At 45.6% G+C, this 144,179-nt stretch overlaps 2 protein-coding genes across 6 annotated transcripts; both read left to right on the top strand.

Annotated features, from left to right (window-relative positions):
- The first annotated feature begins 40,364 nt into the window (after positions 1-40,364).
- nap1l1 (nucleosome assembly protein 1-like 1) lies at positions 40,365-96,245 on the top strand. 5 transcript variants are annotated; one of them, XM_086009530.1, is made up of 16 exons: positions 40,475-40,494; positions 50,331-50,366; positions 59,939-60,030; positions 61,435-61,537; positions 63,518-63,659; positions 67,295-67,375; positions 70,877-71,005; positions 71,375-71,446; positions 75,165-75,304; positions 79,527-79,672; positions 79,758-79,777; positions 81,074-81,196; positions 85,548-85,580; positions 85,776-85,826; positions 91,268-91,301; positions 95,403-96,245. In XM_086009530.1, exons 2-15 carry the CDS (start codon positions 50,350-50,352, stop codon positions 91,271-91,273), a joined length of 1,155 nt encoding a protein of 384 aa, XP_085865656.1. In that variant the 5' UTR covers positions 40,475-40,494; positions 50,331-50,349; the 3' UTR covers positions 91,274-91,301; positions 95,403-96,245. The 5 variants fall into 5 exon arrangements, with proteins under 5 accessions (XP_085865657.1, XP_085865656.1, XP_085865655.1 ...); XM_086009529.1 differs by having other exon boundaries at positions 91,268-91,305; XM_086009531.1 differs by lacking the exons at positions 40,475-40,494; positions 91,268-91,301 and adding an exon at positions 40,365-40,445.
- A 17,760-nt stretch (positions 96,246-114,005) lies between these two features.
- Positions 114,006-122,371, top strand: phlda1 (pleckstrin homology-like domain, family A, member 1). Its single transcript, XM_086009527.1, has 2 exons — positions 114,006-114,524; positions 118,104-122,371. The coding sequence occupies exon 1, from the start codon at positions 114,010-114,012 to the stop codon at positions 114,481-114,483; it is 474 nt and encodes a 157-aa protein (XP_085865653.1). The 5' UTR covers positions 114,006-114,009; the 3' UTR covers positions 114,484-114,524; positions 118,104-122,371.
- Positions 122,372-144,179: the final 21,808 nt, after the last annotated feature.

The raw sequence follows: 144,179 nt of genomic DNA, 5'->3' as shown, positions 1-144,179 counted from the left end.
TTTCCAACACAGAAACAGGCCATTTGGCTCAACTGGTCCGTGCTGGTGTTTGTGCGCCACACAAGCCTCCTCCCACCCTTCTTCACCGAACCCAATCTGCATCTCTTTCTATTCCTTTCTCCCTCATGTACTTATCTAGCTTCGGCTTAAATGCATCTCTGCTAGTCGTCTCAACTACTCTATGTGATAGCAACTTCCACATTCTAACTACTCTCTGGGTAAAGAAGTTTCTCCTGAATCGTTATTGGATTTATTTATGACTATCTTATATTTATGGCCCCTAGTTTTGGACAACTCGCAAATGGAAACATCAAGTAGAAAGAGAAGGAGGTGAAATCATCCGGAGTTTCCAATGCTGATAGTAGCCAGTAAATTCTGCTGGAAAAGCTTGTTTATAGACATGCATTGAGGACAGGATTAGGTTCATTTTGAGATGAGAGGGTTGTCCTATGAGGAGAGATTGAGTAGATTGGGCCGATACTCTCTGGAGTTTAGAAGAATGAGAGGTGATCTCATTGAAACATATAAGATTCTGAGGGGGATTGACAGGGTAGATGCTGAGAGGTTGTTTCCCCCTGGCTGGTGAGACTAGAACTAGGGGGCACAGTCTCAGGATAAGGGGTCGGCCATTTAGGACTGAGATGAGGAGGAATTTCTTCATCAGGAGGGTTGTGAATCTTTGGAATTTTCTACCCCAGAGGGCTGTGAATGCTGAGTCGTTGAGTATATTCAAGGCTGAGATCGATAGATTTTTGGACTCTAGGGGAATCAAGGGATATGGCGATCAGGTGGGAAAGTGGAGTTGAGGTCGAAGATTAGCCATGATCTTATTGAATGGCGGAGCAGGCTCGAGGGGCCATATGGCCGGCTCCTGCCCCTAATTTTTATATATATATATGTCAAGTAGCATTTGTTCAAAATACTCCTACAGTTTAATTTGAAAAAAGTGTATTCTTATAAAAGCATTCTGATTTTTTTTCCTAAATCATCTTCCCCGCCCCCCAGAGACCTTCTGCGTTGATTCTCTTCAGTGCTAGGCCACTGCATGATGTCAGTGGTAGACAAGTGTCCAGAGGTGACTCTGCCGAAAGCAATGGGGGGGTGGGGGGGTTGGTGAGGCGAGGGAGAGATGTCTGGACTTTAGAATGGATTGAGAGTCAAGTGCAAGTCACCTGTCCCAAGAAGCCATGGTATCACCTGCTTGTGCAGCATGGTAAGAGATTTAACACCACCAAAACATACTCTTATGTTACAGTTACCAGCACAAGGATTCCCCATTTCCAGGCTGTGTATTGTGTTATGTAAATGGGGTCTGTAAGAGAGAAAGAACGTGCATTTCTATAGCGCCTTTCATGATCTCAGGATGTCCCTAAGCGCTTTACAGCCAATGAAATACTTTTTGAAGTGTAGTCACTGCTGTAGTGTAGGAAATGCGGCAGCCAATTTGCGCGCAGCAAGCTCCACAAACAGCAATGAGATAAATGACCAGATAACCTGTTTTACGGTGTTGGTTCAGGGATAAATATTGGCCAGGGCACTCGGGGAGAACTCATTACAACAGTGACTGCACTTCAAATGTCTGTAAAGCGCTTGGGACGTCCTGAGGTCGTGAAAGGCGCTATACGAATGCAATTTAATGTATAGTGGCAACATGTTCTTGCCTGTGCCAAGTCGATATCACCATGGCGCAGTTTCATCAAAAGCCTTGTGGATCTGCTGATGTTTTACATTTTGATCCCCACACTTCTGCCTCAGGTGCCCTGGTGCTGAGACACTGCCTTCTCCTCACTCTGTCCTGTCACAGCACAGTTTATGCTGCCAGTTTTCAAAGGCCACTCTTGCCTTAAAAGCATTGCAGCAACCCTGAGAAGTCCCACCTCTTTTTTTTGTGTTACTTCCCCGGGACAGCCTACTGCATGGGCAGGAGCTTGCACTGAATAAGAACATAAGAATGTAAGAAATAGGAGCAGGAGTCGGCCATTTGGCCCCTCGAGTCTGCTCCGCCATTCAATAAGATTAAGGCTGATCTTCTACCTCATCTCCACTTTCCTGCACTATCCCCATATCCCTGGATTCCCTTAATATTGAAAACTCTATCGATCTCTGTCTTGAATATACTCAGCGACTGAGCCTCCACAGCCCTCTGGGGCAGAGAATTCCAAAGATTCACCACCCTCTGAGTGAAGAAATTTCTCCTTATCTCCTTGGCCGACTCCATATCCTGATAGACAATGAGGGCTAAGGCCAGACGCTCAGGTGGGAACGGCTGTGCACAGCTCCCACTCTGGGAGCCCTGGCATGGAAATTCTACCCGATAGTGTACGTGTCAAAAAATTCACCCAGTTGGACTTGTATATATGTTATTGACTAATGAATGCTTTAAGATTGTGTTATTTTGTAAGGGTCAGGTGATATTCATGAAAAACTAAAGGCCTAGAAATTTGGCCATGCAAAGTTCATTTTTCGGGTGCCAAACAGTCTCCCAAGCCTCCAAAAGGACGGGCAACAAGCGTGTGCTTATTACAGACTGAAAGTGCGCCACCCGCTATATTGGTAAAGGCCGGCCAATAAGCGTGCAATGTCCACATCTGAAACAGGAGTTAGGCCCTTTGCTTATGCAAATAAGGGGCCTACCACCTGTTTCAGGCCCCCATTTGCACGTTTGGTTTGCCCTGAGGCGGCCAGCGCAAGTCCCTGCTTGGACTTGGGAAAAACTAGTCAGGCACGCAGCCAAACAGGCAGTGCCTAAAGGGAGCACACTGCAAGAGTGCTCCTATTGACTCCACATTTAAAGAACGTGGTGATCCGCCTGCCACCCACCCTGATCACCAACACTCCTCCAGATTGCCACCGCTCCCCCTGATCATCACTGCTCCCCCTGATCATCACTGCCCCCCCGATCATCACTGCCCCCCCTGATCATCACTGCCCCCCGCTGATCATCACTGCTCTGCTCCCCCTGACCATCACTGCTCCCCCCTGATCATCACTGCTCCCCCTGATCATCACTGCCCCCCCCGATCATCACTGCCCCCCCGATCATCACCGCTCCCCCTGATCATCACTGCCCCCCCTGATCATCACCGCCCCCCCTGATCATCACTACCCCCCGATCATCACTGCCCCCCCTGATCACCACTGCCCCCCCCTGATTATCACTGCACCCCCCTGATCATCACTGCCCCCCCGATCATCACTGCTCCCCCTGATTATCACTGCTCCCCCTGATCATCACTGCTCCCCCTGATCATCACTACCCCCCCTGATCATCACTGCCCCCCACTGATCATCACTGCCCCCCCTGATCAACACTGCCCCCCGATCATCACTGCCCCCCCGATCATCACTGCACCCCCGATCATCACTGCTCCCCCTGATCATCATTGCTTCCCCTGATCATCACTGCCCCCCCTGATCATCACTGCCCCCCCTGATCATCACTGCCCCCCCTGATCGTCACTGCCCTCCCAATCATCACTGCTACCCCCCAGATCATCATTGCTCCTCCTGATCATCACTGTCCCCCTGATCATCACTGCCCCCCCCGATCATCACCGCTCCCCCTGATCATCACTGCCCCCCCGATCATCACTGCTCCCCCTGATCATCACTGCCCCCCCTGATCATCACTACCCCCCTGATCATCACTGCCCCCCCCGATCATCACTGCCCCCCCGATCATCACTGCCCCCCCTGATCGTCACTGCCCTCCCAATCATCACTGCTACCCCCCAGATCATCATTGCTCCTCCTGATCATCACTGTCCGCCTGATCATCACTGCCCCCCCCGATCATCACTGTCCCCCCCGATCATCACTGCCCCCCCTGATCATCACTGCCCCCCCTGATCATCACTGCCCCCCCTGATCATCACTGCCCCCCCTGATCATCACTGCTCCCCCTGATCATCACTGCCCCCCCGATCATCACTGCCCCCCCGATCATCACTGCCCCCCCTGATCATCACTGCCCCCCCTGATCATCACTGCTCCCCCTGATCATCACTGCTCCCCCTGATCATCACTGCCCCCCTGATCATCACTGCTCCCCCTGATCGTCATTGCCCCCCCCGACCGTCACTGCCCCCCCGATCATCACTGCTCCCCCCTGATCATCACTGCCCCCCCTGATCATCACTGCCCCCCCCCGATCATCACTGCTCCCCCTGATCATCAGTGACCCCCTGATCATCACTGCTCCCCCGATCATCAGTGACCCCCTGATCATCACTGCCTCCCCTGATCATCACTGCCCCCCCGATCATCACTGCTCCCCCTGATCATCACTGCCCCCCCTGATCATCACTGCCCTCCTGATTATCACTGCTCCCCCTGATCATCACTGCCCCCCCCGATCATCACTGCCCCCCCGATCATCATTGCCCCCCCTGATCATCACTGCTCCTCCTGATCATCACTGTCCCCCTGATCATCACTGCTCCCCCCCTGATCATCACTGCTCCCCCTGATCATCACTGCCCCCCCTGATCATCACTGCCCCCCCCGATCATCACTGCGCCCCCCTGATCATCACTGCCCCCCCCTGATCATCACTGCCCCCCCTGATCATCACTGCCCCCCCTGATCATCACTGCCCCCCTGATCATCACTGCCCCCCCTGATCATCACTGCCCCCCCCGATCATCACTGCGCCCCCCTGATCATCACTGCCCCCCCTGATCATCACTGCCCCCCCCTGATCATCACTGCCCCCCCTGATCATCACTGCCCCCCCTGATCATCACTGCCCCCCTGATCATCACTGCTCCCCCTGATCATCACTGCCCCCCCTGATCATCACTGCCCCCCTGATCATCACTGCCCCCCTGATCATCACTGCTCCCCCTGATCATCACTGCCCCCCGATCATCACTGCCCCCCCCGGATCATCAATGCCCCCCTGATCAGCACTGCTCCCCCTGATCATCACTGCCCCCCCTGATCATCACTGCTCCCCCTGATCATCACTGCCCCCCCTGATCATCACTGCCCCCCCCTGATCATCACTGCCCCCCCTGATCATCACTGCTCCCCCTGATCATCACTGCCCCCCCTGATCATCACTGCCCCCCCGATCATCACTGCTCCCCCTGATCATCACTGCCCCCCCTGATCATCACTGCCCCCCCCTGACCATCACTGCCCCCCCTGATCATCACTGCCCCCCCTGATCATCACTGCCCCCCTGATCATCACTGCCCCCCTGATCATCACTGCTCCCCCTGATCATCACTGCCCCCCCGATCATCACCGCTCCCCCTGATCATCACTGCCCCCCCTGATCATCACCGCCCCCCCCTGATCATCACTGCCCCCCCGATCATCACTGCCCCCCCTGATCATCACTGCCCCCCCTGATCATCACTGCCCCCCTGATCATCACTGCCCCCCTGATCATCACTGCTCCCCCTGATCATCACTGCCCCCCTGATCATCACTGCCCCCCCCCGGATCATCACTGCCCCCCTGATCATCACTGCCCCCCCTGATCATCACTGCCCCCCCTGATCATCACTGCTCCCCCTGATCATCACTGCTCCCCCTGATCATCACTGCCCCCCCTGATCATCACTGCCCCCCCGATCATCACTGCTCCTCCTGATCATCACTGCTCCCCCCCCTGGTCATCACTGCTCCCCCTGATCATCACTGCTCCCCCTGATCATCACTGCCCCCCCGATCATCACTGCCCCCCCTGATCATCACTGCCCCCCCTGATCATCACTGCTCCCCTGATCATCACTGCCCCCCCCGGATCATCACTGCCCCCCCGATCATCACTGCCCCCCCTGATCATCACTGCCCCCCCTGATCATCACTGCCCCCCCCGGATCATCACTGCCCCCCCGATCATCACTGCTCCCCCTGATCATCACTGCTCCCCCCCTGATCTTCACTGCTCCGCCTGATCATCACTGCCCCCCCTGATCATCACTGCCCCCCCTGATCATCACTGCTCCCCCTGATCATCACTGCTCCCCCTGATCATCACTGCTCCCCCTGATCATCACTGCCCCCCTGATCATCACTGCTCCGCCTGATCATCACTGCCCCCCCTGATCATCACTGCTCCCCCCCTGATCATCACTGCTCCCCCTGATCATCACTGCCCCCCCTGATCATCACTGCTCCCCCTGATCATCACTGCCCCCCCTGATCATCACTGCTCCCCCTGATCATCACTGCCCCCCCTGATCATCACTGCTCCCCCTGATCATCACTGCTCCCCCTGATCATCACTGCCCCCCTGATCATCACTGCTCCCCCTGATCATCACTGCCCCCCCTGATCATCACTGCTCCCCCTGATCATCACTGCCCCCCCTGATCATCACTGCCCCCCCTGATCATCACTGCTCCCCCTGATCATCACTGCTCCCCCTGATCATCACTGCTCCCCCTGATCATCACTGCCCCCCTGATCATCACTGCTCCGCCTGATCATCACTGCCCCCCCTGATCATCACTGCTCCCCCCCCGATCATCACTGCTCCCCCCTGATCATCACTGCTCCCTGATGTGCCAAATAACGGCCTGAATCCGTGAGGTTAAAACTTAAAACTAAAGGCTTTTATTAAGTAAGAACATGGCATCGAGTTAACACAGGGCAACCATCATTCATCACCGACTCAGCCCTTATGAGTAAGTCCCAGCTCTTATAATAAGACTCACACCAATCCGGAGGAGCCAGAGGGCCGGGACTAGGGAGGAGCATTAGTGGTTACACCGGTAGAACATTCCAGACATTAACAAGTACAACAACAACAACAACAATACAAATGCCAGAACACAGAGTTATTTCATCACATTCACCCCCTGCTATAGATTCAGTCTGTCAGGAGGTCTGATAATCCTCTGGGAACGACGTAACTCTTGCTGAGGCTCCTCCCGGAGTACTAACTCTGGTTCATTCGAATTCCCAGAATCATCAGTATTTTACACACTGAGGGTCTGTTTCTCTGAAGGTCCAATACCACGATTGAAAACTCTACTCTCAGAGTCGAACTCTTTTCGAGCTCCAGCAGGTGCAAGATCTTTAATAGAGACCGTATCCTCTCGCCCATCCGAATATTGAATATACCCATACTGGGGATTAGCATGGAGGAGTTGTACTTCCTCCACCAGTGGATCAGTCTTGTGGCCTCTCACATGTCTGCGCAACAACACAGGACCCGTGGTCGTCAACCATGTGGGTAACAATACTCCATTAGTAGCTTTTCTTGGAAAACTAAACATCCTTTCATGAGAGGTGGCATTCATCGCTGTACACAAAAGAGACCTTATGGAATGCAGCACGTCTGGCAGGACATCCTGCCAGCGAGAGGTCGGCAGGCCTTGCGACTTCAGAGACAGTACGATAGCCTTCCACACTGTCGCATTTTCTTTCTCGACCTGCCCATTACCACGAGGGTTATAGCTGGTAGTTCTACTCATTGCAATCCCTTTTGATAGCAAAAACTGTCGCAATTCTTCGCTCATAAAGGAAGAACCCCTATCACTATGTATATAGTTAGGCATGCCAAACAAGGAAAACAGTTGGCAGAGGCATTTAATTACAACAGCACTAGTCACATCCGGACAGGGGATAACAAAAGGGAACTGAGAGTACTCATCTATAATATTATATTAAGAAAATAGACATTACGGTCGCTCGATGGAAGGGGACCTTTAAAATCGAGACTCAAACACTCAAATGGTCGAGTTGCTTTAATAAGATGAGCTGGCTCGGACGGCTTATAGAAGCGAGGTTTGCATTCAGCACAAACACGACAGGTTCTGGTCATTGTCCGGACCTCCTCAATAGAGTAGGGTAGATTGTGGGACTTAATGAAGTGGTTCATTCTGGTAACCCCAGGGTGGAAGAGTGCGTCGTGGAGACTTTGAAGCTTATCTATACCTAGACTAGCACATACTCCTCGTGACAAAGCATCTGATGGCTCATTAAATAGTCCAGGCCTGTACTGAATATCATAGTCAAATGTTGACAGTTATATTCGCCATCTTAAAATCTTATCATTTTTGATCTTGCCTCTCTGCTTAGTATTGAACATAAAGGCCACAGATCGCTGGTCAGTAATGAGCGTAAAATGTTGGCCAGCGAGATAATGTCTCCAATACTTGACTGCTTCGATAATCGCCTGTGCCTCCTTTTCCACTGAAGAATGTCGAACTTCTGGTCCTTGCACTGTACGAGAAAAGAAAGCTACTGGTCTACCAGCTTGGTTAAGAGTTGCTGCCAATGCAAAATCAGATGCATCACTTTCCACTTGAAAAGGGATCGTCTTGTCCACGGCACATACCACTGCCTTCTCAATGTCCCGTTTGATATTAAGGAAAGCCTCCTGAGCTTCCGCCGATAGCGGAAAAAACGTCGACTTAATAAGAGGTCGGACTTTATCTGAGTAGTTACCCACTCACTGGGCATAATACGAGAAGGATCCCAGACACCTTCTTAAAGCTTTTACAGTGTGAGGTAAAGGTAATTCCTTAAGTGGGCGTAATCTTTCAGGATCTGGCCCGATTACCCCATTCTCCACAATGCAACCAAGAATACACAAACGTGTAGTATTGAAGGTACACTTGTTTTCGTTGTAGGTCAGGTTTAACCTCTTTGCAGTCTCTAGGAACTTCGCGAGATTTTGATCATGCTCCCGTTTGTCGCGCCCACAGATAGTAACATTGTCCAGGTACGGGAATGTTGCTTCCAACGCGTATTCATCCACCATACGATCCATCTCCCGTTGGAAGACGGATACCCCATTTGTCACTCCAAAGGGCACCCTAAGGAATTGGTACAGGCGCCCATTAGCTTCGAAGGCCATATAAGGTCGGTCTTCTATTTTAATGGGGAGTTGATGGTAGGTAGACTTTAAATCAATGGTGGAGAACACGCGGTACTGAGCTATCTGGTTTACCATCTCAGAAATACGAGGCAAAGGATAGGCGTCTAATTGGGTATACAAGTTTATAGTCTGGCTATAATCGACCACAAGCCTTTTCTTTTCATTAGTTTTAACCACCACCACCTGGGCACGCCACGGGCTATTACTGTGTTCGATGATTCCCTCCCATTGAAGCCTTTCCACTTCCTCTTTTATAAATTTTTTATCTTCTGAACTATACCGTCGACTCTTAGTCACTATAGGTCTACAATTAGGAGCAAGGTTCACGAACAAAGAAGGCGGACTTATTTTTAAAGTAAAAAGGCCGCAGACTGTGAGCGGAGCTGTGATCCACCATACTTAAGGGTGACGCTCTCATGCTGACACTGGAAGTCCAAGCCTAAAATTAAGTTCACACACAACTGAGGTAATATGAGGAGTTTAAAATCCTTATACTCCATATCCTTAACGGTCAATGTGACTTTACAATATCCAGTTACCTCCGAAGTAAGGGACTTGGATGCCATCACGATTTCACTTCGAGTAGGATACACCTTCAATGAACAGGAGTTAACAAAGTTGGGGTGTATAAAACTTTCAGTACTGCCACAGTCTATCAAACACCCAGTAGGATGACCATTAATCTTGATGTCCATCATAGATTTCGACAAGGAACACGGTATGGTCTGGTCAACCGTAACCGAGGCTAGAGTAAAACGATAGGCGGCAGCAGAAAAGACATCGGGTACAGGATTACCCTTACACACTTTACTAAAATGTCCCCGTTTCTTACATTTAAAACAGGTAGCCTCTCTGGCTGGGCATCGTTGCCTGGGGTGTTTAGGTTGGCCACAAAAATAACACTTAGACCCATGGGGTACAGCCGCAACAATAGGATTGAGTGGAGGCTCCATTGGTGTTATGGATGCCTCCATACTCGGAACACACGAGGCTGAGAAAGACGCGTGGGCTGATGCATACACTTCTAAATTCTTCTGGGCTACATCTAACGATCGGGCAGTAGCGACGACCGTTTTTAAAACTAACGAGTCATTCTCGAGAAGTCTCTGTCTAATATAATTAGATCGGAGGCCAGATATGAAAGAATCGCGGATGGCCTCTTCCTGATACAACATGGCAGAGACAGCCTTGTAGTTGCAATCCTTAGCCAAAGCCTTAAGGTCCTGCAGAAAATCGTCCAGAGATTCCTCGGGTAATTGCCTGCGAGTAGACAAAAGATACCTGGCGTATACTTCGTTAACCGACTTAAGGTACTGGGCCTTAAGGGCTGCAAGGGCCTCTTCAGATGTAGTAATATCTTCAATTATCGAGTAAGTTTGATGACTTACCAAGTTGGTTAGAAGACCCAACTTGTTAACCGTCGAATCGACCGATGCGATGAAGTGTTCAAAACATCGAAGCCAATGCGTAAATTTCTTCGACGCGTCTGCCGAATGGGGATCGATATCCAGACGCTCTGGTTTCAAAAATTGATCCATCTTCCAAAAGTTGTTACTTAATAAAATTGATGTGCCAAATAACGGCCTGAATCCGTGAGGTTAAAGCTTAAAACTAAAGGCTTTTATTAAGTAAGAATCATGGCATCAAGTTAACACAGGGCAACCATCATTCATCACCGACCCAGCTCTTATAAGTAAGACCCAGCTCTTATAAGTAAGACTCACACCAATCCGGAGGAGCCAGAGGGGCGGGACTAGGGAGGAGCATTAGTGGTTACACCAGTAGAACATTCCAGACATTAACAAGTACAACAACAACAACAACAATACAAATGCCAGAACACAGAGTTATTTCATCACACTCCCCCTGATCATCACTGCTCCCCCCTGATCATCACTGCCTCCCCTGATCATCACTGCTCCCCCGATCATCACTGCCCCCCCGCTGATCATCACTGCCCCCCCGATCATCACCGCCCCCCCGATCATCACCGCCCCCCCCGATCATCACTGCCCCCCCTGATCATCACTGCTCCCCCTGATCATCACTGCCCCCCCGATCATCACTGCTCCCCCTCATCATCACTGCTCCCCCCTGATCATCACTGCCCCCCCGATCATCACTGCTCCCCCTGATCATCACTGCTCCCCCTGATCATCACTGCCCCCCCTGATCATCACTGCTCCCTCTGATCATCACTGCTCCCCCTGATCATCACTGCTCCCCCCTGATCATCACTGCCCCCGATCATCACTGCCCCCCCTGATCATCACTGCCCCCCCTGATCATCACTGCTCCCCCTGATCATCACTGCTCCCCTGATCATCACTGCTCCCCCTGATCATCACCGCTCCCCCTGATCATCACTGCCCCCCCTGATCATCACTGCTCCCCCTGATCATCACTGCCCCCCCTGATCATCACTGCTCCCTCTGATCATCACTGCTCCCCCTAATCATCACTGCTCCCCCCGATCATCACTGCCCCCGATCATCACTGCCCCCCCTGATCATCACTGCCCCCCCTGATCATCACTGCTCCCCCTGATCATCACTGCGCCCCTGATCATCACTGCTCCCCCTGATCATCACCGCTCCCCCTGATCATCACTGCCCCCCCTGATCATCACTGCCCCCCCTGATCATCACTGCTCCCCCCTGATCATCACTGCCCCCCCGATCATCACTGCTCCCTCTGATCATCACTGCTCCCCCTGATCATCACTGCCCCCCCTGATCATCACTGCCCCCCCGATCATCACTGCTCCCTCTGATCATCACCGCTCCCCTGATCATCACTGCCCCCCCTGATCATCACTGCCCCCCCTGATCATCACTGCTCCCCCCTGATCATCACTGCCCCCCCGATCATCACTGCTCCCTCTGATCATCACTGCTCCCCCTGATCATCACTGCTCCCCCTGATCATCACTGCTCCCCCTGATCATCACCGCCCCCCCATCATCACCGCCCCCCCCGATCATCACTGCCCCCCCTGATCATCACTGCTCCCCCTGATCATCACTGCCCCCCCTGATCATCACTGCTCCCCTGATCATCACTGCTCCCCCTGATCATCACTGCCCCCCCGATCATCACTGCCCCCCCGATCATCACTGCCCCCCCTGATCATCACTGCCCCCCCTGATCATCACTGCTCCCCCTGATCATCACCGCTCCCCCTGATCATCACTGCTCCCCTGATCATCACTGCTCCCCCTGATCATCACTGCCCCCCCTGATCATCACTGCCCCCCCTGATCATCACTGCTCCCCCTGATCATCACCGCTCCCCCTGATCATCACTGCCCCCCCTGATCATCACTGCCCCCCCGATCATCACTGCTCCCTCTGATCATCACTGCTCCCCCTGATCATCACTGCCCCCCCTGATCATCACTGCCCCCCCGATCATCACTGCTCCCTCTGATCATCACCGCTCCCCTGATCATCACTGCCCCCCCTGATCATCACTGCCCCCCCTGATCATCACTGCTCCCCCCTGATCATCACTGCCCCCCCGATCATCACTGCTCCCTCTGATCATCACTGCTCCCCCTGATCATCACTGCTCCCCCTGATCATCACTGCTCCCCCTGATCATCACCGCCCCCCCATCATCACCGCCCCCCCCGATCATCACTGCCCCCCCTGATCATCACTGCTCCCCCTGATCATCACTGCCCCCCCTGATCATCACTGCTCCCCTGATCATCACTGCTCCCCCTGATCATCACTGCCCCCCCGATCATCACTGCCCCCCCGATCATCACTGCCCCCCCTGATCATCACTGCCCCCCCTGATCATCACTGCTCCCCCTGATCATCACCGCTCCCCCTGATCATCACTGCTCCCCTGATCATCACTGCTCCCCCTGATCATCACTGCCCCCCCTGATCATCACTGCTCCCCTGATCATCACTGCTCCCCCTGATCATCACTGCCCCCCCGATCATCACTGCCCCCCCGATCATCACTGCCCCCCCTGATCATCACTGCCCCCCCTGATCATCACTGCTCCCCCTGATCATCACCACTCCCCCTGATCATCACCGCTCCCCTGATCATCACTGCTCCCCTGATCATCACTGCTCCCACTGATCATCACTGCCCCCCCGATCATCACTGCCCCCCCTGATCATCACTGCTCCCCCTGATCATCACTGCCCCCCCTGATCATCACTGCCCCCCCTGATCATCACTGCTCCCCCTGATCATCACTGCTCCCCCTGATCATCACTGCCCCCCCGATCATCACTGCCCCCCCTGATCATCACTGCTCCCCCTGATCATCATTGCTCCCCCTGATCATCACTGCCCCCCCTGATCATCACCGCTCCCCCTGATCATCACTGCCCCCCCTGATCATCACTGCTCCCCCTGATCATCACCGCTCCCCCTGATCATCACTGCTCCCCCTGATCATCACTGCCCCCCCTGATCATCACTGCTCCCCCTGATCATCACTGCCCCCCCTGATCATCACTGCTCCCCCTGATCATCACTGCCCCCCCTGATCATCACTGCTCCCCCTGATCATCACTGCCCCCCTGATCATCACTGCTCCCCCTGATCATCACTGCCCCCCCTGATCATCACTGCTCCCCCTGATCATCACTGCTCCCCCTGATCATCACTGCCCCCCCCTGATCATCACTGCCCCCCCTGATCATCACTGCTCCCCCTGATCATCACTGCCCCCCCTGATCATCACTGCTCCCCCTGACCATCACTGCCCCCCCTGATCGTCACTGCTCCCCCTGATCATCACTGCTCCCCCCTGATCATCACCGCTCCCCCTGATCATCACCGCTCCCCCTGATCATCACTGCCCCCCCTGATCATCACCGCTCCCCCTGATCATCACTGCACCCCCTGATCATCACTGCACCCCCTGATCATCACTGCTCCCCCTGATCATCACTGCTCCCCCTGATCATCACTGCCCCCCATCATCACTGCCCCCCTGATCATCACTGCCCCCCCTGATCATCACTGCCCCCCCTGATCATCACTGCTCCCCCTGATCATCACTGCCCCCCATCATCACTGCTCCCTCTGATCATCACTGCCCCCCTGATCATCACTGCCCCCCGCTGATCATCACTGCCCCCCTGATCATCACTGCCCCCCCTGATCATCACTGCCCCCCCTGATCATCACCGCTCCCCCGATCATCACTGCTCCCCCGATCATCACTGCTCCCCCCTGATCATCACTGCTCCCCCTGATCATCACTGCTCCCCTGATCATCACTGCCCCCCCCGATCATCACTGCCTCCCTGATCATCACTGCCCCCCCGATCATCACTGCCCCCCCTGATCATCACTGCCCCCCCATCATCACTGCTCCCCCTGATCATCACTGCTCCCTCTGATCATCACTGCCCCCCCGATCATCACTGCCCCCCCTGATCATCACTGCCCCCCCTGATCATCACTGCCCCCCCTGATCATCACCGCTCCCCCCTGATCATCACTGCTCCCCCTGATCATCACTGCTCCCTCTGATCATCACTGCCCCCCTGATCACCACCGCTTCCCGCTGATCATCACCGCACCCAGCTCCCCAATCGCCACTGCTCCCTTCCGATTGCTGCCGCTCCACCAGATCACTGCCGCTGCTCACCCCTCACCCCACCCCCACCCCCACGGCCACCACTACCTTCCCCCTCTCCAATCGCCGCCTCTACATGTCCCCTGGCCACCGCTACCTCCCCTGCCCCCCCATACCCCACCCCCCACCCCACCCCCCACCCCACTCCGCCCACCTCTACTTCCCAACCAGGCCACCTCCTCATCCTCATTTACCTAAGGCCCGCTGCAACGCCAAACCCAATTTTCACTCCCGCTTCGCCGGCGAGCTGCCTGCTTCGCTCCGCAGCTCGGTGGGGATGAGGCCCGAGGCCTAATATCGGGGGCGCCTCAGGCCTCACCATTCAAGTGCAGGGATCAATCCCAAAAATTGGCGCGTCGGAATTGCCAGGTAAAGCTTCTTTCCTTTTAAACTCCCCACACACTACACACTTGTAAAATATACTCAACTAGCAGTTGTTCTTTACACAAGATCATATTCAGATTGGGGTCAGCTTGACCTGAGCTGCTTGTGATCGGCCAGGGTTTGTGCAGGATGTTGCCTTGAGTTAGCTCATGGATCAGGAGGCTCTGCACATGCGATAACTTTTAATAAAAACTAATAATGCTGGAAAGGCATCTGAAGAGACAGGTGAATTGTTTGGCTATCTCTTGTGCCCTGATGAAAAGTCTACACTGGAGATGTCACCCTCCCTCCCCCCTTTACAGATGTTAGTGGATCTGCTGAACATGTCCAGAATTTCAGATTTTTATTTCAGATTTCCGGTATGTTTGAGGGGTTTTTAAAATCAATCATTTTTTTTACATTTGCGTAGCATTACATCGAGTCTACAGCATAAAAATAGGCCATTTGGCACAACTGGTCCATGATGGCGTTTATGCTCCACACGACCCCATTTCATCTAAAACCCTGTCAGCCTATCCTTCTATTTACAGAGAGGAGGCTGGGAACAGAGAGGAGGTTGGGAACAGAGAGGAGGTTGGGAACAGAGAGGAGTTTGAAGTGTTTTTTTGTCCTTAAATACAACTGGAAGAAATACATTGTTTCACTGCTTCTACATTAGAGGACAATGTGATGAAATAACTCTGTGTTCTGGCATTTGTATTGTCTGTTGTTGCTGTACTTGTTAATGTCTGGAATGTTCTACAGATGTAACCACTAATGCTCCTCCCTAGCCCCGCCCCATGGATCCTTCCGGATTGGTGTGAGTCTTACTTATAAGGGCTGGGTCAGTGATGAATGATGGTTGCCCTGTGTTAACTTGATGCCATGTTCTTACTTAATAAAAGCCTTTAGTTTTAAGCTTTAACCTCACGGATTCAGGCCGTTATTTGGCACATCAGACATAAATTTAAGGTAATTGGCAGAAGAGCCAGAAGGGAGATGAGGAGAATTTTATTTTATTTTATTAGCGCAGCGAGTTGTTGTGATCTGGAACGCGCGGCCTGAATGGGTGGTGGAAGCAGATTCAAATCGTGCCGTTGACGCCAATTTCAGCAAGTTAAGATTGACCCCCGCCTCCCCCCCATTGTTCCTGTTACTTGCCGCACATTCGGAGCTGCTGATACTACCAGGTCTGATTTAGGATTTATCCACCAATAAGGAACAGGGTTAAGGACATCCCTTTCCAAACCTCCAGGCCCATAAAAAGTCAAACAGGAGGTAGAAAGAAAAGTAGCAGTGGACCTGAATTATGTTGGTTTTCTGGGCCACACTGTCCAAGGTTGTGTTCCATAAATGGCCCAAAGACCGTAGTTTGAACCCGCCTGCTGTAAATGAAAGCCTTCAAATAAATCTTTGGTAAACACCCAGTTAAGTTTATAATTAAATTCTCATTACGTCAGTGTTATTGTAAGAAGTTCATGGGATTTAAAGCGCCGAATGGGGCCTGTGCTGGCATTACCTTCTCAACTGGAGTATTCTCCAAAGTTTGGGGGGGGGGGGCGGGTGACTCAAAATTTCCCGCCACCCCTGAAATAAAGAATAGATTTGCCTTCCAAAGCTAGTCTTTATTAACTTTAAAATCTGCAGCACATCTTTCCACATCCAGTCCCAACCAAAGCTGGAAAAGAACTGAATTTAAGGTGGCCACTACACATCATGTGACATCAACTACCAATGAGATTACAACATATATCCCAAGGCAGTTAACAAACAACCAATCACAATACTTTTACTAAACAAGGAATAATCACCACATTCACCCCTCCTTTTAAAATATACTCCAACCTAAATAACCTTTACAATTTATAATTAATTATTTACAACTAAAACTATGCACAACAAGAGTAAAACTGTTTACATGACACAATACTAAGTGAACAACAACAAATAATAACATTGCACATAAGTATTAAGTATCTCTCAACTAAAACAATATAATATAATATTTCAACAATTTTAAAACATTACTATCAATTTAAAAGTCCATTTTCAATCGGTCGACCGGATATCTTGTTCGTGTCGACCTTCTTAACCTTGGTGAAATTCCTTGCCCTCCCACACCAGAAGGCACAGAAGTATCTTCAGCAGGAAGGCTATCCATATCCCGATTTTCAACGGTTTCCGGATTAGAAATCCCATCCGAAGGTAAACTGGGACGGTCATAAACATCCATCAAGGGCTGACTAATAGAAGTATAATTATCTGCAGTTGGATTGGAGACATTCATAGTATCTGTAACAGCATCCACATTATCTGAATCATGACTATTGTTAATATCCTCAGAAGAGGGCTGGCCACCACAAGGAGCCAAGTCTTTAATTGAAACGGTACTTTCTTTCCCATCTTGGAATCGAATATGAGCATATTGGGAATTTGCCTCCAACAGCTCCACCTCCTCCACTAAAGGATCATATTTTGACAATCTAACATGGCGTCGAAGCAGCACAGGTCCCTGCATAGTAAGCCATGAAGGTACTGAATATCCCGTAGTAGATCTCCGCGGATAGTTAAAGAGCCTTTCATGGGGGGTCACATTAGTAGCCGTTGAAAGCAATGATCTAATGGAATGCAGGGCATCAGGCAGTACCATTTCCCACTGTGTATTCTTAAGGTTCTGGGATGTCAAAGCCAACATAACTGCCTTCCAGATCACCCCATTGTATCGTTCGCACTGTCCATTACCCTGGGGATTATACGGGGTAGTTCTACTAGTAGAAATTCCCCAACTCTGAAGGTATTCCTTCAACTGGGAAGACATAAAAGAACTTCCCTGCTCCGAATGGATATACGCAGGCATCCCAAAGATGACAAAAAGTTGAGTCAGACATTTGAGAACTGTAGCAGCTGATACATCTGCACAAGGAAAAGCAAAAGGGAACCTTGAAAACTCATCCACAACAGTAAAAATATATCGGTTTTGAGTAGTTGAAGGAAGAGGCCCCTTAAAATCGATGCTCAAACGTTCAAAAGGAGAAGTAGCCTTTATAAGATGAGCTCGTTGAGGCTTAAAGAAATTCGGTTTACACCGAGCACAGATAGAACATGATGAAGTCATCCGCTTGACGTCTTCAACTGAAAAGGGCAAATTCTTACTGAGTACGAAGTGTATCATCCTCGTAACCCCAGGATGACATAAGGCATTATGAAGATTAATAAGCATATCTCCGTGAATCACAGAACAATAAGCCCTCGACAGTGCATCAGCAGCAACATTATCCTTCCCCAGACGATAAACTATGTCAAAATGGTAACATGCCAACTCAATCCTCCATCTCATTATTTTATCATTTTTGATCTTTCCAAAATGTTTAACATCAAACATAAAGGACACAGATTTTTGATCAGTTACCAACGTGAAATGTCGCCCCGATAAATAATGTCTCCATTTACGCAATGCTTCTACTATTGCGTATGCCTCTTTCTCTATTGAAGAATGTCTTTTTTCACTATTGTTCAAAGTACGTGAGAAAAAGGCCACAGGTCTTCCATTTTGGTTCAGAGTAGCCCCAATTGCAAAATCAGAAGCATCCGTCTCGATCACAAAAGGAACCTGCTCATCAATAGAATGCACAACTGCTCCTAAAATATCCTTTTTAAAATTCTCAAAACATGTCCTGGCCTCCCATGATAGAGGATATGTCATAACCCGAATAAGAGGCCGGATCTTCCGTGAAAAATTTGCAATCCAATTAGAATAATAAGAAAACAGTCCAACAACTCGTTGCAAAGCCTTAGAATTAGTAGGACAAGGTAAATCAATCAATGGTCGCAGACGTTCTGGATCTGGTTTAATCTTGTTTCCCGAGATAATATACCCCAATAGATTTACCTCAGTAGTCGAAAAGATACATTTCTCTTTATTAAAAGTTAAACCAACTTTTTCCGCAGCTTGAAGGACTCTTTTTAAATTAGAATCATGCTCCACCCTTGATTTGCCACACACTGTGATGTCATCTAAGTATGAAAAGGTGTCAGAGAGGGAGTTATCACTTATAAAAGCATCCATTGCCCGTTGAAAACAAGCAACACCATTAGTAACACCAAATGGTATTCGGCAAAACTGATACAGCTTTCCACCAGCCTCAAAGGCCGTATATGGTTGATCCTTCTTAACAATAGGAATCTGATGATAAGCACTCTTTAAGTCAATAGTGCTAAAAACCTTATACTGAGATACTTTATTGATAAGCTCATCAATCTTAGGCAAAGGGTATGCATCTAATTGAGTATACCTATTAATAGTTTGGGAATAGTCTATCACCATTCGTTTCTTGTGTCTCTCGTTAGTCGTGACAACTACCTGTGCTCGCCAAGGCGAACAACTAGGTTCAATGATTCCTTCCAATAAGAGACGTTGAACTTCAGAATTAATAAATTCTCTATCCTGACTACTATATCTTCTTGACTTGGTAGCAATTGGCTTACAATCCGGCATCAAATTGGAAAAAAGTGATAATGGAGAAATGGATAAAGAGGTTAATCCACAAATAGATAAAGGTGGCTTAGTCCCTCCAAATGAAAGACTAAGAGACTCGTGTAACTGAAGCACATCATGTCCAATCAAAATATCCGCACAGAGATTAGGCAAAACAGATAAGCGTATATCAGTATACGTATTACCTAGAAGAATCATTTTCACAAAGCAACAACCAGCTATTTGTGAAGTAAGGGTCGTCTGAGCCATACACACCTGATACGTAACAGGCGAAATTTTCAAATGCTTCTCCTTCGCAAACTGAAGACTTATAAAACTCTCAGTACTGCCTGTATCTATAAGGGCCTTCACTTCCAACCCATTAACTTGAGCCGTAACTATAGCTTTGTTTAGGCCATGAGCAAATGCAGCAGAAATTGATGCAATAAACGCCCTATCTAAAGGCTGAATAGTCACAGAGGAGGAGGTAATTAAACCTGATGATTTGCACACGCGTGCATAATGACCTCTCTTGCCGCATTTACTACACACAGCCTCCCGAGCAGGACACTTCAGACGAGGGTGCCGGATATTCCCACAAAAATAACACAACAGCCGCCGAAGTAGAAACTGTTTCAGAATCTAGTAAACCACTCCCATTAAGTCCACATAATTCCTTTTCATCCGAAACTGCCGAAACCATAGTCGCAGGCCGATTAAAAAGAGCATAAGAATCCGAACTTCTCTGAGCCACATCCAATGTAGAAGCTTGCTCAAAAGCACTTTTAAGATCCAAAGTCTTATTTTCTAACAGCCGCTGACGAATTGATCTAGACAGTAATCCATTAATAAAAGCATCCCGTACCGATTCTTCCTTATATTCTTCAGACGTCACGGCCTTATAATTACAGTTAACACTAAGGCACCGAAGTGCTTGTAAATAAGTATCCAAAGATTCTCCCACCTGCTGCCTACGGGCAGATAGAAGGTGACATGCAAATACCTCATTCTTTGGTTTAACAAAAATCTTTTCCAATGTAGAAATAGCCACTTCATAAGTTTTACCGTCCAAAATATATTTATATACATCCGGAGCAATGTAGTTGATCAGCATATTCAGCTTATTTAGAGACTCTTGATCCAACACGCCCAAAAAGTTTTTAAATGTACAATACCAATGTTTCCATTTATCATCCACTCCAGCAGAATTGGGGTCAGCCTTGAATCGTTCTGGTTGAAGATATCGCTCCATTCTAACATAAAGTTAATAAATTGAAATAAAGAATAGATTTGCCTTCCAAAGCTAGGCTTTATTAACTTTAAAATCTGCAGCACATCTTTCCACATCCAGTCCCAACCAAAGCTGGAAAAGAACTGAATTTAAGGTGGCCACCACACATCATGTGACATCAACTACCAATGAGATTACAACATATATCCCAAGGCAGTTAACAAACAACCAATCACAATACTTTTACTAAACAAGGAATAATCACCACAACCCCTCCCCCCACTTTTAAATGATGGCGGAGAAGGGTGGGGTGGGGGTGGTGGAGCGGGATTGGAAAACCGGTCTATTTTCTTGCCTTCTGGCACCGATATCGGGTAATGCCAGGAGAAGATTGGCAGCTCAGGCTGGGGCAATGGCAGGTAGATCGCACCTGCCCCTTCTCTCTTGGACCCTAGAGCTGGATGAAACATGTCTGCTCCTGTGCAGGGCCTTTATGAGCTTTAGTTGGACAACACTGCACAGTTGTGGTCTCCATATTATAAAAAAGATATAGAGGCACTGGAGAAGGTGCAAAGAAGATTTACTACAATGATACCAGAACTGAGAGGTTATATCTATCAGGAAAGACTGAACAGGCCGGGGATCTTTTCTCTAGAAAAGAGAAGACTGAGGGGTGACCTGACAGAGGTCTTCAAGATTATGAAAAGGTTTGAAGGAGGAGACGGCACCAATTTTGTTACGGGTGTGGTAGTGGACCCAAGTGCAGACAGACAGCCAGAGACCTGAGATGGAGTAAAACTCAAAAGATGCTTTAGTAGAAGGCTCTTCAAATACAGGACGTACAGAGAATTCTTCAAACAAAAGACCAAAGTAACAATTCAAAGAAACCAAAGCGAGTATACAACACGCAGGGCAAGGACTAGAAACTAACCTGTGACTTGCAGGCATGAGAACTCAAGACTGAACGCCTGGGGCCGGAAATAGTCAGCTTAAATAACAGGCCTGATTACTCTGACGAGACAATTACTCTAATGAGACACAGGTGAGGAGAGAGGTACAGAGACATGGCAGCAGTGTACTGAGGCCCCCTAAACCGCCCTCTGGCGGCCAGCAGAGGAAAGTATAGCTGGGACCCTGACAAATTTGGCACAGGCCATTCTGAGAAGGGCCATCGCTGAGGCCATCGCCACTGGTGGGTCTAAAGCTACTGATGATGACGGTATCCTCAGACCTAATCCTCCTTCCCACATCCCACTTCTCCCTCATTCCTCAATCTCTTCTGACTTACAAGCTGCTGATGGTGTAGGCGCGCACTTCTTACTTTCTCCTCTCCCCTCGCCACAGCCCAAACCTTGTCTCTTTTTCATTTCAGATACCCAAGAAATGCAACCTTTCTGCCCAGGCAGTGGAGGAAGAGCAAGAAGACAGTGAAGATGAAGACACACCGTCACTCGATTTCACAGTCGCAGCCACCAGCTCAGATATTGACACTGCGAGTAATTTAGAGGATAGCATAGAGGCGGGATCTGCAGGTGGTGAGACACCGGGCACAAGTGTGCTGCAGCCAGGGCAGCGGGAAAGGAGAGTGCAGGTGCCAGCTCGCTGGAGGGCGAGGTTGCACACTAGTTCTGCTGCAGAGGACTCAGATGAGGATTTCGATGGGCCAAGCTACAGAAGAAGGCCAATAGGTGTACACACTGAAAAGCTTGGTGCATTGGGAAACCTGCCAGAAAGCCTGCGTTCAATGTCAAGGAGCATGGAGGATTCCGGCACCAATTTGGCACAGGACTTTGCGCAGAGCTTGGAGCCCAGCCTTTCCAGCATGGAATGGGTGGCCAACTCCATCAGCACACCTGTGGAACTAACCACGCTGCAGCATCTGTGGAACGAACCATGATGCAGCCGAGGTCTCAGCTTCCATTGCAGCACGAGCAGCAGCCACCCAACATCTGCCATCATGGCTCTGGATACCAGTGTTCAAAGGGGCTTCCAGGGTGTCACAGCATCCCAGCAATCTGTTCTCCAAGAGATGACTAGGATTGCTGAGGCGCCGTCCCGGGAGAGTGGCAGTGGCTCCATGGAGCATGAACCTGCTACCTCTCTTAGGATGGCAGCATTTGTGCTCGCACCCCTGCCACTCTGCCAGTGCCCTTGCTGTTGCCTGTCAGCCAACCAGCCTAGATGGCTGCTGCCCAGGCCAGGGTGGTGCAGTCTGAAGCCGGGCCTTCTAGGCCCAGAGTTGCTTGAGGTCGCCCTCCAAGGCCATCTGCAGTCCCCTCCACTGAAAGTCAGAGTTCCGCGCATGTGCGAAATTTAACTTTGAAAAAGCCGGTCCCGGGCTGCGTGGGACTGGCAAAGAGCTGCGCGGCTGCATTGCTGCACAGCTCAGAGGGAACACTGATTGTAACGTGTATTTTGTGTTGGCATTTATTTTTGCATTGTGGGCTAGAGGACGATGTGATGGTCAATGCCAGAGGAAATGTAAGGAGTGTGGGACTGTTGGCGAATGGGGAATTAGGGTTGAGGTGACTAGTATCTCTCCTGAAATATTTGTTCATGTGCAGCCCGGGCAGAAAGGGGCTGTCTAGGTTGCAGCCTCCCTTCCACTTGGCAAGAGCTGTTCCCTTATGATGGCAAGGTTGTGCAGCATGCAGCACACCACGACAAATCTTGAGACACTGAAAGCTAGCATGCAGGTACAGCAAGCAATAAGGAAGGCAAATGGCATGTTGGCCTTTATTGCAAGGGGGTTGGAGTATAAGTGTAAGGAAGTCATGCTACAATTGTACAGGGCCTTGGTGAGACCACACCTGGAGTGCTGTGCACTGTTTTGGTCTCCTTATCTAAGGAAGGATATACTTGCCTTGGAGACGGTGCAACGAAGGTTTACTAGATTGATTCCTGGGATGAGAGGGCTGTCCTATTGTATTGATTTCTTTGTGGGTTCAATGACGAGACATTTATGAAAGAGAATGTCTTTTAATCTAAAGTCTGTTCAACTCTTTATACAGCATTACAGGAGACAGAATGCTAGTGATCCATCTAGAACGAAACTGAAACCAAACTAAACTGCTTGTCTCTGTCACATGCCCTCTGCTGGTCAGGCATAAGTAATCAATACATGCAAACATGCTGGTAAGGCATCATAATCAAACAGGCAAATACCATCACTATTTGCTGATATCATTACATCTCCTTTTCTTAAAACAAAAGTATTTTACTTTTAACTAACAACATGTTTTCTTTGTATTAATCTGCATTTTAACTGTAACACTTAATGAACTTACATTATCATTATCATGATCAAGGTTTTTTAACCTTGCTTTGTGTGTTCACATGAAATATGTAAATACACTAGAACTTGAAGAAAGAATAAGATAACATTACTTCCTTCCATAACAATAGTCCTTAAATTTGCTCAATGAGTCTCTCAGGAGGCTTCACGTGTCTTGAGGATTTTCTGATTGATTGTCCTTGAATCTGAGTTGTTGCCTCAGATGATGATTTCTCAGCTGTGTGATCAGGTTGTTCAACAGTATCAGTCTTTCGACCTGCTGTGTCTGGTCCCATGAGAAGATCTCGACGATTTCTTCTCAGAACAGCACCCTCATCCATCTGAATGGTGTATGATCTTGGTTGAACTTCACTCAGGACAGTTCCCTTCTGAGTCCATATGTTTGTCTTGTCTTTGAACCTTACTTGGTCACCAGTGTGGAGTTCAGGTAGGTTTTGTGTTCCTCTGTCATAGTAGTACTTTTGCTTTTCTTTCTGTTGTTCTTTGAACTTCCTCACTTTCTCCCCCTCTTTTGTTTTCAGGAGGTTCTCCGGGATGGGTAGGTTTGACCTTAGCCGACGTCCCATAAGGAGTTGGGCTGGTGACATACCACACTCGAGCAGCGTTGTGCGGTATACAAGCATGCTCTGGTAGAAGTCAGTTCCACTGTCTTTTGCCTTGTACATCAGTCTTTTCACTGTCTGGACCGATTTTTCCACTAGACCATTGGACTGTGGAAAGTGAGGACTTGACGTTGTGTGGACAAAGTCCCACTCTTTGGCAAAGTGTCGGAAACTTGCATTGTAAAACTGAGGTCCGTTGTCTGTGAAGACCTCGCTTGCCACGCCATGTCTGGAGAATATGGCTTTCATACATCTTATCACAGCATCTGCAGTGGTGGTGTACAGTCTACAAACCTTTGGATACAGGGAGTAATAGTCTGTGACTACAAGATAGCCCTTCCCTTGACATATGAATAGGTCAGCGCCTACCTTCTGGTAAGGTCTGTCTGGTGCTGGGTGTGGCTTTAGTGGTCCTACCGGATTGCTTGCTCGATATTTCAGGCATATTGTGCAGTTTGACACCTCATTTGTCACATCTTGGTTGATTCGTGGCCAGTACATCACCTCTCGTGCTCTTTTCTTACACTTTTCGATTCCCAGATGTCCTCCATGGATCCTTTTTAGCATCTCTTTTCTCAGACTCTTTGGGATAACTATTTTACTTCCTTTGTAGATGATGTCTTCGACCACTGATAGTTCCGCCCTGCAGTTCCAGTACTCTGCCATGTCAGGTGAGCAGTCTTGCTTCATGTTGGGCCATCCATCCAAGATGCTTTTTCTCAGTCGTCTCATTGTTTCATCTTTGTTCGTCTCAGTCTTTATGAGCTCCATTTTTGCATCTGCTATGGGCAGTGCACTTGTGACCATGTCCACGTAGGCGTTCACTTTTTCATCCATTTTGGTGTTTGCGGGCTCACTTGGGTCAACAGCTCTGGACAACGTGTCTGCTGTATACATCAGCTTACCCGGTGTGTACGCAACATTCAATGTATAGTGTTGCAGCCTGATCATCATTCTTTGTATTCTAAGCGGACAGCTATTTAGTGGCTTTTGGAACAATGCAATCAAGGGCTTATGGTCAGTCTCTACACTGATTGCTTGTCCTGCCACAAACTGGTGAAATCTTTCACAGGCGTATGTGATGCTGAGCAGCTCCTTTTCTATTTGAGCATATCGCGTCTCCGCGTCTGTCATTGAGCGCGATGCATATGCAATAGGTTGCCAGTAGTCATATTTTTGCAGAAGAACGGCACCGAGCCCATTCTGTGATGCACCTAATGATATCTTGATGGGTCTCGCTGGGTCATAAAACCTCAGAACTGGTTCCTCTGTGAGCAGTTTCTTTAGATCGCTCCATGACTTCTCATGCTCATGATTCCATTCCCATTCTATGTTCTTTTCAGTTAGTCTTCTCAGTGGCGCCATCTTTTCTGAGAGGTTGGATATGAATTTACCGATGTAGTTGATCATTCCATTAAACCTCTGCACGTCCTTTTTGCATTGTGGCTTTGGCATATTCTCAATGGCAGACACCTTTCTGGGATCTGGTCTGATGCCCTCACTGCTAAGGATATCTCACACGAATGTCAGTTCTATCACCCCGAGCTGGCATTTCTCTCTATTCAGCTTCAGGTTTGTTTTCCTTGTTGCTTCTAGCACTTTTTTCAGTCTCTCGTCATGCTCAGTTCTCGTGGTTCCCCATACTATGATGTCATCCATCGATGTATCAACTCCCTCCAGGTGCTCATAGATCATATGGATAGTTTTGTGATACACTTCAGGAGCTGAGGCAATGCCAAATGGTAACCTTAGGAATCTGTATCTGCCAAATGGACTATTGAATGTGCAGTCTTGAACTTGCCTCGTCCAATTTCATCTGCCAAAATCCTGATGATGCATCTAACTTGCTGAAATACTTTGCATTTGCAAACTGTGACATGATTTCCTCACGTGTAGGAAGCTTGAAGTGCTCTCTCTTTATTGCTCTGTTTAGATCTCTTGGATCCAGGCAAATTCTGAGCTTTCCATTCTTTTTGTCCACAACGACGAGGGAACTTACCCACTCAGTTGGCTCATCTATCTTCTGAATCACGTCCAGGCTTTCCATCCTGTCCAACTCTGCCTTCAGTTGCTTTTGAAGAGCAAACGGAACTTTTCTGCATGGATGTATGACCGTTGGCATACTTTTATCTACTCTGATCGTGTGTTCTCCTGGAAGGCAGCCTAGACCCTTAAATAGGTCGTTGTACTCTTTCATGAGTTCATCATAGACTGTCTCTCCTTCGCTTTCCACAACGAGGACTCTCTTTACCAGGTTCAGTCTCTCACAGGCTTTTAAACCTAGTATGGCTTGCACATCCTTTGGCACCATGATTAATGCTAGCGTGTGCTCTCTGTCCTTGTGTGTCACTTTGACAATGCATGTTCCTTTCACTGTTATATCAGTACCTGAGTATCCTGTCACTTTCACTTTTATTCCATGTATCTTTGGTCTGGGTCTAATTTTCTTAAAATCAGTCTCTGATATCACATTAACTTGTGTTCCAGTATCCAATTTAAATGGAATGTGTATGTCATTCACTTTTAGTGTCAACATCCAGTCTCTTTTTTCTTCTTTGTTTTCAGACACAACATCTACATAGAACTCCTCTATCTCGCTTTCATCTACTGCATGGACCTTGCTTTGTTGCGCTTGGTTCTTGCAGCAACGGGCATAATGGTTGTTTTTGTTGCAACTATTGCATGTTTTAACATATGCTGGACACTTTCTTGGTGGATGCTGTGTACCGCATCGACTACATGACTTTCGATTGTCCCTTTCATTTTTGTTCGCTGGCCACACCTCTTTTTTCACATTGGCGCTCTTTTTGTTAAGTGGTTTGTATCCGTTCTTTCTCACTGCATCCACGTTGCAGCTATTGTCACTGAACAGCTCCTTTGCCTGCAACTTCACAGTCTCTGTAGCCCTACACAGTGCTATGGCTTTTCCCAGGTCTAGATCTTGCTCTCTTAGCAGTCTTTCCCTTAGACCATTATTCGGAATACCACACACCAGTCTGTCTTTTATCAGCGAGTCTGTCAGTCCCCCAAATTCACACGATTTGCTTCTGTTTCTCAGTTCAGTCACATACTGATCAATAGTCTCTCCCGTTTTCTGTACACATGTGAAAAATCTGTGCCTCTCAAACGTCACGTTACGTTTAGGTATGCAGTAGGCCTCAAACTGTTCCATTATTTTATCTAGCTTCATTTTGTCTCCATCAGCAGCGAATGTGAAGTTATTATACACCTCCAGCGCTTCATCACCCACGACATGTAAGAACAGTGACGATTTCTTTTTATTACTTTTCTCGTCAGCTCCGATTGCCGCTAAATACAACCCCACACGTTGTTTGAATCTCCTCCAATTTTCAGCCACATTACCTGTCAACTGAAGCTTCGCCGGTGGGAGTAAACCTTCCATTTTTCACTTTGTTAGCTATTCTCTAATGGTAAGTAACGATGTTCTCTTTTGGCTTGCTAATCTGTGGAGAGCTGATTTAACTTCAGATTTTTCCTCTTCATCTCTTACAATCACTTCTGACACCATGTATTGATTTCTTTGTGGGTTCAATGACGAGACATTTATGAAAGAGAATGTCTTTTAATCTAAAGTCTGTTCAACTCTTTATACAGCATTACAGGAGACACCATGCTAGTGATCCATCTAGAACAAAACTGAAACCAAACTAAACTGCTTGTCTCTGTCACATGCCCTCTGCTGGTCAGGCATAAGTAATCAATACATGCAAACATGCTGGTAAGGCATCATAATCAAACAGGCAAATACCATCACTATTTGCTGATATCATTACACCTATGAGGAGAGATTGTGTAGAATGTGCCTATACGCTCTGGAGTTTAGAAGAATGAGAGGTGATCTCATTGAAACATGTAAGATTCTGAAGGGGCTTGACAGGGTAGATGCTGAGAGGTTGTTTCTCCTGGCTGGAGTGTCTAGAACTAGGGGGCATAGTCTCAGGATAAGGGGTCGGCCATTTAAAACCGAGATGATGAGAAATGTCTTCACTCAGAGGGTGGTGAATCTTTGGAATTCTCTGCCCCAGAGGGCTGTGGAGGCTCAGTCTTTGAGTATATTCAAGACAGAGATCGATAGACTTTTGGAGATGGGGCGGGAAAGTGGAGTTGAGGTCGATGATCAGCCATGATCTTATTGAATGGCGGAGCAGGCTAGAGGGGCTGTATCGAAACATAGCAACATAGAAGATAGGAGCAGGAGTAGGCCATTCGGCCCCTCGAGCCTACTCCGCCATTTAATGAGATCATGGCTGATCATCCAAGCTCAGTACCCTGTCCCTGCCTTCTCCCCATATCCTTTGATCCCTTTAGCCTTAAGAAATATATCCAACTCCTTCTTGAATATATTTAATGAATTGGCCTCAACTGCCTTCTGTGGTAGAGAATTCCACAGGTTCACCACTCTCTGGGTGAAGAAATTCCTCCTCATCTCTGTCCTAAATGGCTTACCCCTTATCCTTAGACTGTGACCCTTGGTTCTGGACTCCCCCGCCATCGGGAACATCCTTCCTGCATCTAGTCTGTCTAGTCCAGTTAGAATTTTATAAGTTTCAATGAGTTTCCCTCTCATTCTTCTAAACTCCAGTGAGTATAAGCCTAATCGACCCAATCTCTCCTCATACGTCATTCCTGCCATCCCAGGTATCAGTCTGGTGAATCTTCGCTGCACTCCCTCCATGGCAAGAACATCCTTCCTCAGATAAGGCGACCAAAACTGCACACAATACTCAAGGTGTGGTCTCACCAAGGCCCTGTACAACTGCAGCAAGACATCCTTGTTCCTGTACTCGAACCCTCTTGCTACGAAGGCCAACATACCATTTGCCTTCTTAACCGCCTGCTGCACCTGCATGCTTACCTTCAGCGACTGGTGCACAAGGACACCCAGGCCTCCTTGCACTTCCCCTTCTCCCAATCTATTGCCGTTCAGATAATAATCTGCCTTCCTGTTTTTGCCACCAAAGTGGATAACCTCGTATTTATCCACGTTATATTGCATCTGCCATGTTTCTGCCCAATCACCCAACCTGTCCAAATCATACTGGAGTTTCTCGGCATCCTCCTCACAGCACACACGCCCACCCAGCTTTGTGTCGTCTGCAAACTTGAAGATATTACATCTAGTTCCCTCGTCTAGATCATTAATATATATTGTGAATAGCCGACTCCTGCTCTTATTTCTTATGTTTTTAGGAGACGCGCTCAGCCGAGTACTGCAGGGCTCCTCCAGGCCGGTCCAGGCAGTGGAATCATTGCTTCAGGACACCAATAGTCTGCTTTATCATATTTCATGTGGCAGCAATACTCTCGTTGTACACCTGCTGCGCAAGTGTGCGTGGGTGGAGGACCGGATCATGAGCCATGCCGTCGGCGAATAGCCCTTGTCGCCCAGTAGCCACCCTTTGGTTTGCCGTGGTGGTTGAAAGACAGCTGGTGCAGAGGACTGCTGCAGAATGAATGCAGTGTGACTGCTGCCAGGATACCAGGCCTTGACCTGCATGGTCACACACCAGCTGCACGTTGAGCGAGTGGAATCCCTTTCGGTTCAGGTACTTGGCAGAGTTGACATGAGGCGCTCGCAAAGCAACGTGCGTGCAGTCAATGGCACCCTGCACCATGGGGAAGCCTGCAATCCTTGCAAACCCTTGTGCTCACTCCGCCTGCTTCTCTTTGGCAAGAGGGCATGAGATAAAGCTGTCTCTGTTTGCACAGAGAGCCTCTGTGACCTCCCTTATGCAGCAGAGCACTGCAAACTGTGAGTTGTTGCTCATATCACCAGCAGCAGCCTGGATGGAGCCAGTCGCATAAAAGTTTCAGAGCCACGGGCACCTTCACAGCCACAGGCAATGCGGTCCCTGCCCTGCTCTGAGGTTGCAGTTGTCGTTGTAGCAGTTGGTAGATTTCAGTGACGACCTCCTTAGTGAAGCACAGACATCTCAAACATTGGCCGTCATTGAGGTTCAGGTAGGAGAATTGCTCCCTCAAGACCCTCTTCCGGCAGCTTGTCCTGCTCTACTTGGCCTCTGCTCATTCTCCCAGTCATGCACCCATGTCTGTGGGGCAAGTGGTTTGTGCAGAAGCCTTGAAGTCAGCAGAAAAGTACTTCAGCACCTGCCAGATCACTCCCTGTAGATTTTTGAAATTTTAAATAACTATGGAAAGCAGCCAAAACTTGTAGATTTGCAGCAGCCGCCAGAAGAACTAAACTAGCAACTAACCTGTAAATAGTTGATGATCCCTTTAAATAGTGCTGGTGGTGGTGGGGCGGGGGGGGGGGGGGTGGGGGGGGTGGAGTCCATAATGCTGCTTAACTTGGGCTTATATTCGCTGGAGTTTAGAAGAATGAGAGGGGATCTCATTGAAACTTATAAAATTCTAACAGGACTAGACAGACTAGATGCAGGAAGGATGTTCCCGATGGCGGGGGTGTCCAGAACCAGGGGTCACAGTCTAAGGTTAAGGGGTAAGCTACTTAGGACAGAAATTAGGAGGAATTTCTTCACCCAGAGAGTGGTGAACCTGTGGAATTCTCTACCACAGAAGGCAGTTGAGGCCAATTCATTAAATATATTCAAGAAGGAGTTGGATATATTTCTTAAGGCTAATGGGATCAAGGGATATGGGAAGAAAGCAGGGACAGGGTACTGAATTTGGATGATCAGCCATGATCTTATTAAATGGCAGAGCAGGCTCGAGGGGCCGAATGGCCTACTCCTGCTCCTATCTTCTATATTTCTATGTTAACATCGTGTTCAGCTGTGTGAGGTTAAGAGAGGGCGTAGGCTGGAGCGTGGAGGTCCAAAATGGCATCGCTGGCGTCAAATCAGCATGCACGCCGATTGACGCCATGATCTGCCTGCTCTGCACGCTGCCGGCGGACATTAGGTACGCGCACGCCAACCCCTTTACCAATATGGCGTCCGGCGCGCTTCGCGTCAAAAGTGTGCACATGCTCATTGGACGCCATTTTGAACCTTAAGGGGCCTTGTAGCATCCAAAAAACGGGCGCCACCGAGCCCAATTTCACCCCCTCTATGTTTTAATAACTCTGTGTGAAAAAGAATTCTTGTAACTTCCCCTTCCATTATTCGAGTGAGAAATCTTATATGTCCCAGTGTTACCGAAACACCAACCAGTGGAAACACCCTTTCACTATTTACCTTCTCAAAACCCTGTTGTATTTTTGAAATCCATGGCTGCAATATCCTGCCTCTATAATTTTTTTTTTATACAGCGAGTTGGTGTGATCTGGAATGCGCTGCCTGAAAGGGCAGTGGAAGCAGATTCAATAGTAACTTTCGAAAGGGAAACTGGATAAATACTTGAAAAGGAAAAATTTGTAGGGCTATGGGGAACGAGCGGGGCAGTGGGATTAATTGGATAGCTCTTTCAAAGAGCCGGCACAGGCGCGATGGGCTGAATGGCCTCCTTCTGTGCTGTACCATTCTATAATAAGATATATTGTCCCCAAGTATTGAAACTATATCTCACAATTGAGCAATATCAGAGAATGCCAAAACCCAGTTAGAAATACTGAAATAATTCTTTTTTTTTTCTGGACACTTCCAAGTACATGTGAGCTGTGGCTCAGTGGGCAGCACCCTCGCCTCTGCATCAGAAGGTTTGTGTGGTTCAAGTCCCACTCCAGAGACTTGAGCATATAGGCTAGGCTGAGACTCCCAGTGCAGTGCTGAGAGGAGTGCTGCACTGTCGGAGGTGCCGTCTTTCGGATGAGTCATTAAACCAAGGCCCCGTCTGCTCTCTCAGGTGGATGTAAAAGATCCCATGTCGCTATTTCGAAGAAGAGCAGGGAAGTTCTCCCCAGTGTCCTGGGGCCAATATTTATCCCTCAACCAACATCACTAAAACAGATTATCTGGTCATCATCACATTGCTGTCTGTGGGAGCTTGCTGTGCACAAATTGGCTGCCGCATTTCCCACATTACAACAGTGGCTACACTCCAAAAGTACTTCATTGGCTGTAAAGCGCTTTGAGACGTCCGGTGGTTGTGAAAGGCGCTATATAAATGCAAGTCTTCTTTTCTTTCCTTTACTACTGTGCCAAAATAAAGTAACAAATAAATTGTTTGGGCCCTTAATTCTGGTTTGGGCCCATAGGCCTAGGTGGGATGAATCTCCAACCGGGAGACCTGGAAAATGAAGTGGGGCCTGGTTCTGCCGGGATTGTGCCCCATTTGCACCCTTACAAGAAATTCCAGCGGGAGGGAAATTAACCAGTGAATCTTGCTCCATTTAAGGGGTGTCTGAGGCAATGTTCCCTTTAAGCTGAGCTCCTGCGCAGTTGGCTCACCGGCTTTTAAATGCAAAAAACCGCCCATGCGTGGAATTTGAACGGGCCGCGCCGCTCCTTAAAGGGGCCGCGCGGGCCCCCCCAAAAAAATAATTAGAGGGAACGTTGGTCTGAGGGAGCTCCCAGCCGAGGGAGGTGTCAGCTGTGGCTCAGTGGTAACACTCTCGCCTCCGAGTCAGAAGGTTGTGGGTTCGGTGACAATATGAATGGGAGAGTTGAAGGAGGAGAGGTACTGGGAGTTGGATGGGATGCAAAGTCTCTGTGAACAGGGCATTTTACGTCCTTTATTTCCCCTCCAGTATAAGCGAAGGAATGTCGTGTATACCTACAGATTGAATTACAAAGCTGTGTGTTCATAGGCTTATAATCGGAGCCATTCCTAAGGCGTCAGCTCTTTGGGGGACTGCGTCAGCTGGTTTAGTAGCTGCTGGTCAGCTTTTGTTAGTTTCCGAAGTTGACACGTATGAGAATAGGCGTGGTCTAAGGATGGGACCTTGGGCCATGCCAACAATGACACTGAGGCACGGGGGAAAGAACTCACTGAAGAAGGCTCACCAGCCACGCTAACGCAGGTCGGACTCGAACCACGTGCCCTGTCAGTGGACCACGGAAGAGGCGGTAAAAGAGGATGGTTATGGTTGACCGTGTTGGAAAGTCGAGGCTCTCCAGGCCGGCCTCCCATTTTCCACCCTCCATAAACTTAAACCCATCCAAAACGCAGCTGCCTGTATCCTAACTCGCACCAAGTCCCGTTCACCCATCACTACCTGTGCTCGCTGACCTACATTGGTCTGGCAATGCCTCTATTTTAAAATTCTCATCCTTGTTTTCAAATCCCTACATGGCCTCCCCATCTCTGTAACCTCCTCCAGCCCTACAACCCTCTGCGATCTCCGCGCTCCTCCAATTCTGGCCTCTTGCGCATCCCCGATTTTAATCGCTTCACCATTGACGGCCGTGCTGTCAGCTGCCTGGGCCCAAAGCTCTGGAATTATCTCCCTAAACCTCTCTACCTCTCTCTCCTCCTTTAAGGCGCTCCTTAAAACCTACCTCTTTGACCAAGTTTTTTGGTCACCTGTCCTAATATTTCCTTACGTGACTCAGTGTTTGATAACACTCGTGTGACAGTTTACTACGTTAAAGGCGCTATATAAATGCAAGTTGTTGTTGTTGATGTTGAGGGAATAACCCGTCGCAGTCACACAAAAGGTCATCGGTCACTTCGACCAGGACAGTCTCAATGCTGGAGATAAATGGTGACGACAGGTTCTAGAACTTTAGAGATGAATGGGTAAAAATATTTTTAAAAGGCAGCTGAAACCCAGAGCTGTCAATATTTTCTGCAAGTGTGGCGAATATTAGAAGTGAACTCATGATCAAGGATAAGAGATTAGAAGCAAATAAAAAACATAACAGGTCAGTTCATTAAATTCTATGATCTTACAGCACAGAAGGAGGCCATTCGGCCCATCGTGCCTGCGCCGACTCTTTGAAAGAGCTCTCCAATTAGTCCCACGCCCCTGCTCTTTCCCCACAGCCCTGCAACTTTCTCGCCTTCAAGTATTTATCTAATTCTGATGCATTTAAAGAGAAGCTAGATAAACACATGAGGAAGAAAGGAATAGAGAATTATGCTGATAGGGTGAGGCGAAGTGGGGTAGGAGGAGACTCTTGTGGAGCATAAACACCGGCACAGACCAGTTGAGCCGAATGGCCTGTTTCTGTGCTGCACATTCGATGTAATTCCCTTTTGAAACTTACTATTGAATTTGCTTCCACCTTCTTTTCAGGAAGCAAATGCCAGATCAAAATAACTCGCTGCGTAAAAAATAAATGCCTCCTCTCCCCTCTGGTTCTTTTGCCAATCACCTTAAATCTGTGTCCTCTGGTTACTGACCCTTCTGCCGGTAGAAACAGTTTCTCCTTATTTACTCTATCAAAACCCTTCATGCTGTGAAAAGAAAGGGCAGGTTAAGGCGTAACATCTGTCCTCAGAATGGACTTCATGGGTCTTTTCTATTATCAGGTGCTGAGCGTTCACGTCGAGCCCCCTGTCAGGCTTTTCGCCTGCAAATTCTTCTACAACGTTACAACGGTACATCAAGTGCTGTCCAATCTGTTGTATGTTTCTAGCATTTAAAATTATTTCTGATTTCCAGCTTTAAAATTTTTTGTTTAATGTGGGACATAAGAACATAAGAAATAGGAGCAGGATGAGGCCATTTGGCCCCTCGAGCCTGCTCAGCCATTCAATAAGATCACGGCTGATCTTGTACCTCATCTCCACTTTCCTGCACTATCCCCATATCCCTTGATTCCCTTAATATCCAAAAATCTATCGATCTCTGTCTTGAATATACTCAATGACTGAGCCTCCACAGCCCTCTGGGGTAGAGAATTCCAAAGATTCACCGCCCTCTGAGTGAAGAAATTTCTCCTCATCTCAGTCCTAAATGGCCGACCCCTTATTCTGAGACTGTGACCCCTGGTTCTAGAATCCCCAGCCAGGGGAAACATCCTCCCTGCATCTACCCTGTCAAGCCCTGTAAGAATTTTGTATGTTTCAATGAGATCACCTCTCATTCTTCTAAACTCTAGAGAATATGGGCCATTTAAACTCAATTGCAGAGCTATTTAAGCACAGGGGGAAGTGTTGTTTACCTTTCAGAGCGGAGAGAGACATTAAAACAGGTTACATTTATATTATATATATACATTTTTTTAAATTCGTTCCTGGGTTGTGGGCGTCGCTGGCAAGGCCAGCATTTATTGCCCATCCCTCGTTGCCCTTGAGAAGGTGGTGGTGAGCCACCTTCTTGAACCACTGCAGTCTGTGTGGTGAAGGTGCTCCCACAGTGCTGTAGGGAGGGAGTTCCAGGATTTTGGCCCAGCGACGATGAAGGAACGGCCGATATATTTCCAAGTCAGGATGGTGTTTGACTTGGAGGGGAACTTGCAGGTAATGGTGTTCCCGAGCGCCTGCTGCCCTTGTCCTTCTGGGTGGTAGTGGTCACGGGTTTGGGAGGTGCTGCCGAAGAAGCCTCGGCGAGTTGCTGCAGTGCCTCTTGTAGATGGTACACACGGCAGCCACGGTACGCCAGTGGTGGAGGGAGTGAATGTTTAAGGTGGTGGATGGGGTGCCAATCAAATGGGCTGCTTTGTCCTGGATGGTGTCAAGCCTCTTGAGTGTTGTTGGAGCTGCACTCATCAAGGCAAGTGGAAAGTATTCCATCACACTCCTGACTTGTGCCATGTAGATGGTGGAAAGGCTTTGGGGAGTCAGGAGGTGAGACACTTGCTGCAGAATACCCAGCCTCTGACCAGCTCTTGTAGCCACAGTATTTATGTGGCTGGTCCAGTTAAGTTTCTGGTCAACGGTGACTCCCAGGAAGTTGATGGTGGGGGATTTGGTGATGGTAATGCCGTTGAATGTCAAGGGGCGGTGGTTAGACTCTCTCTTGTTGGAGACGGTCATTGCCTGGCACTTGTGTGGCACGAATGTTACTTGCCACTCATCAGCCCAAACCTGAAATATAGGAACATAGGAACAGGAGGAGGCCATTCAGCCCCTCAAGCCTGTTCCGCCATTCAATGGAATCATGGCTGATCTATGGTCTAACTCCATATACCCGCCTTTGGCCCATATCCCTTAATATCTTTGGTTAATAAAACGCACCGATTTAAAATGAACAATTGATCTAGCATCAATTGCCGTTTGCGGAAGAGAGTTCCAAACTTCTACCATCCTTTGTGTGTAGAAGTGTTTCCTAATTTTACTCCTGAAAGATCTGGCTCTAATTTTTAGACTATGCCCCCCAGTCCTAGACTCCCCAACCAGCGGAAATAGTTTCTCTCTATCTACTCTATCTGTTCCCCTTAATATCCTGAAAACTTCAATCGGATCACCCCTTAACCTTCTAAATTCCAGGGAATACAAGTCTAATACAGGAACGGTAGCATCGTGGTTATGTTACTGGACTAATAATCCAGTCGATATGAATTCAAATCCCACCATGGCAGCTGGGGAATTTGAATTCAGTTAATTAAATAAATCTGGAATAAAAAGCAATATCAGTAATTTTGTAAAAACCCATCTGGTTCACTAATGTCCTTTAGGGAAGGAAATCTGCTGTCCTTACGTGGCCTGGCCTATATGTGACTCCAGACCCACAGCAATGTGGTTAACTCTTAACTGTCCCTCTGAAATGGCCGAGCCACTCAGTTGTAACAAACCGCTACGAAACAAAATAATGAAAATGAAACAAAAGGTAAATCGTGCTTGACTAATCTACTGGAATTTTTTGAGGATGTAACTGGTAAAATAGATAAGGGAGAACCAGTGGATGTGGTGTATTTGGACTTTCAGAAATCTTTTGATAAGGTCCCGCATAAGAGATTAGCGTGTAAAGTTAAGGCACATGGGATTGGGGGCAAGGTACTGACTTGGATAAAGAACTGGTTGGCAGACAGGAAGCAAAGAGTTGGAATAAACGGCTCTTTTTCCGAGTGGCAGGCAGTGACTAGTGGGGTACCGCAGGGCTAGGACTCTAGCTATTCACAATATATATAAATATATATATATAAATGCTCTAGACGAGGGAACTAGTTGTAATATCTCCAAGTTTGCAGACGACACAAAGCTGGGTGGGCGTGTGTGCTGTGAGGAGGATGCTGAGAAACTCCAGTTTGATTTGGACAGGTTGGGTGATTGGGCAGAAGCATGGCAGATGCAGTATAATGTGGATAAATGCGAGGTTATCCACTTTGGTGGCAAAAACAGGAAGGCAGATTATTATCTGAACAGCAATAAATTGGGAGAAGGGGAAGTGCAATGAGACCTGGGTGTCCTTGTGCACCAGTCGCTGAAAGTAAGCATGCAGGTGCAACAGGCGGTTAAGAAGGCAAATGGTATGTTGGCCTTCGTAGCGAGAGGGTTTGAGTACAGGAACAAGGATGTCTTGCTGCAGTTGTACAGGGCCTTGGTGAGACCACACCTTGAGTATTGTGTACAGTTTTGGTCACCTTATCTGAGGATGTTCTTGCCATGGAGGCAGTGCAGCGAAAATTAACCTGGGATGGCAGGAATGACGTATGAGGAGAGATTGGGTCGATTGGGCTTATACTCGCTGGAGTTTCGAAGAATGAGAGGGGATCTCATTGAAACTTATAAAATTCTAACAGGACTAGACAGACTAGATGCAGGAAGGATGTTCCCGATGGCCGGGGAGTCCAGAATCCATAGTCTCAGGATAAGGGGTAAGCCATTTAGGACAGAGATGAGGAGGAATTTCTTCACGCAGAGAGTGGTGAACCGGTGGAATTCTCTACCACAGAAGGCAGTGGAGGCCAATTCATTAAATATATTCAAGAAGGAGTTAGATATATTTCTTAAGGCTAAAGGGATCAAGGGATATGGGGAGAAGGCAGGGACAGGGTGATGTAATAAAACTCACTACGCACTTGGGTTGAGCATAAAGCAAGGCTTTAATCAACTTGTTTCAGAACATGGAAGCCTAGTTGTATCCACTAGCTCCTTGTCTTTACAAAATGTCCCTGGCAAGCTGGGGCCAACGCCCAAGTATTTATACTCCTTGGATAGCGCCACCAGCTGGCCGTCCAGTGTTATTTCATAGGTAGTTTCTCGATGATGAGATTTATGACAAAGGGTACTGAATTTGAATGATCAGCCATGATCTCATTGAATGGTGGAGCAGGCTTGAGGGGCCGACTGGCCTACTCCTGCTCCTATCTTCTATGTTTCTATGAAACCGGACGGACGTCGGCTACGGACACGGCAACGGCAAACCCAACCCTGCAAAGTTCTCCTCACCAACATCTGGGGACTTGTGTGAAAATTGGGAGAGCTGTCATACTCACAGAATCATACCTTTCAGCCAATGTCCCAAACTTCTCCATCACCATCCTGGGGTATGCCCTGTCCCACCGGCAGGGCAGACCCACCAGGGGTGGAGGCACAGTGGTATACAGTTGGGAAGGAGTGCTGAAGACTTGTGCTCCAGAGCTAGTCGCGCCTCTAGCCAAGCTGTTCCAGTACAGCTATAACACTGGCATCTATCCAACAATGTGGAAAACTGCCCAGGTATGTCCTGTCCACAAAAAGCAGCACAAATTCAATCCGGCCAATTACCGCCCCATCAGTCTACTCTCAATCATCAGCAAAGTGATGGAAGGTGTCATCGACAGTGCTATCAAGCAGCACTTACTCACCAATAACCTGCTCACTGATGCCCAGTTTGGGTTCTGCCAAGACCACTCGGCTCCCGACCTCATTACAGCCTTGGTCCAAACATGGACAAAGGAGCTGAATTCCTGAGGTGAGGTGGGAGTGACTGCCCTTGACATCAAGGCAGCATTTGACCGAGTGTGGCATCAAGGAGCCCTAGTAAAACTGAAGGCAATGGGAATTGGGAGGAAAACTCTTCACTGGCTGGAGTCACACCTAGCACAAAGGAAGATGGTTGTGGTGATTGAAGGTCAATCATCACAGCCCCAGGACATCGCTGCAGGAGTTCCTCAGGGCAGTGTCTTAGGCCCAACCATCTTCAGCTGCTTCATCAATGACCTTCCCTCCAACATAAGGTCAGAAATGGGGATGTTCGCTGATGAGTGCACAGTGTTCAGCGCCATTCACAACTCCTCAGATCACGAAGCAGTCCATGCCCACATGCAACAAGGCCTGAACAACAAGATGCACTGCAACAACTCGCCAAGGCTTCTTCGGCAGCACCTCCCAACCCCCGTCCGCTTCCACCTAGAAGGACAAGGGCAGCAGGCGCACGGGAACACCACCACCTCCAAGTTCCCCTCCAAGTCACACACCATCCTGACTTAGAAGTATATCGCCGATCCTTCATCGTCGCTGGGTCAAAATCCTGGAACACCCTTCCTAACAGCACTGTGGGAGTACCTTCACCACACGGACTGCAGCGGTTCAAGAAAACGGCTCACCACCACCTACCCAAGGGCAATTAGGGACGGGCATTAAATGCCGGCCTTGCCAGTGACGCCCACATCCCATGAACGAATAAAAAAAATTTTTGTGTAACCTCTCCTGCTAACTTAACCCTTGAAGTCCGGGTATCATTCTGGTAAACCGACGCTGCCCTCCCACCAAGGCCAATATATCCTTCCTGAGGCGTGGTGCCCAGGGCTGTTCACAGTACTCCAGGTGTGGTCTAACCAAGGTTTTTGCACAACTTGTACCCCACAGGATGACCAGTGAGTGAATTTTGACAGGTCTTGGGGAGGGTGGTGGGGGAGCTGAGTGTAAGCCCCCGATGCGTGATGACGTCAGCGCGCAGGGACTCACACCACACACAGTTGTAAGAAGTCACACAACACCAGGTTATAGTCCAACAGCTTTATTTGAAATCACACACACAGAATAGAGGTCCGTGAGCGGGATGCTGCGTGACGTGTGCGCGCAGGGGGGGGGGCGGCAGACACAGAACACTGGTACGTCAGCGGGAGCGCGTACGTACGCGCACACGCACACACGTGGGGGTGTGGGTTGGTGTGAGGAGGAATGGAGCGGCGGCGCGCACGCACAGCACGCTCAGGAGGGGGGGCGCGCTCCCCTGCCTTGTTAAATCCAGCCAATCGACGCTTTCTTCTTCCTTTAGCGCCATCGGAGAGCAGCTCGCGCAGCAGCAGCAGCACCCGCGCCTCCGGTAAGCGGGCGGACAATAACCGGCGGGTGAAGGCAAACCCGGCCGTGAGGTGACAGCCCCTCGAGTGATTGAGGCGGGGGTTGTGGTTTGAGGGGAGAAAGGGCGCGGGACGGGACTGGACTAGACTGACTCCCGACTGACGGTTGACCGAGTGTGTGTGAGGGGGGAAAAAACCCGGTGTGAGGTGAGGGGGGAAAATAAGCGGCTCACAGGCCGCAGGCTTCGCCTCACTCCCCTCTCCTCACCCTGGCTCCGAGCCCCCCGGTATCTCCTCATCACTCCGAGTCTCTGGTTTCTGCCCCCCTCCCGGTCTCCCCATCTCACTTCGAGCCCCCGCCCTCTCCGAGCACGGTGTGTGAGGGGAGGGCCGGTTGGTAACGCTGCCATGAGGGAGGGAGGCCTCAGGTTAATCCCCTCCCACACACCCGCTCCCTCCCTCCCCCGCGGTGCCTGGGTTGTTGCGGGGGGAGGAGATGCAGCCTTTCTCCTTCTCTTTCCTCTCCCCCCTCCCCATCCTCTGCTCATTCCACCCCGGGGCCTCGCGTAGCCGCTTGTGTCGCACTTTTTACCTTCGCCCACCGGTCGAAGCGCGCACATTTTCCTCCCACCCCTCGCCTCTCTTCTTCTCCTCCCCTCCCCGCTCATTGTTGTGCGGTGCAAGCCGCCTGTCAGCGGGGACTCTTCCCGCGTGTGACGAAGGCCCCGAGGGGCTGGGGAGGGGGGCCTGGGGCACGCTCAAGACAGATCCTCGCTTCCCTGGGGGGGGGGGGGGAGAGAGATAGACCCTTTTCTTGGGGGGGGGGGAGAAAGAGAGCTCTTTTAGGGGGTAGGGAGGGCGAGACCGACCCGCTGCTGCTTTTGTGGAGGGAGGGAGAGAGGCAGACAGACCCTCTTTTGTTGGGGGTGGGGGTGGGGGGGGGGAAAGAGGAGGAGGAGAGAAGAGACACAGACGACTTTCTTTTGTGGGGGAGGGGGGGAGAAGAAAGAGAGAGACAGACCACCCTTTTTTTGGGGGGGGGGGGGGGGAGAATGGACCCTCTGCTCTGGTGGGGGGGAAATGGACACTGCTTTTGGGGGTGGGGAAGAATGGATCTTTTGCTTTGGGGGGGGGGGGAGAGGGAGGATGGACCCTCTGGGGAAGGGGAGATGGACCGTCTCTGGGGGGAGAGGGGGACCTGCTCTGTGGGGGCAGGGGAGAGAAGGACCCTCGTGGGGGGGGGGGGAGAAGAGAGAGAGAGACGCACCCTCTGGTTGCGGGGGGGGTGGAAGAGACGGACCCGCGGGGGGGGGGGGGGAGGAAGAGAGACGGACCCCCTCTGGGGGAGGGGGGTGTTTGACAGGCCCCCTTTTCTCTTGGGGTGGAGGGAAGAGAGGTGGGAGGACAGACCCCCATCTCTCTGTTGGGGGAGGGAGGAGGGTAGACCGACCCCCCCCCCCCCCCGGTTTGGGGGACAGACCCCCTCTTCTCTTGGGGTTTGGGGGACAGACCCCCTCTTCTCTTGGGGTTTGGGGGACAGACCCCCTCTTCTCTTGGGGCAGGGGGACAGACCCCTTCACTCCCCAACAACACGTGGCGGTGGCTCCTGGAGCAGCAGAGCATGAGTGGCCAATCAATAAGGAAGAGGGAGGGAATCATAGAAAATTTATGACACAGAACGAGGCCATTCGACCCGTTGTGTCCATGCCGGCCAATGAGAACTGCAGCAGGCTGGCTTTAAAATGTTCCCCTTTTGTTCTTGTTGCCATGCTGCAACTACAATTTAAAACTTACTGATACTCGTCCAGAGCCACCCACAGAACCTGCAAATCGGCTTAAAACCTCTGTTCACGGCAGGCTTGTAGTTCTTCCTGTTGTGGTTTTGACTGGCATAGCTATTTTAAAAAGGGTTCCTCCAGTATTAAATACTGCAGAAAGTTATTAGTTGGCCTTTCAGCGAGGCAAGAGGGTGAAGTGACTTTAGTATAAGACTGTTTCTGCTATTGTGTGGATGGTAGCTGATTGTACCTCCAAATTGAATGCAATTCTATATTTGTTTTTAACACCCTACTGAGAGAAACTGTCTGTGTAGCTTAGTTTGGTTATAATCTTGTCATCTGCAACTGATTAATAAAGCAACAGAAACCTGACTAATCAGAATGCCCCAAAACTCATTCTTATCTAGTTGGACGTAGAGGCACTGCTATCGAGTCCAAAAAGCTAGAGGACGAGAATGAATAATTTTAGTTTTCTGTATGTTTAATATTTTTCATGGAGGATGGTAGTGGAAGGCTTTTTGCAGGTGTTATATATTTTTTTTTAAATAGTTTAGATTCGGTACATCTGATTTTATCATCTAGTAATAAGATTGTTCTGTAAATAATTAGACTTTGTTAACCAGACACCGATGATTTGTAAAACCTTTCTCGAAACAAGTAAATTGCTGATCAACTTAACCAAGGATCAGCTGCTTTTGGTCTTTTACTCAAACTTTCTGAGAATTTTTTCTGTAAAAATGTAGAGCCTTGTGTATGTCTGCTCGAGTTGGTAGGACACTTGTCGATCAAGGTTGTTGCTTCAAAACCTACTCCCAAGATTTGAGTACATAATGTAGGCTGATCGTCCAGTGCTGAGCGTTTGACTGGAGACTCCAGATGTGACCTTAAACAGTGGCCCAACTACCTGTTCTGGTGGCTCAAGTTGATAAAGATTCCATGGCACTGAAGTGTAGAAAGTTTTGGTATCTCGCTCGGCCAATACTGCCGAAAACAGATTAACCAGTGGTTCATCTCATTAATGATTGTGGAATCCTGCTGTGTGCAAAGTGGCTGCACTTCAAAGTATTTCTTTGAGACAATGTGGTGCTATATAAATGCAAATCTCTTCCCTCTGGGGCTGCCTTGGTCTAATACTGTTTGGATTAGGTGATTTTGACACCTTAGTGTTGCTCTGGAGCCAATTGTTGTTGGATGAGTAGCCTGAGGTGCTTTTCTCGTCAGACTGCTTGATATTTGCCTGAAGATAGCAGAGAGAGACAACTTTGTGCGGGGTAATTGCAGAGATGAAACTGTTGCACTAATAAGTTCCCTTGCTGCGGTCATTTTAACTGGCACACAAGGTGGGCATTAAAGCAAATGTTGCTCGAGGGGAAATAGTTTCAATGATGGGTACTGAATTTGTTCCTTTAAAAGACTAAGATGGGGCCCTAAAATTACCTCTTCAGAAGGCCAGTCCACAATCAGCTTTGTGAAATTCTTTGTGTGGTTGAAAGAGCCCAAATGACATGCTTGATGCCGAGATGAGTTGGTGGGTGGGTTCCACATCCTACTTCATGCTAATCTTGCTGCTTCAGTGACAGTCACAAGATGGTATTGCCCTTTGACTTGTGCATATATGGACGCTAAAATTGGCATCGAAGATCGAGAAATCTTCAGTGGCACGAAGCTGCCTGTGAATTTGCACAACTGTCTGTGGTTTTGAAAGATTGGGAGCAATAAGTTTTTTGGCTTGGAAAGGCGGCTCTTCTCCTGAGTAATGTTTTGAGAAAACCGAGATACTGCCCTGCTTAAGTCCACAACAGCCGTTTTTCTGTTGTCTGATATTTGATGCTCAAATAGTTACCAAGGGAAATTATTTTTTGAGTTAATAGCCCAGAATGTGGTGGTGGATTTGTACATATGGAAACTTGCTCATCCTGATTTTGGTGTGGCTGGTTCACGTTTAATTGAAACACCAATTTTCCTTGATGACTTTCTGAATTATTGTCCACTTGAGTTTTTATTGTAACTTAATTTGATGTCATCTCTTGATGCTTTCTTTGCTTCTATTCATTCACTTACTTTCTAATCTTGGAGAAAACAATTTGAATAGATTATTTATCTTTTCTTTGCTGTTCTCTTCGAAAAAGAAGCTAAATGTTTATCATTGGTCTTTTGGCTTTCGAAGGGATATTTTCTGCTGACTGCTGTGTGGCTGACAGCAACTTTTTTTTTGCTTGTATCCTTTTTGATGAAACGTCTGCCTGTTTTGGGATAAATGCTTTTGCGGTGTATGAAATTGTAGAACTTTTGGCAGCTTTTTTTCTGTGGAGTCCATTAGTGTTCTCGCTAATATTTCAGTAAAGCATGTGACATTTTTGCACTATGCCCGTTTTTAACAAAGAAAATCCAGCAGGCTCCACAAACTTTCCGAGCGAGAAGGTCTCTAGTTCAATTCCTTGTCTACGCTGCATTCACTGGCCTCTGCAGGTGTGCACCAATCTATTGGCCTCGGTGTTCTGGTTGGGCCATGAGGAGGAAATTGGTCAGGCTTTCTGCTCCTGTTTCCTGTCAGAAGCCCCTGTTGGAATGTACGTCTGTGCATGTTTGAGGACACCAATCAAATCTGATCATGTTTGCCCTAGAGTCAAATAATTAACTGAACAAGATAAAATGATCACCAGAGCCTGTGAAATTCTACTGCTACAAGGAGTATTGTTGGTGTCCATTGTTTGCGCAATAGTGTTGGACATTTATTGAAAGGTATGTGGTGAGCCATTTTGTTTGTCCTTGCGATGTTGTGCAGTTCACATACTGAAATGTGTTGAGACCTCACTCTTGCTTGCACTTGTTATTGACCAAAATATCAGTTGGTTGGTCCTGCTTCCTTGTGACGGTGTCCGAGACTGGAATCTGAATATTATACAGCAAGATCTACTCTGGTAATCCAACGTAAGACGCTAGCTCCAATTTGCCTGATTAATGTTATTTCTCCATTCCAGCAAGGAGTCAGTACCTTGAAGGGGAGAAAATTGGTGAGAGGGGAAAAAACTTAAGAAAATCATGCCCATACGTGCTTTGGCTTGGAGAGCATATTGAGCTGTGGCACCAGTTTACGGTCTCAGTAGTATACCAAGTGCAGTGGTACAGCACTGAGGTGTGTGTATATAGAAGTTTAAGTGCAATGTTTATTTGTGACTTGGTTCCAGTACACGCTAAAGAAACCCTGTGACAGCATCTGTTCTACATTATTTTTTTTTCTCCTCCTTCCAAAGGCAGTGTCTCGTGTTCTGTAGGTGCTGGCAGCCCTTTGCTGTGTTGTCGCTAGGATTTCAGTGAAGTGTGAAATTTTCATACAGTCCACTTGACTTATAAACACCTACTGGTACAATTATAGATTTTCCCCATTCAAATTTGGTTTGTGTCTGGAGAAACCATTTTGAGCTGTATGACACTTGTTTGAAGTACTGCTGGTGATAGTGGGGGATAATTTGAGGTGATTAAATATGAGTATCTCATTAGACATGTGTTGGCACAATGTTGAAGCATATTTGCTGAAGTGTAGTGTTCCCTACCCCCAGCATATTGGTAGCAATGCCTGTTGGAGGATAAAATTATTTTATTTTGTTTGTCTGAGGCTAGGGGGCTGAAATGTGGCATTGCCCACTAATGCTCCCCTCTGTTGCCATGTTCATGGAGTTTGGTGGGGCAGTAGGGATTGCTAGTGTTGAGATGAATGGAAGAAACCAGTTTCGGCACCCAATCTCATGCTACAAAGATGGTGGTGCATCACAACACAGTAAATTCAGCTGAAGCTTTTTACATAGTAAATATTAGTGGAGTTGTTGGTGTGCTTTTATTCCCTACAATCTTTTGCTAAAGGTACTGATTTCTACTGGGATCCTTTGTTTTCCCTCTTCCCCTATCACCCAGTACCTTTACTGAAGTCACCATTATCATGTGACTCAAGTGAGTGTTGCTGTAGGAATATCAGTCAAAGTTGCTCTTGTTCACGTGCACTTCAAGCAAGGGTCACTGGATAGCAATCTGAAATGTGGGGGTTTTTTTTGGCTGCTCTTTTTAATACTTGCTCCCTATTATCCCTGCTCTACATTAAGGAGCAACTGCACTTGGGTCTATCCTAACTGCTTAACTTGCTGAAATCAGTTAACTTAAAAGAAACTGGGGTTGTGTGTCTGTCTCATTTTCTCTATTTTATAAAGATCTATCTAACTGAACACTTGGCAGGATGTGAACTCTGGACATAAGGCCATGAAGATCTTTCTTTAGTGTTTATTCTGGGTTTCAGCTCTTGTAAACCTAAATATCTGTCTGAGAACTGGATGGCACTACTTATACTAGAAAAGTCCCATATACACTGCACTGGACAGTTAGAGGATTAACTGGAGAGCAGGCACAAGACAAATAGCTGCTTCTGAGCTGTAAAATTCTATGATTTGATATAACTTTCTAAGGGCTGGTGATTTGGTTGCCTCATAGAAGTTTGAAGAAGGCTTAATTTGAAAAATTGAGTGAACTTGTCCTTTTGTGGTTTTGTGAAGGTCTCTGGGGCAGATTGATGAGGACAAGTTCTTTCTTTGAAGGATTCATAAATTCACTGTTTTGACTTTGACTCTTCAATGCCACTACGCTTGTAGTATGATGTGATCATGTCTACAAATAATTGTTTTGGCCCTTGAAGTGTTACAAATTTCAGGCAGAAAAGAAAGAACTTGCATTTATATAGCACCTTTTCATGACCTTGGAATGCCCCCAAAGTACTTCACAGACAGAAATACTTTTGAAGTGTATTCACTGTTGTAATATAGGGAAACGTGGCAGCCAATTTGCTCAAGGTCCCACAAACAGCAATGAAATAAATGATCAGATCTGTTTTTAAAGATGGTGGCTGAGGGAAATCTCGACCCAGGCACTGGGAGAACTCCATCTTTTCCTTTCACCCGAGAGGACAGCTGGGGCCTCGGTTAACGTCTCATCCGAAAGACGGCACCTCCCATGTGCAGACGAGGAAATGTCCAGATATGTTCTTGGTTTGGATGTAGAAATATACAGTTCAATATGGCAGGAATAATCTTTTGCAAAATCTTGTCTAGACCCGAGTCTTGTATGTCCATTTGTATAAACTAGAATCCAGGAGTGTTGAATTTTGCTGTCTTGGAAAATTTAAAGACTGAGGTGATTTTAATGGGGCCATGTAGGGAGGAGGAAGAACAAAATGGCATATCTAGAGCTTAGATTGAGGAAGGAAAGTTTAGGGGACACTGACCGAGGACAAAGTTTAGAGGTGAGAGGAGAGCTGCCTATCGTGAGCTTGTATTTTTATCTTCTGCAGAAGTGAGGTGCGAGAAGAACCTTCCCAGATAAAGGAGTATTCAAAGATTTGTGCATCCAACAGTTGAGTTGAATTAAAGTTTTGGACGCAAAGAAAACTCAGCCATTTGGCAGTTGCTTTTGCAGTGAGAAGATGCAGGGGTTTCATTTGAAGTCTAGATGGTCAGAATGAAGGACTAAAGGTAGTAAACGGGAAGAGATGTGAGGTGTTTGACTTGAGGCATAAAGAAACTCTTGAATTGGAAGAAGTTTTATTGCCCAATTGGACAGCCTGGAGGTTCACGGTCATATAACTTCAGAAGTGCATGATGGCAGATCCTGCCTGGCATGTTGGAGGTTTTGGAGATGTGCAAACAATGACTGACTCACCAGCATTCAAGGGGAAAATAGTAGCTTCTATAACCTTTTAGAGAAGTTGTGATGCAAGGGAATTGAGGTGATAATTAGATGAGGAACACATTGCATAGAAATATGAACTGCAAAGTGATTGAAGAGATGCATTAGAACTGGGTAATTTCTGAGGTACTTATATTGAGGATGATTGGAAGAATATCATTAAGATTAGAGGTTGTCTTGGCATGCAGAAATGAGAGAATGTGACTGTTCTGCAGGGAGAGGGGAAGAGAGGACATATTGTGAAAGCTATGTGCTGAGCTGATCACTTGGGTTGGTTCAGACTGATCAAGATGCCAGGTGTAATGGAGCGAAAGTTGCAGTACTGGATTTGATGCTTGGCATGAATGAGGGATGAAATCTTCCATGCCAGCTAGAATAACGTCTGTCACTTAACTAGCACAGAGAAAAGTATGAATGTCCAAGCTGCAGTTGGATAGAGAAAGGGAATCGGAAATTCTCCGTCTCGGTTGAGTGACCTTGCAGTGCCAAACAGGGTGGAATTAGTTTGCAGAGTTTATTGTGCAATAGGCAGCGATGAGTTGATCGGGAGATCCCAGCAGTGAGGAGAAAATACAGCAAGTTAGGAATGAAAGTAAGGAAAAGATGTCGGAAAGCTGCTTTTAGTGTCTGCTGTGGCTCAGTGGGTAGCACCCTCTCCTGAGTCAGAAGGTTGTGGGTTCAAGTCCCTCTCCAGGGACTTGGGCACATAAATCTAGGCTGACACTCCAGTGCAGTGCTGCACCGTCGGAGGTGCCGTCTTTCGGATGCGATGTTAAACCATCTGCGCGCTCAGGTGGACGTAAAAGATTCTACGGCACCATTTCAAAGAGCAGGGGGGTTATCCCCGGTGTCCTGGCCAATAGATATCCCCCAATCAACATCACAAAAAAAATTATCTGGTCATTATTGCATTGCTGCGTGCAAATTCACACATTACAACAGTGACTACACTCCAAAAGTACTTCATTGGCTGTAAAGTGCTTCGAGACGTCTGGTGGTCGTGAAAGGTGCTATATAAATGCAAGTCTGCTTTTTGTTACTGAGACGATGAACGATATGGGTAGATGGGTTAAGGAGTTTGAAGTGATTCAGGATATCTGGAAACAACTTGCACATGATGATTTCTTTGGAACAGTTCAGTAAAGTGTCTAGCTTCTATACTTTGATGGCTACTGACAATTTGCTGTATGGGGAAACTGCTTGACCAAGCAGCTTATTTTGTGGTGCAGCGCACTGATGCATTAATGTATTGGAACATCGGAACAGGAGTAGGCCATTCAGCCCTCGAGCCTCTTCTGCCATTTATATTTGGTCACTTGTGTGCAAACGATTTGAATACTCCAGTAATTTGAATTAAGCAATTTACAATGGAACAGGTATTTTTGCACCATTTCAATTTAACTTGACAGATAATTTGAATTTAGCAATTTTGTACTAGTGGTGTTTCTGGTTTCAAGCACTAAAGGTATGTTCCAAAAGAATGTAATTATAGTGCCCTCCAGTTGCAGAAAGTATTACTGCAACAGTTAAGATTTTTGCTAATTGACAAATGTCTTCTGCTTGCATGTGACACTACCTCACCAACCCCCCTCCCCTTATTGGTATGTTTTGTAGTTTTATACAGCAACCCTTAATTGACACATAGCTGGCTTCAGGCTGTTACTGCATAAAACTAGAATAATATCCTTTGTGGAACACCTCCGTTCAGTCCGTAAGGGTGACCCCTGAGCTTCCGGTCGTTTGTCACTTTAATTCTCTGCTCCATTCTGTCCTCGGCCTCTTGCTCTGTTCCAATGGAGCTCAACGTAAGCTCGAGGAACAGCACCTCCTTTCGATAAGGCACTTTACAGCCTTCTGGACTCATCGAGTTTTACAATTTCAGACTAAACCCCTGCCTCCATTTTTTCAGGTGGCTGCTGTTGATGATTCTGCCAAGCCCATGTGCAACATTTAATCTCTCCTGCCTTCCATTCTAGCACAGACCGTCCCTTCTGTTCCTCCCTCCCCCCCTTTCCCTGCCTCTGCACCTGCTTAAAACCTGTTACATCCCTAACTTTTTCCAGTTCTGACGAAGGGTCACAGACCTGAAACGATAATGTTGTTTCTCTCTCCACAGATGCTGCCTGGCCTGCTGAGTGTTTCCAACATTTTCTGTTATTTTAGAATAATATCCTATTGTGTAGCACTATTTCCTTAAGTGGCATTTAATGGGTGTTAAATATTCTAGTTTGTAATTCTAGAGGTGGCTGTTGAAAAGCTGTTTTCAACTTTGCTATAGTTGGGGGTTCTGGAATTTTATTTCCTGGTAAATGTATGGAAGGTTTTTTGGTTGTACATTGAAAGTATGTGTTGTGTGTAGTTCTGTGATTTTTAAACTACATTAAAACTTTTTTCTCTCCCCAGGTATTTCTCATCTTTTAAGATGGCAGACCTTGACAAGTAAGTATCCGAACAACAGAATGCACTTTAATGTTTTGTAGCACTGATCATAGCTAATAGCGGCATAAAATAATCCCACACCAGGAAGCAAATGTTAGATACTATTTTTATGCTTGGGATGAAGTCCTCGGTTCAGTGATTCAACTTAAGTGAGCTCTATAATTCCCAGGTGTCAGAAAAGTATCTGACATCTACTGGTATAAATTTCAAAGGTTTTTTTCTGCTTTAAAATTTGAAACCACCTTTGATAGACTGAAGGATGTGCACTATATATCTTAACAAAAGTGCCCAAGTGGAAGGAATACTTTGGTCTTGATGGATGTTAGGAGTTTCTTCATCGGCTAGTAATTTTGTACAAATAGATGGAAATTTTTGTGCAATGTCACTTTAGGAGATGCAAATGTGTCCTGTTGGATATTGTATAATGCACCTATTGTGTCCTTTTTGCACTCTACATGCAATTTTTTTCCTATAGGGAATTATGAATAATTCTGTGCCTTTTTGTTAATACAGGTAGACTATCCTTTATCCGAACTTCCGAAAACCTCTAAAAACCGAAAGTTTTTTGTTCAGCGTAAGTCGTGCGCACGACATGACCAGAGTGGCGCACGACTTACGCTGAGCAGGGCAGAGGGTCACAGAGTTTCCTCCTGGGTAGGAGATTGCAGGCCGAGCCGGGCAGTGTGAAGGAGGTACCAGGAGAGTGAACCCAACAATACAGCGGCCCGTCCGATATTCTTTTCTCCCCCCGACCCAAACCGAACCACGGCCCGTCCGATATTCTTTTCACCCAACCCGACCCGAACCGCGGCCCGTCTGATATTCTTTTCTCCGCCCCTACCCGACCTGATTTGCGGGCCAGCTTAGTAGGAGTCAGCCGATATCCGGCTTTCCAGAGAAGCAGGAAGGGGAATGAGACACGGAACAGTCGCAAGAGGTAGCCTGAACTTTTACAATTTATATTAAATGCAAATTTCCCAGTCTTATAATACCTTCTGAAATTCAAAAACCGAAACTCAGCTGGTCCCAAGGCTTTCGGATAAGGGATAGAGTACCTGTAGTGGCATTTAGTTTTGAACTGAATGCTGGAGAATTTTGTCCCTTACTCGGTTTGCATTCTGATTGGTAAAATGGCTGTTAGACCTGAATATCTGGTAAAATGGCTGTTAGACCTGAATATCTGCTAAAATTAGGCTTCGAGTTGTCAGTGCAAGTTTAATTTTGTTTCAGATTGTTTCCCTGGCTCTTTAAACCCACCCACTGAGGGAGGTTTTGAACATGAATGACTTGCTGCTTGAGGCTATTTACCAATGCTAATGGGTGCATTCTATTTTACTAATTGGGTTTCAAAGAATCCAGTCTTTAAAGCAACTCCTGCCAACCTTTCCCCAAGTACATTTGAATGTTTAATCTGGTACAGAAGCTCTATTATTTAATAGTTCTGTCATGTAAAGTTTGTGCTCCAGAATGCACAAATGCATTTCAGTCAGTAGCGACATACCGTTCACGGATTTAATTCTAGCTTTAGATGCCTGTATGTATCTTTGATATCTACAGGTTCCAATTGTCAAACCTATATCTGCAAGTAAGGTTATGCCCTATTTGGTCGGAGGAAATCACCATGGGAATCTGTCTTGAGGGTTGTATGCAGTTTTTTTGCCTCATTCGTGAGATTACATGGCTGGGAGTTATGGGAGTCGTGATTCTTGGTTATTACCGGACTCTATGGGACAGGCTCGATGGACCAGCTGATCTTTTCTTATCCGTATGTTCTCGATGGCTATTATGATGTCCCCTTTCTATGCCCAAAGCTTTGAAGTGCCTTTTATTTCTTTTTCATCTGTTATCAGTAGATTTATACACGCGTGCACAATTTGCTCTTGATTTCTCAGTTTTAAACTAGTGCCATTGTAGGTGCCCTTAAAGGTTTTTTATTTGGAAGTAATTTTTCTTGCATTGTGATATTGGTCTACTTTGGAAGAACTGTTTTATGCAACATTTTTGGCACTAGTGAGTGCACTTCTTGCTTTTAAGAACTATTGCAAATATGGTTCTTTCAGTGTATTCAGTATCTCCAATACTTCCTTGTGTTCATCAGTTTCTTGCAGTTTTCTTCAGTGTGAAGCCTGATCTGAATGCAACCAAAGAGCATGGAGCAAGGGCTTCGAAGGATGTCCTGCTGAGCTTGAGTACAGATCCCACTAGATCTAATTAAAACACACCTCTAGGTCCAAATTAGAGACAGATTGATTGTTAGGGCAAAAAAAAGGATTTTTGGGGCCCATACAGGCTTGACTTCAGGGCTCTACAACTGCTCTTGTGCCAGCTGATCCCAAAATTAAGAAAGTGGCAATCATTGTTTGAAGTTCTAGTTTTTTATTTTGTACACAGGATATGACAATAGTAAGGAAGGATATTAGCCCTGATGATGTGGAATCTGTATGGACAGAGCTGAGAAATACCAAGGGGCAGAAAATGTTAGTGGGAGTTGTATACAGACCCCCCAAACAGTAATGCGGAGGTCGGGGATGGCATTAAATGGGAAATTAGAGAAGCGTGCAATAAGGGCACAGCAGTTATCATGGGTGACTTTAATTTACATATAGATTGGGCTAACCAAATTAGTAAAAATACTGTGGAGGAGGAATTCTAGAGTGTATACGGGATGGTTTCCTGGACCAATATGTCGAGGAACCAACTAGCGATCAGGCCATCTTGGACTGGGTATTATGTAATGAGGATTAATTAGCAATCTTGTTGTGCGAGGCCACTTGGGGAGGAGTGATCATAAAATGTAGAATTCTTCATTAAAATGGAGAGTGAAGTAGTTGACTCAGACTAGGGTCCTGAATTTAAATAAAGGAATCTACGATAGTATGAGGCACGAGTTGGCTAGGATGGATTGAAGAATGTTACTTAAAGGGTTGACAGTGGATAGGCAATGGCAAACATTTAAAGATTGCATGGATGAACTACAGAATTTGTTCATCCCAGTTTGGCATAAAAATAAAACAAAAAAAGTGACTCAACCGTGGCTAGCGAGGTAAATTAGGGCTAGCATAAGATCCAAGGAGAGGACATATAAATTGGCCAGAAAAAGCAGCAAACCTGAGGATTGGGAGTAGTTTAGGATTCAGCAAAGGTGAACAAGGGGATTAATTAAGAGGGGGAAAATAGGTTGAGAATAAGCTTGCAGGGAACATAAAAACTGAATGTAAAAGCTTCTATAGATATGTGAAGAGAAAAAGATTGGTGAAGTCAAGCGTAGGTCCCTTGCAGTCAGAATCAGGGGAATTTATAATGGGGAACAAAGAAATGGCAGACCAATTAAATACATACTTTGGTTCTGTCTTCACAAAGGAGGACAAAAATAAACTCCCAGAGATGTTGGGGAACATAGGGTCTAATGCGAGGGAGGAATTGAATGAAATCAGTATTTGTAGGGAAATGGTGTTGGGGAAATTGACAGGATTGAAGGCTGATAAATCTCCAGGGCCTGATAATCTACATCCTAGAGTACTTAAGGAAGTGGCCCTAGAAATAGTAGATGCATTGCTGGTCATCTTCCAAAATTCTATAGACGCTGGAACAGTTCCCATGGATTGGAGGATAGCTAATGTAACCCCACTATTTAAAAAGGGTGATAGAGAGAAAACGGGGAATTATAGACGGGTAAGCCTGACATCGGTAGTGGGGAAAATGCTGGAGTCCATTATAAAAGATGTAATAGCAGAGCACTTGGAAAACAGTGACAGGATCGGACAAAGTCAACATGGATTTACAAAAGGTAAATCATGCTTGACTAATCTACTGAAATTTTTTGAGGATGTAACTGGTAGAATAGATAAGGGAGACCCAGTGGATGTGGTGTATTTGGACTTTCAGAAGGCTTTCGATAAGGTCCCGCATAAGAGATTCGCGTGTAAAGTTAAAGCACATGGGATTGAGGGTAAGGTACTGTCTTGGATAGAGAACTGGTTGGCAGACAGGAAGCAGAGTTGGAATAAACTGGTCTTTTTCTGAGTGGCAGGCAGTGACTAGTGGGGTACCGCATGGATCGGTGCTAGGACCCCAGCTATTCACTATATATTAATGATCTAGACGAGGGAACTAGATGTAATATCTCCAAGCTTGCAGACGACACAAACATGGGTGGGCGTGTGTGCTGTGGGGAGGATGCAGAGCAACTCCAATATGATTTGGGCAGAAACATGGCAAATGCTGTATAATGTGGATAAATGTGAGGTTATCCACTTCAGTGGCAAAAACAGGAAGGCAGATTATTATCTGAATTGCAATAGATTGGGAAAAGGGGAAGTGCAAAGAGACCTGGGTGTCCTTGTGCACCAATCGCTGAAGGTAAGCATGCAGGTGCAGCAGGCGGTTATGGTGGCAAATGGTATGTTGGCCTTCATAGAGAGAGGAGCAAGGATGTCTTGCTGCAGTTGTACAGGGCCTTGGTGAGACCACACCTTGAGTATTGTGTGCAGTTTTGGTCGCCTTATCTGAGGAAGGATGTTCTTGCCATGGAGGGAGTGCAGCGAAGATTCACTGGACTGATACCTGGGATGGCAGGAATGGCGTATGAAGAGAGATTGGGTCGATTAGGCTTATATTTGCAAGAGTTTAGAAGAATGAGAGGGGATCTCATTGAAACTTATGAAATTCTAACCGGACTAGACAGACTAGATGCAGGAAGGATGTTCCCGATGGCGGGGGAGTCCAGAACCAGGGGTCACAGTCTAAGGATAAGGGGTAAGCCATTTAGGGCAGAGATGAGGAGGAATTTCTTCACCCAGAGAGTGGTGAACCTGTGGAATTCTCTACCACAGAAGGCAGTTGAGGTCAGTTCATTAAATATATTCAAGAAGGAGTTAGATATATTTCTTAAGGCTAAAGGGATCAAGGGATATGGAGAGAAGGCAGGGACAGGGTACGGAGTTTAGCTGATCAGCCATGATCTCATTGAATGGCGGAGCGGGGCCGAAGGGCCTACTCCTCCTATCTTCTATGTTTCTATTGGCAAGGCTGCATTTATTGCCATCTTTAATTACCTTGAGAAGCCACTTCATTTACCCCTGTGGTCTTTGTTGATGGCACCTCCATGATTATATTAAGCCGGGAATTCCTGCTTTTACAAAAGCAAAATACTGTAAATGCTGGAAATCTGAAATAAAAACAGAAAATGCTGGAAATACTCAGCAGGTCAGGCAGCATCTGTAGAGAGAAAAGCAGTTAACATTTCAGGTCGATGACACTTCGTCTGAACTGGAAAAAGTTGGAGAAGTAACAGATTTTAAGCAAGTGTAAGGGAAGGGGAGGGAGGGGAGGAGAGGAAAGAACAAAAGGGAAGGTCTGTGATAGGGTGGAAGGCAGGAGCGATTAAGAGACAAAAGGGATGATGGTGCGAGGCAAAAGGAGATGGTAATGGGACAAGTTAAACAAAAGATGACTCTAGATGAAGTGTAAATGGCAATGGTGGGATGATCAACAGCTGCCATGTGAGAAAAAATGATAGGGGCAGAGTTTATCGTCTGAAATTGTTTAACTCGATGTTGGAGTCTGGAAGGCTGTAAAGTGCCTAATCGAAAGATGAGGTGCTGTTCCTCGAGCTTGCATTGAGCTTCATTGGAACAGTGTAAGAGGCTGAGGATGGAGTGGTCAGAGTGGGAGTGGAGCGGAGAATTAAAGTGACAGGCGACCGGAAGTTCAGGTCACCCTTGTGGACTGAACGGAGGTGTTCTGCAAAGCGGTCACCCAATCTGGGTTTAGTCTCCCCAATGTAGAGGAGACTGCATCTTGAGCAGCGAATACAGTATGCTAAATTGCAAGAAGTACAAGTAAATTGCTGTTTCACCTGGAAGGAGTGTTTGGGGCCCTGGAGAGAAGGAAGGAGGTAAAAGGGCATGTGTTGCATCTCCTGCGCTTGCACATGGTGTTCTGTGGGACTGACTTCCTTCTACAGCATACATTGTAGACCTGTTTTTTTCTAATTTACATCTTAATGACTAGGGTACCAAAGCTAGTTATAAACTGGTCATTTGCTCCTGGAAGGGTTGTTGGGGTGATAGAGGAGTGGACCAGGGTGTCGCGGAGGGAGCGGTTCCTTCGGAATGCTGAAAGGGGAGGTGAAGGGAAGATGTGTTTGGTGGTGGGATCATGCTGGAGATGGTGGAGGATCCATTGAATGTGGAGGCTGGTGGGGTGAAAGGTGAGGACAAGGGAATCTCTATCGTGGTACCAGGAGGGAGGGGAAGGGATAGGGGTGAGAGCAGAAGTGCAGAAATAGAACGGACACAGTCAAGGGCCGTGTCGACCACGGTAGAGGGGAATCCTCAGTTGAGGAAAAAGGAAGACATGTTGGAAGCACTAGTATGGAAGGTGGCATCGTCGGAGAAAATGGGAGAATGGTATAGAGTCCGTACAGGAAGTGGGGTGGGAGGAAGTGTAGTCCAGGTAGCTGTGGGAGTCAGTGGGCTCCTAGTGAATGTTTGTCAATAGCCAGCTTTTAACATGGTGCTATATGGCCAAGTCAGGATGGTGTGTGACTTGGAAGCTATTGCCATTGACTGAGATCAGCAGGAACTGGCATTGATAGTCCATCAATGCAAGAAAATGAAATAGGTGGAACCCTGGCCCCTTGAACTTTTCTTCTGTCAGCACCAATGTTGCTGATTCTGTGGGACTGACTTCCTTCTACAGCATACATTGTAGACCTGTTTTTTCTAATTTGCATCTTAATGACCAGGGTACCAAAGCTAGTTATAAACTGGTCATTTGCTCCTGGTAGGGGAAACATGGGAGATCAACAGATACTGTAAAAGATTTACAGAAAGTTTGGTTGGTTATGCAATTGAGCAGGCATGTTGCAAATGCCACTCCATACCGTTAAAAGTAGAGTGTTAAACATCGATTTTAAAAATGTAGGGTTTGAGCATACAGTGAATGGAATAAGCACCTTGAAGGTTTTGGAAAGAGATATGCCAGTAGTAACAGACTGGTCGCTTGCCATATTAATGGTGAAGCAATTTAAAAGCGAATAGAATCCAAGGTATGTGGTCAGAACTGTAGAGCCAGACCACACTATCATCACTTGTAGTCCCTGCACACACACAACCTACTCGCATTAAAATAACTACAGAAAAGAGTAATGGGGCTGATTCTTACTGTGAAAGGGGTGAACTATAAAGATTAAAGAAGCTTATATTTGTAATCTAGAAAGGCAGCTCAAGGTGGAACTTCAAATAGTAAATAATAGAAATAAAGTAAATTCATTACTTCGAGCATGCTGTGAAGAGGGCCAGAAGACCAAATAGAAAAGTAAATTCGGAGAACTAATCTGATAAAACTGATTCAGAATATTCTGCAAAGGAAGGTAATAGAGGGAAAAAATGGAGTTGATTCAAGATCTGGTTAGATGCTGTGGTGATTTAATGTATAGAGGAGTGAGCTTTGGGGAGAATTATGTGAGCACTTTAACACCACGACTACAGCGATTTCAAGAAAGCGACCCACCATCACCTCGAGGGTAATTGGGAGCGGGCAATAAATGCCAGCTTTGCCAGTGACTCTCACATCCTGAGCATGGATGAAGTTTTTTTTATTGACTTTTTGAACTGTTCTTCAGCTCAAGGTTGAATAGCAGGCAGACTGTAAATTAAGGTGTATTTTTACTAAGTACAGAGGGTTAAGTTTATACTGAACGTCAAGGTGTGGTTGTGATCCATCCTCTATTGCTGCAAGCAATGTACAGACTTAAACGACCAAATCTCTTGCTGTTACAACAATGTCTGGGGCATGCATGTTTGAGCCAGTCTGCTTGGGCACCAAAATCGTTTTCTTGCACGGAGGAGTAGGCGTGCTAAAGATTTTGTTGAGATGCACAGGAATGTATATTGTTTCCGCCTCACTGCTGTTTGGCCTGCAGATGGTGTGGTGGTCTAAATGGTGTTCTGGGATTGGCTAGAGACCAAAACTCAGCAAACACAATGCACTGGTCTGCATTAATTGTCTTCGTGAGCACCTGTCCCTTTGGGCTAGAGGAGTGTTTATGCCAGGATTGGAGGTGGGGGGGGGCGGGGGGCATGAGTTAATCAGAATGGAAACAGCAAGGAGTGAAGAAAAAAACTTCCTTCACCTCCAACATGGGACTTCCTGCTGCTAAAATGCCAGTGGGAGGGCGGTGCTGTGCATCACTGCTTCTCTTGAAATTCAGATGATTGATGCTCTTGGGAACTGGGAGAGATTTTGGCCAGGTTTCCATAGGGAAGGAAAACGCCTGGTCTTCAACTTATCCACTCTTATTATTAAAAAAAAATAATAATAATAATAATAATAATTAGGCTACTTGACTAAAGGGTGTTAAATTCTTATATATTGAACATCTGATCAGTAAAGCAGACAATAGCACATTAAACCTGTAAAGACCTAATATAGAAAAGGTCTTGTCAATGTCTTAATCCCATCTGTTCAACACTACGCTGGACTGGAGAATGTTGAATACTCCTTTTGAGAGGACGAGTCTGTCAAATGTCAAAAATGGAGTCCATTGTGAATCAATGGGCACTACCTATTCTTGTATAATAGCTTCATATTTGACAACTCCAATGTGAACAATAGCAGTGGCCCCGTGCCATGTTAAATGAATGCACATCTACCCTGTTGAGTTTGTCCGTAACCACCTTTGTGCTGCGACTCCTGTAGGTGGTGCTGTGCGACTTGGGTTTTGAGTCTTGCAGAAGAAGTCTGCCTGCAGTTGATCATTTCCTGTATGCTTTCTCACTGTGAATGCTGTGTGAACTTGTACTCTTGATTTCCAATTGTTTAGCTGCAAGTTATTTAGTAGAAAGTTATGGATGTAAACTTTTTTTTTTAAAGAAAAGATTTTGGGAGAAATATTCTGAATTTATTTTCCCTGCACAACTCCATTTGTGCTGCTAGTGTAAGCCAGAGGGTTTATTCATTAAAATAAAATTAGATGGTTTTTTTTGCAAAAAAAAGTGAAAATCACTCCTGTTGTTTTTCACTACACTGTGCCAAGAGACATCAACTGGTTTTTAGAATGATTCTATAAAAGGTCTCGTGGCTGTACCTGCTGCACCTTGTGTCTTTGTACACGAGCATGTCACTGTTCCCCTTAAGGTGCACAGCTGCGATATTGAGGTCCCGCGCAGGCCGCTCACCAACCCTGCTGCTGGAAGAGACGTGGTGTGGTAGTGCAGCAAATGTAAAGGGCCTGTGCAGGGGGGAAAAAGATTGAGGGACTATTGACTAACTTCTCTCAAGTCCAAAGGAATAGTTATGAGTTGGAGACCATCGCTTTATTACTGCAAAGCTAATTAAATAAAACGTGTTAACCAGTGCTCATCTTGTTGCTATTTCCTCCATTCTTTCTGCGATGCTCTCTGCTCTATTTATTTGTGAGTTTTTCTGTGTATCTTAACAAAAATACCTTGACATCAAAGCACAGGAAAATATAAACAAGTGTGCTTTCAATAGCAATTAAAAAAATTTTTTAATTTGTGTATACAAGTGTTCCTTTTTATTAATGCTTGAAACCCCATCTCTTGTAGCAAAGAGCAGACTGAATGTGATCCGAAAGAAGATATGGAGGACGTGGAGGATATCGAGGAGGAGGAAACTTCTGAAGATGTAGATAGCAAAGGTAAACTCGTGTGCGAAAATGTCTTTAATTCACCCAACAGAGAATGCTGGAAATACACCAGTCAGTATCTGTAAATCGGCATAAATGGGGATTTTAGTAAGTTTCCAATAGTAGGATCGGGGGAGAGAATCGACAGATAAGCCAATCGGAGGAAGTGGGTTAAACAGACTGGAAGCAGCTTAATGGGTACTGGTTCTTAGACAGGAAAGGTCAGTGATGTATTAAAGACGAAAGAATATGCAAATAGTGGGAGGTGAAAGGACAGCAAATCTGAAGTGCTGGGGTTTGTGAAAAAGTTGAAAAAACACATTGCCAATAGTCATGTCTCACTCAGAGGAACCCTATTTTAATTGTGGCAAGATTTAGAATAAATCAAATATGGAATTCAGAATAAACGTCTTCAACCAGAGTGTGGCAGGAATATGGAACTTGCTACTGCATGAGTAGTTGAAGCAAATAGCATAGATACATTTAAGGAGAAGCTAGCTAAGAAGGGCTGTAAATGCAGCATTGCAGATCAGAAGGTTTGAAGAGTGGGGAAATGGGTTCATATCACTGGCTTGGACAGTGGCTAGTGTGTGTTGACAAAAGGTTCTTCACCCCAAATATTAATCTGCCTCCTCTTCACACAGTACATCTTCAGCTCTTTTCCTTTCTGACTTTTCAACATCTCTGGGCTTTCTGATGTCTGCCTGCTACCACAACTGTCTTGTGCTTCTTCCCATTCTGCTTCCTGTAAGGATTCCATCGCTTTCCCCCATTCTCTCTCTCGCTCTAATGGTTACATTTTCACATCGGAGCTTCTGCAATGTCCTTTGTTTACTTTAACTGAAGTTTTAACTTTTCTGCAGTGGTTAACTCTTGGGGAGGAGACTCTGTCCACGTGCCGTGCTGGTGGGGGTTTAAGCCCATGTTGTAGATCTGCTCTTCCTCTTCTCATGACTGGTGGATTCAATGTGGTTTGCTTGCATTTTCTTGATTATTAATTAGGAATATATTTTGTATAAATCTTCACCCCTCCACTATTTACACATTCTCTTGTCCTTGCCTAGGTGCATCATGTTAGTTTTTCTATTAAGCAATTTACAGGTTCGTTAATCCAATCCCACTGTAATTGGTATCTGATTCTTTTTTCCCATCCTTACTGAAATTCCAATCTTTGTCTGATGTCGGGGGGTGGTGGAAGGGGTGTGGGTTACGCATTGTGTCACAACCTGCCGTTTTCCTTTACAAATGCTGACTGGTGTATTTCCAACACTTGTAGTTTAACTATTGTAATTCACCAGGTAATCTACCTAATATTATTTTGATGTTGAGCCTCAATAAAAGCTGTGTGTTTTAGTCATCCGTTGTTTATCATAAGCTAACTTTTGTTCATTTTCCCCCTCCTCTCGATGGGTACAGCTCGACAGCTTACAGTTCAGATGATGCAGAATCCGCGAATTTTGGCAGCACTACAAGAGCGACTTGATGGGCTTGTAGGAAACCCATCTGGTTATATAGAAAGGTAAAGAATATTAACTTTGCACCTCATTACCACAGTTTTGCTGTTCCAGACTGCAGCACATTAATTGTAACACTTGATTAGCTGTGACTGATGTATTACTTCAGAGTTGGTATTGGAGAGGAAGGAAAGTTTGTGACTTGAGTACTGCATAGCAACATGGTGCTCTTGAGGATTCAGCTAACAACTGGCAAAAGCTTATCGATAATGGTTAGCTCAACTCTGATGCCAGTCAAGGCTGGGATTCGGACGGACCTGCCACACTAGGATTTGAATGGAATAGAGTTCTGCTAGAACCGCTGCACCCTTTGTATGGTTTGGTTTCATAATGGTTCATCTTGATTTTAGCTTTCTAAATGCAAGTGGTAGCGGTGGGTTGCTCCAGTTTTTAGTGGTTGGCCATACTGCAGCAATGGCTGATCTGACTTTTTAGTCTTTTTTAGTACTGGTGTTTTGGAACCAACTCTAGCACAGTATATGGAATACGCTTACTAACTGGGAATTAAGTGCTCCTCAGAAGTGTAAATTTGCTGATAAACTTGTAGTGACTGGAATTATGCACAGTAGTAAACTCATTTGTTTAACATTGCAACCTTCATAAGTTTCATATACGTGCTGGTGACCAACTTCCTTAGCCATGCGCTGCCAGTGGTGGGATGGGTAGCTCCACTAAGTTGCGTGTAGCTTGGTCTCTAGCAGGCGCTTGATTGTGGCACTGAGTTTATACCCAGTTCTTTAAAGGGGCAAAGGATGTAAGTAGATGTTTAATCACTTCTTCCTATTGGCTTTTTTTGTTTGCTTAAACTGCTGGGCATGTTGAAATATAGGTCTAATGTCTTGATGCTGACAGTAACTTGATCACAATTTCTCCTTCACTCTGCTAGTTGAATAATCATGTTTCTCAAGTATTTCGCTGCTATACGCTTTTAAAAATGAAACTGCTTATTTACTTCAAGTGCCATTGTGAATTGCCAACTTGGTTGCTCCTTTCAGTTTTTTCAGTGTCTGTTTTTAGATAAGTAAATTTGGTTATCTGCATAGATAATATTTTCAGGAGAAAATTTGCGGGAGTGATAATGGTATGAATTGTTGGGCCATCTTTCACACCGTCCATGGGCGACAGCGCCCATTATATATTCTTCATGTCACAATTGTACTCCTGTAATTAAGAGGAGAATTGGTCATCGTTCCTATTTGCTATCTAAGCAATCCCCAAATAGAGCGCACTAGTCGGCTCAACTATTGGGCCCTCAGTGGCTGAGTGGCCCTTCAATACACATTGGAATGAAGAATGGCACGTTGGAGGATGTAATAAAGGCTACTGGTCCTTGAAAGAGCCTCCTGCAGAAGTTGTTCTGTTGTAGGAGGAAAGAGGGGGAAGAATTGCCACCTTGACAGTTTATCATTGGGTTCATATTATTTGCATCATGATCATTGCAATGGTGAAAGCTTTTAAACAGTTGGAGACCTTCCTGATTATCAGCCATGTGTTCTGAGATTTGATGTTATCAAGCTGTAGAGACGATCCCACAATCAGCTGAAAAGGTAAATTGCTGAAGCGGCAACGCAATGAAAATGGTTCATTATTCCACACTTCCTGTTCTGTACATGTGGAACAAGGCATACCATTACCAAAGTTCTAATGGCTGGCTTTATAAACTATGCTAGTTGTCTGGGAATCCTAATTGTGTTCTACCCTGCACCACCTTTTGTCCTTGTTCTTGATCCCAGGTGGTTGGTTGTGTTGCGTTGCCAGGCTGTAATAGTTAGCAGAGAAAGATGAAATTGGGCCTTGCTCTATGCACTGGCCATGGTGATTTGGAAATGCAAAATTCTATCTCAATTGAGGAATTGAGACCTATTCAGAATACAATTCCGGCTTGTTTTAAGAATAAAACTATGGGAGATGAGGCAAATGCCTGATTTGCATTAATTTTGGCTGGATACCAGGAGCAAGTTAACCGAGTTTATTCTGGTTTTCAGCTTGCCTAAAATTGTGAAGAAGCGTGTAAATGCTTTAAAGAACCTCCAGGTGAAGTGTGCACATATAGAAGCCAAGTTCTATGAAGAAGTTCATGAATTGCAAAGAAAGTATGCTGCCCTTTATCAACCCCTTTTTGACCAGGTGAGATGTCATATTTGGTCTCTTGTGTCTTGTGCTGGCATTTTGTATGGACCACTTGGGGCTGGGAGTTGGAGATCCTAATTCCTGACCTGCATTCGGAGTAATTGCTGCAATAACATTTTATATAGAATAATATTCTAAGAAACATCATGAAATGGAAACTAGTTTTGACTTGATCCAGTGCGGACTCCTTGCAGGTTCCACAAACTATGAAGAATGTTTGGTGTTCAGCTATTTTGGAAGGTACAACAGTTTGTGTGTTTTTAAACTAGCAGATGTCCTGTGACACTGCTTGTTGGGTCAGAGGATACTGGACAGGGTCTGCTCTTATCTTTTTAGGCAGATTTTGTTTTGGCAATTCAATCAAATTCTGCAGCATAAGAATGTAGATTCTGTCCTGGGTTTGGGAACATTACTATCCCCATTTAAAAAAAAAAAAAAAAAAAAAAAAAAAAAATTAAAACTTTTTAAAAATCCATGCTAAATCTTTGGCTTTTAAGAGAAATTGTTTTAAACTGATTGCTTAGTTTGAATCCCTATTAATAGCTGCCACTTAACCAATTTGTCATTCGCTAGGTGTGAACTGGTAGCTAGGCATAAAATAGTGTGCAACCAAAAGTGGATGTTCTGAATCTGAACAGTATCGATTGGTACCAGTTTTCTCATTCTTGATTTACAGTTTGTATTTCTGTACATCACACTCTCTCCACCCGAGAGATTATCTCTGACCACATCCAAGTCAACATGCTCAAGTACCATTAAAGAAGCCCTTGGGACTTGTTACCATTGATGAAATTTGTTATTTACCCATATTAGATTTGTAATAAATCCAGCATGACACTAGTGTGCCTTTTACACTATAGCAACATTTAGCCATCATTTGTTTTTATTGCCTTTTAATTGTTGAAGTAGTTATTTGCAAAACTGGTAGGAAAGCCAAATTAATAATGTTTAGAGGTTGTAAGGTTAACTATTGATGGAAGACTCAAGTTATTTAAGTTTGTGTCTGCCACACCTGGTCTTCTGCAAAACCTTAAGATGCTAAACTGGACTCTGTTGATTATGGAGTTGAGATCAATGAAGGTCCATAATCTGCATTTCACACCTGGCATGCTGCAGGTGAGTTGAAGTCAATTAGAATCCTAGAATGGTTACAGCACAGAAGGCCTTTCCCTGGAGCCCTGCAAAAACTTTCCTTCAGCTACTTCTCCAACTCCCTTTTGAAAGCCACGATTGAATCTGCCTCCACCGCCCCTTCAGGCCGTGCATTCCAGATCATAACCACTCGCTGAGTAAAAAAGCTTTTCCTCCTGTCTCCTTTGGTTCTTCTGCCAAACACCTTAAATCTCTGTCCTTTGGTTCTCGACCCTTCCACCAATGGGTAGTTTCTCTCTCTCTCTACTCTGTCCAGACCCCTCGTGATTTTGCGCACCTCTATCAAGTCTCCTCTTCCATCTGCTCTGCTCTAAGGAGAACATCCCCAGCTTCTTCATTCTATCCATGTAACTGAAGTCCCTCATCCCTGGGACCAGTCTTGTAAATTGTTTCTGTACCCTCCCTAAGGCCTTCACATCCTTCCTAAAGTGCAGTGCCTAGAATTGGACATGATTCTCCAGTTGCGGCCAAACAAGTGTTTTATAAAAGTTCACCATAACTTCCTTGCTTTTGTACTCTATGCCTGGATCCTGTATGCTTTAACTGCTTCTCAACCTGCCCTGCCACCGTTCAACTATTTCTGCACATAACCCCCAGGCCTCTGTTTATGCACCCCCTTTAGAATTGTACCCTTTCATTTATATTGCCTCTCCTCATTCTTCCTACCAAACTCTGTCACTGCACTTTTCTGTTAAATTTCATCTGTCTGCCCATTCCACCAGCCTGTCTGTCTTGAAATCTATCACTATCCTCCTCACTGTTCAATATACTTCCAAGTTTTGTCCTCTGCCAGTTTTGAAATTGTGCCCTGAATGCCCAAGACAAGTCATTAATATATATCCAGAAAAGCAGTGGTCCTAGTACTGACCCCTGGGGAACACCGCTATATACCTTCCTCCTGTTTGGGGGAAAAACAACCCTTCCCTACTGTTTCCTGTCACTTAGCCAATTTTGTGTTCACGCTGCCGCTGTCCCTTTTATTCCATGGGCTTCAACTTTGCTGGCAAGTCTATTATGTGACACTTATCAAATGCCTTTTGGAAGTCCATGTACACCACATCAACCCTCTCTGTTGCCTCATCAAAAAAACTCAAGTTAGTGAAACATGATTTGCCTTTAACAAATCTGTGCTGGCTTTCCTTAACTTATCCACACTTGTCCAAGTGACTGTTAATTTTGTCCCTGATTATCGTTTCTAAAAGCTTCCCCACTACACCGAGGTTAAACTGACTGGCCTGTAGTTGCTGGGCTTATCCTTGCACCCTTTTTTGAACAATAGTGTAAGGGTAAACATTTGCAATTCTCCAGTCCTCTGGTACTATCCTGTATCTAAGGAGGATTGGAAGATTATGGCCAGTACCTCTGCAATTTCCAACCTTGCCTCCCTCCGCATCCTCGGATGCATTCCATCTGGTCCTGGTGACACATCTACCTCCTTCATCAATTTTTATCCCATCCAGTATCTCAACTACCTCTTTCATTATGACTTTAACAGCAGCATCTTGGTAAAGACTGATGCAAAGTACTCATTTAGTACCTCAGCCATGCCCTCCACCTCCATGTGTAGGTCTCCTTTTTGGTCCCTAATCAGCCTTGCCTCCTCTTACTACCCATTTATTATTTATATGCCTATAGAAAACTTTTGGATTCCCTTTTATGTTAGCTGCTATCTTTTGTCGGATGTTTCTCTCAACTGGAAAAATTGGCTTTGTTTATGGTTAAGTGTGACAGCAATTTGCACTTGTCATACCTGAAATGTGGCATGTATCTCCAATGTAAGGTTCCTTGAGAGTTCTTAACAGTTATTAGTAATATGTTAAGGCTCCACTTTGTTGTTTCTTCATACTTGCACATAATCAGGCCAGCATCTGGAGCAATAGACATGTTTGTAGCTGTTGGTTCTTAAGCCCTACTTTTTTCTAAGAGTCTGCAGTTTCATGTTGCTTTGAATGGATAGGTTAAAAATCTCAATCCATGTTTACCAAAACTCTCAAGGACTTGGAAACAAGTGGTCGGATAATCTCCCTCGGGTGGAGAGAAGCTCAGTTGACTAATTGGGTTTGAAGAATTTTCATGTGGAGCAATACATGAATTGTGCCTTTTAACTTGTCTGGGTTTCTTCTACATCGTGATCTTTAACTTGCCATTGCCATTTGTATCATAGGTGTCTCCAATTGTGTTTACCATTGCTTTTAAGATTTAAAATTCTAATTTGCTTAGGAAAACTGTCTCCATGTTAATATGGCATTAAACAATGCCATGTGAATAATTTGGGGAGCGTTTATTGTGCCCTCTTTGATCAGAAATTACTCTTGTAGATTGAAATAGGGAAATGATAATAGTTTGCACGGTATTGTCTTTGTCACTTAAACTGTACAATCAAGATTGTTTCCTTTTTCAGCTGGGCATTCCCTTTGGAAAAGGGGCCTGGGAAAGTAACTCCCATTAAATAATGAAATGTCTGTCTGTCTTTCCCTCAGAGGAGTGATATTATCAATGCTATCTTTGAGCCCACAGAGGATGAATGCAAATGGCAAGGAGATGAAGAGGAGTTGTTGTCAGTAAGTATCCTAGATGCTGAGAGATTTTTGCAGATGGCAAGATCTGTATTAGAATTTAACTTTGACTGTACCACTCGTGGCTACTTGCAGTGTAAGCTAACTAACATGACGTCAGGCGTGTTAATTTACTGCACTTGACATCTTGTGTTTTCTTTAGGATAATGTAGGTTCTTACTGTGAGTAACATCACTGTTTAGATTTGCTTCAGTAACCTCAGTCAGGAGGAGACATTCATGCCATCACTGTAAATGAGATCTGAACATTTCTTAGCTTGTAAAATACCTTTCATTTCTGCCAACGTAATACCTTTTTACTAAAGGTAGCAATTTTGATTGGTTTTAAATCACTTGCAATAAATTCCGAATGAAGAACTTGCATTTATTTCCTCTTTCTATTCTATTCCTTTTTATTTATAAAAAAAAAAAAAAAAAGGGTATTGCATTGGGGAGATGGTAACTCCATTAGGGGAATATCTCTGGATGCTATCCCTTCAATAAATAAGTGCAGTGTTTTTTGTTTTAATTTCAGATTTTTGGCATTTGTAGTATTTTGCTTTTGTTGCACTAAGATTAGTCAGTTCTCTCAACTCCTTCATTACATTGAAACATAGAAGATAGGAGCAGGAGTAGGCCATTCGGCCCCTCGAGCCTGCTCTGCCATTTACTGTAATGAGATCATGGCTGATCATCCAAATTCAATACCCTGTCCCTGCCTTCTCTCCATATCCCGTTAGTCTTAAATATATCTAACTCCTTCTTGAATATATTTAATGAATTGGCCTCAACTGCCTTCTGTGGTAGAGAATTCCACAGGTTCACCACTCTCGGTGAAGAAATTCCTCCTCATCTCTGTCCTAAATGGCTTACCCCTTATCTTTGGACAATGACCCCTGGTTCTGGACTCCCCCGCCATCGGGAACATCCTTCCTGCATCTAGTCTGTCTAGTCCTGTTTGAATTTTATAAGTTTCAGTGAGATCCCCTCTCATTCTTCTAAACTCCAGCGAATATAAGCCCAATTGAGCCAATCTCTCCTCATACGTCATTCCTGCCATCCCAGTGTCAGTCTGGTGAATCTTCGCTGCACTCCCTCCATGGCAAGAATATCCTTCCTCAGATAAGGCGACCAAAACTGCACACAATACTCAAGATGTGGTCTCACCAAGGCCCTGTACAACTGCAGCAAGACATCCTTGCTCCTGTACTCGAATCCTCTCGCTGTGAAGGCCAGCATACCATTTGCTGCCTTAACCGCCTGCTGCACCTGCATGCTTACCTTCAGCGACTGGTGCACAAGGACACCCAGGTCTCGTTGCACTTCCCCTTCTCCCAATCTATTGCCTTTCAGATAATCTGCCTTCCTGCTTTTGCCACCAAAGTGGATAACCTTGCATTTATCCACATTATACTGCATCTGCCCAATCACCCAACCTGTCCAAATCATACTGGAGTTTCTCGGCATCCTCCTCGCAGCACACGGGCTCACCCAGCTTTGTGTTGTCTGCAAACTTGGAGATATTGATCTAGATGAGGGAACTAGATGTATTAATACATAGTGAACAGCTGGGGTCCTAGGACCGACCCCTGCGATACCCCACTTGTCACTGCCTGCCACTCGGAAAAAGACCTGTTTATTCCAACTCTTTGCTTCCTGTCTGCCAACCAGTTCTCTATCCAAGACAGTACCTTACCCCAAATCCCATGTGCTTTAACCTTGCAAGCTAATCTCTTATGTGGGACCTTATCAAAAGCCTTCTGAAAGTCCAAATACACCACATCCACTGGTTCTCCCTTATCTATTCTACCAGTTACATCCTCAAATAATTCCAGTAGATTAGTCAAGCATGATTTACCTTTTGTAAAGCCATGTTGATTTGTCCAATCCTGTCACTGTTTTCCAAGTGCTCTGCTATTACATCTTTTATAATGGACTCTAGCATTTCCCCACTACCGATGTCAGGCTTACTGGTCTATAATTCCCTGTTTTCTCTCCACCACCTTTTTTGAATAGTGGGGTAACATTAGCTACCCTCCAATCCATGGGAACTGTTCCAGAGTCGATAGAATTTTGGAAGATGACCAGCAATGCATCTACTGTTTCTAGGGCCACTTCCTTAAGTACCCTAGGATGTAGATTATCAGGCCCTGGGGATTTATTGGCCTTCAATCCTGTCAATTTCCCTACAAATACTGATTTCATTCAATTCCTCCCTTTCATTAGACCCTATTTCCCCTGACATTTCTGCGAGTTTATTTGTGTCCTCCTTTGTGAAGACAGAACCAAAGTATGTATTTAATTGGTCTGCCATTTCTTTGTTCTCCATTATAAATTCCCCTGATTCTGACTGCAAGGGACCTACACTTGACTTCACCAATCTTTTTTTCCATCATTCTCTTCTCTTCTCTCCCACCCACCCTATTATCTTGATCAGGTACAGTATATTAGGCCAAAGCGCACAGTCCACCATGTCCAGTCGACTCCATGGTGTCCATCAGGTGTTCCAGGATGAATGCTTTTGATCTTTCCCAGTGACCAACTTTCTGTGCTATCTTGCATTGTTGGCCAACTTTGCAAAGTGTGAAACTCCATTCTCGAGCTCAATGCAGCACACGTTTGCTGGAAGCCGATCTTGGCTGCCAGAATATCGAAGCTCAGTTTCTCTACGGACAGAGCCACTTTTGGGTTAGTTTCAGCACAGAAGCACTCCAGAAATGCCAGACTCTTTTTGACCTGGATGTGAACGGTGCTCTTGCCCCCCCCCCCCCCCCCCCCCCCCCCCCCAAAGAAGTTAGCATTATTAGCAAAAACAGAAAATGCTGGAAACGCTCAGCAGGTCGGGTAGCCTCCGTGGAGAGAGAAACAGAGTTAACGTTTCAGGTCTGTGACCCTTCGTCTGAACTGGAAAAAGTTAGAGATGGAACGGGTTTTAGGTAGGCGCAGAGGCAGGGAACAGGGGAGGGGAAGAAAGGACAAAAGGGACGGCCTGTGATAGGGTGGAAGGCAGGAGTGATTTAAATGCTGCAAATGGGGATGGCCGAATCATCAGCTGCCATCTGGAAAAAATAGGGGCCGGGGTTGTAGTCTGCAATTGTTGAACTCGATGTTGAGCATTATTAGCAGTTGTGGAGGGTGGTGCACAGGGCTGTATCAGGATGAGCATTGGGGTTCATTTGTTGCCTTTTTTTGTTCCCTGTTAGTGCACTGCCAGGCAACTTTTAGTGATCAAATCTGATCCAGTCCACGTGTGTGCTCTGCTGTCAGGAATGTGCTGCAGACCAAGAACTCTTTTTTTCACCCCTACTATTTTCTCTTTCACCTCCCCTCTAAAGAGAAGCTGAGTTGCGCCTTGCTGTTGTGTCCTTTCTGAGATCAGCACACACTCGGGATTGAACCAAAAGCTTCCTTCCTTGTGTGGTTGAAGCACCAGACTGTTGGTGTTGGGCAAGTTTCATTTTTGAGGTGCTTTTAAGGTTCGGTTGTTTTAACTCTTCATTCTTTACAGGATGAAATGAAAGAAAAGGTGAAAGTGGAGGAAGAGAAAAAAGATGAAGAAAAGGAAGCACCAAAGGGAATTCCAGAATTTTGGCTGACTGTCTTCAAGAATGTTGATTTGCTCAGTGACATGGTACAGGTAGGCTTGTGTAAATTGAGAATGAAATACAACGGTGCTGTAGGTGTCCAGTTTCAGACCCATGTACATGATGTATTTTAAATTTCTCTATGTACGATTCAGATGCTATATCAGCAGAGGGCAGCACATTCTAGGGTTGATGCTTTTTATATAATAGATTAACCTACCTGCTGACTTCCCTGTTCAACAACTTAACTGCCCCATAATTTGGTTATATATTCATTTTAAAAGTATGATATTGCTGTGAATGGGGTGTAGCTGAAGAGGTTTCCTAGTTTTTGGTTTGGGGTGGGCCTGCAGAACCTGACTGGTTTTGAGATTGCTCATAAGTCAGATGCTACACTAAATTATTAAAATCTCCATTTACAGGAGCACGATGAACCTATCTTAAAGCATTTAAAAGACTTAAAGGTGAAATTTTCAGATCCTGGACAGCCGATGGTAAGTCATTTGAATTACTTCAGGATATTGTATATTGCCAAGCAGTTGTTTAAGTATCTCGTGTCTTGAGCTGCGTTTTATTGGCTGTAAAGTGCTTTGGGGGCATCCTGAGGTTGTGAAAGGCGCTATATAAATGCAAGTCTTTCTTTCTATTAGTCATTAATGTCCTGTGATAAAGGATTGGAAATTTGAGGTCATTTTATATTTATATAAAAAAAAAAGCATGGTGGGTTTGAGATCTGCTGGGCAGCACGCACTCCTTGAAATGAGAAAGGGGCTCCTGAATTTCTCCACCTGAGGTAGCTGAGCCATACAGATCAGGAAGCTCCTATTTTAATCCCCACCATATAATCTCAACCAGGGCGACAGTATGGCTGCTGTTCAGCGATCCTTGCTGTAAGTGCACATGTGGAGTGACTAGTAAGGACAAGTTTGGGCAGCATAAATGTCTCTGCTCATATCCTTGGCTCGTATGCTTGGTGCAGTATAGCTGGGCAGTAAAGGCGAAGGCAGTCTCTTCGTTTGCTGGTTTTCGGGAGACCGTCCTGTTACCTCCTCGTGAAAGTCTGCTTTCCACCTTGAGGTGGATTTACTCTGCTTTTGTGGAATGTGTACCTTCTGCTCAATAAGATTCTTGGGAGTCGATGGCCATCACATCTCAAGCTTTGTAAGGCTGGATCAATGCCTTTGATAGCGAGGCTTAATGGCCAGGAGCTTATTTTGAATTGATGTGCTCAGAAAATGTGGAACAAAGACCATTTGGCCCATCTGTCCATTCCCTTCACAAAATTCTAAACTCTGCATTTGCTGGCCCATCAATCTCCCAATAGAGCGCTGCACAAATATTCTTTAATCCACAAAAGTAACCAGTAACCCTCCACATTCTTAGACCTGTAACAGTGATCCCTGGCTAGAAGCCCTCTGCAGGAGATTCACCAGACCTCAGCTGCACAGGAGCCATTGCATCCCTGTGGAGCATTTGATCAACTCAATTTACAATTGTCCTTTGCAACTAGGCTGTGTGCTTTTTCAGATGAATTTTATCCAGGGTTCCTAAATCTATGAAGTCTGGGAACCCAATGATTTGCATAGAAACCGTTTACATTTATGCAAATCATTTGGTTCCTCTGAATTAAAAACTCTTCAAAATTCATCGAATAGTACAGCACAGAAGGTGGTTATTTGACTCATCAAGTCTACACTGGCTGTTTTGAAGAGCAATCCAGTAAGTCCCACTCCCTCGCTCTTCTCCCATATCCCTGCAATTATTTTTCCAACTATTTATCCCAGTGCAGTATGGAGGGTGTGCCGCACTGCCATATTTTGGATGAGATGTTAAAACGTCTTCTCCCTCAGGTGGATGTCAAAGATTCCATGGCATGGTTTTGAAGAAGAGCAGGGGAGTTCTCCCCGGTGTCCTGGGGCCAATATTTATCCCTCAACCAACATCACTAACAGATTATCTGGTCGTTATCACATTGCTGTTTGTGGGAGCTTGCTGTGTGCAAATTAGCTGCTGCATTTCCTACATTACAACTGTAACTACACTTCAAAAGTACTTCATTGGCTGTAAAGTGCTTTGAGATGTCCAGTGGTTGTGAAAGGTGCTATATAAATGAGTTTTTTTTCAATTCTCTTTTGAAAGCTACTATTGAATCTATTGCCACCATCCTATCAGGCAGTGCATTCCAAATTCTAACCACTTATTGCCTAAAAAAGCTTTTCCTCATGTCGCCTCTGGTTCTTTTACCAATCACTTTAAATCTGTACCCTCTAGTTATTGACCCTTTAGCTATTGGCAACAGTTTATTTACTCTGTCTAAACCTGTCATAATTTTTAAACACCTATCAAATCTCCTCTTGGCCTTCTCTGCTGTCAGGAAAACAACCCCAGCTTCTCCAGTCTATCCATGTAACTGTAATCCCTCATCCCTGGAACCATTCTAGTAAATCTCTTCTGTACCCTCTCAAGCCTTCATGTCCTTCCTGAAGTATGGTGCCGAGTTGGACACAATCCTCCAGCCGGGGCTGAACCAATGTTTTATATAGGTTTAACCTAACTTCTTGGCTTTTGTACTTTCTGCCTCCTATTTCTAAAGCCCATGATCCAATATGATTTACTAACTGCTTTGTTGACCTGTCCTGCCCCCTTCAAAGATTTGTGTACAAACACCCCCAGGTCTCTGTTCCTGCACTACCTTTAAAATTATGCAAAAATGTACCTAATCTTATCCAGCTGTTTAAAGGAAACAGTGCTTTTTTCCTGGGAATATTTTCATCCAGTACTCCTGGAAATTTGAGCCTTGGCATCTTCCAATTTATAAAAAAAAAAAAAAAAAAAAAAATCTCCTTCCCTTCCCCTATCCCCAACAGAAAAAGCATAGGAGCTCAACTATATAATAATGCTCCTGCTGGTAAACATTATCTTCTGATTCATCATGGGCAATATCACTGGAAATATTTTAAAAGGTCAATGCAATGGAATTGGCAGAATGCAAGGGCTGCCTTTGGATAGGAGAGGTTTTCCAACATTTGTTACCTTCTATTCTTTGGACACATTCTCTACGTACCAGAATCTCTCCCAACTCTGAAGATATAGTAAACTTTACGATGCTTTGTTATATAATGCTCTGGTATACAATGGGAGGAGAATTGGACCTGCTCAGGGCAGATACTTTAAGCCCTTGGGAAAGAAAGACCTCTTGGTGTCTTTGGTATCCAAATGTTTGGATACCAATGTCCTTTCCGCTAGTCCTCGGCGTCAACCTAGGTTTGCTGCTGTTTGTTACACTATCATTCAGAAGAAATGTTTCTATTTTCATGCAAAGATTTGAGATGGGAGATTGTCTAGCATAGAGTATGGAATATTGACTCAATGATTTAATAACTGGATGATAAACTTTGATTTCAATAATGCCTTTGTAGATTTGTATCACTGGACATTTAAAATCCTTGCCTCCAGTTATTTCATGATCCTTTGTAATCAACTGGTTGAATCCATCAGGTTGACATGAAAGTAACCGTGACAACAGTTGAAGAAAGCAAACCATAATTCTTTTAGGAAAGGCCAATGCATCTGTTGCCCAGATTTAGCCTGTCGATCGCTGAAGCAACAGCTGATTGTATTACTGGTTCAGTACTATGGCTGGTTATGGTTCATTGCAGTGTATTTCAATGGAACAGCACAGATCTTTCACAAAATTTCAGCCCTGTGACAAATTAATTTCCATGGTAATAGGTGCCTCCTTGTGCCAGTTATGAGTCAGTTCATTCAGTAATCAATGAGCAATAGCTCTAAGGTGTCCCAGAATGTTTGTTTTTAAGCAATCTCAAAGCTGTTAAATTTTAGCACCTACACATTCAGGAATTTTTATCACTTTCTAAAGCCCTGAACCATTAAATATTGTGCTCTTGAGTTATATTAGGGAATGTTTGCTTAGAGAATTCTTAAAATTCTTCAAAGCTGCTCCATGCTAACCGTGCTAACTTTCAATAAGCAGCTTGCAGTGTTGCAATGTGCCTTTGATTACACTTGATAATTCCATAGATATGCAAAATGGTAAGCATGAGGTATTTTTCAAATTTGCATTGTCTTGAGGGCAAGAACATTTGGCTGTGTGAAAGAATACTTTGGTTGAACTTTTATAAAAAAAAACATACATTTCCACTTAAATGTATATTGATGTTCTTTGTCTTACTGCATTTTTTTTTGGTTTAGAGTTTTACTCTGGAGTTTAAGTTCGAGCCAAATGAGTATTTTACAAATGAAATAGTGACAAAGACGTACAAGATGAGGTCAGAGCCTGATGAGTCGGACCCTTTTTCATTTGATGGGCCAGAAATTATGGGATGCACAGGGTAAGCATCCAATTTGTGTAAAACATTAACAGAAGCACTCTAACGTGTGTGAAACACTTAAGCTTAACAAACAATTTTTAAGATGGTAAATCTTTTATATAAAAAAAAGTTTCTCCTCTGACCTAAATCTATCTCATTCGATCATGTATCTGTGCACCTTTGCTCAAGATCCTTTAATCAACAAAAACACCGTTCTTATCTCCTCTGTCCCAACCCTTTACATACTGCCTATAAAACAGCCTTGTAATCTCTTCCGTTGAACAAAAAAAGTCCTAATTTTTCAAATATTTCTTAGATATTTGTATTTCTTAGTGAGCGTGCACCATACCTCCCTGTTGCCTCAACATCTTTTCTATAGCATAGAGCCCAAAACTGCGCACACTACTCCCAACCAGTGTTCCCGTTGCGCACAGCGGTGTTGAGGTCCCGCGCAGGCCGTTTACTGGCTTGTGTATGGGGGGGGAAACTGAGCATGTGTAGTAATTTAAATGTGCTGCCCAGTCAGTTAAAGAGCTGGCGCTTTGGGGGGGAAATGAGGGGACGTTGCTCCCAACTGTGGTCTTTAAGCAGCACTTTAAACTAGCTAATCGTCTCTGGTAGAAATAGAGGGCAAGCAATACGAGCAGAAACCTGCTTCCGATCTTAATGCCGAGGGCTGTATGGATCGTCGATGCCCATCAGAGGCTGGCGTACTGTCATTGACCTTCAATGTACCTGTGACCTATCCAGCAGGGTTCAGATTCCAAGCTGAATGGTTTGCAGTAGGTGCTGCTCAATGCATTATAACCACTTCATAAATCAGCAAACCGGTTTAAGCATTGTCAGAAACCAATTATTCCTTGGTTCCCCCTGCAGTTCAGATAAGAATTCCGTTATTCCACAGGGGAAAACCCATCTAGGACACGCTCTACTGCTCATTTGCTGTCGAGGGCTGCAATCCAAGCTGTCTTGCTTTAGCATCACGTTCTGGAACGCTTCCAATAAACTGCATCACCGTGATGGGACACTAGGGACTTGGCTTTGTGAGCAGTTGCCAAGTGGGAACCAGTCAGTTCCTCCCAGAAAGGGAGGAGGGAGAGGAACTAAGGCCAGTAGTTCTGTTGAGTAGTTTAGTAGGGATCATTCATTCCTGTATGTGTATAAAATATATTGTCTGGTTCCTTAACACTCACTAGCCTCCTTTTTGGTGGAGAGCTAACAAGTTGCTGCTTGCTCAACATCTAAGGATCATTAAAATTGTTTTTACTGCCAATTTTTTAAAAACCGGGGATTCTCCCCGTGATTTTATTTTATTTTTTTACAGTTCATGGATGTCATTTTTATTGGGCCTTAGTCGCAGTTCCAAAGGCTTTGGCAAGCATACTCAGCAGTTACTAAACTATCATTGCCATAGTTTGTTCACCTGAAATCTTGCCAGGCAGCCCATCAGTGAGGCTTAATTGGCTGGCATGGGTGAATTCTGTTGCATGTCCTGCTGATCCTGTTCTAACAAATGCATGTGAATGCTGCATCCAGAGTATCGCCCACCCCCTGCTCTCGAGGTTTTTGGCATCTCTGAACCTTCTGTTCCCCTTGGCTGTTCTAATGTTCCTTTGTGCAATCTGCCTGAAACATCATTCATTCTGTACAACATTTGCAGCATAGATGTTGAAACGGATTCTTTTGGTCCTCAATCTGGTTCAGTACAAACAGAGTTGAATACTGGTTGAGTTCAACAGTTTTTATTCCGTCATCCCGGGAGACTTACTCTGATACAGCACAGTCCTGACTCCAGAAGAGTCAGACAGGTTAAACCAGAGCAAGCAATCTTTCATACAGTGTGCCACATTATTCTACTTGCATTTGAGAAGACATTAACACATCATACAGTCTGCACCAATCCCGAGCTGTACACGTATACATTTAATTTGATTTCCTGGTCTGGCAGTATGAAACAAAAGTCACATTTCACTGAATGGTTTATAGTTAAGTAAATATCCTGGTAATGGTTTCATGATCACCTAATCATTATGGTAATGCGTTTGCAATCATGGTAATGTGTTTTCTGATCGCCTATTGTCTGTATAACCTCTGCACTCCGCCCTACACTGTTTCCACCAGCAAGGTGTGACATCGTGGGTGCTAGCCATATTAGCAGCCACAGATCAGTTTAGCTTCTTTTATTTTACTTCCTGCTGCCTTCACAGTTTCTTGACTTAACATGATCATTTCTTACAATATGCAAGTGACTCAGCGATGTCGACATTTCACCACCATTTTATGCTGACAGGATCCTCCATTTTAGATTGACAGGGTCCTTGGCTATGCGAAGCGAGTTGTTACCATATTTTGCATTCTATATCCTCATAGATGTTCTGCTGCATGTTCCTCCCCTGCCTTGAGAGGTTTCTCACTTCAATGTCCACCTTGTGCACTGGCACCTCTGCCACTGCTCTGCTTTTTCTGCCCCTCGTCACCTACACAACGAATGCATTTCTTCCAAATTAAAAAAAAAAAAAAAAATGCACACGCTAATTGCAAATCTCATCTTTTCTGCAGCAAATCAGGCAGACGTGTGTGGGAATCACATGAGTGACATCAGCATGACGTTAACTGCATACTGTTCATTGCGGCTTGATATTTGTGGCAGGAAAAATGATGGGGAATTGGAGGCGTGGGGGATATGGCAGTTCATGGGGAAATCACTTCAGAGATCCACCGCTGGGAATTTGTGAAAATGAATGAAATCACTTTTTTAATAAATCTAGTCAACAACGTCCCATGCAGGCCGCTCGCAAACTTTTCAATGTGAATAACTGAGCATACGCCAAGATTTGAATGGGCCATGCAGCCAGTTAAAGGGTCTGCACATGGGAAAATAAAATTACAAGGGGACATTGCTCATAAACACTCCATGCAATGGAAGGTGTGCTGCAAGTGTCTGTATTGAGTTACCACATCTTATATAAAAAAAAAAAAAAGTAAACCCATGTCCTGCATGAGTAGGTCATCTTTTTCCACCCTGCTATAAATAAAATCCGGTTAAATCTTCTTCGCATTGTTGCTAGCAGACCTGTTTTCTCATTCAAATCTTGGTTATAGGTTTTCCGACTGCAAATCTTTTACTTGGATGCGCTGCAGACAGGCAGTCTGAATTAGGAAACCATTTGCAGTGAAATCAAACAAAACTTCATTTACTTTGGTGCAAGAGTAATAATTCCCTTCCAACGCATGCGATTAGTTCAGTCGATGTATTGGTTATATCTGTGCTTTCTGGAAAATTGCAACCTATGGTTCATGGCATGGAGGAAGAATTTTCCTTTATAAAAAAAAAAAAAAAAAAAAAAAAATTTGAACTTTTAGGAACATTTTAAAATGCTTTTAAGTTCTCCATAATTACAATGTTGTAGGGTAATGTAGAATAAATTCTTTAATGGAAGCATGGAGTCACTTTGTCCAGTAGCTATTTGAATTGCATCCCATCACTGGTGTAAAATAGATCCTCTAAAGGAGGTGAATTATGAATAGATATTTGAACTTGTAGCAAGAAATGCAAAATGTTTGCCACGGAGCAACCTGCTTCAGATCATCTGCTGCTGAAACCCTCATCCATGTCTTTGTTACCTCTAGACTTGACTATTCCAACGCACTCCCGCCGGCTTCCCGAGTTCTACCCTCCATAAACTTGAGGTCATCCAAAATTCTGCTGCCCGTGTCCTAACTGGCACCAAGCCCCGTTTACCCATCACCCCTGTTCTCGCTGAAGTATGTTGGTTCCCGGTTAAGCAACACCTCGATTTTTTAAAATTCTCATCCTTGTTTTCAAATCCCTCCATGGCCTCATTCCTCCCTATTTCTGTAATCTCCTCCAGGCCCACCGTGCCGCCCGCCCAAAAAAACACACTGTGCTTCTGCCAATTCTGGCCTCTTGAGCATTCCTGATTTTAAGCGCTCAGTCAGCCTTCAGCTGCCAAGGCCCAAAGCTCTGGAATGCCCTCCCTAAATCTCTCTGTGCTGCCTCCTTTTTAAGACGCTCCTTAAAACCCACCACTTTGACCAAGCTTTTGGTCATCTGCCCTAATATCTTATGTGGCTCAGTGTCAAATTTTGTTTTATAACGTTCTTGTGAAGCGCCCTGGGACATTTTACTAGGTTAAAGCGTTCTATAAATGCAAGTTATGGCTGCAATGCTCATCTAGACATGGTGAATGTTAACACACACACTCTGGAACTCCCAATACAGGTGCCAGATTGACTGGAAGAAGGGCAAGAACATCACGTTGAAAACCATTAAAAAGAAGCAGAAGCACAAGGGTCGAGGCACTGTTCGGACCGTGACAAAAACCGTACCAAACGACTCTTTCTTCAATTTTTTTTGTCCTCCTGAAGGTGGGTGTGAACAGAGTTGATCTGATTTGAACATCTTGGACGACTTTGTCAATTTTCTAATTTACACTCTCTTTTCCTCTTGCAGTTCCGGAGAATGGAGAGCTGGTAAGTTGACTGAGCTAGCATGTTTGCAATCTTTAGTTTCTTCACCATACTGTGACTTAAGTTTTTTTTTAAACAATGCTATATATATTCTTCCATTAAATGCAGATTTCTTGATTGCTAAATTAGCGTTCAGTTACATGGGGCAAGTCGGTTACTGGCCAACAATATTGGCTATTGATGTCTAAAGGCATGTAAAATCAGTTAAGCAGCAGTGGGAAGTTTGATTCTGTATTTGTGAGCCCTTGGCATACAAATAAGACATTGCCATAATCTCTAGGAAATCACCCAGAGATGATGTCCTTTTCCAAAAACCTGATTGGCAAACTTATCGTTTAACTGAGCCATGCGGACGAGTGTCCCAGAATTGATTCCTGGCCTACACCTGAGTTCGCACCTCGCAGCCAAGGCGGCAGTTTGGATGCTATATTTGGTCTCTGTCTTTGAGCTAGGGAGGGCAAAATTGGGCACGGTTTCAAACTCCTGATGGTTGCCCAGTGACCCCTGATAGAAAGGGTTTAAGTGAACGTCTGGTAACCACAGGCATGGGCTTCAACTGTGATGCACTGCCCTGCATTGGTCGAAAAGCTTCACAGCTCATTGTCCAGCTCTGCACACACAAGGACATTTGGGCCAGGTGCTACAAGATGCTTGGTGTGAATGAGGACTGTTCCAGCAAGGGGGGGGGGGAAGGTGATGCCTTCAAGTGAAAGGGAGGGCAGAAATTGGCCAGAAAAGTTTAAATATGTAGTATGACTGGTCAAGTGAGCTCTCTCCCTGCTGTCCATCAGGATTTACTGATGGCTAGTCTATTGTATTGGGGACAAGTTCAAATTGCTTTTTTTAAAGTTTTCTAATCCACAGTCTGCGTTAGTTATTTGGAACTCTTGGAGTGATCTTCGAATAGTGGGCTTATTCCTAGTGTATGACTCGGTGAAGTTGTTACAAGGGGTCGCCATGCTGTTGCATCTGAGAAGTTGGGGTAATGGCTCAGAATGAGACCGTGCACACCAGGGTGGGGTTGAGGGAGAAGTTCACCTGACCTGGTTTAATAGTGCGGGAAGGTGGAGTTGAGATAGAAGATCAGCTTTGATCTTACTGAATGGCAGAGCAGGCGCGAAGGGCTGAATAACCTACTCCTCTTTATGTTTAAGATGGCCCACATGTAGCAGTTTAAACTCTATCAAGGTTAACATTAGCTAGCTCCATTAACCAAACTTGTTGATGCCTTGTATTTGCTTTGCCTTTAGATTAAAGCACTGCTAGATCTTTTGAGGCATTAAATTTCACTTGTTGCAGGATGAAGATTCCGAGGCGATACTCGCTGCTGACTTTGAAATTGGTCACTTTTTGCATGAACGCATAGTTCCACGGGCAGTGTTGTACTTCACAGGAGAAGCTATTGAAGACGACGACGATGATGTAAGCCCTTTGATGAATTTAGGTAGAAGTGGTGCTACATGCTGCTGTTTTGGTACCGTCCCAACCAGTGTTCAGCTGCGCTGCTGTCTGAAGCTCCCGCACAGGCCGCTTACCAGAAAACCGCGCATGAGCGGAAGTTTAAAGGGGCCGCATTCCCCCCCAAAAAATTGAGGGATCATTGGTTCCAGCTCTTGGGAGCTCAGGAAAGTGAGCATATTGAAGGAAAAATTTGAAGCACTTCTGTAGATCATCCACTATATTTGGAAATGGTCACATTCCACAGAATAGTAAATTCTGGGTGTTAAAAGCTGATGGGGAAAGTGTCAGATTAACTAACAGTGCCCAGTAGAAATTGCTGATGAGCCACAGGTGGGGCTATGGTGACACCATTTTAGCCACATGCACCAATTTTAGTAAAAAGCACCTTGCACGCAATACAGGAAGTACGTTGCACGTATATTTACTTAACAAACATCTACCACCATTCAACAAGCAGGGACTTGAAAGAGGCAGACTAGTGAAAGCTTTGTTCTTGTTTTAGTTGATCCCTTGGTAATTAAAAATAGCTGCTTCCGTTGAATATGAATAATTGTGATTCCAGTCACACGTCAATGTGGCTGACTCTTAACTGCCCACTAGGGTGTGTGACAGGCTGCTCAATTGTATCAAACCTCTACAAACTCCAACACCTCTGGTAACTAGGGATGGGCAATAAATGCTGCTGATGTCAGCAACGCCCACATCCAAGGATGATTTTTAAAATTGTATAATCACTGTTGCCATCATAGCCAAGTTCTACTAGCTCTTATGGCAGGAGTGCAGTCTCGGAAGTATGGAATAGCCCACAGTTCCAGCTCCTGATTGCCCAATGATTCTTTGTTGGAACATTGGATGGTTGCGCTCACAAGTTTAAGCTCATTTGTAATGCCCCCTTCCTCTTTCTGTCTCCTTTTTATGGTTAAATAGTCTGAAATATTATGTGGAAGAATGGCAAAGAACTGGAAGATGCCAATAAAACTAATCCATCAGAGAAAATGGGACCCCCCCCCCCCCCCCCAAAAAAAAATCCCACTGCATACCATGCGATCTTATTACCTACTACATCTGCAATGTGTACTTGCTTGAATTGTCTGTCAATAATGTATCATGACTGATGCACTGAGCTAATCATTGTAATGTGATTTTTTGAGTTCTTGATTATTGTATTCAGCTACAAAAAACTGTGCCCCCTTTTATTTAGACAAGTAATTTCTATTAACATTAGTGGGAACTGACTGCGCTTCATTCATGTTGCTTTCTATAGAAGGAATATGTATGTTGATGTTAGCAAGCCTGTTTACAATTTTTTTTTATTTAACTGGTTATTCCTATTGAATCCTAAGTTGTCTGTAGTTAAATATTTGACAAGTTAACGGGAGGTAAAACTGATGTTTAAAAGGCTTTAAAGTAAGCTGCGTAATCCTGCTTGAAGAGGAATGCTGACTGTCTAGAAGAAAGTTTTATGTGATCACCTCAGACTCAATTTTTTTCTACTAGGAAGCAGGCATATTGTCTGAGGCTACTTCATTAATGGGAATCTTAACACTTGCTACAGTGCTGCTGTTCTCGTGCTTGATCAAGAGGATAATTGGATAGGCAATAGCCTAATCAAATTCGGCATGGCAGCATTGAGGAAGAGTTCATAGTGTATTAGGGACGGGTTCCTTGAGCAGTATGTAACTGAACCAACCAGGGGGCAGGCAATCTTAGATCTGGTCCTGCGTAATGAGACAGGATTAATAAAAAATGTCCTAGTAAAGGATCCCCTTGGAATGAGTGACCATAATATGGTTGAATTCCAAATTCAGTTTGAGGGTGAGAGTTGGATCTCAAACCAGCGTACTAAACTTAAATAAAGGAGACTATGAAGGTATGAGAGTAGAATTGACTAAAGTGGACTGGGAAAACAGATTAAAGTGTAAGACGGTACAAGAGCAGTGGTCTACATTCAAGGAGATATTTCGCACCTTTCAAGATAAATATATTCCACTGAGGAAAAAGGGGAGTAAAAGAGACAGCCATCCGTGGCTTAGTAAAGTAATAAAGAATAGTATTCGACTGAAAACAAGGGCATATAAAGTAGCCAAATCTAGTGGGAGGATAGAAGATTGGGAAGCATTTAAAAGCCAGCAAACAATAATTAAAAGATTAATTAAGAAAGGGAAGATAGATTATGAAAGTAAACTAGCAAAAAAATATAAACAGATAGCAAGAGTTTCTACAGCTATATAAAAAGAAAAAGGGAGGGCTAAAGTGAATGTTGGTCCCTTAGAGGATGGGACCAGGAAACTAGTGGTGGGGAACATGGAGATGGCAAAGACGCTAAACAAATATTTTGTATCAGTCTTTACAGTAGAGGACACTAAAAATATCCAACACTGGGCAAACGGGAGGCAATGCTGGGGGGGGGTGGGGAAGGAGAGAGGAGCTAAACACGATTAAAATCACTAAGGAGATGGTACTCCGTAAAATAATGGGACTTAAGGCGGATAAATCCCCCGGATCTGATGGCCTACATCCTAGGGTCTTGAGAGAAGTGGCGGTAGGGATTGTGGATGCATTGGTGATCATTTTCCAGAACTCCCTGGACTCCGGAAAGGTCCCGGCAGATTGGAAAACTGCTAATGTAACACCCTTATTTAAGAAGGGAAGTAGACAAAAAGCTGGAAACTATAGACCAGTTAGCCTAACATCTGTGGTTGGCAAAATGTTGGAGTCCATTATTAAGGAAACAGTAACAGAGCATTTGGATAAACATAATTTAATAGGACAGAGTCAGCATGGTTTTACGAAGGGGAAGTCATGTTTGACAAATTTGCTCGAATTCTTTGAGGATATAACCTACAGGGTGGATAATGGGGAACCAGTGGATGTAGTGTATTTGGACTTCCAAAAGGCATTTGACAAGGTTCCACACAAGATTACTGATCAAGATAAAAAAAATCACAGGATTGGGGGTAATATACTGGCATGGGTGGAAGATTGGCTATCTAACAGAAAACAGAGTTGGGATAAATGGTTCGTTCTCGGGCTGGCAATCCGTAACTAGTGGTGTTCCGCAGGGGTCAGTGCTGGGACCCCAACTCTTTACAATCTATATTAACGATTTGGAGGAAGGGACCGAGTGCAACATATCCAAGCTTGCCGACGATACAAAGATTGGAGGGAAAGCAGTGAGTGAGGAGGACATAAAAAACCTGCAAAAGGTCATAGACAGGCTAAGTGAGTGGGCGGAGATTTGGCAGATGGAATATAATGTTGGAAAGTGTGAGGTTATGCACTTTGGCAGAAAAAATCAAAGAGAAAGTTATTATCTAAATGGAGAGAAACTGCTACAGTACAAAGGGATCTGGGGGTCCTGGTGCATGAAACACAAAAAGTTAGTATGCAGGTGATCAGGAAGGCCAATGGAATCTTGGCTTTTATTGCAAGGGGGATGGAGTATAAAAACAGGGAAGCCTTGCTGCAGTTATATACAGGGTATTGGTGAGGCCACACCTGGAATACTGCGTGCAGTTTTGGTTTCCATATTTAAGAAAAGATATACTTGCTCTCGAGGCGGTTCAGAGAAGGTTCACTCAGTTGATTCCAGAGATGAGGGGGTTGCCGTATGAGGAAAGGTTGAGTAGGTTGGGACTCTACTCATTGGAGTTCAGAAGAATGAAAGGCGATCTTATCGAAACATAAGATTGTGAGGGGGGTGGATGCGGTGAGGATGTTTCCACTGATGGGTGAGACTAGAACTAGGGGGCATAATCTTAGAATAAGGGGCTGCCCTTTCAAAACTGAGATGAGGAGAAACTTCTTTACTGAGGGTAGTAAATCTATGGAATTTGTTACCCCAGAGAGCTGTGGAAGCTGCAACATTAAATAAATTTAAAATGGAGATAGACATTTTCCTAGCAGATAAGGGAATTAGGGGTTACGGGGAGAGGGCAGGGAAGTGGACGCGAGTCTAGATTCAGATCAGCCATGATCCTATTGAATGGCGGAGCAGGCCCGAAGGGCCGTATGGCCTGCTCCTATTTCTTATGTTCTTACTAAAAAGGGTCCATTGTATCTTGCTTATGCTCAAGCTTTTAAAAGGCTTGCTATTGAACTTTTAAAACTCTGTTCAACAATTAAACTTGGTGCAAAGGAGTCAGTGCTGGATGGTGAGGGTTAGAATAAGGCTTATGAAATCGAACTTTGAGTTATACAACTCTGGCTTGAAAGTATGCACAATACTGGCTTTGGCAAGCGCTTCTCGTATTGACTTATGGGATATGGTTTGCAAAACTCAGCCTGATTATTTCTGTTTTTCTCAATACAGTATGATGAAGAGGGTGAAGAGGCAGATGATGAGGTACTCTTATTTTCATTTATAATGGGACAAGTGCGTGGAAAAAATTAATGTTATGAATGTGTTGGTCCTGGTCACAGTATGTTCATGTACACTCTGCTAAAGTTCTTATTGTGTTAATCCTCTTGGATGGTCGCTGTGACCTTGATGGGGAAAAATTTGACCACCTTCATTGTCTCTTTTTTTAATTTTAAACAGGAAGGGGAGGAAGAAGCAGATGAAGAAAATGACCCAGATTATGACCCCAAGGTGGGAATTTGAGTTTACTTTCCAGAAAAAAATGTTTACTATTGTAGGAAAAATGCTAGTGCCATATAAAGCCCATTTTCAACATGTATAATGTGCACTGTATTTGTGCAGGTCAACATTATCTCAAACTATTTTATCCACTCCTATAATCTCCTTTGGGATTGTCTCAATTACACACACGACCATTTTCTCAAGTCATCTTCATCCAGTTAAAATAGTGTGGGGAGGTGTTGGCATTTTAAACCTATTGTGAGCAGTATTAACTCCAGCAGAACACTTTGCAAACTCCTGCAGCTTAAATTCCACTGAGTTTTACCTGGTAAGCAGCTCAAAGGATGCCATTTTCTGTGTAGTTTTGCAGTGGTCAAACCTGATTTCATTGTGCACGAAAGATGAGGGAAAAGCCGAATATATTGAACTGAGACTCAAATTCTGGGGAAAGGTTACAGTGAAAAATGCACCTCTAATCTTAAATATCTGTATTGAAGAATTTAATGAGTCAGTTACAGTTCCATCTAATCGGGAATCTTTTCTACAAATGGCAAGATTAGAATGTAGAGGGTTTTTTTTTTTGTTTAGTCCTCAAGTAATTGCGCAAGAGCTTTAAGAAACGTGCACTCCTTGGGGTGATCTGTCCTTGGTTTTTTGCCCCTTCCCCATTTTGTTGCATGTAAGCAACATCTGATGGTTAAGGTAGTTGAGGTACGGACTGGGCACGACTTGTGTACAGCGAGGATACACTCCACGAATGACGCAAAATGTTCTTGTAGTAGATAATTCCTTATATTGGAGGAATTTTGGTGCTGCAGTGCTTCAAGATGGCCTGACTATGTAAAAGCAATTGCCTTGATCGAGCTACTAAACTGCACAGTTCTGTCTTGGTGTTTATATATGTTGTAAATTAATGCAGTGGAGTGCAATTTGTTTTTCTAAGCGCTGAACATAGAATAATACAGCACAGAAGGAACATAGAATAATACAGCACAGAAGGAACATAGAATAATACAGCACAGAAGGAACATAGAATAATACAGCACAGAAGGAACATAGAATAATACAGCACAGAAGGAACATAGAATAATACAGCACAGAAGGAACATAGAATAATACAGCACAGAAGGAACATAGAATAATACAGCACAGAAGGAACATAGAATAATACAGCACAGAAGGAACATAGAATAATACAGCACAGAAGGAACATAGAATAATACAGCACAGAAGGAACATAGAATAATACAGCACAGAAGGAACATAGAATAATACAGCACAGAAGGAACATAGAATAATACAGCACAGAAGGAACATAGAATAATACAGCACAGAAGGAACATAGAATAATACAGCACAGAAGGAACATAGAATAATACAGCACAGAAGGAAGCCATTCAGCCCATTGTGCCTGTGCCAGAAAGAGGGGTGTGTGTTGGCAGCCCTCCAGTACCAATCCCAGTGGCCATTTTTGACGTGTGAGCACACAGTGTATGTTAACAATCTATACCGTCATGCACTGCACCTCTCTAGCACAAGGGTGCTGAGGCCAAATGCAGCATTTAAATTGGTGTCCTGGAAAAGAACAAATACCACAGTATGGGAATCAAACCCAATACCCTCTGACCCAGATTACTCGCTATACTGTGATTGGGAATGCACTTCCTGAAAGTGTGGTGGAAGCAGATTCAATCATTTTCAAAAGGGAATTTGATAAATACTTGAAGGGGACACATTTGCAGGTTTATGGGGAAGGAGCAGGGGAGTGGTGCTAATTGGATAGCTCTTTCAAAGAGCCAGTACAGGCACGATGGGCCGAATAGCCTCTGCTGTAGCGTTCTGATTCTCAGAAGATGGAAGGATGTGTAGGACAAATCTACTTCCAGTTTTGATTACTGGAAAGCTCAGGAGCACTGATGAAAGGAAAGCAGAGAGAGGTTGGAAGCTAAAGACGAGGTTAATCTCCTGTCTGATGTTTTTCTTGTCGGGTTCAAGTATTTGAGAGATTTTGGCAATATTTAAGTCTTGGGACAGGCTTGAGTTATTGAGGGGAAGAGAGTGCTTGGCATGGATGAGAAAACTATTTAGAGGCAGTTCTAGCACTAGAGATACTGAGTTCCATTTGAGGTCAGAAGAGATGGTGAGGCTAAGAATGTTTAGATAAAGGACAACTGATGTTTGGTGGCAGAGTTGATGGCCAAAAAACTGCAACTGTTTTAAATCGAACACTCTGGTCAGTCAGCATCTGTGGCGAGGTTTGTTAACCCGTTGTTGAACAGCTGATGGCTATTGATTAAATTTGTGTGGGGCGTGGAATTGAAATAAACCAGATTTTGATTGCTGCATCAAGGTAAAGATGAAGTGAATCGGTGAACAGAGTGGAGGTCATGTACATGGCGATCTAAAAGTTAATTTAATGTAGAATCGAATCATTATTGGACAGGAAAAAATCTAATCTTGTTGCCATTCTTGCATATTTCTAAGATCAGTGTTTGCAGGAGTCAGCACAACGTAATTTAAAGCAAAAGAAATGCGAGCTGATCAGGAATTCTAACTAGTGCACAGGCAGTTACATAGTGATGCAGTATTTTGTCACAGATGAAAATTGAATCCATCCCATTTGGTTTTTCACCCGTTGCACATCTCTGGCCTGCAGGTCCAGTAGTTACTCCTAATGCCTTGCTGAGCTAGACACCGCCTATCAAAAGTGAAGCTATAACTTTTTGTTCTACAAAACACTTCGTAGTTAACGTTAGCATGAAACTCTCGGCCTCAAATAACTAATGCAGCGTATCTCCAGTGTCCAGTTAGTACATACTGTACTTGATTTGAATTCTCAGTAGTTTCCACTTCATTCCTACTAAGCTGGAGGTTGTTGGACATTTGTCAACAAATGGCTTAAAATGGAAGACAACTATAAATATCAATGGGTTTCAATTGAGGACTTAATTAAATCCAGCTGTTTAACTTATGCAATACAGTTCCATATCAGTGACTGTCCTAGACTTGGGTTAACTAGAGAATTAAATGTTCTAAATAGTGATTTGGGGTGGAATCAGTGGAGTTATGCAGGGACCAGTTCCAGGTGCTGGATAACACTGGTGATGCTAGAGAGGGGAAGAGTGAATTTGAGACTGCAGTCTAGAGAAATGAGATAAAAGCAGTGGTGTAAACTTGGGGAGGTGGGGTTAATAGATTCCCTTGTGTGACTTTTTTTTGGTGGGTGTAAGATTGAGGGTGGATAATTTAGTACAAGGAGCAGGCAATACATGGTTGTGCATGTGGGAATCAATGAGACTGTTTGGGGATTTTAGCTCTGGTCCTGAATGAATGGTAAAGGTTTTTAACAAGATATTACCATCCTTTGGTAAAGGTAATGAGTTTCTCAGTGGAATTGTTCCAGTAAGTTGGTGATGGGCCAGATTCTTTTTGGAAAAGGGTTAGATTTATAGCTAGATGGGACTAGTTTGGGGGTAAACGAGGCAGTACAACCAGGCAGGAACAAGTGGGTTCTGGGCTCAGTGGGCCAAATGGCTCCGGGCTTTCTGGAAAGTAGTTGTCCAGATATTGAGCCTTTGCAAGCCAAAGCTTTGTGGAGTGGAGAAGATAAATCACCAGTACAATTACTGCAGCATGTATCTGAATCTGCTGTACAATTTTTCAGACGGGATTAAAATTAGGACTCCTTGGGTCTGTTTGGCTCTGCTGCTCACTGGAGAAACTTAACTGAGCCACGAGAGCTTTATATTGATTTATAATGCAAAAGTTTTGCAATAGTACTTGAACCTGGATGTATTCTAAAAATACATCCATTGTGGTTTTTGTCGCTTCATTCTCTCAAAGGTGTGAAGATGCCGGAGTTGGACTAGAGTGGACAAATGTAAGAAGTCACACAACACCAGGTTATAGTCCAACAGCTTTATTTGAAGTCACAAGCTTTCGGAGCGCTGCTCCTTCGTCAGGTGAAGTGGAGAGATGCATAAAGACACAGCTTATATAGTCAGAGAATAATGCCAGATGTTTACAGGTAATCTTTCTAACTGCCATTTATCACACCTCGGCAGAGAGATAATCACAGCAATCAAAGGTGTGAATGGTGTCCAAACAGGTCAGTCAGGGAAACATTACATCAAAGAACAATGAGGTGGGGTCACAAGGGGTCAAATGTTGCAGATGCTGGGGTCTGTGTGGAAAAACAAAAAAACAGACAAACATTTTTTTTGCTGGAAATCACAGCAGGTCCAGCCGCATCTGTAGAGAGAACAAGCCAACGACGACTCGAGTCTGGATGACCCTACGTCAGGTGGGGTTACATGTAGTGTGACATGAACCCAAGATCCCGGTTCATGTGGACAGCCTGCTGTGATTTCCAGCAAAAAAAAAAAATGTGTTTTGTCTTTGTTTTTCACACAGACCCCAGCATCTGCAACATTTGACCCCTTGTGACCCCACCTCATTGTTCTTTGATGTAATGTTTTCCTGACTGACCTGTTTGGACACCATTCACACCTTTGATTGCTGTGATTATCTCTGCCGAGGTGTGATAAATGGCAGTTAGAAAGATTACCTGTAAACATCTGACATTATTCTGACTATATAAGCTGTGTCTTTATGCATCTCTCCACTTCACCTGACGAAGGAGCAGCGCTCCGAAAGCTTGTGACTTCAAATAAAGCTGTTGGACTATAACCTGGTGTTGTGACTTCTTACATTTGTTCTCTCAAAGGGTATGTTTTACAGCGTGGAATTAAACATTACTTGCAAGTGGTGTTCATGCAGGTCCCCAACAATTGGCCAAACAACTCTCTTATGGAGGGTGTTGAGCATAATGTACACCCTCCTGAGTTAGTGTTGCTTTAGGGGGCATTCAACACAACCCTTCCCAGAGTTTTTCCTGAAATTGGTCCACATTATTTCTGGTTTATCCATTTCTATTTGGCTGCCAGTTTTGCCCATATCATAACGGTGACTACACTTCAAAAGTGCTTCATTAGCTATGAAGTTTTTTTGGGATGTCCTGAGGTCACGAAAGGAGCTATGTAAATGCAAATTCTCTCTTTTTCTTCCCCACTCTTAAATTGATAGCAATTGGGGTGGTGGTGAATGGGGTATCGTCTAATGGTATATTTATTTAACCTAATCGATGTTGCCTAACTCTGCTGTAAAATGAACTTCTTTAATAGAGGGCACAATTTATTTTGAACGGTATAATGTTCTAAAGTCCAAATTTAATTGAGATATTATTTGCACTAAGATGTCTACTTCACAAGTAAATGTATTTACAGTATAAGACAAATTGCCTTGGTATTGAGATTAGCTTTAACAGTTGAGATTATGCATAGATTTAGGTATGTATAAGTTATTTTAATTCCTTTTGGAATTTCAAAATCTTAACTGGCTTCAAGTCTTGTACTTTCATGTCAGCTGCTCTCTGAATTTTTCCTTACTAGGTTTAAATGATGGCTAGAAATAACCCTACCCCTGGTAGGTAAGGCTTGCTGATCTTTATTATATAACACTTTCCTTCCACTAACTACTTCTACATGCTTTTGCTTTTGTCAAGTACTAATTAGTGAGTGGCATCTTAATCTGACTCTTGCTGCAGTAATTGTCCAAGTTTTGACTGGTTCCTGCTTTTGTACGGCTATTTTCCAAAACTAATCGAGTTATTACTGCAGTGAGACACAATGGTTGGTAAACCAAGTTTGAAATCCACCTGAACATTTGTAGTGTGTGCTGTGCAAATTATTTCTGGAAGTGATTTTGAATGTCTGTCTGGGAATTGGAAGATTTGAGTATTTAACTGGCGGTGCAAAGTGATTAGGTTTGTGGTTTCAGGAGTTGCTAGTTTTATTTTTTACAAACTGGCTCTATTTAAAGTACTATCTCAAGTGCTTTATTATAGTCATACATTCTCCAACACATGCATGAGCATCTCGAGCTCCTCATTATTCACTTGATGTCCCAGGGGTCCTGCATCATGTATAGCTAAAGTCTAAAGTGAAGACTGCTCCCTGGTGTTTTAAAGGCAACTTCTGTGACTGGAGTCCTGTCCGCATTGTTTGAAGAGTAGGAAGGTATTCAAATTGCTGTTCAGATTTCTGCAGAAGTATAATCATATCTGTAAACACTGCGACCCTCCAGACCATGCCAGAAAATAACCATTTTGAGAGTACCATTTAAGAACACAGTAAATGGAAAGCACTGGCATGTCTCCCGGATGCTTGCTGCTATTATGTTTCTACACTTACATTATTGCTTTGGGATCATTGTAGTAGTCATGTTAGACCAGGTGCTAAAAATCCCAAAGTTTGTTCTCTACCCAAACAAAACTGAGTGTTTTTGTGTATATTGATACTAATACTTGAGGTTCACCTAATATGGAGATTCTGTATACTTGTATTTGGGAGAGAGTTGCTGAGTCTGGTAGCAGTTTTGGCAATTATCCCTTAGTGCTAATGGTTATTTTCCCACTAGACAGATTTGTAGTGGCCACTGAATCTAGTATCTTGCCTCCCCCCCCAAAATCCCAGTGATGACTGAGGAAATGCAAATAAGACCAAAGCAGAACTTCGGTTCCATGCCAAAACCAGTCCCCATCAGATTAAATGTAAACAGTAACCTTGTGCAGCCAATATCCGAATGAATCCTGGATTAAGTAGGATAGTGCTGCTGCTGGACAGCTACCTTGTGGCAGAGTAGCTTTACATTGGGGAAGGGGTTTTTGGGGGTGAGGGGTGGTGAGGAGAAAGATCAAAACCTCCTGAATTGTGCATCAGACATGGGGCCCCTCTGAAGTCTTGGTCTGTGACAGTGCATCAATTTCCTATAATGTTAAAGATTAAACTCCTGGGTGAGCATGGAGCCTACCCAGGTTTCCAAATATAGAAGCTTCCGGAGTGTTTTGCGAAAGCTGTACAGGTTCAACCAGGTATCTTGGCAGCCGAGGAAGGGACCGCGTGGTGGCAGATTTAACGAAGAATACAGTACATTTGATTCTTTGTTGTATTAACAATTTCTTGGCCTGTTGACTGCCATTCCCAGCCTTAAATAGCTTGATGGGCTCAATCTCACTGGTTTGGATGATGAATCTGCCAGCTGTATAGTGAGATCTGAATGCCTTTTCCCTCTTCCCTGCCCCTCAAGAAATAGCTATAATTTGAAACTCCTGAGATGCATGGTGACCATTTTAATTTTGGCTTTCAAACTTTGGAGATGGATTGCAAGGGTGGTGAAATACTTGAACCCCATGGTTACAGTGGCTTCTTAATTGAATTGGTACATGTCAATGAGAAGACACCTTGTTCCTGTCCTGTGTCAACAAGGACATGATAATTTGTAGGATATAACTCTGGATGGGGCCAATATTTAAAGTAATTGAGTGTCGATGATACTGGTGGGAAGAAAACATACTTTAGAGTTAAGCAACTTGCATTTATATAGCGCCTTTAACGTAGTAAAACGTCCCAAGGCGCTTCACAGGAGCGTTATCAAACAAAATTTTACACCAAGCCGCATAAGGAGATATTGGGATAGATGACCAAAAACTTGGTCGAAGATGCAGATTTTAAGGAGTGGAGAGGTTTAGAGTGAATTTGAGCTTGGGGCCTAGCCAGCGGAAAGCATGGCCGCCAGTAGTGGAATGATGACATCGCGGATACGCAAGAGGCAAGAATTGGAGGAGTGCATGGAGGCATTTGAAAACAAGGATGAGAACTTTAAAATTGAGGAATTGCCAGACCAGGAGCCAGTGTAGGTCAGCAAGCATGGGTGAATGGGATTTGGAGGATACAGGAGTTTGGATGAGCTCCAAACAAACCACTGCAGTTTGGACCAATTTCAAGCAGCAGATTTTTGAGGCAGTAGCGCACTCTGCGGTTCAGATTGGAATAAAGTGTAATGAGCTGACATCTGGCACATTTGATATTTTACTTTTTTCTTTGTTTACCCAAGCTGCCTTTTGTTTATCCAGAACCAGGGGTCACAGCCTAAGGATAAGGGGTAAGCCATTTAGGACAGATGAGGAGGAATTTCTTCACCCAGAGAGTGGTGGACCTGTGAAATTCTCTACCACACAAGGCAGTTGAGGCCAATTCATTAAATATATTCAAGAAGGAGTTAGATATATTTCTTAAGGCTAAAGGGATCAAGGGATATGGGGAGAAAGCAGGGACAGGGTACTGAATTTGGATGATCAGCCATGATCTCATTAAATGGCGGCGCAGGCTCGAGGGGCCGAATGGCCGACTCCTGCTTCTATCTTCTGTTTCTCCTGTTCCATTCCTGCTAATGGAGGTGGAGTTACCCATGTTGCTTTTAATGAGACTGCTGTATCGGAGATCGTGAAACCACTAAGGACTATGGGGGAACACCATGCACATTAGCATGAAACAGTCTATAGTTGGCATATGTACCATCTTCAGATTTTGCTGTAGAATTTTGAGCTTGCTATGCTCAACTTTTTTTTAAAAGTTACTAAAACCCTGGGTGGTAACAGGTGCTTTTGGTAGTGCCAGCCTGGATGAAGCTGTTGACCAGATTAGGAATGCTCAAGAAATCTGGGTGCATGTGGCTTAAAGATTGGAGTTCCACACTTCCACCCAAAATTTGTCTGCTGTCTTCAGTATAACTGCTGGAGCTGAGCCAGAGAGAATGAAGTGTCATCAGCTTCATGGCTGTCCAGACTCCCAGCTAAGTCGGAGGTTAGTGTGCATGGCTGGGGAATGTGAGCTGCTCTCCCCAAAGCCTCACTGCATATATGTGGTCTTGTTTTGGCACTGCACCTTGGGTTGATTCAAACATTTAGTTTTGTTGCTAATACACTGATTTAAATCTACATGTTTCAGAAAGCATTATTGCTTTGATCTGACTTTAAAATGGCGAGTCCATTTGCCTGTTCAAAATTGGCCTCAGTCATAGCTATCCATCAAGCATTCAAGTTCTGCTTTCTTAGTTGGAGGTGTGTGGAACTTGAACAAATGAAAATTGTTGATGACCTACTTCTGATATGACATGACATTCTTTTGAATGTAGTTCAGTCTCTGCATACCAAGTGATTTCCCTACTTATCCCTCTGTCCTCTCTGACCTGAACCTCCACTAGCTCTATCCTTTCACCTTCCAAAATGATTTGCTGTGGCTTCCTGGGCTAAGGCCATGTATACTTGAGTTCCTTTTGTGGTGTGAAACTGAAGTCTCTCTTTCTCTTCCCCCCCCGGCCATGTTCCTCCTATTTGGAAAACCTGTTCACTGTGTGTGCAGATAACTTTATTCAGTGAATCAGAATCAACAATACCAAGGATGGGTAACATTCTCCTGCCTTCAAGGATTCGATTTCCCCAAAACAGGTAGTGGGGTGGATTGCAGCACCATGTTGAAATAGGCCTCTTTGGATAGCAGTACTGTAATTGTTTTTGGAGCGACTATCTACAAATTGCAATTCAACATGGACACTTGAAGCAGTTTGGCATAAAGTATCAGTTGATGTAAAAAGGGAAAAGTTGCTTGCATTTGCAGCACTACTTTTTCAGGCTGTTTGTGCATGCTTGTGACCAATTCTCATGCGCTTCTCTCTTTTTATTAACAGAAGGACCCAAACCCACCATCTGAGTGCAAGCAGCAGTGAAGTCTGCTTATGTGGCCTTGAGGAACAACTGCACTGTACTGGCTTATTATAAACAACTAATAGTTACTTAACAGCCTTATAATGTTTTGTATTTTCTTGGTAGGACAAATTTCAATTAACATTTTTTTGGTTAATCATGAACCGTTGAATCCGCCAGATCAGAACATGGTTGCTACTCTTGCATTGTTTTTTTTAATTGGTTATTGATGGAATGGAGTTTTTAAAAGTCACAATTTGTCATCCCACTGCTACAGAATTTGGGTTCTTCAGAATAATTTCTTGTGTTAGAGGCAGCACCAATGGAAGGCTTTTAGGAACGGCAAAATTCAGAGACCAATATTTGTTTAGAAATATTCCGCTGGAGAACAATCAACCAAAGTAATTATCCCTTTCTTCAGCCCTGTTGTCTGAATATATCAAATGGTGGAGAGATGCATTTTGTAGTTGGATGAGTGTAATGTGGACTTTATACAAAATGATAGAAATAAAATTGTGCAACATGTCTGTGCTTACACTAGCTGTGCCTTCATTACTTGTGTTCCTGTAAACATGCAGTTACAGTGAGTTACCTACCGGGAGACACGCATTGAGACTTGTGGCTGGCTCTGTGTATGGAGTTGCAGAATTAGTTAATGGAAGGTTTTCAAAATGTCCAACCATGTGTACTGTTCATACATTGTTTGCTTAATTATGCTCTGGTTTTTGTTCATTTTGTTTTAATGTGAGATTGTGAACAACATGGAAGCTTAACCGCCACCTGAAGGTCATACCATAAAGGGGTGTGAATAAAAACTAGTATTTTCAGATTTTCTTCTTGAACTTTCTTCCAACTGGTGTGGTGTGTTTTATACCTTGCTATTGCATGATTGCACGTCCTGCTGATTGGACTGTGACCTGGGGGGCAGCGCTTGCATCTTTGGTTGCAGGCCTGACTTTCAGTAGATACTCTTTCAGCTTGCTGATTTTTAACTTTTACTGCATATGCATTTTGACACCTAGCAATCCACTGAGACTAAGGGAGCACAAAATTGCCCCTACCTGCTTTTTGTGGATATTCTTGCCCTCCATTAATGGAGCAACAGTCTTATTTGGATGCCATCGTCCTACTCATTGAAGACCGCAATTGAACCAAATGTATTGGTATATCTGGTTGTCAGCTTTTCTCAAATCTTAAGTGTTGCGATGTGGGTGCACGATTTGAGTTCTGAGATTTCCTCTGTTCATAGATTCATCAAAAACATCATTGTCCCCAAGTTGAGAATCACATTTTAGTGATTTGATTTGAGACTTTTGCTGTCCTCTTAAATTTAAGCTCACTCAATTTATTTAAAAAAAAAAAAAAAAAAAATCTATAAGCAGTTTATAACAGTCTTGAGCTGCTCATTTTGATTTGTTCATTAATCCAATGATTTTGGAGTGCAAGTCTTGATAAAATGAAGGCAACATTTGGTTTTCTTAAAGATTGATCAATTAAATAGACTGTCGCCGGTTTCGGGGCGGGGAAGGACCCACTTACCTTTTTGAGTTTGCATTTATATGGGTCATCATGTCCTCGAAGCCTGACTGACTTCCTTCTGGGTGTTGAACTCCATTTTAGAGACTTCAGGTTCCACATGTCCGCTGATATCTGACTCTCGCCACCACATCTCTCAACCCCTCTGTTGTCACACTGCTTGTCCGACATCCAGCCTTTGATGAGCAGACATTTCCTTCAATTAAGCAACGGGGCGACTGAAGCCATTGTTCTCGGCCCCTGCTATAAACTCCGTTTCCCTAACCACCAATTTCATCCCCCCCCCCGTCCTGGTTACAGCCTCGCGCTGAACAAGACTGCAACCTCTGTCCTACTTGACCCAGAGCTGAGCTTCTGACTCCGTATCCTCTCCATTTATCACTAGACTATTATTCCACTGCTTTCCTGGCTGACCTCCCACCTTCATAAACTTGAGCTTCTCAAATTCTGCCTGTACCCAACTTGCACCATCCTGTTCACCCATCACTTCTCTGCTCACTGACCTACATTTTCTCCCAGCCCACCAATGCCTCATTTTAAAAATTCTTATCCTTGTGTTCAAACCCATCCATGGCCTTGCCCTTCCCTAGCTCTAAGCTCCTCACTACCCCCTCAACTTTGCATTCCTCCAACTCTGGCTTCTTGTGCATCCCCCACTTCCTTTGTTCCACGATTGACGGCTGTGCTCTGCTGTCTAAGCCTTAAGCTCTGGAATTCTAAACTACTCCTTAAGACGCTGCTTAGAACCAAGCTTTTGGCCACCTTGTCGTCATTTCTCCTCCTTGGGTTTGGTGTCAATTTTTGCCTGATTGCGCTCCTGTGAAGCGCCTTGGGATGTTTTACTATGTTAAAGGTGCTATATAAAAAGTTATTGACAGCAATTCACTCTTCAACACAACCATGATCAATTTATTGGTCTTGATACTTTTTTTCTAAAGATATTTTTGAAGTTTCATTAAATTTAACTTTGAAGTGACTGTTGACTTAGTTGCAATGGCTCCTTTCAGCTGATTCATTGCTGCAATTATTCCCAGTTTAAGACTTCCAGATCTTCCATTAACTGATGTCCATAGTTTGTGTTGTGTACTGAAGTTAAATAGCTTTAAAAGAGACACTGAAGTTAAAAGTAAAGAACAAGCAAACCTGCATTTATCTAGAAAGCTAAATGTAATCTTCAAGTCCAAACAATGTTCATGAGACTTTGTAAATTTGGATGAAGGCATATGATCCCTCCTACCTATACAGTGATAGTTCAGTAAGAGCATAAGAAATAGGAGCAGGATTAGGCCACTTGGCCCCTCGAGCCTGCTCTGCCATTCAATAAGATCATGGCTGATCTTGGGCTTAAAGCCACTTTCCTGCCTGCTCCCCATAACCCTTCACTCCCTTATCTTACTAAAATCTGTCTATCTCCACCTTAAATGTATTTAATGACCCAGCCTCCACAGCGCTCTCGGGCAGAGAATTCCACAGATTTACAACCCTCGGAGGAAATTCCTCATCATTTTTCTAAAAGGGCGACCCTTTATTCTGAAACTGCATCAGAGTTCTAGATTTCCCCACGAGGGGAAACATCCTCTCTGCATCTACCCTGTCGAGCCCCCTCGGTATCTTTCATGTTTCAATAAGATCCCCTCTCATTCTTCTAAATTCCAATGAATATAGGCCCAACCTGCTCAACCTTTCCTCGTAAGTCAACCCCCTCATCTCTGGAATTAACCTAGTGAATCGTCTCTGAACTGCCTCCAATGCAAGTATATCCTTCCTTAAATGAGACCAAAACTCTACGCAGTACTCAAGGTGCGATCTCACCAATACCCTGTACAGTTGTAGCAGGACTTCCCTGCTTTTATACTCCAACCCCCTTGCACTAAAAGTTCTGGGAGTTAAGTATTTCTAGTGAGAATGATGGATCTCTAATGCAATTAGAATTAAATAGGAAACCCAAAACTAATTGCTTAGATAAAGAATAGCAACAACCTGCATTTTTTTAATATAGCACTTTTTTTTGCATTGAGCTTGAAGATGCTTACAGAAGCATATGGAAACTGATGCTGAGCCAGCAGATTGAGGGGTGACAAAAAAAGGAACTAACTCCTTTCTCCCCCCCCCCCCCCCCCCCCCCCCCCACATACACATGTCACCTTGCAGGATTTTTCTGAAGTGATCTAATCCTCTAATTTGTATATATATGAAATCTGGGTTGTAAATGCATGGTGTGACACAACCACACCCATCAAAGCCATGGATTGACCTTGACATAGCCGCTTGGAATAGCAGTCAGGTCATTACAAGTCATTATATCTCCAAGTTTGCAGATGACACAAAGCTGGGTGGGCATGTGTGCTGTGAGGAGGATGCCAAGAAACTCCAGGATGATTTGGACAGGTTGGGTGATTGGGCAGAAGCATAGCAGATGCAATATAACGTGGATAAATGCGAGGTTATTCACTTTGGTGTCAAAAACAGAAAAGCAGATTGTTATCTGAATGGCAATAGATTGGGAGAAGGAAGTGCAACGAGTCCTGGGTGTCCTTGTGCACCAGTCGCTGAAGGTAAGCATGCAGGTGGTTAAGAAGGCAAATGGTATGTTGGCCTTCATAGCGAGAGGGTTTGAGTACAGGAACAAGGATGTCTTGCTGCAGTTGTACAGGGCCTTGGTGAGACCACACCTTGAGTATTGTGTGCAGTTTTGGTCGCCTTATCTGAGGAAGGACGTTCTTGCCATGGAAGGAGTTCAGCGAAGATTCACCAGGCTGATACCTGGGATGGCAGGAATGACGTATGAGGAGAGATTGGGTCGATTGGGCTTATACTCGCTGGAGTTTAGAAGAATGAGAGGGGATCTCATTGAAACTTATAAAATTCTGACAGGACTGGACAGACTAGATGCAGGAAGGATGTTCCCGGTGGTCAGGGAGTCCAGAACCAGGGGTCACAGTCTAAGGATAAGGGGTAAGCCATTTAGGACAGAAATGAGGAATTTCTTCACCCAGAGAGTGGTGAACCTGTGGAATTTGCTACCACAGAAGGCAGTAGAGGCCAATTCATTAAATATATTCAAGGAGGAGTTGGATATATTTCTTAAGACTAAGGGGATCAAGGGATATGGGGAGAAGGCAGGGACGGTACTGAATTTGGATGATCAGCCATGATCTCATTGAATGGCGGAGCAGGCTCGAGGGGCCGAATGGCCTACTCCTGCTCCTATCTTCTATGTTTTTATTACAATTGGGCTGCTATATCTGTAGATTTGCAGGGTAAGGAGCAATGGTTTCTGTGCAAATGCTATCCAGTAAAAGTAGGCATATCAGTTGTTGCTAGTGGGAATGAAGTTGAGGTTGTTTAAGATGCCGTTCAGCTGTTCGAGCTCACACACAATCCATATTTCTGAAAGTGACCCATTGTGGATGTTGCCTTGCAGGAGAATCATGTTTAAAAAAAAATACTTCTATCAAATCCACCCCTTCCAACAGACCATGTATAATTAGCAGTCTTCCTACTCAATCTCTGAAGGGATGACTCAGGATATGTTAACTCTGAAGCGTAATGCAATTAAATTTTTCTTCCTTCTTCCCCCACCCCCAACATTTCACTAACTTACTAACTAACTAACTTAGATATTGATCCCACCCCCACCAAATTTAACTGAGGGCTGATGCTGGCCCATATTTTCAACATCGTAGAAATATTGTGCTCTAGGTCCAAGTATGCTTTAAGCCTAGGATTTCTATTCATCCAGTTCTTTCTAATAGGAGTTAAGATGACTGTACCACATTGATACTACTGGAAATGAAGTGAAATCGTACCTTGGCCCTTTTCCACTTATGCTAGCTGACGCCTACTGTGATGTATGCTTGTTTCATGTGACTAATGTGCACATTCTTTTGTTAATCTGTGCTGTTTCTCAGACATCCACTTAATTGGCCATGGTCCCTTCAAATAATACCCTACTCAGCTGGCTATGGAGCTTGGTGTCATCACATCCGATGCTATAAATAAAGCACTTGGCGCTAATCCCTAAACCTCTTGGATTTGCTGTCAATTGCCATTTATCACAACCCTCAGCTTTGCATTACCAAGCCAATTAGTCTGGTTACCTAATTTGACAATAATTCTATGAACTTTAAGCATCAATGGTGCTTTCAAAGTGCCAGTAGAAAATAACATTATAGAATGATGTTGGACAGTATTAATTATAATTAGAAAATAATTTGCTTGGTTACAAATTAGAATCTAGTAGTTAATGGGAATGGTTTGAGAACCTATAAACCTCATAAATAGGGTGTGGCATACCTTCACCATTGGATGGGAGAAGAGATCTGGGGAAAGAGAGACTGGGGAGAAGGGGAATGGGAAGAAGGAGGGACTGGGGGGGAGAGAGGGGGACTGGGTAGAGAAAGACAGGAGAGAGAGATCTGGGGAGAGAGACTGGGAGAGAGCGAGACTAAAAGACTTGCATTTATATAGCGCCTTTCACGACCACTAGACATCTCAAAGCGCTTTACAGCCAATGAAGTACTTTTGAAGTGGAGTCACTGTTGTAATGTGGGAAGGAGAGAGAGAGAGACTGGGGACAGAGAGGGCCGGAGGGAGAGAGGGGGGCAGAGGGAGAGAGAGGAACAGAGAGAGGGGTGAGGGTCCAGACGCGTGTGATCCGTTCCCGGGGCCTGAGTGGCGGCTGCACAGGTGGAGGTGCAGCACATGTACAATGGCCACTGGAAGGAGGCGAAAGCAAACATGGTTTAGGCCCCTGGTGAAACCAAAATGAGAATTTATTTTTTAATTCAGAAAATTGTTTAAAGCCAGAAAAAAGTAGGGGAAAGTGATGTTGAATGTCCTGCAGTATGTTCCAGTTAAATCTTGCCAGGCGTTGTCCCCTTTTTGAAAGAGTCTATCAGGGTTATTTAAATCATGTTATGGGGGAAAAGTTTGTGCCCCTGTTTGTACCTCAGAGTCTGTGAGAGACGGAGGGAACGGCAGCAGAAAAAGAGGAAACAACTTCTCCAAATCTGATCCCAACTCATCGCCAAGGCTGGGGATCGAGAACCTCACCGCCTTCCTAGGAAGTTTAACCACTTTATTCACTTTCTTATTTGAGCTCCGTTTGGAATTAGAGTTTATTTTATTATTTTTTGTTGTATGTTTAACAACAGTGTTGAAGAGGAAAAGAGAAACTTGGAGCAACTTTTTCTGTCAAAGCTGCAACGAGACTTGAAAGAATTTAGAGTTTTAATGAACTTTTCACAAAAAATGAATGTTAAAAACACTTTTCCCCCCCCTAAGTTTTGAATATGATTTTGGAAGAAACAGAAACAAAAATTAATTTTCCCCTCATCTAAACAAGTTTCAACCAGGTCTTAAAATTGAAATCTCTCAATATTTGATTTTGAATGATCGACTGAAGTGAGTAGCTTTACACAGACATGCAACCACACTGTTGAGGAGGGGGAGGGCGGGGGAGGATTTGTAGGAGTTACATATAACTTTTCATTGACTCTTTAAAAAATATTAAGACGTTTAGGAAGAGAACCAAAAAAGAGGAAAAACACAAACCATGTTATTTCGCCTGTCGTTCTATAGTCCTAACAAGTCCCAGGAATAATGTAAATACAGATTTCCTCTTAAACATTTAATGGAGTGTTAATAGAAACACAAGTTATCTAATCATGTATAAAAATTGCAGGAAGCTACCTTAGAAGAAACTACTATTTGTTTATTGAGAAAGGCACAGAAAATACTTAGATTAAACTGATAATGTACAATTTTGATTTGGTATAAATGTTTGAAATAGATTAAAAATTGAGAGTACAATGAAGTTTGTTTCCCACTATTTAATTGGGAAATACCTAAAATAATTCGACACTTTTTGTGATAAGAGCAGGAATCAATATTGTGGAGAATGTTTGAGAGAAAAACATTAGAAGTTAAATTTGTAAATTAACATCTTTACATCAACATATTAGTAAACATTTCCAAGTCAGTCTGATTGGTTCTCCTGTCCAGGAAGAAAGATGAATGTTTATTTCTGTTAAATCATAGCTTTTCCTGGTTTTTGTTTTTATTCCGGTGACGCAAATTGTGTATGTGTTTTTCTGCACTTGTGAATAAGTGCTTCATTTCTGACATGTTACATGGGGGGGCGCTGGTTCAAGAAGACAACGTTTATTAATGGAAGTGATTGAAGTTGGAAATACGGATACCTGTTTTTGTTCAATTCTTTTTAATACTGTGAACTAAAGAACTGCAGCACTTTATCCCACCTACACCCGTGACTCTTCCGACGCCCTCCGCCACTTTAACAGTTTCCAGTGTCCTGGCCCCAACTGCCTCCTTTTCATTATGGACGTCCAATCCCTCTACACCTCCACCCCCCACCAGGATGGCCTGAGGGCGCTCCGCTTCTTCCTTGAACAGAGGCCCAACCAAAATCCATCTCCGACTCTTCCCTTCCCTTCCTCGACTTCTCCATCTCCATCTCTGGGGATAGGTTATTGACAAACATTCATTACAAGTCCACTGACTCCCACAGCTACCTAGACTACACTTCCTCCCACCCCGCTTCCTGTAAGGACTCTATTCCATTCTCCCAGTTTCTCCATCTCTGCCGCATCTGCTCTGACGATGCCATCTTCCATACCAGTGCTTCTGACATGTCTTCCTTTTTCCTCAAACAAGGATTCCCCTCTAAAGTGGCCCTTGACCATGTCCGTTCTATCTCCTGCACTTCTGCCCTCACCCCTGCCCCTCCCTCCCAGAACCACAATAGGGTTCCCCTTGTCCTCACCTTTCACCCCACCAGCCTCCACATTCAACGGATCATCCTCCGCCATTTCCACCCCTCCAGCATGATCCCACCACCAAACACATCTTCCCCTCCCCTCCCCTTTCAGCATTCTGTAGGGACCACTCCCTCCGAGACACCCTAGTCCACTCCTCTATCACCCCCAGCACCCCTTCCCCTTCGCCCGGCACCTTCCCGTGCAAGCGCAGGAGATGCAACACCTGCCCTTTTACCTCCCCACTTCCCACTGTCCAGGGCCCCAAACACCCCTTCCAGGTGAAACAGCGATTTACTTGTACTTCTTGCAATCTAGTATACGGTATTCGCTGCTCACGATGTGGTCTCCTCTACATTGGGGAGACCAAATGCAGATTGGGTGACTGCTTTGCGGGACACCTCCGTTCAGTCCGTAAGGGGGACCCCGAGCTTCCGGTCGCCTGTCACTTTAATTCACCGCTCCACTCCCACTCTGACCTCTCCGTCCTCGGCCTCTTGCATTGTTCCAATGAAGCTCAGCGTAAGCTCGAGGAACAGCACCTCATCTTCCGATTAGGCACTTTACAGCCTTCTGGACTCAACATTGAGTTCAACAATTTCAGATCATAACCTCGGCCCCTATCATATATATATATATATTTTTTATCCACACTCTTTGTCTTTTTTTCTTCTCTCCCACATGGCAGCTGTCTTTCATTCTGCCAGCGCAATTTACACTTCATCTAGAGCCATCCTTTGTTTCTTAACCTGTCCCATTACCATCTCCGCTCGCCGTGAATATCTCTTAATGTCTCTTTACTGCTCCTGCCTTCTATCCTATCACAGACCTTCCCTTTTGTTCTTTCATCCCCTCCCCCCTTTTGAAGCCCCTACACTTGCTTAAAAATCTGTTCCATTTCCTGCTTTTTTCCAGTTCTGACGAAAGGTCATCGACCTGAAACGTTAACTCTGTTTCTCTCTTCACAGATGCTGCCTGACCTGCTGAGTATCTCCAGCATTTTCTGTTTTTATTTCAGATTTCCAGCATCCGCAGTATTTTGCTATTACAGCACTTTATATTTGTTGGTCGTCTGGTTGCATTGTGATTAATATTCTAATGGCTTATGTGGACGTCCAGCCCATCAGCGCCACAGGAAAGCCACTGCTCCTGCTGCTTGTGCAGCCATTGCTTTTGTGACATGAGGGATGGGCTAATACGTTGAAAACTTTAAAATTAACACAAATTGCACGAACAGATATGCCTCTTTCAGCTCACCTTGGGCTTTTGGATTGTTTGTCGATGCATAACCGTGTAACTGAGTGACGTTTCTGAAGTGTTAATGCTTTATTATGCAGTTCTTTTATATCCCAGTCATTTCTGACAAGTAATTTTTTATTAGAGTTTGTACACGACGAACTAAAAGCTTTTCATTAATTCTACCGTAAACAAACTTGCAGAATGGGCATGTAAATGACAAATGATTTTCAATGTCGATAAGTGTGAGGTGGTGCATTGTGGAGGAGGAATAAGGAGGCGACCCACTCCTTGGAAAATCAGAGTCTAAACGGAGTAGAGATGAGAAGGGATCGAGGGGTATAGATTCCCAAATCATTAAAAGTAGCACCGCAGGCTAAAAAAACCATAAAAGTGCAAATAAAGCACCTGGGTTCATTTCTAGAGAATGGAATTCAAAAGCAGAGAAGTTATGTTAAACTTGAATAGAACCTTAATAACAACAGAAAATGCTGGAAAAACTCAGCAGGCCAGGCAACATCCGTGGAGAGAGAAATAGAGTCAACGTTTCAGGTCGAAACCCTTCGTCAGGACTGAGAAAAAACACAGGAAATGAAACCGATTAAAAGGCCAGTTTGGGGGCTGGGAAATGGTGATGAGAGAACAAAAGAGAAGTGAAGAGACATTAAGAGGTATTCAAAACGAGACAAGATGGTGATGGGACTAGTGGAGACAAAAGACGGCTCCAGATTAGGTGTGAAATGCGCTGGCAGAATGAGAGACAGCTGCCATGTGGGAGAGAGAAAAAGGGGGAAGGGCACAAAACAAAGGTGTGGATAAAAAATATATAAAAATGTAATAGGGGCCGAGGTTATGATCTGAAATTGTTGAACTCGATATTGAGTCCGGAAGGCTGTAAAGTTCCTAATCGGAAGATGAGGTGCTGTTCCTCGAGCTTACGCTGGGTTTCCGTGGAACAATGCAAGAGCCCGAGTACGGTGAGGTCTGAGTGGGAATGGGGCGGTGAATTGAAATGACAGGCGACCGGAAGCTCGGGGTCACCCTTACGGACTGAACGGAGGTGTTCCGCAAAGCGGTCACCCAATCTGCGTTTGGTCTCCCCAATGTAGAGGAGACCGCATCGTGAGCAGCGAATACAGTATATTAAATTGCAAGAAGTACAAGTAAATCGCTGTTTCACCTGGAAGGGGTATTTGGGGCCCTGGACAGTGGGAAGGGGGGAGGTATAAGGGCAAGTGTTGCATCTCCTGCGCTTGCATGGGAAGGTGCCGGGCGAAGGGGAAGGGTGCTGGGGGTGATAGAGGAGTGGACTAGGGTGTCTCGGAGGGAACGGCCCCAACGGAATGCTGAAAGGGGAGGGGAAGATGCGTTTGGTGGTGGGATCACGTTGGAGGTGGCGGAAATGGCGGAGGATGATTTGTTGAATGTGGATCCTTACGCCCCCACCTCAATGAATTTCGAGTTTGGCACGATGTTGAGCTCTTTTTTCTTCATCTCCGTGCCCACTTCTCTGGCCAGGAGTCTTCCCCCCGCACGGCTGACCCTTTCTCCTGCTTTCAGAATTCCTGTTCTACCTGGACTCCTCCCCCTGGCCTCTTATCCTCTCTAGATCTTTTCATTGCTAACTGCCGCCGTGACATCGGCCCTCTCCATTTCTCTGCTCCCCTCACTCACTCCAACCTACCTCCCTCTGAAATTGCAGCACTCCATTCTCTTAGATCCAACCCTGACATTGTCATTAAACCTGCTGACAAGGGTGGTGCTGTTGTTGTTTGGCGACGCGACCTCTACCTAGCAGAAGCTGAACGCCAACTCTCCGACACCTCCTCCTACCTCCACCTGGACCATGACCCCACTACCGAACATCAAACCACCGTTTCCAAGACTGTCACTGACCTCATCTCCTCTGGAGATCTTCCCCCCGCTGCCACCAACCTCATAGTTCCCCAACCCCGCACAGCCCGCTTCTACATCCTTCCCAAGATCCACAAACAGGACTGCCCTGGTAGACACATCGTTTCAGCCTGTTCTTGCCCCACGGAACTTATCTCTTCCTATCTCAACTCTATCTTTTCTCCCCTTGTCCAGTCTCTTCCCACCTACATCCGCGACTCTTCCAACGCTCTCCGCCACTTTAACAGTTTCCAGTTTCCTGGCCCCAACCGCCTCCTTTTCACTATGGACGTACAATCCCTCTACACCTCCATCCCCCAGCAGGATGGCCCGAGGGCGCTCCGCTTCTTCCTTGAACAGAGGCCCGACCAGTCCCCATCCACCACCACCCTCCTCCACCTGGCTGAACTTGTTCTCACATTGAACAACTTCTCCTTTAACTCCACTCATTTCCTCCAAATCAAAGGTGTTGCTATGGGTACCCGCATGGGTCCTAGCTATGCCTGCCTTTTCGTGGGATATGTGGAACACTCTTTGTTCCAGTCCTACTCAGGTCCCCTCCCTCACCTCTTTTTCCGGTACATTGATGACTATATCAGTGCCGTTTCCTGCTCTCGCCCTGAACTAGACAATTTCATTCACTTTGCCTCCAATTTCCACCCTTCCCTCAGCTTCACATGGTCCATCTCCGACTCTTCCCTTCCCTTCCTCGACTTCTCCGTCTCCATCTCTGGGGATAGGTTATTGACCAACATTCACTACAAGCCCACTGACTCACAGCTACCTGGACTACATTTCCTCCCACCCCGCCTCCTGTAAGGACTCTATTCCTTTCTCCCAGTTTCTCCGTCTCCGCCGCATCTGCTCAACGATGCCACCTTCCACACCAGTGCTTCCGGCATGTCTTCCTTTTTCCTCAACCGAGGATTCCCCTCTACCGTGGCTGACACGGCCCTCGACCGTGTCCGTTCTATCTCTCGCACTTCTGCCCACACCCCTGCCCCTTCCTCCCGGAACCACGATAGGGTTCCCCTTGTCCTCACCTTTCACCCCACCAGCCTCCACATTCAACGGATCATCCTCCGCCATTTCTGCCACCTCCAACGTGATCCCACCACCAAACGCATCTTCCCCTCCCCTCCCCTTTCAGCATTCCATAGGGACCACTCCCTCCGAGACACCCTAGTCCACTCTATCACCCCAGCACCCCTTCCCCTTCGCCCGGCACCTTCCCGTGCAAGCGCAGGAGATGCAACACCTGCCCTTATACCTCCCCCCTTCCCACTGTCCAGGGCCCCAAACACCCCTTCCAGGTGAAACAGCGATTTACTTGTACTTCTTGCAATCTAGTATACTGTATTCACTGCTCACGATGTGGTCTCCTCTACATTGGGGAGACCAAACGCAGATTGGGTGACCGCTTTGTGGAACACCTCCGTTCAGTCTGTAAGGGTGACCCCGAGCTTCCGGTCGCCTGTAATTTTAATTCACCGCCCCATTCCCACTCAGACCTCACCGTACTCGGGCTCTTGCATTGTTCCACGGAAACTCAGCGTAAGCTCGAGGAACAGCACCTCATCTTCCGATTAGGCACTTTACAGCCTTCCGGACTCAATATCGAGTTCAACAATTTCAGATCATAACCTCGGCCCCTATTACATTTTTATATATTTTTTATCCACACCTTTGTTTTGTGCCCTTCCCCCTTTTTCTCTCTCCCACATGGCAGCTGTCTCTCATTCTGCCAGCGCATTTCACACCTAATCTAGAGCCGTCTTTTGTCTCCACTAGTCCGATCACCATCTCGTCTGGTTTTGAATACCTCTTAATGTCTCTTCACTTCTCTTTTGTTCTTTCATCCCCATTTCCCAGCCCCCAAACTGGCCTTTTAATCGGTTTCATTTCCTGTGTTTTTTCAGTCCTGACGAAGGGTTTCGACCTGAAACGTTGACTCTATTTTCTCTCCACAGATGTTCCCTGGCCTGCTGAGTTTTTCCAGCATTTTCTGTTGTTATTTCGGATTTCCAGCATCCGCAGTATTTTGCTTTTGTATAGAACCTTGTCTGATTGTCTCATGATTTGAGATGGTGGGATGGCCATATGGCATTACTGTATATATGCTTTTAAGTGGTTGCTGTTGCTGCCGTTGTTGTTGTTTTAAAATTTGCGAACGGACGAAAAGGTCACGCTCAAAGAAGTTTGTGGCCCGCTCAGTACAAAAAAAGATTAGAGGGAACATTGGTACCATCTACAAGATGCACTGCAGCAACTCGCCAAGGCTTCTTCGGCAGCACCTCTCAAACCCACAACCTCCACCACCTAGAAGGACAAGGGCAGCAGGCGCATGGGAACACCACCACCTCCAAGTCCCTCTCCAAGTCACGCACCATCCTGCCTTGGAAATATATCGGCCGTTCCTTCATCGTCGCTGGGTCAAAATCCTGGAACTCCCTCCCTAACAGCACTGTGGAAGCAGCTTCACCACACGGACTGCAGCGGTTCAAGAAGGCGGCTCACCACCACCGTTGCAAGGGCAATTAGGGATGGGAAATAAATGTTGGCCTTGCCAGTGACGCCCACATCCCAGGAATGAATAAAAAATGTTTTTTAAGTTTGCAGATTGTAAGGTGTTTGTAAATTTCTAGCAGCAAATCAGCAAAAAAAAAAAACTTTTTTATACCTTTGACATTGATGTGATAGATGTCATCCATGCCTTTGTTACCCTCTAGACTATTCCAATGCACTCCTGGCCGCCCTCCCACGTTCTACCCTTCGTAAACTTGAGGACATCCAAAACTCGGCTGCCCGTGTCCTAACTCGCACCAAGTCCCGTTCACCCATCTCCCCTGTGCTCGCTGACCTCCATTGGCTCCCGGTTAAGCAATGCCTTGATTTCAAAATCCTCATCCTTGTTTTCAAATCCCTCCATGGCCTCGCCCCTTCCTATCTCTGTAATCTCCTCCAGCCCCACAACTCCCCGAAATATCTGCGCTCCTCTAATTCTGCCCCCTTGAGCATCCCTGATTATAATCGCTCAACCATTGGTGGCCGTGCCTTCAGCTGCCTGGGCCCTAAGCTCTGGAATTCCCGCCCTAAACCTCTCCGCCTCTCTACCTCTCTCTCCTCCTTTAAGACGCTCCTTAAAACCCACCTCTTTGACTAAGCTTTTGGTCATCTGCCCATATTTCTCCTTATGTGACTCCGCGTCAAATTTTTTTGTCTTATAATACTCCTGTGAAACACCTTGGGACAGTTTACTAAAGGCGCTATATAAATACAAGTTGTTGTTGTTCTCAAAACTCTGTTACATCGAGCACAGTTTATTTATCTAAAGTAGTTTTCAAACCAAAAATGACTCGGCACTAGAAATGTCTGAGTTTTGTTAAAGTGACATTCTGTTGTATTTGCCGCTGGCGGCTATAACTGCGGCACGATCTTCATCTACCGTTCTGTGTATCTGGCTTTGTTTCTGGCTGTAGACTTCAACCTCTTACTCTTTCCGGAGAAAATTAGGATTTGAGAAAACTTTTGCTCCTCTCTTGCCTTCTCGCAGGAGGCGAATTTCTAATTCACTCGATCAGTTCTTACTGTCTGGTATGACGAGCAGCTCTCACTCATAGAATCAATCATACAGCACAGGAGGAGGCCATTTGGCCCATCGTGCCTGTACCAAGTTTTTGAAAGAGCTTTCCAATTAGTCCCACTCCCCTGCTCTTTCCCCACAGCCCTGCAAACTTTTTCAAGTACTTATCCAATTCCCTTTTGAAAGTTACTATTGAATCTGCTTCCACCGCCCTTTCAGGCAGCGCGTTCCAGATCATAACAACTCGCTGTTTAAAATGAATTCTTATCTCCCCCTCTGGTTCTTTTGCCAATTATCTTAAATCTGTGTCTCTTGCAAGTGTAACCAGTTTCTCTTTATTTACTCTACTAAAGCCCTCATAATCTTCAGCACCTCTTTCAAATCTCCCCTTAACCGTCTCTGCTCTAAGGAGAACAATCCCAGCTTCTCCAGTCTCTCCACATAACTGAAGTCCCTCATCCCTGGTACCCTTCTAGTAAATCTCCTCTGCACCCTCTTCAACGCCTTGACATCCTTCCTAAAGTGTGGTGACCAGAATTGCTCCAATACTCCAGCTGAGGCCTAACCAGTGAGTTATAAAGGTTTAGCATTACCTCATTGCTTTTCAGCTGTGGCTCAGTGGGTAGCACCCTTGCCTCTGAGTCAGAAGGTTGTGAGGTTCAAGTCCCACTCCAGGGACTTGAGCACATAAACTCTAGGCTGACAGTGCAGTGCTGAGGGAGTGCTGCACTGTCGGAGGTGCCGTCTTTCGGATGAGACGCTAAACTCTACTCTCTCAGTTGGACGTAAAAGGTCCCATGGCACTATTTTGAAAAAGAGCAGGGGAGTTCTCCCCGGTGTCCTGGGGCCAATATTTATCCCTCAATCAACATCACTAAAACAGATTATCTGGTCATTATCACATTGCTGTCTGTGGGAGCTAGCTGAGCGCAAATTGGCTGCCGCGTTTCCCACATTACAACAGTGACTACACTCCAAAAGTACTTCATTGGCCGTGAAGTCCGGTGGTCGTGAAAGGCGCTATATAAAGGTAAGACTTTCTTTCTTCTACTCTACACCTCTATTTATAAATTCAAGGATCCCGTGTGCCTTTTTTAGCAGCCTTGTCAACTTAATGATTTTATTTTTATTTGTTCATGGGATGTGGGCGCCGCTGGCATGCCAGCATTTATTGCCCATCCCTAATTACCCTTGAGAAGGTGGTGGTGAGCCACCTTCTTGAACTGCTGCAGTCCGTGTGGTGAAGGTGCTCCCACAGTGTTGTTAGGGAGGGAGTTCCAGGATTTTGGCCCAGCGACGATGAAGGAACGGCCGATATATTTCCAAGTCAGGATGGTGTGTGACTTGGAGGGGAGCTTGGAGGTGGTGGTGTTCCCATGCGCCTGCTGCCCTTGTCCTTCTAGGTGGAAGAGGTCGCGGGTTTGGGAGGTGCGGCCGAAGAAGCCTTGGCGAGTTGCTGCAGTGCATCTTGTAGATGGTACACACTGCAGCCACGGTGCGCCGGTGGTGGAGGGAGTGAATGTTGAAGGTGGTGGATGAGGTGCCAATCAAGCGGGCTGCTTTGTCCTGGATGGTGTCTCTGTTCCTGCCTCCCCTTTAAAATTGTACTATTTGGTTTATATTGCCTCTCATCATTTTTCCTTGCAAAATGTATCATAGAAACATAGAAGATAGGAGCAGGAGTAGGCCATTCGGCCCTTCGAGCCTGCTCTGCCATTCAATGCGATCATGGCTGATCATCCAATTTCAGTACCCGGTCCCTGCTTTCTCCCCATACCCCTGGATCCCTTTAGCCTTAAGAAATATATCCAACTCCTTCTTGAATATATTTACTGAATTGGCTTCTACTGTCTTCTGTGGTAGAGAATTCCACAGGTTCACCACTCTCTGGGTGAAGAAATTCCTCCTCATCTCTGTCCTAAATGGCTTACCCCTTATCCTTAGACTGTGACCCCTGGTTCTGGACTCCCCGACCATTGGGAACATCCTTCCTGCATCTAGTCTGTCTAGTCCTGTTAGAATTTTATAAGTTTCAATGAGATCCCCTCTCATTCTTCTAAACTCCAGCGAGTACAAGCCCAATCGACCCAATCTCTCCTCATACATCATTCCTGCCATCCCAGGTATCAGCCTGGTGAATCTTCGCTGAACTCCTTCCATGGCAAGAACATCCTTCCTCAGATAAGGCGACCAAAACTGCACACAATACTCAAGATGTGGCCTCACCAAGGCCCTGTACAACTGCAGCAAGACATCCTTGTTCTTGTACTCGAACCCTCTCACTATGAAGGCCAACATACCATTTGCACCTGCATGCTTACCTTCAGCGACTGGTGCACAAGGACACCCAGGTCTCTTTGCACTTCTCCTTCTCCCAATCTATTGCCATTCAGATAATAATCTGCCTTCCTGTCACTTCACACTTCTCTGCATTAAATTTCATCTGCCATGTGTCTGCCCATTTCACCAGTCTGTCTAAGTCCTCCTGAAGTCTGTTACTGTCCTCCTCACTGTTTCTTACATTTTCAAGCTTTGCAAACTTTGAAATTATGCCCCCTATACCCAAGTCCAGGTCATTAGTCCCACTGCCCCACAGCCCTGCAAAAAATTTTCAAGTGTTTATCCAATTGAAAGTTACTATTGAATCTGCTATTGTTACTGCTGAATCACAGTATGGTATGGCAGCTGTAGCTACTATGACCGGAAAGCCCTGCAGCAGGTAGTCAAAACTGCCCAACGCATTACCGGCACCTGACTACCAACCATAGAGCACATATACCAGAAATGCTGTTTACAGAGGTCACGGTCCATCATCAAAGACCCTACCCACCCCAGCCACAGTCTGTTCGCCCTCCTGCCATCTGGGAGACGCTACAGATGCATTCGCACCCGTACGACCAGATTTAGGAACAGCTTCTTTCCCAGGGCTGTCATCCTACTGAACTCCACAAATAAACTCTAAAGCCTGCACATCTGCCAATGCACTTTATTATGGTTATGTTTATGTTAATGTATTACAAGCCAAATGTATGTTGAATGTTTAAATGTCTTAATCTAAATGTACACTCTCGGGAGCCGCAAGCCTACATTTCGTTGTACTGCACTTGTGCACTAACAATGACAATAAAAGTTGATTTGATTTGATTTGATTCCACCGCCCTGTTTCAGGCAGTGCGTTCCAATTCACAACGACACTTTTGTTAAAAAAATAAAATCCCTTTTTTGTTGTTGTTGCCAATTATCTTTGCAGGAGAGTAACCAACCCCCTTTTAAGGTGCTTACACATCCGTTTCAGTGCAGCCTTGACATTGCACGCGTGGCCCACAGCAGTTGTGGCCACACTTCCTTCATCCGCCACACGGTGGGAGCAAAGTGGAGAAAAAAATCTCATTGAGAATGAATCATTCAGAAGAGAAAGAGACAGTAAACGCTGCAGACTAACATACACACACACACACACACACAAAAACCACGTTGCAATTGCTGCTGAGATTATTTTTTTTTGGGAGGGGGGGAGATTATAAATTTTCAGCCTGACTTTTTTTTGGGGGGGTTTTAAATTCAATGGTCAGGATGTTGGAGCAGGGGATTGGGGAGGTGATAAAGGAAGGAGTGCTGGAGAAGAGGAGCGAGGGTTTGCTCCAGCTCTGGAAGAAGAAACACTGCGTCCTGACCGAGGAAGGGCTGCTCCTCCTGCGACCCAAGCAGTACCTGGACTTGTCCCTGTCCCAGCAGCAGGAGAGCCATGCCCTGGCCAACAGCAGCCTCGGCTACAGCAGCGGGGGCAAAGAGCTGCGCTTCGGCGACATGAAGACGGTGGACTGCGTGGAGCGCAAAGGCAAACACGTCTACTTCACGGTGGTGATGACCGACAAGCGGGAGCTGGACTTTCGGTGCCCCCGGGACGCGGGCTGGAACGCCCTGATCACCCTGGGCATGGTGCAGTACCAGAACCGGCGAGCCATGGAAGCGGTGCAGTCCAGCCGGCAGAAGCTCGCACAGCGGGGCATTGGCACGGGCATCCACAACACCGCATGATGGATGGATTGGGTGCTGGTGCTGGGCACTGCCCTGCCGAGGTGAGATCCGGCCGCTTAAGCTCATCATTAAAAGAAAAGACTTGCATTTATATAGCGCCTTTTTACAGCCGATTAAGTACTTTTTTTGTTGTAATGTAGGGAAACGCGGCAACCAATTTGCGCACAGCAAGCTCCCACAAACAGCCAATCATCTGTTTACAGCTGATTAAGTACTTTTTTTGTTGTAATGTAGGGAAACGCGGCAACCAATTTGCGCACAGCAAGCTCCCACAAACAGCCAATCATCTGTTTACAGCCGATTAAGTACTTTTTTTGTTGTAATGTAGGGAAACGCGGCAACCAATTTGCGCACAGCAAGCTCCCACAAACAGCCCATCGTCTGTTTTTTTTAGTGATGTTAGTTGAGGGATAAATATTGGCCCCGGGACAGCGGGGAGAACTCCCCCCCCCTTTCTCTTCTTCGAAATAGCGCCGCGGGATCTTTTACATCCACCTGAGAGAGAGCAGACGGGGGGCCTCGGTTTAACGTCTCACCCGAAAGACGGCACCTCCCAACAGTGCAGCACTCCTCTCAGCACTGCACAAAAGAGGTTTCAACTCTTAGCCAGGGCTTAATCGCCGCAAAAAGGATGCGGCGACAACCTGCCTCTTTGCTCTGGCTGCAGTTAAGACACAGTAAGGATCAGCCTTGCAGACACCCAACTCTCTCCTGTGTCCAGAGGAATGAGTGTCAATCTTGAATGCACTATTGATGTGTGGGCATCAGTGTCTGCTGCCTGATCCTTCAGCTACGCGTTTGATCAACTAAATGTTCCGAATTGTGTGAAAGGAAAGGCAGAGTAGTTTTGTTGTGGTCAAACACTGTATGGGCTGAGAGCTTTCAACATAACCAAAAAACAGATTATCTGGTCATTATCACATCGCTGTTTGTGGGAGCTTGCTGTGCGCAAATTGGCTGCCGCGTTTCCTACATTACAACAGTGACTACACGTCAAAAGTACTTCATTGGCTGTAAAGCGCTTTGGGACGTCCAGTGGTCATGAAAGGCGCTATAAAAATGCAAGCCTTTTTCTTTTTTTTTACTGTGCTGGCTAAGACGTTCGTGTGCAATTTGCACATGCACTGTTAACGATAGAACAGGAAGGAATTTTACACAGAGCTAGTGAGTTACAAATAATGTTTGGTGGGATTTCACCTCCCCAGTGGAGCATTGCACACACCGACTTCAACCTGTGCAACATCAGAAGTAGGTCTTTGAGCTGAAACCGCCCAGCGGCAGATTGTATTTCATGTCATTTAATCATCATAGAATTGTAGGCAAGGGCCCAGAAATCGGGTATTGGTTCGTGGCGCTAAACGGGTGTTATCAGATTGGCCGCCCGTTATACACAGCACCCGATGTTCAGTTCTATTGCAGCCGATGCAACTGAATATCAGGCGCAGCGTAGAACGGACGGCCGATCTGATACCGCCCGCTTAGCGCCACCGCCCGAGATTTCTAACGGCTCCGGACAATTATTTATTCCCCAATCTGGAATAGTCTCAAATTAAATACGAGTTACAAGTTTGATAATTGTGGGCAGCTACTTTCAAACAATAGCTTTGCCGAGCTGTTTCTCAATGTGTAATGACATTCCAAGTTCAATCTTGCACTATTTTGTTTATACATGTCACTGTGGGAAGCATCGCTTCCTCTAACCCAGGTACTAAAGTTAGCATGTTAGTCATCTGTAAAATACAAAGCCTGGTGGCTTCCTGACATGTTCTTTGTGAGAGATTGTTAAAAAAAACCCTTGTCTTTATATAGTGCCTTGAATGTAGTAAAATGCCCCATGGGGCTTCACAGGAGCGATTATCAAACAATATTTGACACCGAGCCACATAAGGAGAAATTAGGGCAGGTGACCAAAAGCTTGGTCAAAGAGGGAGGTTTTAAGGAGCGTCTTAAAAGAGGAAAGAGAGACGGAGAGGTTTAGGGAGGGAATTCCAGAGCTTAGGGCCACCAATGGTGGAGCAATTATAATCAGGAATGCTCAAGAGGGCAAAATTAGAGAAACGCAGATATCTCAGAGGTCGGTTGGGGAGGGTGGGGGTGGGGGGGTGAATGGTGGCTGTAGGGTTGGAGGAGATTAGAGATCGGGAGGAGTGAGGCCATGGAGGGATTGGAAAACCAGGATGAGAATTTTAAACTCGAGATTTTGCACTGACTACAGTTGTTGTCCATCATACTTCAGGAGCCACACATGCACATTTTTTATCACATTTTTTTAAAGAAACTAGCATGACCTCCAGTTGACCTAAGGATCTCATAACAACCACAACAACTTGCATTTATATAGCTCTGGTTAGGCCTCAGCTGGAGTATTGTGTCCAATTCTGGGCACCGCACTTTAGGAAGGATGTTAAGGCCTTGGAGAGGGTGCGGAGGAGATTTACTAGAATGGTGCCAGGGATGAAATACTTCAATTACATGGAGAGACTGGAGAAGCTGGGAATGTTCTCCTTAGAGCAGAGAACGTTAAGGGGGGATTTAATAGAGGTGTTCAAAATTATGAGGGGTTTCGATAGAGTAAATAAGGAGAAACTGTTTCCACTGGCGAGAAGGTCGGTAACCAGAGGACACAGATTGAAGGTAACTGGTAAAAGAGCCAGCGGGGGAGCTGGGGAGACATTTTTTTACGCAGCGAGTTGTAGTGATCTGGAATGCGCTGCCTGGAAGCAGATTCAATAGGAACTTTCAAAAGGAAATTGGATATATACTTGAAAAGGAAACATTTGCAGGGCTGTGGGGAAAGAGCAGGGGGGGGTGGGATGAATTGGAGAGCTCTTTTAAAGAGCTGGCAGAGGCACGATGGGCCGAATGGCCTCCTCCTGGGCTGTAAGATTCTGTGACCTCTAACTGACCCGATGAGAATAATCAGCCACAGGTTGACCTGGTCAAGGCACAGCAATTATATAAATGCACGTTAGCAGGGGAATAGTTTACGGAGCGTTATCTAGTACAATGCTACAGCTGTTATAAAGCTGTTTGTTCAATTAAATAATGTTGAGTCCAGCAGTCTAAGCGCCATTATCTTAACTTCCTCCAATGGCCTGCAAGAGATCGGTAGCATTATTTCCACTATACGCCTGGGGCTTTTTTCTAGAAATACAAACTTTGATTATTTCAAATGCATAATTTTTCCTAATATTAACCATCCATATTTGTTGGAATAAATATCTCACAGTGATTTCATGGAGTAGATATGAAATATAATTTTTTGCAACCAAATGTATCAATTTATAAATACAATAATTGTACAGTAATATACAATCCGTTATTTCAATCAGCTGTTAATTTTATGTCCTTGCTTTTTATGAAATCAATCATTTAACTCACAGCGTAAAGTTCCGATTTTAGACAATATTAGATATTTCAATGCAGCCGTTAGGAGACACTTCAAAATGTCATCTCTGACCACCTGAGTTGAATCTCGCATGCTACTATCGCTTGGTTTCTTATAACACCCGGTAATCTTAAAACGTAGTCAGAATCATTTGGCGCGGATAACGCAAGGAATTATGCGCCGGTTCATTCCCTTTGAAATAACACCTTTTTTTATCGTTGATCCCATTTAGGTTTGAAAAGGAGCACAATTACAGCACTGAGATCCAGTGCGCAGAAATGGAAAAGCAAATTAAATTCTCTGTCCCATTGCAGTTATGAGATTAGTTCATTAGCAGCTGGAGCGGCTTGAGCTTCAAGCCCAGCCGACCGAATCCGAAAGGAACATTCAATCAATATTCCCCCAGCGAGAAGCTTTAAAGAATTTCATTACCGAGCACCTTGGTGTGGATTTTTCAACATTTATTTATAATTGTTTTGTTGCTTTTTCTTTCCGGCACGGCAAATGCTACGAAATATGTAATTGTAAATTATTGTGTTTTTTTTTCCTAATTTATTATGTTTTATTTTTGTGCCTGACGTTTTTGAATGTAGGGGTTGTATCATGATGGAAGACATGGGGGAACTGGAGCAGACACAAAAGTAGTGCAGATTAAATTGGATAGCTCCTTTATTCTGTAACAGTACATTGAGTAGAACGGGTCTATATTCTCTGGGGTTTAGAAGAATGAGAGGTGATCTCATTGAAATGTATAAAATCCTTAGAGGGCTTGACAGGGTAGATGCTGAGAGGCTGTTTCCCCTGGCTGGGGAGTCTAGAACCAGGGGTCACAGTCTCAGGATAAGGGGTCGGCCATTTAGGACCGAGATGAGGAGGAATTTCTTCACTCAGAGGGCGGTGAATCTTTGGAATTCTCTGCCCCAGAGGGCTGTGGATGCTCAGTCGTTGAGTATATTCAAGGCTGAGATCGATAGATTTTTGGACTCTAGGGGAAATCAAGTGATATGGGGATTGGGCAGGAAGGTGGAGTTGAGGTAGAAGATCAGCCATAATCTTATTGAATGGCGGAGCAGGCTCGAGGGGCCGTATGGCCGACTCCTGCTCCTATTTCTTATGTTCTTGTGTCATCTGCACTGTAAAGGGGCCAAGGGACCAGAAGCAACATGCAAACATAGACCTCATATCGTTTATCCATTGTCCAGTTATGGTATCAGACCTGTCCAAATATAAAATATAGTAGAACTGTCAAGTCCCAACAATAATCATTTCTATATTATGTAAATATCTCTCACATTTAGTGATTCGATGCAAGGGGAGCTATTTTCATATATGCCCTGATACATTCCATGAACGATTAATAAATTCCTCCTGTCTGTAATGGGAGTTTATATTTTCTTAAATGGTTTTGTTTTACATGTATTAATTGTTATTTCTTTGGTTTTGTGAAACGGAATATCCACTTATTATGAGATGTTTATCCATTTCTCAGCCACCCATTTTGTATTATGGGTTGCCTGGTTCCCAAAGCACAGTTAAGTCATTCATTATCGCAAAAAGCTAGTAAGATCACGTAAAAAGGTTTATGTAAACAACCAGTATTAATGCTATACAATTATTACATGGGATATCCAGCACAGAAACAGGCCATTCGGTCCAACCAGTCCGTGCCGGCGTTTATGCTCCACTCGAGCCTCCTCCCGTCTTTCCTCATCTAAATCTATCAGCGTAACCCTCTATTCCCTTCTCCCTCATGTGCTTGTCTAGCCTCCCCTTAAATGCATCGATACTATTCGCCTCAACCACTCCCTGTGGTAGCGAGTTCCACATTCTCACCACTCTGGGTAAAGAAGTTTCTTCTGAATTCCCTATTGGATTTCTTGGTGACTATCTTATATTGATGGCCTCGAGTTTTGCTCTTCCCCACAAGTGGAAACATTCTCTCTGTGTCCACTCTATCAAAACCTTTCATAATGTTAAAGACCTCTATTAGGTCACCCCTCAGCCTTCTCTTTTCAAGAGAAAAGAGACCCAGCCTGTTCATCCTTTCCTGATAAGTATAACCTCTCAGTTCTGGTATCATCCTTGTAAATTTTTTTTTTTGCACCCGCGCCATTGCCTCTATATCCTTTTTATAATATGGCGACCGGAACTGTGCACAGTTCTCCAAGTGTGGTCTAACCAAGGTTCGATACGCTGAAACTAGGCTACGCTAAAATTTTATTCATAATTATATAACAATCATAAAGCACACCACATGACTACAGAAAGCAATCTACAGCTGTTTAGGGCAATTGTCTGATGGTTATTTCCTGCTGTTCTGCGTAGGAGGAGGTTCAATTTATTATTCAATGTTTATCATTTAGTAGAAGACTCAATAAGAAAATAATGTAGGCACAGTTCACTCGAGATAGCATTCAATTAATCATTGAAATGCATTTACAGTCTTTCATTGCGTGTTATCCCTTTTCCATATCTTTTACGAATATTATTATATAAAACTGTAATGCTTGAAAACACGAAACTTTTCTCTTTATAATGTGATCTCAATGCATTCCAGAAACGTAAGATTGCATTTCTAGAGCATCCAGATTTCACATAATTTCATTCAAATTCATGCTTTACACTGGGGATTGTCAGATGTCGCCAGATGGGATACATTGCAAACTGTGTGTGCCTTTATTCTGAAGCTATTTCTTATCGTAATTAATAGCCAACGCAGACAAGATGAAAAGTGGGCCTTCCACGTTAAACAAGTTAACCCTTTGTGTGAGACTTAAAATTCAGGCTTTAATCGTTTTTTCACATACTTGCAAATGTTCGGTCGTTCGAACGACCCCATTAATGAAGGTGGAAGTCGAACATGGCAATGCAGTAATCGTATACAATGTGGAGAAAAGAACAGATTAAGCGGCCATTCATTTCCTCGTTGTATGCGGGCTCTTGCTGTGCGCAAAAACGGCTGCCGCATTTTACTCACATCACAACAGTAACGGCAACGTCATCCACGCTGTGTGTCGCTTCGGGACTTTCCTGAGAGATGTGATACGGCGCTGTAGTTATAATGCAAGCTCTCTCTTTCTTTCAAGCAATGTCTCTCTTGATGTAATTGAATTTCCTCATATAGAAAACAAGCATTTTAATAGCAGCTGGGAGAAAATGATTCAAAAACTTTAAAAAGTTCCAAAGAAATTATAATATGTTACCGCTAGAAACTCAACATTGTCCCACTCTGTTCATTGATTTATACCTCGCGCTGTTCAGTTTCTGCATTAGAGATGGGTAGCATGGAGGGGACGGGAAGATTGACAAGAAAAGCTCCTATTCTGACAGCTGGGCACGCTTGTCCAGTGAATAGCTGATTCATACAAAGCAGGAAGGTCCTAGTTTCAATCCCTGGTCTGTGCTGAGTTAGTTGCTCTCTAGATGGGGCGGTGGTAGAGGAACTACAGTTAGCATCCTGAACTAAGGAGGGGGAAGCTCTTGCCCGCTCTCCATCAACCTCTCCCGGAAGTATGGATGCTGGGTGAGGAGAGGATCGAGTTCAGCAGTGATGACCCGGGGATTGAAAAGACTGGCAGCGGTCACTGTCAAGCCTTGACACCTGAACCAACAGGGCACTCACAGAATCATAGAAAGTTACAGCACAGAAGGAGGCCATTCGGCCCGTCGTGTCTGTGCCGGCTCTTTGAGAGAGCAGTCGTGCTTAATCCCACCCGCCCCCCCCCCGCTTTTTGTCCCTAACCCTGTGAGTTCCTCGTCCTCCAGAACTGTCCAACTCCCTTTTAATATTATTGATGGAATCAGCTTCCACCACCTCTTCAGGTTGAGCATTCCAGATCCCGACAACTCCCTGAGTGAAAACAGAATAATTTTCAATCTATAACCTCTGGTTATTGATCCACATGACAGAGGGAATAGTTTTTCTCTCTCTACTTTATCAAAACCTCTTATCATCTTGACAACCTCCATTAGGTCACCTCTTAACCTTCTCTGTTCCAAGGAGAACAGTCCCAACTTTTCCAACCTCTCCTCATAACTGAAGTCCTTCATCCCTGGTAACATCCTGGTAAACCTCCTCGGCACCCTTTCTAAGGCCTTCAGATCTTTCCTGAAGCGTGGGGCCCAGAATTGTCCACAACACTCCAGCTGCGGCCTAACCAGTGATTTATAAAGTTCCAGCAGGATCTCTTTGCTTTTATATTCTATGCCTCTATTTATAAACCCACTTGGGTGAGATACGGGAGAGTAATCAGTGATTGTACCACAACGAGACATCAGTGCTGTAAAGAGAGATGGGGAGGGGGGAGAAAAATTGTTGGGGGACATTTTTGAGGGAAAAAAACAGTAAAACAAAATCTCCCAGTTTGTCCAGCTGCCATTAAGTGATTGGTCAATTTTCCCCTTGTCTCATGGATGGATGTGTAATCAGCTGATTTCCTGGGATTTATATATTACACAATTGGTTAAAGCCATTTGATTAAACGTACTTGTGATCCTGTATTTTGGAGCTTGGTTGTAAATGGTCTGATTAACACAGGAAACGTCTATCCAAGTTCAAATTTTGATTTGAAATGTAATAAATGTACAGAAGGAGAACGCAAAGGGGATGCACCCTCAGCGTATGAAATATTGAGGGACTATTCAGCTACTGGGATATTTTAACACCTTAATCTGTATATTACAGTTTTAAGTTCGATTCAATTGCCTTTTTGTACAACTCTTGAAATAAATACAGGAATGCTTTAAAGTGAATTCTGAAAAAAAATTACAATACTGTGAACCCAACTGTGTGGATTTCCGTGTGCGTGTTTTATCCTGGTAGCTAAAATGTAGACTGGTTATTGAAGTCTTACAGATCCTAATAAGTTACAATTTATAGTGGATCTTCAACACAAAGAGTGCCAAAGCTATTGTCTGCATAGCAGGGAGATTTCGAAGGGAGCGCGTATCAATGTTGAGTCCAGAAGGCTGTAAAGTGCCTAATCGAAAGATGAGGTGCGGTTCCTCGAGCTTCAGGATCCGTCTAGTTCGCCTTCTACCATCCTGGTAATCACACGATACAACGATAATGGAGTTATTGACTAATCACAGCGATCAATCTCTATCAATTAGTCTACAACAGATCCAGACATGAGGCGAGGAAAATCCCCAGTGGTGGAGAGCCCCACGTCATGTCTCCAATTACTCAAAAAAACTGGATCCCAAAATGTTATTTTCTGAAAGAAATGATCTAATTTGCATTTATGAATCAATACTAACTGCTTCCTCTGTCTCCCTAGGGAGCCTGGTCCATAGATTTACTGCCCGCTCACAGAAATATTCTTATTAATTCCCATATATCTCAACTTGCTGATACTAAGAGACCTTGATAGTCTGACTGAGGATTCATTCTCTATAGAAGCAACGGCATACTGGGTTCAAGTCCCACCCCAGAGACTGGAGCAAAATCTAGGCTGACGCTCCAGTGCAGTGCTGAGGGAGTGCCGCACTGTTGGAGGTGCCATCTTTCAGCTAAGATGTTAAACCGAGGCCCCGTCTGCTCTCTCAGGTGGACATAAAAGATACCACGGCACTATTTCAAAGAAGAGCAGGGGAGTTCTCCCCGGTGTCCTGGCCAATATTTATCCCTCAACCAACATCACTGAAATAGTTTGGGGGAGAAATTTGGTACCTTAGCACCTCCTGTTAGCGCCTCCAGGGGGCGCTAATCTGGCGCTACCAGCTTTGCGACCGGGCAAGGCGATAGTACCGACGCCCGTGAAATTGACGTGGAGGTTTGCGACAGCGGTAACCACTAGTGCCACGCTCCCCTGCGCCCAGAGATCGTGATGTCATTGCCATGCTCATCGCCCCTGTAGTGCCCCGGACCCGAACTTCAGTTCTGCCCCCTGCAGCATCGCCGGGTGACAACACTGACAACTGCAGGAGGCGTTGTTCGGGAGGCCGGAAGCTTTGGAGGCGCAAATAAAAGGGGATGTTGGCACGTGTCGGAGAAAAATGTTAACAACGTTGCAATTGATTTTTTTTGATTCCTCTTGGGCCGCGATCGATCAGCCCGGCACTCTGCTGGAGTGCACGGGGCTGATCGAACCGGATCATGGCCGCCGTCGGGGACCAGCTAACTGGCCCCAATGCAGAGCCTGCAGCGACGGCCCCTCCCTTTAAGCGAAGGAAGGAGCCGCGGATGGCGGCAGTGCTGCACGGGACATTGTGCAGCGCTGCACCTCTCCCATAGAAACATAGAAGATAGGAGCAGGAGTAGGCCATTCGGCCCCTCGAGCCTGTTCCGCCATTCAATGAGATCATGGCTGATCATCCACATTCAGTACCCTGTCCCTGCCTTCTCCCCATATCCCTTGATCCCTTTAGCCTTAAGAAATATATCCAACTCCTTCTTGAATATATTTAATGAATTGGCCTCAACTGCCTTCTGTGATAGAGAATTCCACAGGTTCACCACTCTCTGGGTGAAGAAATTCCTCCTCATCTCAGTCCTAAATGGCTTACCCCTTATCCTTAGACTGTGACCCCTGGTTCTGGACTCCCCGCCATCGGGAACATCCTTCCTGCATCTAGTCTGTCTAGTCCTGTTAGAATTTTATAAGTTTCAATGAGATCCCCTCTCATTCTTCTAAACTCTGGCGAATACAAGCCTAAAAATCGACCCAATCTCTCCTCATACGTCATTCCTGCCATCCCAGGCATCAGTCTGGTGAATCTTCACTGCACTCTCTCCATGGCAAAAACATCCTTCCTCAGATAAGTTTCCCAGCTTTCAAAAGTTAACGCCCCAAACGGGACGATACTGAATTTCTCCCCCATTATCCAGTCACTATCACATCGCTGTTTGTGGGAGCTTGCTGTGCTCAAATTGGCTGCCGCGTTTCCCACATTTCAACAGCGACTACACTTCAAAAAGTACTTAATTGGAAAACATCCTGAGGTCGTGAAAGGCGCTATATAAATGCAAGTCTTTCTACTGTATAGCTCAGATATATCCAAATGCAGAAAGGGGCAAGTTCTTATCACAGTTCTGAGAGTGCACATCCTGTTATAGCATTTACTTTCTATCAAGGTCTGAAAATAACTTTGTGTTGTGGAAGTGAACAGCCTCTTGAGCAGCAGGTCAGGAAGAAGTGTGTCTCTTTGGGGAATGTGACGTAGAAAACATTTGTTGCATCTCTTAGCATATTGGCCTCGCGGCCTGTGACATTTTTCTGAGGCTGAGTAAGATGTTATTTCTAGGACGTAGCAGTTCCAAAGGCAGCCAAGAATAAAGCGCTCATTGGGATGTTTGCTTCTCATTGTTTGTTTGGCATTTTGCTGGGAGTTTAATAGTGTTATAATATCAAAGAATATTTACGATTTACCAGCTGGTGCGGTGAATGCAGATTCGCTGAATTCCTTCAAAGCGGGACCGGGACCTGTTTCTGGTTGGGGTGGAGATCACCTCTTACAAAAGGTTGTTAACTGACAACGTTAATCGGGGCGGGGTGATCTCCTGGACTAGTTTTGATCGGTTAAGGGAGTCGGAGAGGAATTTTCCATTTCTCCCGAACCACCCTCCCCGCCCCTACTTAATTATCCTTGCTTTTCAATCTGTTTTCTTGCCTCCCATCATAGAATCAGAGAATGACACCGCACAGAAGGAGGCCATTCGGCCCATCGTACCTGTGCCAGCTCTTTGAAAGAGCTATTCCAATTAGTCCCACTCCCCCCTGCTCTTTCCCCATAGCCCTGCTTCAAGTATTTATCCAATTCCCTTTTGGAAGTTACTATTGAATCTGCTCCCACCGCCCTTTCAGGCAGCGCGCTCCAGATCACAACAACTCGCTGCATTAAGAAAAAGGAGCTCACATGGCTTTGGGTGGGGGTGTGGAGTCTATATATTGTGATGCTCCAGGCACCACCTGGATGGACCAGTGGGCCTTCTCCTGCCCGTCACTTTTCAGACGTTTGATACGCTTATCAATTACTTCATAAAAGGTGATGAGTCGAAGAAGAGATGATGAGTCGAAAGAAGAGATGAATAAGGCTTTTATTAGCTAAGAAGAGACCATGCTTCTTCGTGAGTGACTGAACAAGTCTGAACGAAACCCACACAGTGGTGGGTGGAGTCAGCTGAGGCATGCCTCCATACACAGCGCCACCCAGAGGTGGCAATATACAATACAGTGGTTTACCACATTCACCCCTTGTTTAATGTGAAGTCCGGCGGGGTGAAGGGTACTACAAGTTAAGTCTATCAGGAGGCCTTGTCTGACGTCCTGATCGTCGTGGTGGCGGCGGTGGTGTTACAGCATCCGACGTCGGGTCTGGTGTCTGGGTGGTTGGCGAAGATTCCTGGGGCTTTGGCATGCCGTCTGCAAGGGTTGGGTTGGGAGGGGTGGTGGGGGATAACAGTGGTAAGGGGGATAACGGTGGTAAGGGGGATAACGGTGGTAATTCAGGGGTACCCGAGGGTGCGAGATCTCGTATGGAGACCGTGTCCTCCCGCCCGTCTGGGTATGTCACCCAGGCATACTGGGGGTTGGCGTGTAGGAGGTGCACCCGCTCGACCAGGGGGTCCGTTTTATGCGTCCTCACGTGCCTCCGCAGTAGGACGGGCCCAGGAGAAGTCAACCATGCCGGTAGCGAGGTTCCCGATGTAGACTTCCGGGGGAAAACGAACATTTTCTCATGAGGGGTCGCATTAGTGGCAGTACAAAGCAGTGACCGAATGGAGTGGAGCGCTGCAGGGAGGACCTCCTGCCAGCGGGAGGTCGGAAGGCCCTTAGATTTTAGTGCTAAGAGGACTGCCTTCCAAACCGTCGCGTTCTCCCTTTCCACCTGGCCGTTCCCCCGGGGGTTGTAACTGGTGGTCCTGCTCGTGGCGATACCTCTTGTTAGCAGGTACTGCCGAAGTTCGTCGCTCATGAACGATGAGCCCCTGTCGCTATGTATATAGCTGGGGAACCCGAACAGAGCGAAGATGTCATTCAGACACTTGATGACCGTGGTACTGGTCATGTCTGGGCAAGGGATGGCAAAGGGGAAACGGGAGTACTCATCAACTATGTTGAGGAAGTACACATTGCGGTCAGCGGAGGGGAGGGGCCCTTTAAAATCGACGCTCAGGCGTTCGAAGGGGCGGGTGGCCTTGATCAGGCTTGCTCTGTCCGGCCTATAGAAGTGCGGTTTGCACTCGGCGCAGATTTGGCAGCTCTTGGTCATGGTCCTGACCTCCTCGATGGAGTAGGGCAGGTTACGGGATTTGATAAAATGGAAAAACCTGGTGACCCCCGGGTGGCAGAGGTCATTGTGGAGGGACTGCAGCCTATCACTCTGCGCGTTGGCGCATGTACCACGTGATAGGGCATCTGGGGGCTCATTGAGTTTCCCTGGCCGATACAAGATATCATAATTGTAGGTGGAGAGTTCGATTCTCCACCTCAAGATCTTGTCGTTCTTGATTTTACCCCTCTGCTTATTATTAAACATAAAAGCTACTGAACGCTGGTCAGTGAGCAGGGTAAATCGTTTCCCGGCCAGGTAATGCCTCCAGTGACGCACCGCTTCTACAATAGCCTGGGCCTCCTTTTCGACGGAGGAGTGTCTCGTCTCGGGGCCCTGGAGGGTCCTTGAGAAAAAGGCCACGGGTCTGCCCGCCTGGTTAAGGGTCGCGGCTAGGGCGAAGTCGGAGGCATCGCTCTCCACTTGGAAGGGGATGGACTCATCCACCGCGTGCATTGCGGCCTTCGCGATATCGTTCTTGATAAGAGTGAAGGCTGCACACGCCTCTGGTGTCAGGGGGAAGGAGGTGGCTTTGATGAGGGGCCTGGCTTTGTCTGCATAGAGGGGCACCCACTGGGCGTAGTAGGAGAAAAACCCCAGGCATCTCTTCAGTGCTTTTTGGCAGTGGGGAAGGGGTAGCTCCATTAGGGGGCGCATTCTGTCGGGGTCGGGCCCGATGACTCCGTTCTCCACCACGCAGCCGAGGATGGCCAGGCGCTTGGTGTGAAACATACATTTTTCCTTATTGTACGTTAGGTTCAGCCGTTGGGCCGTACGGAGGAAATTTGCTAGATTAACGTCGTGGTCCTGCTGGTCGTGGCCGCAGATGGTGACGTTATCCAAATAGGGGAAGGTTGCCCGCAGCGCGTTCTGGTCAACCATTCGGTCCATCTCCCTTTGGAAGACCGAAACCCCGTTGGTGACGCCGAAGGGGACCCTAAGGAAGTGGTAGAGGCGGCCGTTTGCCTCGAAGGCAGTATACTGGCGGTCCTCATGGCGGATGGGCAGCTGGTGGTACGCTGACTTAAGGTCGATGGTGGAGAATACTTTGTATTGCGCAATCTGATTGACCATATCAGATATGCGAGGGAGGGGGTACGCGTCCAGCTGGGTGTACCGGTTTATGGTTTGGCTGTAGTCGATTACCATGCGGCGTTTTGCAGTGGTTTTAACGACTACAACCTGGGCTCGCCAGGGGCTAGTGCTACCTTCGATAATGCCCTCCTTCAAGAGCCGCTCCACCTCAGAGCTGATAAAAGCTCTGTCCCCGGCACTGTACCGCCTGCTTTTGGTAGCGATGGGTTTACAGTCGCGGGTGAGGTTAGCGAACAGGGGAGGGGGGGGGACTTTTAATGTGGAAAGGCTGCAGGTGGTTTGCAGCGGGCGATTTAAAAGTTGTTGGTTGCAGACTGTGAGTGGGGGGAGGGGTCCACCGTATGCTAGTGTGACACTCTTAAGGTGGCACTGAAAATCCAACCCTAGCAGGACGGCAGCGCAAAGACGGGGCAGGACTAGCAGTTTAAATTTTTTATATTCAGTGCCCCCTACTGACAGGGTCACCACACAGTAGCCGCTGATGTCCATTGACTGGGACTTGGACGCCATAGAAATGCGATGGTGCGTTGGCAGAATCGTGAGGGAGTGGCTACGTACCGTGTCGGGGTGGACGAAACTCTCTGTGCTCCCGCTGTCGATCAGGCAACTGGTGGCGCGGCCGTTTACCGCGATATCCATCATGGAGCTGGATAGATGGTGAGGGAGGGCTTGATCCAGCGTCACGGAGGCCAGTATGTGGCTTAGTGAGTCACTATAGTCATCCGCCGAGACGGTGGTCGGTTCCGGTGACGAAATGGCGGTTGAGTGCGTTGGATACGATGGCGGCGGATGCCATGCGGCCGGGGGTACACAAAATGGCGGATAAGATGGCTGCTCCCACGGCCCGCACGCTGCGCTGCTGGCTGGCTTCCCCTTGCAGGCGTTAGCGTAATGGCCTTTCTTCCCGCAGCCCGAGCAGGTAGCTGTCTTAGCTGGGCAGTGCGCTCTGGGATGTTTTAACTGGCCACAGAAATAGCATTTTTGGGCCTGGTTACTGGGCATCGAAGCAGTTCTTACCGGAGGCTGCTGTCTCGGTTGGGTCGCTGCAGCGGTTGGTGCCGGGGGCGGCGGTCCCGTGTCCCACGGTTTCGATTGCCATGTCTCGGCGCCGTTACGGGGGTATGCCTCGAGGTTTCGGTGGGCCTCCTCTAACGAGAGCGCAAGGGCAATGGCCGTCTTCAGGTCGGGTTCCTTGCTTTCTAGCAGTCTCTGCCGGGTGTGGTCTGACTGGAGGCCCCTGACGAAGGCATCACAGGCGAGTCCCTGCGCGTGCTCCACAGCCGTTACCGCTTTACAATCGCAGTCTCTGCAGAGTGCCAGTAGCGCCCGTGCAAATGCCCCTACCGATTCTCCCGGTTGCTGCCTGCGGGATCCCAAGAGGTGTCGGGCGTAAATTGTGTTCACTGGGCGCGTATATTGCCCTTTTAGTAGCTCGAGGGCCGCCACGTACGTATTAGAGTCCCGGATTAGCATATATACTTGATGGCTCACCTGGGCGGTCAAAATTTTCAGTTTGTGATCCTCCTCTGTAACCTGTGAGATTGCGAGGAAGGATTCAAAGCAGCTCAGCCAGTGTTCAAACTTGGCTGATGCACCCACATCTTGAGGGTCGAGGTCCAGGCGTGGTGGTCTGAGGGCTCTCAGCAATGTCTGCTGTATCCGTTGCTGTTGTTGCTCCTCAGGTGTCGCCATTTAACTTTTAGCTAATAAAATTGATACGCTTATCAATTACTTCATAAAAGGTGATGAGTCGAAGAAGAGATGATGAGTCGAAAGAAGAGATGAATAAGGCTTTTATTAGCTAAGAAGAGACCATGCTTCTTCGTGAGTGACTGAACAAGTCTGAACGAAACCCACACAGTGGTGGGTGGAGTCAGCTGAGGCATGCCTCCATACACAGCGCCACCCAGAGGTGGCAATATACAATACAGTGGTTTACCACAACGTTCTTATGCAGTTACTTGCCTGTGGTGTTGCCCATATTCTTTGCCTCCATTGGGAAGTCCCACTGAACTGGGACAGAGTTTGTTTGAGACAGACCCTGTTTGCTGATGTGTAGGATCACCGACAGCTTCCACGCTGCTGGGGAAATTATGTTTAAAAATATTCTCCCCAACCCAGAGCAGACTATGTAGCGCATCCCCCACCCCACTCCCATCTGTTGCCATAGCAATGCTGAGGGGCTAACAGGCATCAGAGGATATATTTCCCTAATTTGCATCTTCTCACACCACTAGATATCAGGAAACGGGATTGGGAGGAAGAGGTAAAGAAAGTCTGGGACGCAGCGGAACGCATCCTGAGCAATTTCCATTTCACAACCTCAGGACGTCCCAAAGCGCTTTGCAGCCAATGAAGTACTTTTTGAAATGCAGTCACTGTTGTAATGTGGGAAACGCAGCAGCCAATTTGAGCACAGCAAGCTCCCACAAACAGCAATGTGATAATGACCAGATAATCTGTTTTAGTGATGTTGGTTGAGGGATAAATATTGGCCCAGGACACCGGGGAGAACTCCCCTGCTCTTTTTCGAAATAGTGTTGTGGGACCTTTTACCTGAGAGAGCAGACAGGGTCTCATCAGAAAGACGGCACCTTTGACAGTGCAGCACTCCCTCAGTACTGCACTCTCAGCCTAGATCTTTGAGCTCGGGTCTCTGGAGTGGCGCTTGAACCCACACCTTTCTGACTCAGAGGCGAGAGTGTGACCCACCGAGCCACAGCCGACACCTTATGGTGCAAAAACGATCCCACATTACAACAGTGGCTACACTTCAAAAGTCCTTCATTTTCTGTAAAGCGCTTTGGAACGTACTGAGTTTGTGATAGGCGCTATACAAATGCAATTCTTTCAAAACGATGAAGAGGGGAAAATAATTAAATGGGATCCCAGGGTAGATTCTCTAAGTCCTTGCTTACTGCCATCGTGTATTGGAAAAATCACTGACTACAACAACAATGACTTGCATTTATAGAGCGCCTTTTGTTAAGTATGTGTATTGTATTGAACAATTAACACAAAGACTTAAACGTATAACTCAAACAGGTCTTTACTGGTTGGAGGTAGGGACTATACATAGGTCTTTACTTCATGCCCACAGGCGGGAACTGAGGGGGATCAGTACCCACAGTACTATTTATACCCCTATGGCCAGGAGTGGTACTGCATATCACTACGCCCAACAAGTAGTGCAGTCCTGTCCATAGGTTCAAAGTAGCACACATATTACATACACAACATTCCTCCCTTCCTAGCTTTACAGTCATCTCCCCATTTAACATAACGTAATAACATATATACATATATAACTTCAGGTTTACATAACAGAATAACATAGATACATAGATAACTTCATGTCAAAACAGATCACAGATTCAGTCTCTGCGGAAAACAGTTCACAGATTCAATCTCTGTGGTGTAGTCGGTTCACGTTGCTGGAGTGACTCATTCAATAGTCCTTCCATGGATTTAACAGTTTGAACTTCCGAACTGAATTGGCTCCGTTCGGAGGGACCACGTGTGTGATCTGGTAGAGGTGATAATGGTTCAGATGGGTCATCTTCTGTTTTTACTTTTCCTTTTCTGCTTCTTGGAGACTCTCTGGGCTCCATTGTCAGCTGCCACAGCTGCCAGCTGCATGCGCAGTTCCTCCTTCTCTTCCTCCTGTTTCCGTCGTAGAGCCAGCTTCTCCCGATGTTCCGTAGACTTTTGGTGCTCCTCCATGATTTCTGCACTTTGGGAGTCGAAGTTACAAGCTGGGCAGGACAGGACATCGTAATATTCGGTGTCGTCCTGAGCTAGACCAGTGAGAGGGTCGTCTATTTCCTCCATACCCAGCTGGACGTTAGCCAGCTCTTGTTCCAAATCCAGACATCTTTCCTGAAGAGACTTCTTCATGTGTACCTCTGCATCCAGCTTTTTCTGGGCTTTCAGCAAGTCGTTTACTAGTGACCTAATTTGTGATTTTAATACTTCAACTTCCTTTGGAGATTGATTGATCGGACTATGCAATCCCTCTACCGGAGCAGCTGTTTCAGCGGTCTGTTGTTCTACGTTGACGTGAGTCAGCGTACTTTTGGCATCCAAGGGCTGCTCTGTTGCAGTCATCTCAGTCTGTGTTGCCACCTCAGCTCTTCCAATAACCTTTGAGAGCTCCGAACCCCTTTCGTTTGAATATTGAAGTTCATGTTCAAGTTTTTCCCATTTCAGAGTCCTGTCCTTCAGCATATGCAGGAGTTGGCTGACCGTTAACTCCTCTGACATCAGACGTTTTGTGTGCTCCTGCTCCATTTTCTCCATCAGCTGCTTCTGTTGTCTTTCCAGATTCTCCAACTCTATATCAAAGAACTCTTTCGTTGCATTCAACTCTTGCTCAAAACGGCGAAGCATTTGTTCTAATTGCTGTTGTAGTTTGAAATGGAGTTGAGTTCGAGCCCGGTGTCCCTCAGAAATGGGCACATCAGTAGACTTGCCAGACTCAGAATCCACAGTTAAACTATGTTGTTGTTGCTCAGTGGAATTCTGTGCTGAAACTTTGTCTTTTGCACCTGAGTTGGGCTTACCATCATCCGTTCCAGAGTCTGGGCCGACTATCTTCACCGAGTTCTCACTCGTTATTGTTTGTAGGAAATGCCAGTCCATATTCATTTTCCTAATCCACTCCCATCCTAGTAGTGGAGGACCTCCTTCAGATATCACATATAAGTCCATTATTTGACTGTCTTCGCCCTTGTGGACCACTGCAACCTCTATTTTCCCGATGGGGTACACTCTTTGCCCCGTGTATGTTTTCAATATAATCCCCATATCCTGTAGGGGAATATGTTGGAATAACTTTTCGTAATCTTTCTTATTTATGACCGTCAATGCCGATCCAGTGTCCAATTCCAGTTTTACTTGGACTCCTTCTATCTGAAGAGTGACCCAAATTGTCTGGAGGTCTGCACCCTTACCAGCGTTGAGTACTCTTAAGCTAGCCAGTTCATTACAGCTTAAGCTAGCCAGTTCATTACTGCTAGCGTCTGAATCGGACTCCTGTTCGGTCACCTTGTGTACCTTTGCGTATTTTCCTTGCGGTGACTTCTTGTTGCTGGTCTTCTTCCCTGACCTGCATACTCTAGCTATATGTCCAAGCCTACCACAAGTTCTACATTCTTGGTTTTTAAACCAACACTGGTTCTGATCATGCGTTGTCTTTCCACAACGATAACATTTGCCAGAACTCACACCCAATTTGTGTGCACTGAGCTCCGGTGACCGTAGCTGCATTACTGCCGTGCCTCTCGCTGCGGCTTCGTGTGCTGCTGCCATAGTGACCGCCTTCTCAAGCGTCAGCTCATTCTCCTCGAGCAGTCGCTTTTGTGTATCCTGTTTAAATAAACCACACACAAATTTGTCTCGAAGTGCCTCTGTCAGTCCCGTTCCAAACTGGCAATATTTCGCTAATTTATGCAATTCCAGCAAATAATCAGCATTGCTTTCATGCTGTAGCTGCCTTCTGTCATAAAATTTAAATCGTTCCGCTAGCATCAGCGGCGTGGGGTTTAGATGATCTTTCAGGACAGTAACAATCTCATCGAACGTCTTATCCGCCGGTTCATCTGGTGATAACAGGTGTTTCAATTGCCCGTATGTCTTCGCACCCATTAAATTTAATAATGTTAGTGCTTTATCAGCCTCACGAATTTTATTGGCCTTACAATAATTTTTAACTTGTTCAACATATATGGCCCAATCTTCGATGTCACTATCAAAGTTGCTAATATTCCCGTGTTTAGGCATTGTAGTACTTTATCAGATTTGCAATTTCTCAGATTTTTTTTTTTTACTGTTATCCAAGATGGCGGCTTCCCGCTCTTGCCGTCGTCCTCCGCCCACAAAATGGCGGTTTTCCCGCTTCTGCTTTCTTCCCCAGCGGTTTTCCCGTGAAAAATGGCAGCTTTCCCGCGCTTCTCGCTCTCCCCGCCCACTTCAATGGCGGTTTTCCCGCGCTTCTCATCGCTGACTTTCAGCCCGACTGCGGCTCTTATCTCCTGTGCGATCGCTGGTGCGCCGCCCGCCCGAAACGGTTCTCAGCCCTTATCACCGGTGCGATCGCTGGCCCGCTAAGCGCCTCCCGCTTGAAGCGGCTCCCGGCCTCTGGCTCACCCGCTCGGCGGCTCTTGCTCGCTCCCTCCCGGGCTCTGGCTTACCCGCTCGCGCCCTCCCGGGCTCTGGCTTACCCACGAGGTTATGGAGGCTTCAGGGTCCTAATGCCTGTCGCTTCCAGTCGCTGGAAGCTGTCAGGATTTCTGCTGCCCTTCAGTTTTCAGTGGGGTGTTGAGGATTGGAACCTCTCTTCAACGTCCTGTCTTTGGACGAAGCCGCCGTGGAATAACTGCCGCAGGGTTCAAACCGACTCGTCGCCAGTGTTAAGTATGTGTATTGTATTGAACAATTAACACAAAGACTTAAACGTATAACTCAAACAGGTCTTTACTGGTTGGAGGTAGGGACTATACATAGGTCTTTACTTCATGCCCACAGGCGGGAACTGAGGGGGATCAGTACCCACAGTACTATTTATACCCCTATGGCCAGGAGTGGTACTGCTTATCACTACGCCCAACAAGTAGTGCAGTCCTGTCCATAGGTTCAAAGTAGCACACATATTACATACACAACACCTTTAACACAGAAAAACGTCCCAAGGCGCTTCACAGGAGAGTTATCAGACAAAATTTAACACCGAGCCACATAAGGAGATATTAGGACAGGTGACCAAAAGGAGAGAGAGGTAGAGAGGCGGAGAGGTTTAGGCAGGGAATTCCAGAGCTTAGGGCCCAGGCAGCTGAAGGCACGGCCGCCAATGGTGGAGCGATGAAAATCAGGGATGCTCAAGAGGCCAGAATTGGAGGAGCGCAGAGATCTCGGTGGTGGTGGGGGGGTTTGTAGGGCTGGAGGAAGGTTACAGAGATAGGGAGGGGGCGAGGCCACAGAGGGATTTGTAAACAAGGATGAGAATTTTAAAATCGAAGCGTTGCCGGACCGGGAGCCAATGTAGGTCAGCGAGCACAGGGGGTGATGGGTGAACGGGACGCCAGGATTTTCTGATACACACGAGTAGTCATCGGGGAAGCCAGCAAATCGACTCTATTCTGCCAACGCAGGCAGTCAGCTGCAAGAAGTTTAAACATTGTTCCATACTTCTTAGTGTTTTACCCGTGAGCACTGCGTGCTGACGCAGCGACACTGGGGCCGAGCGCTGATGGTGGGTCATCACACGAGCTCCAAACGGTCGATGAAAGCTGCCTCCCCTTCCACTCGGGATCAATCCTCCAGACTCTTCACAGTCTGACACACCAGTTTTATTTTGATAGCGCTCTGCATAAATACCAATTGTATGAAAAATGCAGACAGTGTAAACACTGAGGAGGGAGAGGGGGCCGATGTTAAGAACCAGGCATGTTCGATGAATCAACTTATTGTACTTGCAGCTGCAGACAGGAAACACCCTTATGTTTGTTTAGCCAGCAGTTTTGAAGTCATTAAAAGGGTTTAGTGCGAGTTATTTAGCCTGCAATTGGGCAAACAGAGTTCTAGAATGTAAGAATTGCTTTTTATCTCTGAGCTTCTGAAACACCGTGCAGACATGTTGGTGTGTCTTCCTGGGAATTAAATAAGTGTTTTATCCATATTTTCTCATGAGAGCCGTTTAAAAAAAAAGGCCAATTTAGTCAGGCTCCCATCACGCCACTGTTACCTTCACACAGCCTGGACTTACTGGAAAATCCTGGGCAGCGGACTTGTGGTTTCGAACGTACCCCACCAGTGACCTGGGGCTCTTGCATAATATACCTCAAGTAAATAAAGTTAGTGCTCATTAACTATATCACTGCACCGCTGATCCACGTTTAATTAGTTAGTGCTCATTAACTGGAATCTGGAACGCGCTGCCTGAAGCGGAAGCAGATACAATCGTAACATTCAAAAGGGGAATTGGATAAATACTTGATGGGGAAAAATTTGCAGGTCTACGGGGAAAGAGCAGGGGGGAGTGGGACTAATTGGAGAGCTCTTTCAAAGAGCCGGCACAGGCACGATGGGCCGAATGGCCTCCTCCTGTGCTGTAAGATTCTACGAATATATCACTGGACCAGGACTAGGGAATTTTAGCTATGAGGAAAGATTGGAGAGGCTGGGGTTGTTTTCTTTGGAACAGAGGAGGCTGAGGGGAGATTTAATTGAGGTGTATAAAATTATGAGGGGCCTTGATAGAGTGGATAGGAAGGACCTATTTCCCCTAGCAGAGAGGTCAATAACCAAGGGGAACATAAATTTAAAGTAATTGGTGGAAGGATTTGAGGGGAGTTGAGGAGAACTTTTTTCACCCAGAGGTGGTGGGGGTCTGGAACTCACTGCCTGAAAGGGTGATAGAGGCAGAGACCCTCATCGCATTTAAAAAGTACTTGGATATGCACTGGAAGTGCCGTAACCTACAGGGCTACAGACCAAGAGCTGGAAAGTGGGATTAGACTGGATCGCTCTTTGTCGGCCGGCACGGACAAGATGGGCCGAATGGCCTCCTCCTGTGCCGTACATTTCTATGATTCTATGATAACCTCCTCAGTTATAATGTGGTGGGTGATGCAGGCCCGAGGTTGAGAGCCCATATAAGGGCTACAAGCTGTTTGAGGCTGGCTGGGGTGAAACACAGAGCTGAGACACATTGGGGGAGAAACTGACGGGATCTGGTTCATCGCTGGTTTCGCACCCCGCCCGATCTCACTCGCCACTGAAGCGATCGTGTGGAGCATAAACACCGGTGTAGACCTGATGGGCCGAATGGCCTGTTCCTGTGATGTAAATTCCATGTAATTCTATGTAATATCGGGGCATCTCGAACCTCGCCATTCGGACACTGGGATCGGTTCCCGCGGCCCCCGCCCACCCTCCCATCCCAACCGCTCCCAAAAATGGGGGCACCCGGATTTCGAGGTCAATGTGCCCAACCAGAAACAGAGGCGGGAATAGAATCCACAATAACTTAAAACCGAAAGCGGATAAGCATTTGAAAAAGAAACATTCTAAAGAGTATGGAGTAAGGGCAGGCGATAGGGTTAGAAAAAAGAAAGAGAGACTTGCATTTATATAACGCCTTTCACGACCACCGGACGTCTCAAAGCACTTTACAGCCAATGAAGTACTTTTGAAGTGTAGTCACTGTTGTAATGTAGAAAACGCGGCAGCTAATTTGCGCACAGCAAACTCCCACAAACAGCAATGTGATAATGACCAGATATTCTGGGTTTTTTTTATTGGTTGAGGGGTAAATGTTGGCCCCAGGACATTGGGGATAAATCCCCTGCTCTTCTTCGAAATAGTGCCATGGGATTTTTTACATCCACCTGAGAGAGAGCAGACGGGACCTCGGTTTAACGTCTCATGCGATAAATGGCACCTCCGACAGCGCAGCGCTCCCTCAGCACTGCACTGGCAGTGTCAGCCTAGATTAGGTGCTCACGTCCCTGGAGTGGGGACTTGAACCCACAACCTTCTGACTCCGAGGTTAAGTGGGTAGCACTATCAGACGAGCCCACGCATAGCCTGATGGGCCTAATGGCCTCCCTCCATGGCTCTATTATTTGCAGCCCCAGTAATCAATTCTAAATAGATTCAATTGCTCTGATCTTCAATAGTACTTGCCTGCATTAGAACAGTGACTGCGCTTCAGAAGGAATTCATTGCTTTTTTTCCCCCAAGTGCTTTGGGACTTCCTGAGGGCAAGATAAAGTGCTTTATAAATGCAAGCTCTTTCTTGCTGTCTCGCTGCTTCTAAAGGAAATTTGCATCCGGCATCTCACAGTCACACCGGAGATCTCCAAATAGATACGAGCAGTTAGCCGAGACTTCCGCCATTTTAACCGCAATAATCCAATTAGAATCATAGAATGATACAGCACAGAAGGAGGCCATTGGGCCCATCATGCCTGTGGCAGAGCTAGTCCCACTCCCCTGCTCTTTCCCAATAACCCTGTGAATTTTTTCCCTTTGAGTATTTTGATTGCATGAGCCTAGTGAATTTCAATGGCTGCAGTCTAAGAGCTCAACTCCCTTATCACAGGTGTTAATCTCTGCCGTGTTTAAAACCCAATAGAACTATCTCCTGATTTAGATTTGAAAATATTCAGGCAGGTATTCTAATTATCTGTTGAGGTGTTAAACTGCGACTTGCAATGTGTCACGATAAAGAGAGGCGCGGGTCAGTTTAACCATGTTTCGGATCAATTATTTAAGACTGAAATGAGGAGGAATTTCTTCACTCAGAGGGTGGTGAATCTTTGGAATTCTCTACCCCAGAGGGCTGAGGAGGCTCAGTCGTTGAGTATATTCAAGGCTGAGATCGATAGATTTTTGGACTCTAGGGGAAATCAAGTGATTTGGAGATCAGGCGGGAAAGTGCAGTTGAGGTCGATGGTCAGCCATGATTTTATTGAATGGCGGAGCAGGCTCGAGGGGCCGAATGGCTGACTCCTGCTCCTAGTTCTTATGTTCTTATATTCTTAATTATGGTGCTGGTTCCATTTTGAAGAATTCCAATGCTAGTAGTTTAAGGTGTCAGCTGGGCCCCACCGGTAGCAGTCTGGGCAGGGGATTAGCTGTGTTAGCCATTGCTCAGGGGGTAGCATTCTCTCGCCTTTGTGCCAGAAGGTTGTGGGTTCATAGTCTCACTCCAGGGACTTTGAGCACCTAATCTAGGCTGACACTCCAGTGCAGTGCTGAGGGAGTGCTGCACTGTCGGAGGTGCCGTCTTTCGGATGAGCTGTTAAACTGAGGCCCCGTCTCTTACATCCTTGCAGGTGGATGTAAAAATACTCTTTCAAAGTAAAGCAGGGGAATTTTCCCAATATTTATCCCTCAACGAACATCACTAAAACAGATGATCCGGTCATTTATCTCATTGCTGTGCACAAATTGGCTGCCGCGTTTCCCACATTGCAACAGTGACTGCGCTCCAAAAAGTACTTCATTGGCTGTAAAGTGCTTTGGGACCAATGTTCCCGTTATGCCGCGTGGCTGCGCCGCGGTCTGAAGGTTCCCGCGCAGGTCGGCTCACCGGCTTTTAAATGGAAAAACCGCGCGTGCGCAGAAATTTGAATGGTCCGCCCAGCTCATTAAAGGGGCCGCGTACCCAAAAATAAACTAGAGGGATCATTGCTTGGGACGCCCTGAGGTGGCGAAAGGCAATGCAAGTTAATTATTTTCTTTTCTTTTTCTCAAACCCCGTCTCAGGACTCGAGCAAGTAATCTCGGCTGATGCTTCAGTACTGAGGGAGGGTAAAGTGCTGCAACTGAAACATAGAAACATAGAAATATAGAAACATAGAAGATAGGAGCAGGAGTAGGCCATTTGGCCCTTCGAGCCTGCTCCGCCATTTAATGAGATCATGGCTGATCATCCAAATTCAGTACCCTGTCCCTGCCTTCTCTCCATATCCCTTGATCCCCTTAGCCTTACGAAATATATCTAACTCCTTCTGAATATATTTAATAAGTTGGCCTCAACTGCCTTCTGTGGTAGAGAATTCCACAGGTTCACCACTCTCTGGGTGAAGAAATTCCTCCTCATCTCAGTCCTAAATGGCTTACCCCTTATCCTTAGACTGTGACCCCTATTTCTGGACTCCCCCGCCATCGGGAACATCCTTCCTGCATCTAGTCTGTCTAGTCCTGTTAGAATTTTATATGTTTCAATGAGATCCCCTCTCATTCTTCTAAACTCCAGCGAATATAAGCCTAATCGACTCAATCTCTCTTCATACATCATTCCTGCCATCCCAGGCATCAGTCTGGTGAATCTTCGCTGCACTCCCTCCATGGCAAGAACATCCTTCCTCAGATAAGGCGACCAAAACTGCACACAATACTCAAGGTGTGGTCTCACCAAGGCCCTGTACAACTGCAGCAAGACATCCTTGCTCCTGTACTCGAATCCTCTCGTTATGAAGGCCAACATACCATTTGCCTTCTTAACCGCCTGAGGCACCTGCATGCTTACCTTCAGCGACTGGTGCACAAGGACACCCAGGTCTCGTTGCACTTTCCCTTTTCCCAAAGTATTGCCATTCAGATAATAATCTGTCTTCCTGTTTTTGCCACCAAAGTGGATAACCTCACATTTATCCACATTATACTGCATCTGCCATGCATCTGCCCAATCACCCAACCTGTCCAAATCATACTGGAGTTTCTCGGCATCCTCCTCACAGCACACATGCCCACCCAGCTTTGTGTCATCTGCAAACTTGGAGATATTACTTGGAGATATTACATCTAGTTCCCTCGTCTAGATCATTAATATATATTGTGAATAGCTGGGGTCCTAGGGCTGATCCTTGCGGTACCCCACTAGTCACTGCCTGCCACTCGGAAAAAGACCCATTTATTCCAACTCTTTGCTTTCTGTCTGCCAACCAGTTCTCTATCCAAGTCAATACCTTGCCCCCAATCCCATGTGCTTTAACTTTATACGCCAATCTCTTATGCAGGACCTTATCGAAAGCCTTCTGAAAGTCCAAATACACCACATCCACTGGTTCTCCCTTATCTATTCTACCAGTTACATCCTCAAAAAATTCCAGTAGATTAGTCAAGCATGATTGCCGGGCCAGTTCCTGCTCATTAAAGGTACAGTCCCCACTGATCGGTGTCACCGGGGGTGGGTCCTCGAGCACTGGACGGCCGAGATCCTGGATCTGGAGGGGCCACGAGGTTGCGCATCATCTCTTGCAATGACGAGGAGCTCAACGAGACAGTAAGAAGGACTCGCAGGAGTTCTAGAGGTCCCGGGCTGGGGCTGGGGGGCGGTCTTGAGGCAGCGAAGCATAATTATAAGATTACAAGCAGTTCCGATTATGCAGCCATTACAAATGAAGCGCTCACTTTCTTCTCTTGTCCTTAAATAATGCAGAGGTGAAATCTGGACCGCTCGCCCCCAAAAGACTGTGCAGGCTGGAGGTCAATTGAAAATTTCAAAATTCAGATTGCTAAGTATTTTGTTAGGTCAGGGTGTTAAGGGTTACGGAACCACGGCGGGTAGATGGGAGTTGAGATACAGATCAGTGGTGATCTCATTGAACGGCGGAACAGGCTCGAGGAGCTGAATGGCCTCCTCCTGTTCCTATGAAAGGGTCAGCAATAACCATGAAAGGAAAGAATGTTAATCGCACTTCAATGAGGTGTGAACTGCTGAGGAAACAAAATATTCTGCTTGAACTACTTGAAATTATCGACGCGCTTAACACATTTTAACCAGTGCCTTTGTAATACACAGAATCATAGAATGATACAGCACAGAAGGAGGCCATTCGGCCCATCGTGCCTGTGCCGACTCTATCCAATTAATCCTACTCCCCTGCTCTTTTCCCATAACCCTGTAAATGTTTTCCCTTCAAGCATTTATCCAATTTTCTTTTGAATTGACTCTAATGGTAATGGTTTGCCCAATACAGGTGGCTGCGCGGGACAGGCATGGACAGAGTAAGTGGTGGGGATTGTATTATGGAACTCCTCGCAATTTATAAAGCAGTGTATTTTGTGCGGGCTTTTTTTTTGTATCTGAGAGGGAATTGAACTGGGAATTCCACCCGTGATCAGTTAGCAGAGCGCTATTCATTATACACACACAATGTGCCAGTGCAGCCTTCGGTCGCCTGAGGAAGAGAGTGTTTGAAGACCAGGACCTCAAACCTGGCACCAAGCTCATGGTCTACAGGGCAGCAGTGATACCCGCCCTGCTGTATGCCTCAGAGACATGGACCATGTACAGCAGGCACCTCAAAGCACTGGAGAGGTACCACCAACGCTGCCTCCGCAAGATCCTGCAAATCCATTGTCAGGATAGGCGCACCAACGTCAGTGTTCTTGCTCAGGCCAACATCCCCAGCATTGAAGCTTTGACCACGCTCAATCAACTCCGATGGACGGGTCACATTGTCCGCATGCCCGATACGAGACTCCCAAAACAAGCGCTCTACTCGGAGCTCCGGCACGGCAAGAGAGCCCCAGGTGGGCAGAGGAAATGCTTCAAGGACGCCCTCAAAGCCTCCTTGAAAAAGTGTAACATCCCCACCGACACCTGGGAATCCCTGGCCCAAGACCGCACAAAGTGGAGGAGAAGCACCTGGGAAGGCGCCGAACACCTCGAGTCTCTTCGCCGGGAGCAAGTGGAAGCCAAGCGCAGGCAGCGCAAGGAGCGCACGTCAACCCAAGCACCCCACCCACCCGCCCCTTCAACCACCGTCTGCCCCACCTGTGACAGAGACTGTAGGTCCCGCATTGGACTCATCAGTCACCTGCAAACTCATTTTTAATGTGGAAGCAAGTCATCCTCGGTTCCGAGGGACTGCCTAAGAAGATTCATTATACAGTACTGACTTCGTTGTTCTTACAATACCGGTCTCAGAGGGGGAAAAAATACAATACCCATATAATTAAGGATTAAACCTGCTCCTGATGCTACCCAAAGCCCTGTTTGAGACAATTGTGTCACAAAAATAAGTCATTCAATTAAGTCGAAATATTAATTAACTGTCAATCACAAAAAGAAATCCCGAAAAGAATTTAACTTGCAAAGTAATTAAGACAAGTATTTAAATATCTTCAGTCATTATCGTGGTGAATGCCGATAACAAATTAATATTTGGACTGATACAACCCCCCCAAGATCTCTGCACTCCTCAAAATCTGGCCTCTTGAGCATCCCCGATTTAAATCGCTCAACCATCAGCGGCCGTGCCTTCAGCTGCCCGGGCCCTAAACTCTGGAATTCCCTCCCTAAACCTCTCCGCCTCTCTCTCCTCCTTTAAGGCGCTCCTTAAAAAACCGACCTCTTTGACCAAGCTTTTGGTCACCTGCCCCTAACATGTAGCTCTGTCAAATTTTGTTTTATGAAGCTCCTGAAAAGCGTCGTGGGATGTTTTACTGTGTTAAAGGCGCTATATAAATACAAGTTGTTGTTGTTGTTGATGTTCTTTGGCCCATTTTTGGTCGATTGCTTAACGTTGACCCCAAGTGCAGGACAGATTCCGTCTACAGCATCGTTACAATGGGCATGAGTTTTGATATCGGCAGTAAACAACTATAATCAGGGCAGCTGGGGTGGGGGGGGGGGTGGGGGCGGGTGGATAATTCCGAAAATGAGGGAATTATGTCGTTCGCATAATTCTCACCGTTGGTGGCCTAGCAGAGCTGGGCCAAAAGGGACACCCGTGCAATGTTGAAAAGCGGCCTGTTTAAAAAGCTGCCCATATCAAAAGCCAGCCCACATACCACAGCAGGTTTCTAACTCCCCCCCCGCCACCGCTGCCCCCGCCCCCCCGCCCCACCACCGCCGTCCCTCCACCTGAGGCGGGTGTCCCAACTGCACTGTAAATGGCACGGCCTGAAATATGCAAATAGCCCTGAGCCTGGAAAGCGTGACGAGGGGGTCAACTGGTTGGTGGACGGAAGTCCTGCCCCACCACACTTACACGAGTGGAGTGGGACTACAACAACAACAATAGCAGCTTGTATTTGTATAGCGCCTTTAACGTAGTAAAACTTCCCAAGGTGCTGCACAGGAGTATTGTAAGACAAAAAATTTGACACCGAGCCACATAAGGAAAATTAGGGCAGGTGACCAAAAGCTTGGTCAAAGAGGTAGGTTTTAAGGAGCGTCTTAAAGGAGGAAAGAGAGGTAACGAGGTGGAGAGGTTTAGGCAGGGAATTCCAGAGCTTAGAGCTTCGGAAACAGAAGGCACGGCCACCAAAGGTTGAGCGATTATAATCAGGGATGCTTAAGAGGGCAGAATTAGAGGAGCGCAGATATCTCAGGGGGGTTGGGGGTCTGGAGGAGATTACGGAGATAGGGTGGGGTCGAGGCCATGGTGGGATTTCAAAACAAGAATGAGAATTTTGAAAT

This window comes from Somniosus microcephalus, chromosome 16 (assembly GCF_052327205.1).
Source record: "Somniosus microcephalus isolate GS21.2 chromosome 16, FLI_Smic_1.0, whole genome shotgun sequence".
Taxonomy (NCBI): Eukaryota; Metazoa; Chordata; class Chondrichthyes; order Squaliformes; family Somniosidae; genus Somniosus; species Somniosus microcephalus.
Note: the sequence above shows the minus strand (reverse complement) of the source record. Positions and strands in the feature narration are given on the sequence as shown.

Bases quoted from the DNA above. Each gene is read 5' to 3' on its own strand.
- nap1l1 (XM_086009531.1), top strand. The intron at 71,447-75,164 runs GTAAGTCATTTG...TTTTTGGTTTAG, and splicing joins CAGATCCTGGACAGCCGATG to AGTTTTACTCTGGAGTTTAA. The intron at 79,778-81,073 runs GTAAGTTGACTG...CACTTGTTGCAG, and splicing joins TTCCGGAGAATGGAGAGCTG to GATGAAGATTCCGAGGCGAT.
- phlda1 (XM_086009527.1), top strand. From the start codon at position 114,010: ATGGTCAGGATGTTGGAGCAGGGGATTGGGGAGGTGATAAAGGAAGGA.